Raw genomic sequence first — 144,179 nt, 5'->3', positions numbered from 1 at the left:
ATGGAAAGCCTTTGCAAACCTGAGCAGATTTGCCCCACACTTCATACAAACTCACTGGTAAAGAGAAACAATTAAACAAATTTATTAATTATAAAAGGTAGATCGTAAGTGATACTAAGTGATAGACAAAAAGTCAGAGTTAGTTATCAAAAGAAATAAAATATAAGCACGCAGTCTAAACTCTCAACCCCATTAGACTGGGTAGCAACTATATTAAGCGGTTTTTTTCATCCCACTGGATATTGCAGTCCTTAATATACAGGTTTGTTCCTTAAACCTGGGCCAGTCTCATCTGTTGGAGTCCTGTCTTCTTCTCAGTGGCTTGGTTGCTTGGATCATAGGTGGGGGCAGGAGAAGGGCCCAGGATGTTTCCACTCTGTCTGTTTTATACCCTTAGTCCATGTGTTTGGAAAACACAAGTCCAGGAATGACTGGGGGCATTGCTGAGACTCTAGGCAAAGTTGAGCAATTCCCCTAGTATGGCCTCATGCAGGTAAGTCATTGAATTGTAGCTCCCTTGCTGGACAATGGCTGTTGATGGGTTGTTTCACACCCTGCCCAGCCGTTGGTTACTTTCCTTGCTGTTTTAGTGACAACCATACAACACAATTCTCATAACTTCATATGCATTAATGATACATATATATGGATAGAGAAATGATTTTCAACAGATCATAACCTTTCCCCTAAGAGCTTACAAGGCATGCTTAATACGTAAGACCATGATTATATGAACATGAGGAATATGGGGGTTATAGTAAGCTCCCTCAAGGTATAGAATGCCACAGTTAGGATGAAGGGAGAATTGTAGGGTCCCACTTTTATATTTTCTCTCAGGCTGTGTAAATCCTGACTGCAGAATAATTGCAAACCTGAGGCTGCAAATTGGAGGCTATCTATGTATAAGAAGGTCTTGCCTGCGTAAGCACTTCAGTATTGACCCATTGTTCTTGAACTATTACATACTCCTATTTCTCCATCTCAATTGAACATTTTATGGATGAGGAAGCAAAGTCACAACCTTTTTACTTAAAAAAATAAAAAATCTGGCATCCATTGGTATTGCTCCCTGCCATAAGGCAAAGGTATAAAAATCTATAACCCTGAGCTATGTCATGTAGTTGGAGACAAGAAATAGACTTCATATAGGAGTGTTAGTTGGTCTTTATTATATGGTGCCAGACGAAAACTTGAACATTGGCAAAAATGTAGCAAAACCACCCACCTAAATCTCTCAGTCTGGGAGAGAACCTGGCAGAGAACCGCAGGAGGTGGTTGCAGCTCTTCCAAATTTTCCTGGGATCAGAGAAATGAGAGAGGTTGGAATCCTCCATGCTGTTCCATTGGCAAGCCCAAATGCATTAAAGATCTACAGCAGACTAGCGGGAGAACATGAAGGGAACTACAAATTGTCGGACACAATCATTACAAAATTTCAAGAATATTGTGATCCATGCAAAATTATTATGTATTTATTTAGGCAAGCCAGCAACTGCCAGATGAGACCATTGCCCCTTATGTAATAGACATATGTATAATATGCATTGTATATGTAATAAAGCTAAGTCATAATAATGAACAGATAACAGACTAATCAGAGACTGATTTATTTGTACTATAAATGAACAAGGTCAAAGTAAGGTTATTATTAGAAATGGATTTGACTTTGCAGAATTGGATATTTGGAAGGCTAGTGAAGACTCAGGTTTTCACAAGCAGTAAAATCATTGAAGTGCTTTGCATCTACTTACTACATACCTAAGCACAGAGAGACTACAAGGGCAGTCAAATGGCAGAAGCCAGATTTGCTACCTATAAATCCAAAGGCAGTTCACAATGTGAAAGTGTCCAGTAGAAGGGATGTTGTGTCATTCTTGCAATAAAAGAATTTTGCAAGAATTTGCTGCTTTTAGCACAGATGGCAAAGACATAAGGCAAAATGCATTCATGAACATTCAGCTGGAGGACAAAGATCTGATGATGAAGTAGTCTTAATACACCTATAAAGCATGTGTCTGCTACAGACTGATTTGTGAAACTGAAAATATGTGGATAAGTTAAAGATTTGGGATCTGAGTCTGTACAAGTGTGAGCATTGCCCCATGAGATGAGGTCATATGATCAGAAAGCTACTAAGATTCAGAGACAGCAATTACTGACAAATGTCCAGTAAGAGGCAAAATAGTCCTGTCCTCTGTCAAGGGAGTTAATTTAGTCTACTCTAACCTACATCCTAGATGTCCATTTGTTTTATTCATTGGCTGTATGAGTTTGTGGCTGTTCGGGTCGATGTTGCACAATATTGGTATTTCATTTACAAAAAATAAAAAGGAAAATGCAACATTAATCCCTGGAGTTGATGGACATACTCATATGACAAGAGTATTGATCTTTATAGCCTCTCACCTGAAATGGAGTTCAGTGTCTCTTATCAGCACCCGTGTGTGTCCCATCTTTATAACATGGGACATACATGTTTTGCTTATATTAGAATATATCCTATTTTACATCTAATTCCAATTCCTTCCCACTGGGTTAGGAACTACTTAGGTATTTTCATTAAAAAAGCTTACCATATACTCTCACATAGGAGGTAAAGAACTGTATGCAGAACCACCTCGAACAATCTTCCTTTAAGAGATGTGTTGAGGCTATGCAATTTGGATTTTAAGCACATTAAGAACGATCCCATAATTTCCACAGAGAGTGTTGCATACCAATTTTAGATGGATTTCGTCACTGTTACACTGTTTAATAGTCCTTTGTTCTTTATGATTGTATAGCTACCTAGCAAAAATCTATAACATATGACTCTGTTCTACAGACCATTAATTTATAATCATTTTACATATGTCAGCTACTATAATTATGGTGCAGTGCAGTCTGTACAACTTGACAGTATTTTGGCAGAAGCATCTAGTGTGGCTTTTTTATTATTATTTGTATTTACATGTCATTTCTGGTTCTATTTTAGTTTTCATTGAATTCACAATTATTCTTATTTGGGTTCCAGTATATAAAACTGGCCGTTATTTGCTCTTTCTTGACTAGTGAATTGAACACGTTTTAATATCTTACACCTTTTCAAGAAAAAATTACACACAAACACAAAATCCATTATACACAAACAGTGAATTTAATGAAGTTCCACTGGAGCTGAAGTAATTTTACACTACTGAATGCTGAACTCCATTATTTAATCATCTTTAATTATCTTGTTTTTAAATTACAATCTGAACATTTCTGTCAAACTTTAGTCCTAACTCTTGTCTTCATTGTGCCAGGTCTGTACTGGTGTAACTCCTTGACTTCAGCAGATGTCAGAAGTAGAACAGGTCTGTGTGGCCAGATTTTCAGAAGAGCATAGCTGGTGCCAGATTTGCAAAAGAGCTCAATATGCTGTATGGACAGTTCTCTTCTGGTTGTTTTGTGAGTCTAGCCCTTCATTTATTTGTTTTTATTTAAAAAAAATTAAATGTCCAGAAACAAAATAAAACATTTTATCTCACGTTGAACAAAATATTTCAACCTGGAACAAAATTTTGTCAACTTTTTTTGCTTTGTCAAAAATTCCAAAAAAAAGTAGTTTGGTTTTGGTTGAACCTTTTTTTCCGCTATTTTTTTTCCAGAATGACCAGTTAACTGAAAAATCAGTTATTCATCTAGTTCTAAGTATGACTGCATACAGCATGGGAATAGTAGAGTGTTTGTAGCTTCTTCCATTTTCTCCCTCCTTAATGCACTCAAGGGGTTGGAGAAGATTGTATAAGAGACCTCCAAGTACAATCCAAATGTAACCAGAACTAATGTCACTCTTCCTTTTGAGTCAATAGATCTGATGATAGGGGCCAATGTGCTGCTGTAGAGGTTGTCTTAAGGATGAGATCTAAAAAATAGGCCCTCACTGCTTATGGTCATTGGTGATCCCAGGAAGCATTGAAAAAGAGCTGGGGTGATTAACCCTGGTGTCCTTGACAAATTGGATGATTACTGGAGCTAAGCCAATACGGAGGGAAATATATTTTTTAGACTTGGCCCCATTTGCTACCTTTTTTCCTATTCATTTTCCACAAATATTTTGAGTGTTCAAGAATTACTAGTGTGATATGTGACTTTTTCAGCTAGACTATTTGCTGGATGCATCTTTGAATTGTATGTTGACTGTAAAGTTTGCTTTTTACTCCGTTGCTTGGTAAATCATCTGTTGTTTCTGTTCCTTGTCTGGATGACATATGGAATTAAGCAACATTGCGAGCACTAGAAATATAACATTCATATATGCAATTAACACCATTCTGATTAGGTACATAAGTGATGGCACAAATTGTATGTGACAAAATCTGCATCTTAAATCATCTGCTGACCACACTTAATTTGGTGAAGATATCATTTCAAATAACGAATGGCCGATACTAATGCTGTTTGCAGACATTTTGAGTACAGAAAAATATTGAAATACATCATCTAATGTTATTCACTCAGTTTTAATAATTACTGACCTGATTCTCCATTTACATAGGTTTAAAACTAATAGGAGAGAAGAATTAGGCCATGCATTTTTCACCTCCTAAAACTGCCTATGTAGTTTCATTGGAAACATTCTATACGCCCCTTCTTAAAAATTTTTGTACAATACTGGTGACGTACAATGGCTGCTGCATTCCAGCCCAGAGGTGGCTGCCTTTTAGTGGTGTGTGAATTTATATCCATATATGTACATATTGGGCATCACGGCAAACTGGGTGGTTCTTTCTTACACAGAATAGTGGCAAAAAGAAGCAACAGTAACAAACCTGCCAATGGTTAGATATAAGGCAAAAAAATCAAGTAAAACATACTCTCAATATTGGTTAAGGACTGTCAATTACAACATGCAGAGGACTAGCACCTGTGTGACAGAGAATGCAGAAAGAAACTGGGGATACCATATAGACTTTTCAAAGACAATTCTGCAAATTGAAATGTCATTACATTGTGATTCCTACTGGATAAAAAAAAGGACACATTTAATTTAAGAGGCTCAGAAAAATGAGAAAATTGTAATATATTGCACTTCTATGAGGCTTTACCGAAAAAGCCCCTTGCATACCCTTGCCTGAGAGCAGGGATGCACGCATCACCTAGTAGTCTCCTACTAGAATGCATAGGGCGCACAACAGCTGCAGTGGAATGTATGTGTGTACATCTCAAAGAACAACAATTACTGTCTTGTCCTGTCTTTCTAACAATGGGGGGTTCTTTTAACTGAAACATTCTTTTAAGGCGTATTTCCCTGATGTTACTGATACTTAATTTCAACCTTAATTCAAGTGTATTTTCAGGTTTAACTGAAATATTTTTTGTTTTAGAATTTTATTGCTGGTTCCAACAAATCTGCGTACAATAGTTTTATACCCAAACAGCTCCCTTGAGCTAATCAGTTTCAGACCAAACCAACTTGGAATTTATACTAATCAAATCAAATACTGTCTTAAAAACAACCAAAAGAGAGTCATTTTTGTCTTGTTACCTTTTTTATGAATAGAGCAATTTTATTCTAATTCATTTCCACCTTCAGATTGTATAGAGTAGGCAGCCTGCATCGAAGAAATATTTTGTATGTCTGTTTACATTGTCATATATTAGACACTAAGGCATCTGTAATGATGCCAAATTGCAAAAAAAGTAAAAATCTGTTATATTTATTGAGGTTTCTGCGTTTACAGGGAAAATAAAAGTATTAAAGAAGTACATTATTTGGACACACAGAAGATTTATCTTAAACTTAGGAAGCATCCAACACTCTTATTGATTCTGATGATGACTCCATTCATTAAATTCCCCCTAAATGCTCTGTGGTTGCAAAGTCGTCATGTGCCATTAACCGTTATGGAAAATGTCAGCATGCAATGATTCAACAACATGAAGAATGTACATCAAAGCAAAGGCAAACAGAAAGAAGCACTAAATTCAGGAAAATGAAGCTAAAGTAAAGCCAAATTCTTGACTTAATTAACAAAAACAGGAGGATCTGTGTGGTTCAGCCATTCACCTTGCAGTACCTAGCTATTGACACTTGTATGATTAAGTGTAAATGGGTGAGTCAGCTTCACTAAAAGTACTAGTTCCCCAAAGCTTTCCTCAGAACTCAAACTGAACTTTTCTAAAGCTCTCTTCCCCCTTCTCCTCTCTCCTTCCTGCCCTGTGACACATGCAATCTACCAACACACACAATAATTACTAGATGTTATTGTGATTTACTAATAGACCCGTTTGTTCTAATAGTATTGTTGAGATTTCAATTTTTTAAAAATCAACACTATTTCAAATCTAAAGAATTGTTATCCCACATTACTAGTTACAAATCATCAGAAGAAAATAACCTCCTCCAGTGATGATATCTTGCTTTGAAGAATAATTATTTATTATTTAAGCATTCAAATTTATTAATTGTGTCTAATTTGAAATTGTGATTGTGTAAAATTTAGAACCAAACAAAACTAAGAGGATGCTCAAGCACAGAGTATATCAATAGATGATAGGAAAATAGGCAGACGTCCCACAACCTCTTGCTCTTACAAGTAGAGCTATGTGGGAACCAGAATTTCCATTTAGCAGGAAATGCTGTGATTTCTAAATTTGTTTTAGTTCCAAATCTAAATTAAAACTAAGAATTTCAAAATGTCCCAAGGAACTAAATTAAAAAAGTCATTTCGGGTCAGTCAAAACATTTTGATTTTAACACATATATTAAAATGTAAATTATATAATATAAAATTAAAAATAAAGAACATTGGCAACAAAGTCATTTCAAAATGAAAAGTCAAAATGTTCCATAAGATAATGTCAGCATCATTGAAACACTTGTTTCAATTGTAACTTTAGCGCCCTCGTGGCCAAGATGGAGTCTGTTCTGCAGGCAGCTCTGGCCAAGAGACAGCGCGTGCAGGAATGCAGCAGGAGAAATCCCTTCCACCCCAGGGGCACCTGTTCCAACCCCCAGAGTGAACACACCCACCCACAGGAAAAGCACAGTCTATATAACAAAGGGAGATATTTATTTACAGAGGGCTGGGAGGAGAAAAACAACAAGGGGAAATATAGGGGGAGCAGTAAAACAGGCTGCATTCAAACCAAGGCCCCACGGACCCAGTGGTAGCACAGTCTGACAGGGCAGATACCGAGCAATGTGTCTGTACACAGTGTTCAGGAGGCCTGAGCAAAGTTCCAGTCCGGTGGTGAGTCTTGGGTGCTCCTGGTCGTCTTCAGCGCCAGTGAACTCTCCCCAGCAAACCCCTCCGGTGCCTCTTCTGCCGCTCTCTGCAAAGCCCCACAGAGCGGCCACCTCCCCACTTAACTATCTAACAGCCTCCCTCCTTATTCCCAGTGCGGAGTCACAAGCCCCAGTACTCACAGCCCCAGGCAGCTCCGGGCAGCCGTGATACTGGGTCCAGCTCTGGCCTGTCCTTCTCGGGCGATTCCCCCCGGCACAGGACTTCTCCTGGCTCCTGTCCTGGGCTGCCCCGATCAGGCTTGTCCTCCTCAGGCCTCCAGCAGGTTCTCTCTGCTTCCTTCCCCAGGGCCAGCCATGTTGCTCTCCTCTCTCTCCCTCCAGCTCCAGCCCTGCCCCCTGGAGTTTCCCTCCTTTTTTCTTACTCTCCCCCTCCCCCTTTGGGAAAAAGATTTAAAGGGGCCATGCTCTCTAGACCCCAAAGGGGTTACACTCTCCCCCCCCAAAAGAAATAATCCTTGATGTCCCCATCAAGGTAGACAACTTTAAGCCATGGATCCCCAGCAGGAGACCCAGGGCCCCCATTCGTCAGAAGCATTCCCATCATCCATCCCACAGGACCCCGCCGGGTGTAACCGGTTGCGCCTGCGGCAGCGCGCCCCCCGTGGCACCCCAGGAAGCTGTAGGTCACTGGGTTCCCCTAAACGATCATACGTCAGCACACACCTGGGCTTCCCTTCCCTAGAGGAACGTCTAGGCTGGCTGTCGGATGTTGGCTGAGGTGACACCACTGGACATGGAGGCAAGATGATGGGTCCTTGAGGTACAAATTCAAGTGCATCTGGGTTTAAAGTGGCTGTTTGGGGTACAGGGTTCTCTGCCTGCACTGAACCTTCCTCATCATGTTCTTGGGGGGTCTCCACAGCTTGGGACAGTGAGGCCTCGGGAATGCTCGGTGTGGGTCTTCCCTTCACCATCTCTTTGCGTGACAACAAAAGGATCCATTAGGGTCAGGTCATTCCCAACTGGATGTTCACCAAACCCTATTTCATCCTCACTCTCGAGGAGCTGGGTGTTTGCAGAGGACGGGTATATTTCCGTCGTTGGGACCGTGTCCGACTTGCAGGTCCGGGAGTCTCAGAATCTGTGGAAACATCCTCACAGGGAAACAATACTTGTCCTATAGGTAACAGATGATTCCGGTGGAGAGTTTTGGTGGGGCCGCGACTGCCCTCAGGGCATATGCGATACACTGGTAGATCCCCAAGTTTCTTCTCTATAATGTACGGGTGTGACTCCCAACGATCTGCAATTTTGTGTTTTCCCTGTAGGCCGAGATTTCGGGCCAAAACTCGGTCACCAACCCGAATCTCCTGTTGCCTCACTCGCTGATCATATCGGGTTTTATTCTTTTGATTCTGGTGACCAGCTGCTTGCGTCGCTATTCGATATGCCTCTTTCAGTTGATCTCTTAAGCGCCACATACCCCCAGTATGTTTTTGGGAGTGCCCCATCTGAAGACACTTCAAAACAGAGATCGATCGGCAACCGGGCCTCTCGACCGAACATTAACATGTATGGTGTGAACCCAGTTGCATCGTGTCGAGTGCAGTTATATGCATGAACCAAATGCTCTACGTGCTGGCTCCAGTATTTTTCTGCTGAGGCTCCAGAGTTCCCAGCATGTTCAGTAGCGTGCGGTTGAATCGTTCTGGTAGTGGATCCTTGGGGATGATAAGGGTGGTGCGTGATTTTTTTATCCCCATGATCTTACAAAGTTCTTTTATTAATCGACTTTCAAAATCCCGTCCCTGATCTGAGTGTAGTCGGGCGGGCAACCCATAGTGGACGAAGAACTTTTCCCACAGGACCTTGGCAACCGTGGAAGCTTTTTGATCTTTGGTGGGATAAGCCTGGGCATAACGAGTAAAATGGTCAGTGACCACCAAGATATTTGCAGTACCCCGGCGGTCAGGCTCTAATGACAGAAAGTCCATAAAGACAAGCTCCATGGGTGCAGAACTTGTGATGCTGACAAGAGGAGCTGCCTGCTTAGGCAGAGTCTTTCGTTGGATACATCTGGTGCAGGTGCGAATATGGTGGGCGATGTCAGGCCCCATTCGGGGCCAATAGAATCTTGCCTTAACTAGGGCCTCCAACCGCTCGATTCCCAGATGCCCCATTCGATCGTGGCAGGCCTCTAGCACGCCGGTACTTCTGCGGTAGCACCAACTGCTTATGGTGAGGCCTCTGAGGATGCTTCTGCCCTCGGTAAAGTCGTCCATCCCAACCAATAAGCGATCCCATTCTTTCAGCAAAGGGCCTCCTCTGGGTGACTCGGTCGAATAGCCCTGGGATCTTTTCCCCTTTCCAATGCATAAAGGATGTCCTTCATCCGTGGATCAGCTCGCTGGTACTCTACCTCTCGATCCTTTAGTTTGGGCAGCTGTGGGTCCAGTACTCTAGTAAAACTTGAGTAGGCTATGGGTATGGCTTCTGGTGGTGCACCCAGACAGTCAATTGCCCGTTCTCCATTGGCTGTGGATTTTTCCTCCACAATGGATACCCGTTGGCATAAAGCTCTCAGTTCAGAGGTCCCCACATTCATCTGATCATTGAGTAATAAATCCTTAGAGTGAGGTTGCCGAGACAAGGCATCTGCATCCATGTTTGTTCGACCGGTCGATACTGCAGAGTGAAATCATAGGCAGAGAGTGCCGCTAACCACGGTGTCCTGCTACTGATAATTTTGCTGTTGTCTTGATGTATGTCAAAGGGTTATTATCAGTTTTTACAGTGAACTTGGCCCCATAGAGGTAGTCATGGAACCTCTCTGAGATGGCCCATTTCAATGCCAGGAACTCCACTTGATGTGCAGGGTAGTTTCTCTAAGGCGGTGTGAGACCTCGACTTGCAAATGCTACCGGTCGGAGTTTGCCCTCACGCTCTTGATAAAGGACAGCGCCTAAACCAGTGTAGCTTGCATCAACATGAAGTTCATACGGCTGGGTGGGATCAGCGTACACCAAAACAGGTGCTTGCGTGAGCTGTTGAATGATTTTATGGAAAGCTTCTTCACACTCAGCAGTCCACCGTTTTCCAAAAGGTGCACCCACATTGAAGTATTTATGGCGAGGTGAGTTCCCCTTCTTCTTATTTGTGGGGGGGTATCCCTTGGTGAGCTCTGTGAGTGCATGTACGATGTAAATTCTTGATAAACTTATAGCCACAGAATCCCAGAAATGACCTTAATTCCTTGAGAGTTGTGGGCCTCGGCCAGGTAGTTACCGCCTTCACCTTCTCTGGGTCTGTAGCTATACCATCTGCAGACACTATGTGTCCCACATACCGCACGGATGTTTGGCAGAAGATGCACTTGTCTAAGGATAACTTGAGGCCAGCCTGTTCCAAACGATCCAGGACTTTGCACAGCCGAGTCTCGTGTTCTTCTAAAGTGCGCCCGAACACTATAATGTCATCCAGGTATACCAGACACTCCAACAGGTGCATGTCCCCTACCACCCGCTCCATGAGTCGCTGAAATGTGGCTGGAGCTCCAGATACTCCTTGAGGCATGCGATTAAATTGGTAAAATCCTAAAGGGCAGATGAATGCTGTCTTCTCCGGTCCTCGGGTGCCATGGGCACTTGATAGTATCCACTGCGGAGGTCAAGGACAGAGAACCAGCAGCTACCATTCAAGCTATCCAAAGCGTCATCCACCCGGGGCATTGTGTATTGGTCAGGGATCGTCCGCTGGTTCAGAGTGCGATAGTCGCGCACCTTTCCACTTTTCTTTCACGATCGGCGATGCGTAGGGGCTCCTGGATTCCTCAATGATACCTGCTTGAACCAGTTCCTGTAGGTGCTGCCTCACATCTTCAATATCAGCGGGGCTAATCGTCTCGACCTCTCTCGAAAGGCCGACCATCCTGCATTTGGATATGGTGCTCCACATCATGTGCACACCCAACATCCCATTCGTGCATAGAGAAAACAGCCTTCCTCTTGATTAACTTCTCACACAGGCGGTCCTTCCACTCAGCAGGAATGGGGGAATCCCCAAACTGGACACTATCCTCCCAAAAGGCCTAGCCTTGGTCTTCTCTTGGGATGGGCCCCCTGGCTCGCTGGTATGCAGCTTTACATAACGCATGCATTGGCAGCTCCTGCAGATAGTTGTTCCCTGCCATCTCACGGCATTTCCACGCCAACCTCTGGAACAGGTTTGCATTTGTCCCTAGGATTAAAGGTGCATACTTTCTTCCCTTTGGATCTGGGCAGACCAGTGCCAAAGTTTCTATTTCCTGGTTTACCCCATAACGTTCTTTGGGAACTGAACATTCAACAGGATATATCCCCGATAGAGTCACAGCCAATTCCCCAGACTGTCAGGCCAGACAGGGGACGGGCAAATGCTGCAGGTGTTCTTGGTAGTAAGATTCATAAAGTATGGTGACCTGTGATCCACTGTCCAGCAAGGCCTCACACAATCGTCCTTCTATACGAACAGGTACTATAGCCTGGGGCCTATCAGCCCACGTGGGTAGCCTCTGTTTGTGGTTTTTCCTGGGGAGCCTTGTCTTGGGTTGCTCCTTCCCCAAGCCCTGTTGGTGTTTCCTGAAGCCTCCTAAGGGTCTGCTGCAATCTCTGAGATACCCTTGCATGATCTGTCTTGTTTTGACAGTCGAAGGCATAGTGACCATCTCTTCCACAGTTATAACAGAAACCTTCACGCTGGCTATCACCCCTCCTGCTACTCTCCTCTCTTGAGGATGGCACAGTATGTCCCTGAGCTTTCATCATGGCCACTTCTCGGGTCAAATCTCTCAGTGCTGCTGCCACTGATGGGGCATCTTCCATCTCTCCAAGCACTGTGGTGGTGTGACTCCCTGCTGTCTTCGGCTGCAACACTGCATCCGCTTGCAACAATCGCTCCTCCTCCTCACGTATCTCTCGAATGAGCTTGTGGAATGGGGTGGATCTTGGGCCCGCCCTCAGCTGCAGTTTCCACAACATCAACCCATCTTGTCGGGTGCCCCGGAGGATTTGGTCCAACCTAGCGAAATCAATGCGCTTGGTGGGGATGCCCTCCTTCCGCACTACCTGCTGTAGCAAATCCTCTAGTCTCCTGATGAAATCAGAGAATCGTCGTGGGGCTCCTGATAGGTATGGCGGAAACGATAATACAGGTCTTCACTGCTATCAGTAGCACCATAGACACTCTCAAGAGCGGTTAAATAGTCTTGCACCGTGGCAGCTGGTTGTGAGTCTTTCAGGGCTCGGATAATTCGCATGGCAGGTCCCCTCAGACTCTCAAGCACCCGTTTCCGCTTCTCAGCATCAGAGCATTCCCACTCTTGGACAAGTGGCACCGTAAAATCCTCCATGTTTCATCATCATCCTCCCCTGAGGGTACAGGGGACACCCCCGAGAATGAACGTAACCGCTTGTATGGAGCATTTTCATGCACCGGCTTCGATGCATCTTTGAGAGCATTTCCCAGCTCTTTGGCCCATCCCACCAGGCTGGGTGCTGCAGGTGTTGGAGCCTCCTAATGCTAAAATTAATTCTTCTCTTGTCCGCTTCTCATCTACCATCAGAGCTTGCAATTTCTGTGCTAAAGAATCCACCTCAAGTGACTCAGACACACTAGGAGGACTGCTCTGCCCGAGAATTGTCCAGGGATACCTTCTACTTTCACCTCTTTGGGCACTTTGTCAAGATCTGCTTCCTTGGAGTGAGTACCTAGTGCTACCATGCCCTTCACTTTGCGGTTGTAAATACGAGTGTGGACCTTTACCCTCCCCAGTATTTCAGCTGCATCTAGGCTCTCCTCAATCTCATTTGGTTCCATCTCTTCTGGGAACCCGCCACCAGCACAGCTTTGGTTACTGGTATTCGTGCCTCGGCACAGGTCTTCTAATAATCCTCTCTCCATTTTTTTTTACTGAGATGAAAGTCACTCAGGAGTTTCTTTTCTCTGTGAAGAAAAAGCCCAGGGGTGTGGGTATGTGTGTGTGTGTGCTGCAAATCCCCGTACGGGCCACCAAGTGTAACTTTAGCGCCCTCGTGGCCAAGATGGAGTCTGTTCTGCAGGCAGCTCTGGCCAAGAGACAGCGCGTGCAGGAATGCAGCAGGAGAAATCCCTTCCACCCCAGGGGCACCTGTTCCAACCCCCAGAGTGAACACACCCACCCACAGGAAAAGCACAGTCTATATAACAAAGGGAGATATTTATTTACAGAGGGCTGGGAGGAGAAAAACAACAAGGGGAAATATAGGGGGAGCAGTAAAACAGGCTGCATTCAAACCAAGGCCCCACGGACCCAGTGGTAGCACAGTCTGACAGGGCAGATACCGAGCAATGTGTCTGTACACAGTGTTCAGGAGGCCTGAGCAAAGTTCCAGTCCGGTGGTGAGTCTTGGGTGCTCCTGGTCGTCTTCAGCGCCAGTGAACTCTCCCCAGCAAACCCCTCCGGTGCCTCTTCTGCCGCTCTCTGCAAAGCCCCACAGAGCGGCCACCTCCCCACTTAACTATCTAACAGCCTCCCTCCTTATTCCCAGTGCGGAGTCACAAGCCCCAGTACTCACAGCCCCAGGCAGCTCCGGGCAGCCGTGATACTGGGTCCAGCTCTGGCCTGTCCTTCTCGGGCGATTCCCCCCGGCACAGGACTTCTCCTGGCTCCTGTCCTGGGCTGCCCCGATCAGGCTTGTCCTCCTCAGGCCTCCAGCAGGTTCTCTCTGCTTCCTTCCCCAGGGCCAGCCATGTTGCTCTCCTCTCTCTCCCTCCAGCTCCAGCCCTGCCCCCTGGAGTTTCCCTCCTTTTTTCTTACTCTCCCCCTCCCCCTTTGGGAAAAAGATTTAAAGGGGCCATGCTCTCTAGACCCCAAAGGGGTTACACAATTTTTTTCTAAATGAAAGTTTGTCAAAATCAACATGTTCCCATGGAAAGTTTTGATTTCAACAAAACAGCATTTTCTATTAGAGAAATATTCTGCTGAAAAAATTTCAGGCAGCTTTATATACAAGAGTACTCTGTCTGCATATAAATAGTGTCATTGATAAGATGCCAGTAGATGTGCTTAACAATATATAGTGTATTTCTCAGGTTTTGTGCGACCAGTAAAATGTGTTGCTGTGTGTACTGTAAATACCTTCCTTTGTGCAGCTCTTTACATCAGCTCTTAACACTTTCCAACTCCAGATACCATTTCCCAGTCCAGCTGTCCCATTTTCTCATTAACACCCCCACACAGGCCTGGTCTACACTACACGTTTAAACCGAATTTAGCAGCGTTAAACCGATTTAACCCTGCACCTGTCCACACAATGAGGCCCTTTATATCGATATAAAGGGCTCTTTAAACCGGTTTCTGTACTCCTCCCCGACGAGAGGAGTAGTGCTGAAATCGGTATTGCCATGTTGGATTAGGGTTAATGTGGCCGCAAATCGACGGTATTGGCCTCCAGGAGCTATTCCACAGTGCACCATTGTGACTGCTCTGGAAAGCCATCTGAACTCAGATGCACTGGCCAGGTAGACAGGAAAAGCCCCGCGAACTTTTGAATTTCATTTCCTGTTTGGCCAGCGTGGAGAGCTCATCAGCACAGGTGACCACGCAGAGCTCATCTGCACAGGTAACAATGCAGTCTCCTGAGAATCGAAAAAGAGCTCCAGCATGGACTGCACGGGAGGTACTGGATCTGATCGCTGTATGGGGAGAGGATTCCATGCTAACAGAACTCTGTTCCAAAAGACGAAATGAAAAACCATTTGAAAAAATTTCCAAGGCCATGATGCAGACAGGCCACACCAGAGACTCAGTACAGTGCCGTGTGAAAGTTAAAGAGCTCAGACAAGCCTACCAGAAAACCAAAGAAGCAAACGGAAAGTCCGGGGCAGGGCCGAAAACATGCCACTTCTACTCTGAGCTGCATGCAATTCTAGGGGGGTCCGCCACCACTACCCCACCCCTGTCCGTGGATTCCAAGCTGGGGATGGTAATCGCAGCCATGGCTGAGGATTCTGCGGACGGGGAAGATGAGGAGGAAGAGGAGGACGAGCTTGTAGAGAGCACACAGCACTCCGTTCTCCCCAACAGCCAGGAGCTTTTTCTCACCCTGACGGAATTACCCTCCCAGCCCTCCCAAGCAACTATCCCAGACAATGAAGCCATGGAAGGGACCTCTGGTGAGTATACCTTGTAAATATAAGACATGGTTTAAAAGGAAGCATTTTTTAATGATTAATTTGGCCTGAGGACTTGGGATGCATTTGCGGCCAGTATAGTTACTGGAAAAGTCTGTTAACATGTCTGGGGATGGAGCGGAAATCCTCCAGGGACATCTCCATGAAGCTCTCCTGTAGGTACTCCAAAAGCTTTTGCAGAAGGTTTCTGGGCAGCGCTGCTTTATTCCGTCCTCCATGGTAGGACACTTGACCACGCCATGCATGTAGCAAGTAATCTGGTATCATTGCATGACAAAGCCTAGCTGCGTATGGTCCCGGTGATTGCTGGCATTCAAGCAACATCTGTTCTTTATCTCACTGTGTTATCCTCAGGAGAGTGATATCGTTCATGGTAACCTGGTTGAAATTCAGGAATTTAAGTAAGGGGATAGAGATGGCCATTCCTACTGGGCTGTTTGCCTGTTGCTTAAAAGAAATCCTTCCCTGCAGGTAACCAAGCGGGGGGAAGGGGAGAGGCGCAATTGGCGCTGCTTTTTTCCGTGTTTGGCTAGCAGGGATCTTTCCTGCTACCAACCACGCGGTGGGGGGTGTGTGGAAAGGTGGGTGTTTAGCAGTGATCTTCCATGATACCAGCCACGGGGTGGTTTCTGCTGCTGCACGTTAACAGGAAAGAAGCAGCACTCAATGGGCTTTGCTTGCTATTTGGGAAAGGAGGGCGCTGGATAGATGAAGGCTGTAGAAGATGAAAGACAATGGCTTACCATGGCCGCATGCAAGCAGAATTCTGATGCCTGGACCTGCGTCTGTGATCTGTAACACCAAAGCCGCAGGCACTCAATATTAAGAAGAAAAATGCGACCTCGTAGTGAAATCACATGTGCTATGTAAGGTGAATAGTGCTGTTCACTGTGAAAGAGTATAACCATTGTTCTGTAAAATGTATCTTTTTAAATACTTCTCTCCCTTTTTTCCCTCCCTCATGCAGCTGCAAATTTTTCAAGCATCCCTACTCCATCCCGAAGGCTGTCTTAGATAAGGTGGCGGAAAAAAAAGACGCGAGAAGAAATGTTTTCGGAAATCATGGAAGTGACCCACAATGAAAGAGCACATCTGAATGAGTGGAAGGACATGGTAGCAAAGTACAGGAAAGATGTCAGTGACCATGAGGACAGGAGGGACCAACGTGAGGATAGGAGGGATGAACATGAGGACAGGAGAGATGCTCGAGATGAGAGGAGAGATGCTCGAGATGAGAGGTGGCGGCAGGAAGATCAGCGGTGGTGGGATGCAACTCTGGGGCTGCTGCGTGATCAAACTGACATGCTCAGGTGTATGGTGGAGCTTCAGGAACGGCAGCAGGATCACAGAGTGCTGCTGCAGCCCCTGTATAACCACCCTCCCCCCTCACCATGTTCTCCTCACTCGCCAGACAAGTAAGAACTTGTGGGGGTAGGCTCCGTGCACCTGCCCACTCCACCCCAGTGGACAGCCCAACCAAAAGGCTCTCATTATTATGAAATTTTTATAGTGGCCTTTTACTTCCTTACTATTCTCCTCCGAAACCCCATCCAGGCTACCTTGTCAGTTCTCTCCCTCTTTTTATAATTAAGTAATAAAGAATACATTATTTTTAAATGAGTGACTTTATTTCCTTAGAAAGCAAGCTGTGATCGAAGGGGGGAGGGGTGTCTTACAGTGAATGAGTCAATCAAGGGGGGGAGGGTTTCATCAAGGAGAAAGAAACACAACAGTCAGACTGTACCCTGGCCAGTGATGAAACTGGTTTTCAAAGCTTCTCTAATGCACACCGCTTCCTGGTGTGCTCTTCTAATCTCCCTGGTGTCTGGCTGTGCGTAATCAGCGGCCAGGTGATTTTCCTCAGCCTCCCACCCCGCCATAAAGGTATCCCCCTTACTCTCACAGAGATTGTGGAGCACACAGCAAGCAGCAATAACAATGGGGACATTGGTTTGGCTGAGGTCTGAGCGAGTCAGTAATGTGCGCCAGCGCGCCTTTAAACGGCCAAATGCACATTCTACCACCATTCTGCACTTGCTCAGCCTGTAGTTGAACAGTTCCTGACTACTGTCCAGGCTGCCTGTGTATGGCTTCATGAGCCATGGCATCAAGGAGTAGGCTGGGTCCCCCAGGATAACGACAGGCATTTCAACATCCCCAACTGTTATTTTCTGGTCTGGGAAGTAATTCCCTTGCTGCAGCCGTTTAAACAGAGTAGTGTTTCTGAAGACGTGAGCGTCATGAACCCTTCCTGGCCATCCCACGTGGATGTTGGTGAAACATCCCTTGTGATCCACCAGTGCTTGCACCATTGAAAAGTACCCCTTGCGGTTTATGTAGTGGGTGCCCTGGTGCTCCGGTGCCAAGATAGGGATATGGGTTCCATCTATCGCCCCACCGCAGTTAGGGAATCCCATTGCAGCAAAGCCATCCACTATGACCTGCACATTTCCCAGAGTCGTAACCTTTCGTAGCAGCAGCTTAGTGATTGCTTTGGCTACTTGCATCACAGCAGCCCCCACAGCAGATTTGCCCACTCCAAATTGATTCCCGACTGACCGGTAGCTGTCTGGCGTTGCAGGCTTCCAGAGGGCTATTGCCACTCGCTTCTCAACTGTGAGGTCTGCTCTCATCTTGGTATTCTGGCGCTTCAGGGCAGGGGAAAGCAAGTCACAAAGTTCCATGAAAGTGCCCTTCCGCATGCAAAAGTTTCGCAGCCACTGTGAATCGTCCCACACCTGCAAAACTATGCGGTCCCACCAGTCTGTGCTTGTTTCCTGGGCCCAAAATTGGCGTTCAATGGCTAGATCCTGCCACATTACCAGCAGGATCTCCAAAGCACATGAGCCCGCAGTTTGACAGAATTCTGTGTCCATGTCCTCATCACTCTTGTCGCCGCGCTGCCATAGCCGCGGCCTCCTTCCCTGTCTTTGCAGGTCCCGGTTCAGCATTGAGTGCACGAGAATGCGCGAGGTTTTTAAAACGTCCATGATTGCTGTCTTGAGCTGAGCAGGGTCCATGCTTGCTGTGTTATGGCATCTGCACAGTTCACCCAGGAAAAAAGGCGCGAAACAGTTGGCTGCTGCTGCTTTCACGGAGGGAGGGGTGAGGCTGTACCCAGAAGCACCCGCGACAATGTTTTTTGTCCCATCAGGCACTGGGATCTCAACCCAGAATTCCAATGGGCGGGGGAGACTGCGGCAACTATGGGATAGCTACGGAATAGCTACCCACAGTGCAAGCTCCGGAAATCGACGCTAGCCTCGGTACATGGACGCACACCGCCGAATTAATGTGCTTAGTGTGGCCGCGTGCACTCAACTTTATACAATCTGTTTTACAAAACCGGTTTCTGTAAAATCGAAATAATCCTGTAGTGTAGACGTACCCATACACACACAAGCCCTCATTAGGAAAAGCCTAGGATAAGGGGTGGATATTGCACCATGTCTCAAAGGTCACCACACCTGGCTCTTGATTGTACCAAAGGAAAGCAAATTCCAAAGCCTTCCCCAGGAAGAGCCAACTGCCATTTATACCAGGAGAGAACAGTTATCTTGAGCACCTCATATTATCTCCACTATCATAGGAATACAACATGATTGCTGCTTCTGTTGCCTTATCCTTGCTTCTCATGCTTATTTCTTCTCCCACTTTCTTTCACTCGATCTACTCCTGTTTTCTGCCAGCTCCTCCAGCACACCTGGGCTCTGTTCAATATGGCTGAGGAGAAGGGGATTAAAGGTGCCTTTAGGCCACCTCTGTGCTCCCACAGTCTGCTGAGCTTCCACAGGCCAGTCGTCTCAGCTATCATGGCACCACAAGACCACTTCCTTATATCAACAATTTAACAATATCCTTCTAGAAATTGGAAAAGCATTTGGAAACTTGGTTTCCTGAATTCACAGTGGAAAATCTCTCTGTTAATCAAGTCCACACAGTTGTGCTCATGTTTTCAGCCAGTCAACATTAACTTAGTGTGGGATCCACTGGAATTGAGTTGCATCATGATTGTTCCCTGACTCTACCGCCTCTGTTGCCAGGCTACATCACTTGTTTTGCATGGTGTCCTGTATGCACAGTGCTGTCATAAGCGTGGCCAGTGTTGGTGCATGTCGGGGGGGGTGATTATTGCACAATCAGTATTGCGACAGGACCCCCTTTTCATGTCATTAATGTGTGTTTGGGGTTTTCTCTGCCTGATAAGGAATGTGGGGAGCATATGGCTCCATGTAGCATTTTTCCAAATGTGATATGTTTTCAGGAAATGACTCAGACTGTGAATCAGAACATGATTCTTTTGTAAAATGCATCAGGCCATGCTGTGGAAAGTGATTTTTCCATCACAAAACCTACCCTCAGTGCATTTGTGACACACAGCTCATAATATGAATCAAAGGAAAGGGGGAAAAGACCATTGCTACATCTAATGCAACAGAGCCCCCATTTAAATAACTTCTGGTTTAACCAATCCTCCTAGTTGGTTGATTTAGTACAGTCATGTTCCCCCAAAAGAAACATGCATCATATTTAGCTCACCCATTTATCTCAAACTCAATATTTTTGAAGCTTTCAAACCTCTCCAAAACCCTTTAGTAAAACAGGGTTTTATTGTAATTAGGAAACCCTTTCCACTCCTATAGTACCTTTCATCACTGGAACTCAAAGCACATTACAAAGGCATAAGTCATAGCATCTCCGCCCCATTTCTTATTACATCAATTTCTTAAATAGGTAAACTGAGGCACAAAGGTGCAGTGTGCCTTGAGGGAGCCCAGCTACTTTCAGGATCAGGGTGCTAGATCACTTGTCCATGGTGACACTGGTAGTTAATGATGGCTGAGAAGTTTAAAAAAAAATAATCCCTGAATTCCAGTCTCTTAGTCACCAACTCCTTTTTTTCTGCATGGCAAAATATTCATGAAACTGAGATTTGTATACAGTGAGAGCTACTTTTCATATTTTTAAAGTATGTTTTTTGTATAGGATTAGTTTTAATACAAGCCATCTGACCTTGTTAAGTAATATTGCAGTTGTTCTCATGTAAACGTACTTTACTGATCTCAAGGATGGTCCACTCAATACAAAACTAATTATATTGTCACATACTGATTAATAATGCCAGCATTTTTGCCATAGTTTCAGACTTGCATTGTTAATTAATTTAACACTGATATCAAAGTGCTATTTTGTTTGTGTACTACTAGTGAAACTATTGACAATAATTCCATCCCAAGTCAATATTAGACTGTGAATGTGTCTATAGTTGGTAGTTATGATTAAATATGAACACTTCCTCTATGCTTTTAAAATTGCTCTTTCCTGTTCAATAGATCCTCTCTCAGTTATTGCTGGAACTAATCTTGGTTCTGGTTTGAACTGCAACAGTGTGATGACAAAGATACATTTAATCAGTTATTAGGAGTCAGCTTGGTAAAAAGTACTTAGCCTTCAATGTGTTTTCCCCATTGAACGCACATTTGCATTTTTGAGACAATTAGATATTTTAAACAAGTTGACTTATGCGTGAATAGTCATCAAAGTGTCCACAATTTGATGAACGGCATAACAGTATAATTTCATCTGAGTGCATCCAGCAGTTTGGCTACAGATGTTTCTCTGTACACAAGGATCACCTCTATTCTTGTCTGAAATTGCCTTTATATTTAAGGAAAGCAGCAAGAAAGAACAAAAGTAAAGACACCCAAAGAAAGCACAATGTGTGCATCTCTTCCACAAGCCTTTATCTACACACAAGCCTGTGCTAGTCTAGTTAATCAGTGTGTACTTTGGTGTGGACATTCTCTAATTTCAGTGTAAACCGGGCTTATTTCAACCTACTTTAAATTTATTCCTAATCAAGTTAGCTAGACTGAAGTAAGCCTGACTTAAACTGACATTAGTATGTCCAAACACAGGTTTGCATCAGTTAAATTAAAGCGGTGTAAATTCACACCCTAAGTTAAAGCAGTGCAACCATGTGTATAGACAAACCCTAAGGGCAACTCTAATTACAATTAAAAGTCAGCAGCTGGCCTGTGCCGGCTGATTTGGGTTCGTGGGGCTCAGGCTAAGAGGTTGTTTAACTGTAGTATAGACATTAGGGCTCGGGCTGCAGCCTGAGCTCTGGGACCCTCCCACCTCTCAGGGGATTAGAGCCTGGGCTCCAGCCTGAGTGCAAATGTTTACACTGCACTTAAACAGCCCCCTACCCCAACCCACACAAGGTCAAGGCAGCTGGCACAGGCCAACTGGTGGTTTTTAATTGCAGTGTATACCCTAAGAGCACAAAGGGTTTTGTATGCAGGCAAAATCTAGAGATGCATGACAGAGAAAACAAAAGGCAGCACAGTTTTTGGTGGTGGTGGTGGTGGGGTTTTTTGTTTTTTTTCTCTTCCCGCCCCATAGTTGCATAAGCCACAAGCCCGAGCCACCAAGATCTGTTCTGGATGTGAACTTTCCCAGGATCCAGGGTACTGGAATTTGATTCAGGCCCATCTCTTTGTTATGTATTACTTCAAATAGTGCATACTTACAGCGTTCAAAAACCATATTAATGTTGGATTTCATAATGGAAAGCAGATGAAAAGGCATTTGTCTCTGTTTGTAGTATATGTGTGTGTGCACATTCACTCAGCATGTGGGTGCTGCAGAAACTATTTCTATATCAAAGTGAAGTTTAATAATGAGTACTGCAGTTGTGTCACCTCCCAGTAAACAAAGCACAAGAAGCAAGTTTACAGGGGGTATAAAATGTCTGAAGTGCTGGAGGCCCCAAGCAATCCTTTAAGGTTGGGGTGTATATTTGTGTGTGGTTGGGGGAGGAGGGGGGCTTCTTTGTTTGTTTTTTACCCTGCAGATGGATAAATGTGCCTGCTGAAACACAGGACAAACAATGAAACTGTGACTCCATGTACCTCACAATGCTATTCACAGTGCTAGTTTCAGTGAATCCTAATGACTTTCTGTGGTATTGTTCCCTTTCATTTAAAAAAAAAAAAGAAGCATTAGAAACTGCATTGTATTATATGTTTTCATTCCCCTCTAGTCACTCCTAAAACTGAAAAACACAGCAAAAGCAGACATATAATTTCTGGCTACTTCAGTCTGCTGGGTGTGTTATAGAGCCAGAGGCATTATATCTATAGTGGGACAAAAATTTTGTCACAGAACCTCAAACTGACCTGCAGTTTGAGATTTGATGTGTTTGTGTACCTCTCAATCTATGCTCATGGGGATGTGTAGCTAAAAGATTCCATTATTTGCCTTATGCTAGTTGAAAAAATATAATTACCCACTATATCCCTGGACAATTAGTCTGTTCTGTACCTTGGGCAGAGAGTGCATGGTGCATACACAGTTCTGTTTTTGAACCCACAGATCAGCTAACATGTTAATGTGGAGATTTGACACCCTTATCTTTACATTAAGTTGCAAATAGTAGTAGCAGCTATAAATTATTTAGACTTTTATTTTTTAGTTCCATCCACAATATTATCTCAAAAGAGGACTGGAAGATAGGTTGAATATTAGGCAACATTTATCTCTGTAGTAATTCCATTGATTTCAGTGTTATACCCATAATTCATCTGATCCCTTTTGTTTTAAAATTTGTGTGTATATATAAAAAATCAGGAAAGTTTAAGATGTGTTTTTCCATGCAATTCTCCTCTAGCTCTTGATATATTATTAATTAAACTAAAACAGGTTGTACATGTTTGATGATTAAAAGATTGAAATGTAGACAGTAAAAGGCCAGAAACTTCCAGTGCCTTTATATGAACAAACCAGCAATCAGCGCTGAAGATCAAAGATGACTTCTGAGTCTTCTCATTATTGGCATGGCGCTCAAGAATCAGAAGGTCAGTTTAGGCCTTCTGTTTATTTTTTGTACCTTAAAAATAAGTTTACCATACAGTAATATAGCAATGTTATTTGCAGTGTTCTTGTAGCCAATGTTGGTCCAAGGACATGATAGAGAAAAGGTGGGTGAGGTAATATCTTTTATTGGTCCAAATTCTATTGGTGGAGAGGACAAGCCTTGAAGTTTCACTGCACTCTTCCTCAGGTCTGGAGAAGGTAACCAAGGATTTCAGACACATTGTAGGAGACCATTAAACTGAAGTGGGCACTTAACACCTCTGCAGTCATAAGACAAAGGAGGTTAGTAGGCCACAGAATGTGTTACAAATTGTTGTAATGAGCCATAAAACTAGCATCTCTGCTAACTCCATGATTTTTAGTGTCCAGCAGAGTTGTGAATTTAAGTTCCCAGGGTTGTTTTTGAAGATGTTGGCCAGGTTTCCTTTGAGGAAGAGGTCGAAGAGATCAGATGTGGAGTGATTACTCTGTGTTTAAAAAAAAAAAGTATTACTGTGTTTGTCTTTTTTCATTTTTCTCTCTGAGTTCATTTGAGAGCATAACGATTCTGATTTCACCAACAAGGTGATTTGTGGGCGCATTTGATGCACTGGATGAAGAACACTACATGTTGTGATAGGCACGTGTAGGATTTTGAAAGGTATTCATCATTGTAGCAGTGGAGATATGCATCCTTATGCTTGGCAATCTGTTCTACCTTGTATTTAGCTGTGACACTCTGATTACCTTCTCCAGACCTGAGGAAGAGCTCCGTGAATCTCAAAAGCTTGTCCCCTCCACCAACAGAAGTTGGTCCAATTAAAAAAAATTACCCCTCCCACCTTGCCTCTCTATAGTAATGTTATGCAAGACATAGATGCAGCAGGAACACCATTCTTTATAACTACCTGCTCCCTACTAATTCTTATCATGGGAACTGTTTTATCCAGCAAACCTTCTGGGGACTGACCTTTTACACTTGGCAGAACTAATGTCATAATGAGGTATTTTGCAATTGGCTGCTGCTTGCGGCATCTCCATGGCTTCCAGCTGAAAAGCATTCTTAAACCCAGTTATGTTTTCCCTTTTCTATCCCTGAGGAGCATCACACATTCTCACACTCACCTAAATGCAAAGAAAAGTTTTAAATAAAAACAAAAACAAAAAAAGCGGTTGGGATGGGGGGCGGATTTTAAAAAATTCTCATACTGCATGGGAAATCCAAATTTCAATCGGATTGTGTTAGTGCCTGGAAAACAGAAAGTGCCACTTACAATGAACAGGAAGTGAAGCTGACCATTTTAGTTCTGAAGTCCAGGCCAAATGAAATGCAAGATTGCTAACCCCAAGTAATGAAAAGTCCATGAGCTTTGCTTACAAAACCATGAGATTTTTAAAAATAATGTTGTCTTAGCTAATTTTATAAGGGATGAGAAGTTAATTAAAACAAATTATCTCACTTGCAGGATTTTAGGGTGCTGTTGATATGAGTAAAGGTGGGTGATTCTTACAATAAGATTTTTATCTTAATGGCATCACTTTAAGAGCATTCTAAAATAAGTCATGATGGTAACTATCTGCCTATCATAAAATGTGAATGGATGGTCCCATAGTCTCAAGCTGATGTCAACTAAATACTCGTACCAGTGTCTATCATTATACTCATGCAGATAACCTAGAGATGACATAAACTCTCAGGTGCTTTGACTTTTCACAAATAGCAGCAGACATGAATGATGCTATCATTCTGACGATCATAAAACATGAATTGATAGTCCCATGTGAGTGCTGTGGGGACATATAATCAGGCATTATAGATGATGCTGGCAAGATGGGGAATTGGGAGAGGTAGATCATGGGAGATTTTACCTTTCTTATGTGCATGCTCACAGATTTCAGAATCATGCCAAGACAGCTATCCAGTTTTCTCCCCGCCTCCTTACTGCACACTGATAAACTAGGCTATGAAAACTCTATTTTTTTTTAATTACTAATGAGTTAGTCTCATTTGTCAGATGTCGGAAAATGAGACCACAACAGTAATGGCTATTTTTCAAAGCTCCTTTTTTTGTGTGAACAAATAGCTAAGTGGTCTTTGCCTCCCAGGGGGTGTGCAATCAGGAAAAGGTAGAACTAGGCAATTAAGAGACAGAAGAAAGCAGTGAAAAAGTAAGAGAGAGTCCTTTGAAAATGAGCATGAGGTAATGAACTCCTCCCAGCTGTTCTGTGGGGTTCCACTTAATTGAGGCAAGGGATGCAGTTTCAGGGTAAACCAATGGAAGGTGCTTGATTAAAACATACTGGCTAATTACAGTTCCCCAAAGAAAGGAGAGAGAAGCTTGCTCATTCTGTTGCTCTTCAGACCAAGCACCAGCTGCCATGCCTCCCTTCCTTTTCCCCCTAGTAGGCGCAAAATGGTCCTGCAGAAGAGATCTCCCACTATTTGAGGAGGAGAGGCCTATTGCTGTGTGTAAGTTTAAAATCTGCTTTAAGTTAGCTTTGGTTTGTAATGTAGCCCTTTTCCCCCTAATGTTTCCCATTTAACATGTGCTACCAGGGTCCCTAAACATTGTGGGGTCTCCAAACATTGCAGACAAAGAATAAGTGAAGAGTATGGTATTTTCATTTAGTCTTTAATATTGTGTTGGTATTCGGACCTCTGAGTCCCAATGAGAATTCACTATCATGCTGTGCCCTTCTTCCCTGTTACACACACACCTTTGTGAACTGGGGGATACCCTCCTCATATTCGTAATCCGGGATGGAAATGTTGCCAGAAGTCTGGAACTCCCTGCCCTTCTCTGAGGACAAAGGGTTCCCTCTTGGAGAACATGACCCGTTTCATCTTCTGGGGCCAGTTGATTCTGTCTCTTCCTCCCTCAGAGATCTACAGACATTGTGTTGTTGGCTTCTTTCCACATAAGCTGTCCTTGAGTGGAGCAAGCCTCCTATTGTGACCTCTACCCACATCCCCACATCCAGTCAGTCTTCTGGATGGTAGCAGACTGTTTTCACAGGATGGAACCACATGGCCGAAATGTAGTGAATTGAAGGAGCAGTGAGTTGTCTGCTACCTCTTTATAACTTTAGTAGCAGACACAGCCCACTGGTCCTAAGTATACAGGCAACAACTAAAGCGTATGTTGGGAGTTGATTCTTTCCCTCTTCTTTTGCTATGGTAGCAATTTTGCATAACAGCAGCAGTCATTGCCCTTTCTGAATTGGGTTCGTTAAAAGGCTCATTTAGGATCTGATAATTTAATGTCATTGTAACCCACACTGGCGCAATGTATGTGTCTTTCTCCCATCATAGGGCTGGGCTACATAAGAGTCTTCTATTACTCCTCACTAAGGGAATTACTCCTTTAGATGAAGTAATAGTCAGTTACTTCTAGTGCAGAAGGTTCTGGATTGAAAGTAAGGGGTTATATTGTTACCAATGTTGCCTGAATTCCACAGTATAACTTCTGATATCATTTTGGGACTATCAGACACTTAAGTGTTTAATACTAGCTATTTAAGAAGAATATAGACCAATCTAGATGCTGAATTTAAGAAAGCAGAGAGCAATATGCAGCTAAGTGTTATAAATGTATCAGTTATATTTAGTATTTTCTTTGCTCATCTCTTCTTGTTCTATGGTACTTTATTACTGTTGATTTTTTTCCCTTGTATGTATCCAGGGTATATTTAAGGGGTGCATATGTCTCTGCAACAGGAGAAGGCAATCAAATAGATAATTATCAGCCAATTATATTCTAGAAATGTTTTCTTTCTAACCTATTTTCATCTGACCCATTTTCTCTCTTTCTCACCACTTCCTTTCACCATCCAAATTCAAATGGACTGTCAAGATGGTTCAAATACTTCAGACTATTCTGCAAACAAGTTATATCTCATTGTGAAAAGGAGCAAACTCAGCCCACTTCCTTCTGCATGCTCTTTGACAATAGGTGCCTGTTTAATCGGCTGAAAGAGAAAATTTTTTTTCCTCTAAGGAAAATCTTCTGTATGTTCTCTATGTTGTAGGCTTGCCCCAAATCTTTTTTTTAAATTAAGAAATTTTTTTTGCTTTAACTGTTATGTGAAGAACTGAATCAATACGAGATAAGACCTCAGAGACCTTTTTCCTGTTGTTGAACTACTGGATAAGCCAATGTCATTTGTATACCTTGGTTTACATGCTATCTTACCCTCTGCCTTCCACAACAATCTGTGGACGTATTGGAGCATTAACTCTACAGTAAACTATGGTTACACACTAGTGGATAGATAGACCTACGCTGCCAATAGTCCTTATTTATTCATTTGCTTTCAGTTAGGCTTTATTCTTTTTAACTGAATGTATATGCCTACCTAATGTTATACTGTTATAACCACTAAATAACACCAAACAGACCTATGCATGGGCCACTAGCAGACTGTCTCTCATGGGCTGATTTCTTTTCCAGCAGTTCTACAGGAGTTCATTCTTTTCATTGCAATGACAAGCTGGAGGCCTACAAAAGTAGCTGCTTTTCCTGCTTTCTAGCATACAGTAGGTGGAGGAGGAAAGGAAAATAGGTGCTGCTCTCGTGACTAGAGTCACCAGAGAGAAGTGCCCAAGGGAGGGGGAGTGAAAGGAGGCAGCTGGAGGGTTTGTCAAGGGGGGCAAAAGGACCAGGTGGCTGGGCAATGTCCAAAGGAGAAGAAAACTAAGAATGGAAAGCATTTGCAGGGTAAGACGAGCATACAGCAGGGAAATATAATTGGACAGATGAGGGCTAGCTGGCAGGGAAATATGGATGGCGGGCATGGGTGATGGGAATGTCATGAAAAACAAAACAAAAAACCACAATGTGGTTAACTTCTTTTTCCATCGAGTGAAATACTCACTGTGTCAAAGTTAAACGCATCAGCATACTTCTCTACTGTTACCACTCTCTGAAACAATTACTCTGGCACCAGGAGGACATTATACAGTTGAGAATGGGAGGGAGATGTGCCTGTGAAGATGTGAACAGTAGGGATGTATTTGTGAGAAACTCTATACTGAGATATAGTTCACAACAGGAAAACTTTGAGACTACCTGACATTTATTTGTATTACTTTATCCATCATAATGAAAGATGGATAAATAGAAATGATAAATTATGTGTATAACTTGACTGCTAGTTGTGACTTCTCTCCTTCCAAATTGGGAAAGAGGCAGATGGCAGATTCCCTTTCTCAGGATATGGACAATCCTATATTAGCCTATCTTCTCAGCTGTTATCTTAGCATGTCTTCTTCAGAGAACTCACTCTCCCACACAGAGCAAAACTTCACCATTGGCCACAGAGAAACAAGCTCTAGAGTTGAAACAACAGTTCAGTCTCTTTGTCCATTCATTTGCTGGCCTCTCTGCTTTACGTGCTGAGAATAGGTATGAATCGTAGTGGTGTTTTTGTACTATAAGCATATGTCCAATGTCAAATGGACCGAGATCCCCATATGTTACACATGGTACAGTGAGTAATGGTCATAACTTTTGGGCAGTTCCAGCCTGGGCTGGAAGCACGTTTACAAGAAAATACTAGATTGTTTTTGTAGGGGAAGTACAACCTTCTATAACATTGGTTCTCAGACTTTTATATTGGTGACCCCTTTCACACAGCAAGCCTATGAGTGCGACCCCCCCACACTTATAAATTAAAAACAGTTTTTTATATTTAACACTATTATAAATGCTGGAGGCAAAGCGGGCTTTGGGTGTGGACGCTGAAAGGTCGTGACCTCCCCATGTAATAACCTCAGGGGGTCACGACCCCAAGTTTGAGAACCCCTGTTCTAGACTGGTCCCTTAGCACTGCATAGATTGTTGCCAGACCTTATGCTCTGAGGCTAGCAGCGGCTTTTACAGCTCTTGTACTATGAACAGAAGGTTTTCTACATCTTTGTATTTTCTGAAGACCAAGAAGAAAACAAAATGGATGCACCGCAAAATCAAGCCCTGTAAATAAATGTCCAGTCCTTGATGATACACAATACATTTGTATCACAATCAGAGGCTATAAATGCAGAGAGAAAGCACAAGATGGGTTAGGCCCTCAGGAGTACTGCTATGCAGTTCCTGCAATACATTCATAGTCTCTGATTCTTAGAAGTGCCCTTGCTGACGTTCTTTTGCCTGGGGACACTAGTCCACAAGTGAGGAATGTTTCTGCCTGTCAGGGAAGACTAGAAAGTAAAAAAAGACACCAAAGTGGGAGGCTATGTACATCGATAGTAATCAGTCCATCCTTAATACCAAATATTTCTTCTTTGAATAGATAGAGATGTATATTCCACTTAGGTGTGTGCACATCCAATGCAGTGGAGCTGGAGAAATTCACCTAGCGGTTGAGGGGCAACACTCATGCTTTGTGGCTATGGCCTCTCCTCTGCCTACATGAGGCAACGTCGCCCTGACCCTCCCCCAGTTTCTTCTTACTACCCGTGATTGGAGTTGGAGCTCTGTGTGGTCTTAACTTCACAACCTCTCAACTAGTTTAGTTTTGTCTTGTTGTATTCAGTTATTAGTGGCCTTTAGTGTTAGTTAGATAGTGTTAGTTGTATTAGTTTAGTTTTCCTTGGTGATGCTCTCACTGGGGTTTAAACATTGTACTTCGTGTGGGAGAGCAATCCCCAATGGTGATCTCCACATATGGTGCTTTTTCTGTCTCGTTGAGGTCCACATTAAAGTGTTGTTCGTTCTGCAGATTGTTCAAGAAATGGACTCAAATAGCTTGGAACCTTCGCCTGGAGCAGCAACTGCTCAAACAAGCCCTGCAGTCTGTTTTGGCACTGAGGCCCTTGTCTGGTTGGAGTTCGCCCTCGGGTTCTGAGAATGCTCCCGCTTTGCATTCCAGAGGAGATGCCTCTCCAAAGAAACAGAGGAGCCTTCCCTCATCAACTGTGCTGAGGAAAAGGCCAATTGAAACCACTCCAAGTCTTGGAGGGGACTCTTCTGCCTCCCCTGGGAAAAACATAGACCAACACTGAGTAGGTACCGAGTAGGGAGGTTAGAAACTCTGTACTATTGACTCCATTCCAGCCCCTGGGCATCCATTGAGTGAGTCTGGTTTCCCTGTTGGCAGTGTACCAGGCAGCTACAGACCACCTCTGCCTTCCAGTCCCAACCTCTTCTTTGGTCCAGGACTTTGCCAGGGCTGCTTCATCTATAGTTCTGTCAAGTGAATGAGCCGCTGAACCCTCATGTCTGTCAGCACTGCACCCCAATGTCCCCCTTCCACAGGTTGTGGAAGCAGGGCCAGTACCAGGATTGGTACAGGGGAGCCTTGGTACCGGGAATCTTCTCAGCACCACAGCAGTCAGCACTGCAAATATTACCATGGTGGCTTTCACCACCCTTAACAATACCATCAGACACTCCGGTACCATGCTGACTTCGGGATTGATGCCACTTCCAGTACCAGCATGCTCAGTATGGACAATACTGCTTCCATTAGTTTCACTGCTTCCTATCTCATTCTGGGCGATGAATGAATCAGAACAGTTACTCACTCCCTCTGGTCTTGCTTTGCCCTTATCCCCAGGATCTTGAGGCTACTCAGCATCTGAGTTGGGGTCATCATCACCCTGTTCTCCATCGCCTGACCAGCATCAAGGTCCATTGTTGGCCTGTTATGGGTATTGGGTTTGGCACTCCTCTTGTGGTTGGGGATGGAGGCCTCTGACCCAGCACCTAATGGCCACCATTGCCTTATCCATGCCAGTGATATGCATGGGATATAGTTGGGATGTTCCTTAGTTTTGGAGGTCCACTCTTTGTCTTGCTCAAAAGTGAGATTGCCAGCCAGGTCCATGGTGGTGACCACTGATCCACCACAGGCCCAGGCGCAGTGGGCCATTTTCCCTGTGGAGCCTCCCGAATCATCCAATCTGGGTCTGTCAGCCTTGAAACAGTATCTGGCTTTGGTCCAGTTAAGGATCTAGTCTTTAACTCCAAATGATTCCATGTGTCCCGGTTCATCCTTCCTTTGGTACTGAAGGATTTTAAGGTATATCAAGACCTTTTGTGACACACAACTGCTTCCCGCAGTATCCAGTCAGAGTTATTGCAAAAGAACACTTACAAATGAGTGGATAGCCTGCAGCCATCTGCTCCTGGGAGAGTCGCCCTGCCTATCAATGATGCGCTCCTTGAATTAATTAAGGCCCTCTGGAGCACATCGACTTTGGCACTGCATGCAGCTAAGTGTATGGAAAAGTACTATTTCATTTCCATGCAGGGATTTGAGGGATTTTACTCCCATCCAGCCCCAAATTTGATAGCTGTATCTACACTGAACGACAGAGCCCAGCAGAGCAGATTTAAGTCCATCCCCAAGAATAGGGTCTCTAATCAGAATGACCTCATGGGCTGGAAGATTTACACCTCCTATTCTTTACTGATGTGAATTGCTAATCAAATATGATTTTGTTAACTGGTCAGTTATAGCAAAGTTTGCAGATAGCTGCCTAAGGACTCATGCGAGGAATTTTTGAACATTTGTCATTGGTGACGAAGATGTCCTAGCAGTCTGCACTTGGCATTGCAGACACCTGAACCACATGATGTCCTCTGCAATCACCATGAGGAGGGCTTCCTGGCTGCAGAATGCAGGCATTGCCCCCAATGTCCACCAAGCCATTAAGGATTTACCCTTCGACAGCCAAACACTGCTCTCAGACAAAACTGATGAGACACTACACTCCATCAAGGACTCCAGGACTACCCTGCAGTCCTTGAGTGCATGCTCACCAGAGGTGTCACTACAGTGTTAAACAGCAGCAGTATCGTCTGCAGCACACATTTAATCAGCCTGTCCCACCTCTGAGGCAGTAGGGCTACTGCAGAAAGGGGCATAGATCCCATAAGAGGAAGCAATCAGGCTCAGGATTCAGTCCGTTCAAATGCCCTCCCCGGTGTCCATTCCCCCCCCACACACACCCCAAAGTGTCCATTTTGACTCCTTGGTCCAGAGCACTGTTCCAGTCATTGATATTCCCTCCTCATATCCTCCCTTTGAGGACATTGGCCTGCTTTCACAGTGCTTGGGTCTTGATCACCACTGAAAGCTGGGTCCTAAGCACCATCAGATTGGGTTATGCCATACCACCTCCCCATCCTACCTCCTAATACCTCTTCAGGGATCCCTCTCATGAGTTACAGTTCATTGAGTAGGTCTGCTCTCTACTGGCTTTGGGAGCAGTGGAGGAGGTTCTTCCTGAACACTGGGATCATGGCTTCTACTCCCAGTACTTTCTGATACCCAAATTCAAGAGGGGGCTAAGACCCATCTTCAACCTTCTTTGCCTCAACAAATATACAAGGTACCTGTGATTCCACTCTATCAACTGTTCTCCCTGAGTTGTCTCAGAATGACTGGTTTGCTGCTCTGGACCTTCAGGAAGCCTTCTTTCATGTGCTGAGCCCCAGAAAGTTCCTTTGATTTGTCATAGTGGAGCACCACTTTCAGTACACTATGCTTCTGTTCAACTTCTTCTCTGTCAACGGGGTTTTTACCAAATGCGTGGTCGTTGTCATGACATATCTTGGGAAGAAGGGAATTCATGTCTTCCCATATCGAGACAACTTGTTACTGAGGGGCAGATCAAGAGAGGAAGTTCTTGCTCATGTCAGCATCACACTGTGCTTGCTTGACTTTCTGGGTCTCATCCTAAACACTGGGAAGTCAACCTTGACTCCCATTCAGAAAATCAAGTTTATTGGGGCCCTGTTGAATTCCACAATGTCAAAAGCATTTCTGCTGACCAACTATTTTCAGACAATTCACCACATTTACCTCCATCTGCAGTTCATTCTCATGGCATGGCTGCTGCATGGCTAAATGAGGAGGAAGAGCAATGTTCCAGGCTGTCCAACAAGTCTTCTTTATAGCAAAATGGAAGCAATTTTCAGTGTGGTCATTAGCCTGTGGAATTCAACCAATGCTGGCCTCTGTTCAGGACAATTTGGAGTATCTGCTGCATTTTGAGTTGTTGGGGATCACATTTAGTTCATTGAAATTGCATCTGGCAGTTATATTGATATTTTATTCTCCTCCCCACCCCCATTCAGGGAAGATCAGTCTTCTCCAATGCCACGGTAGAAAGATTCTTAAAAGGGCCCTTTCCTGTAGATCCTCTGCTCTGAGATCCAGTTCCTCTGTGGGACTTTAACTCAGTCCTAGCAGCCTTAATGGGACCTTCATTTGAGTCCTGGCATCTTATCCCTTTCCACTTTTGTGTCAGAAAACTGCATTCCTGGTAACAATAACATCCGCAAGGAGAGTGTGTGAGTTGGAGGCTCTGAAGGAAGAGACTCCTACACAATTTTCCAAAGCTAAAGTGACTTTACGACTGCATCCAAAATTTTTGTCTAAAGTAGTTTCTCAGTTTCATTTGAATCAGGCAGTATATTCTTTCTTAAGCAGCATTCATCTCCAGAGGAGCAGAGTCTCCATACATTAGATCTCAGGCAATGTCTAGCCTTTTATCCGGACAGGACTAAACCATTTTGTGCTTTGCCTTGTTTGTTTGTGTCATATGCAGATCGCATGAAAGATCAAATGGTCTCTTCACAGTTGATCTCTAAATAGGTAACATCCTGTGTCAAGATTGCATATTAAATAGCTTCAGCTACACCCCCTCAGGGAGTGAGAGCTCATTTTATGAGGGTGCATGCAACATCCATAGAGTTTCTATGTGACGTTTCCATATTAGACATTTGTCTGGCTGCTACGTGGTCATCAATACATATGTCCATGAGCCATTGTGCCATAACTGCTTCTTCCAGGGTGGATGCAAACATTGGTAGAGTGGTCCTGCAGGCCTTGTTTAGGTAAACTCCAAGCCCCACCTCCTGCAGAGGGTACTGCTTGTGAGTCACCAAAGTGGAATACATGACTACATCTACTCAAAGAAGAAACAATTACTTAATGTAACTGTGATTCTTTGAGATGTGATGCAGACATGTATTCCCCCTTCCCCCCCCCTCGTTTCCAGGTGTTTGGTGTGAAGGAACTGAGGAAAGGTCAGGGCAGTGTCACCTCATGTAGCCAGAGGAAAGGCTACAGCCAGAATGCACAAGTGTCACCCCTCTACAGGTACTGCTAGGAAAATTTCTCTGACTCCATTGCATGGGCATGCCCACATCTTCATGGAATACATGTCTGCATCACATCTCGAAGAACCACAGTTACAGTAAGTAACTGTTTCTCATCTTCTTCACTGAGATGCTCTCAAAGCCATAAGTACTTGGTCTCAGTGAGTTCTGTACAAATATACACACTATTTCCTCTCCTACTGCTACCCCAATACATCCTCTAGTGGAAAATGTAGTGGCTCTGTGTATGTTTTCTAATTTGAAAAGTGTATTCTTTATGGGACACAATCAGATACAAGTCAATTTATAGCTTGTCTGGTTGCCACATTATATGTTAAATCAGGGATGGGCAAACTATGGCCTACGGGCTGGATCCGCCAGCCATTTTAATCCAGCCCTTGAGCTCTCACTGGAGAGTGGGGTCTGGGGTTTGTCACGCTCTGGTGCTCCAGCTGGTGAGCAGGGTCGGAGGCTGCTCCACGTGGTTCTTGGAAGCAGCAGCATGCCCCCTCCGGCTCTTATGTGTAAGGGCAGCTAGGGGGCTCCTTTCTGCATGCTGCCCCCTCCCCAAGTGCCACCCATGCAGCTCCCATTGGCTGGGAACCACAGCCAATGGGAGCTGTAGGGGCAGTGCCTGCAGACAGAGCAGCATGCAGAGCCACCTGGCCACACCTCCGCGTAGGAGCCAGAGAAGGGATATGCCACTGCTTCTGGAAACCACTTGGAGTAAGCACTGCCCGTAGCCTGCACCTCTCCCCATGCCCCAACCCCCTGCCCCAGCCCTGATCCCCTGCCTGCCCTTCAAACCCCTCGATCCTAGCCTGGAGCACCCTCCTGCACCCCAAACCTCTCATCCCAAGCCCCACCCCAGAGCCTGCACCCCCAACCAGAGCCCTCACCCCCACCCACACTCCAACCCCTATTTTGTGAGCGTTCATGGCCCACCATACAATTTCTATTCCCAGATGTGGCCCTTGAGCCAAAAAGTTTGCCCACCCCTGTGTTAAACCAAGCTGTGTTTTCTCTAGACTCTTTGGTATGTCTACTTTGCAATAAAATACCTGTGGCTGGCTTGGTAAGCTAACTTGGGCTCACAGGGCTAGGGCTGCAGGTTTATAAAACTGCAGTGTTTGGGCTCAGGCTGGAGCCAACGTCTCAGAGCACGGGCTCCAGCCCAAGCCTGATCATCTACACAGTGATTTTATAGCCCCACAAGCCTGAGTCAGCTGTCCCAGGCCAGTTGTTGCAGTGTAGACATACCCTTTTCGATTAATTTGGGCTTCGATCCTGCAAACATGAAACTCATGCCTAACTTTAAGTGCAGTAGTAGACCCGTTGACCTCAATGACACTGCTCACATGCTTAAAATTAAGCATGTGCATAAGTGCTAGCAGGATTGAAGCCTTAATTAGACTCTCAAACTCTCATCATTTATCAGCTTGTAATTTGCAGTCCTTTCCTTCCATGTTGTTGCACCACCTCTGTGTTTGAATATATTCTGACAAAATTGTGATTTCAGGCCTCTGACTCCATAAGAGTATCTGCAAAATTTTGGCCTGGTTTACACTGGGAGTGGGGGGAGGGGGGAGATCGATCTAAGTTATGCAACTTCAGCTATGAGAATAATGTAGCTGAAGTCAACGTACTTAGATTGACTTACCATGGTGTTTCACCATGGTGAGTCAACTGCTGCTGCTCCCCTGTTGACTCTGCCTGCACCTCTCATGGAGGTGGAGTACAAGAGTCGACGGGAGAGTGCTCAGGCGTGGATTTATCACGTCTAGACTAGATGTGATAAATCAACCCCTGCTGGATCGATTGCTGCCCACCGATCCGGCGGGTAGTGTAGACATACCCTTTGTTTCCTCATGATATTTCACAAAATGGGTTTTGTGCCTAAAAACATAAAATTAAAATTGCCACATACTTGAAATCAGATTTCAGAAATTTGAAAACAGTGATTTTTCCTTGAGAATAAGACTAACTTGAAATAAAAATCAGCACATTTTTCAAGTAGAAAAATTTCACATTTCAATAAGTATTCAGGGAATTCGATAATTTTAATGAAGTCAAAATAAAACCTGAAAACCACAAATAGCCAGTTTTTAAAATGTTGTAGGGAGTATATTATATTATTCTGTGAGTGAGTTAAAACATAATAGGCCCAGTCTTTGACTTCTTTCACCTGAAGCTGTTCTTCTGTGTGTTTAAATACAGAAATGTAATGTGTTAATTAGCCTTTTTTGAGATCACTATATCAATAGTATTTTATGTTGTCAGAATTTTCTGTTATGTATATTTAAGAAAGAGGGGAATTTTTAAGCACATGGGAAAATTGGTGAAACAACCTATGGCTCCACTCCTACTATTGGATTCGTGATGGCAGACCCCTGTGGACTCTCATAAGAATTCCAGGACATAAAGGCTGTGCACGTTTTGGATAACACATTTTGAAGTAGAATTTAGAACGTTGACACAACTTTTCCCTGTCATTCTGAGACAATTCAAAGAATCAGCTGATGAAATGATGGAACTAAATAACTGCTGTTTTGATCAGGCTGTTTTTAGCAATAGTGATGTGGATGTGTGTATGCGTGTCTGGCTTTCACCATGATGGAAAACATATTTATACAAAATCCCAGTATATCAAAAAGATGTTGATCATAAAAGAGGACTACTTATTCATAATGCAATAAAAATAGATAGACGTCAGCCTTTACACAATCTCAGAAGCAAATGTTGCATTATCAGAGAAAACATTTCTTTAAAATGTGTAAACACTCATCAGGCTCCTTTTTAGATAGGCATCGTTATCTGTTACCCTCTAGTTTTGGCATTGTGCATAACTGAGATTCTATATCAGTACTTGCCTCCACATACCTTCCTTAAATATATACACACACACATTTTTAATGTCACTTTAGAGTCAACTCAATACAAAGGTTTTTTACTCTGTCATTACTATCATTTTATATACAATCATAGGCTCAGGGTGATATGGGAAATGCAAGACATGTCTTTTGTTTTTTTTTGGCATTTCTGATCCTGTTCAATTTTAAGCTCTTGTAATGAGCTCAGATACTGTAGCTCAAATTCCCTTGAAGTCTTTGTGAAACCTGCAGAGCTCAATCTCTTTGAAATCTGACATGAAAATCCAGGTGTTCTAGGCAAGAGGACAATTCCGTTGCTGTTGTTCCTTGCTTTACTTTCTGAATTAGATCTCAGGGCTGTTGTAAAGAATAATGATTAAATGTCTGGTTTATATTTGAGAATGCCACACGGCAAAGTATCAATAAATAGCTGCAAAGTGAACGCCAAGCAAATCTACTATTCATTTTTTTTGGAAAGTTTCATGAAATTTTCTGTCATTACATTCTTCTGTTTGTCGTCCCCTCCACCCCCCAAATTTAGTGTTTGCAAAACTTCATGAAAACAGTCATTTGGCTATGAAAATATGCAAAATAGTCAAATTTAATCTTTCTATAGCAAGAACAAATTGTGCTCAAAAGTTGTAACCATTTTCTGTTGAAAATAGGCTTGTTTACAACATTTTTCTGCTGAAAGTTGGGTGAAGCTGATAATGAAGTGTGAAAACTCTGGACATTTCTAATTTCATTGTATTTTGTATTCTATTAATTGTACTGAATATTTTTGCACCCCTTGCTGACTTTGTTTCTTACTCATGCCTTGGACCTCATCTTACCGGGTGTTTTCTCTTGGTCATAATTTTATTACTCTCCAATCTGAAAAATATATTTCCATTGACTCTCACATATATGCGTATATAGCATAATTCACTATAACATCAAAACAAAATCTATTAAGTAGTGTGCAGTTCATATGAAAAGTGTAGAATGGAGGGGGGAAGTGAGTTACCAGCTGTTAGACCTGGAATTGCTACTTTGACTGTTTCTGATACTGTGCTATAAAAATATTTGTGTGCTTTTAATTCTAGAATCTGAGGCCCAAAATGTAAAAAAATGTAAAAACCATAAAGACATTGACATACGTGGATATCAAAAGGTTCTCTGTTTGGTAGAGAATTTCTTTGCTTTTCTTTAGGAATATGAAAATGACCCATCCCCTTTAAAGGGTACACATTTGAAAGCCTTACTGGTTCACACAGGAATGGAATGTAGTATGTAATACAGCTCATGTGTGATGAAGAGTGCTGCTTGCTGCCATTCAAATTTATGTGCTCTAATTTCTATAAACAAATAGTTGCACATGCAAAACATGGCCTTAGGTGTGGAAATTGCTATTCAACATGCAAAGCGCCATTAGATGCCTAATCATTTGAGCTGAGATTTACAAAAAGGCCTAAAAGCATTAGTCATCCAGCATCCTTGGTCTCTCTTGACAATACCGGCTTTGATTTGTATCCCAAATCCAAATTTTGTGCGAGCAAAACCTTGACCATGGAAAAACTGCACCTTCAAAAAGTTCTACCTGCAATTTTAGTCAGTTTTTGTCCTATGATTAATCCTGCTTAAACTTTAAAAACTCTTGCTTCCATTAACCAATATCTCCTTCCTGCCATGCTGTCTTACGTTTGTATGCCATTCACAAAGTCAAACAATATTTCATGGAAGTACCTTTCCATGCTAGGAAGTCAGCTATTCCATTATTATGACAAATCCCAATGTGTTATCTCTTAAAGTTAGTATTTCTTGGAAAGATGCTGCATCTTGTGAAGTAAAAGGATTAAATCTCCACCATGTGTGGACAATGTAATACCCCACCACCCTATGCCAATTTTGGCAATCACAATAGCAATGATATTTCTGTAGGATGAAATAGGGCCATCTCAGTTACATTGGTGCAACCTCTTAGGGCGCCTTTGTCAGTTAATGTAGTAGAATTTCAAGCTGTCATTGAGAATTTGGCCAGTATCTCTGCCAAGACGTATACTGGAGAACTGGCTGTTTGTAATACCAATGGGATTGCACTGGTATTATGTTCTCTGGAGAATAGGAATCTTTAAAATCTGCATAGGAGCCTTGTTAGGATTCTCTCCAGCTGTAGTTTGACAACGTTCCATAGAATAAGTGTTTGCTTATCTAAAAAGCTGAAAATGTTTAAAGAATGCTTATCTGTGTTTCTTCTCAGTTTACTGTCCACATTGGCACAACAGTTGGAAGGATTCCGATTTTAGGAAACTGTGTGTTTCAGACTTGCTTCGGCAGTGAATTTTCTGTTACTACTTTTTGAGCTTTGGAACAAAAACTCTTTCTCACCTAAGGAGTTACAAAACCGATGATGGATCTGTGTGAAGTTTTTCTATTTCCCACCTTGTGTTACAATGGCAATATGTGATTGTCAGCAAAACAAGGCCTTTTGGAAATAATGGCAAATTGTATAGCTGCCATCATCTTCATTCATTTTCTGAGGCAGCACTCAATTTCTGACCTTTAAAAAATTGGGCCAACCTAGGCCAAATTCACCACTGGTATAATATGTGGAAGAGCTTATGTTAGGCCTGGTCTACACTAGGAGTTTATGTCGAATTTAGCAGCATTAATTCGAATTAACCTTGCACCCGTCCACACCACAAAGCTATTTAGTTCGACCTAGAGGTCTCTTTAGTTCGATTTCTGTACTCCTCCCCGACGAGGGGAGTAGCACTAAATTCGACATGGCCATGTCGAATTAGGCTAGGTGTGGATGGAATTCAACGGTAATAGCTCCGGGAGCTATCCCACAGTGCACCACTCTGTTGACGCTCTGGACAGCAGTCCGAGCTTGGATGCTCTGACCAGCCACACAGGAAATGCCCCAGGAAAATTTGAATTCCTTTTCCTGTCTGGCCAGTTTGAATCTCATTTCCTGTTTGGACATCGTGGCGAGCTCATCAGCACTGGCAGCAATGCAGAGTTCTCCAGCAGAGGAGTCCATGCAATCTCAGAGTAGAAAGAGGGCCCCAGAATGGACTGACCGGGAAGTCTTGGATCTGATCGCTGTGTGGGGCGATAAGTCTGTGCTTTCGGAGCTGCGCTCCAAAAAACGGAATGCAAAGACCTACAAGAAGGTCTCCAAAGCCATGGCACTCAGAGGATACAGCCGGGATACAATGCAGTGCCACGTGAAAATCAAGGACCTGAGACAAGGCTACCAAAAAATCAAAGCGGCCAACGGACGCTCTGGATCCCAGCCCCAGACATGCCGCTTCTACGAGGCACTGCATGCCATTCTCGGTGGGTCTGCCACCACTGCCCCACCAGTGACCGTGGACTCTGACGATGGGATAGTGTCGACGGGCAGTTCCTCGGCGATGTTCGCGGATGGGGAAGATGAGGAAGGGTTTCTGGAGGATGAGGCAGGCGACAGCACTTACAATGCTGATTTCCCCGACAGCCAGGATCTCTTCATCACCCTCACAGAGATCCCCTACCAACCCTCCCCGGCCGTTAACCCGGACTCTGAATCAGGGGAAGGATCAGTCAGTAAGTGCTATAAACATGTAAACATTTATTTTTTAAAGAACAGGAATATAAACTATGTGAAAAGAAGGTCAATATATATGGGGATAGAACAGAAATCCTCTTGGGAGATTTCCACGAAGCTCTCCTGGAGGTAATCGAAAAGCCTACGCATGAGATTCCTGGGGAGAGCTGCCTTATTGGGTGCTCCGTGGTAGCACACTCTTCAGTGCCACGCTATCATCAGGTACTCTGGGAGCATTGCCTCCACGAGCATGACAGCATAGGCCCCTGGTTTGTGCTGGCTTTCACGCAGCATGCGCTCTCTATCTCTCTCAGTGACCCTCCTCAGGGTGATCTCGCTCGGCGACTCCTGCATCTAATTAGGGGAATTAGTGTAATGTTAGTACTTAGTAATGCTTCACTTTTGCTTTGCATAACAATAAGCGTCGGTTTACAGCCACGTGGTGGAGGCTGCAGAGGGGCAGCATACAGGGATCTTTCCCGGGGACAGCCGCGAGGGGGTGGAATAGGGGCAGAGTTTATGCTTTCCGGATTGCCTGCAGCAGGAGGGCACTGCTATACATTACGTTTTAAGCAGCCTAAAGTCTACGGCTTACCATGCCTGGCTGTTCCACGGATTCTGCTGTCCTGCCCCTCTTGTTTGATCTCCAGTGCAAGACCCCAGGCAATGAAAGCGAAGGCCGAAAATTCGAACTTGTCCTGAGTGCGCATGAGATAGGTGCTGTGCATGGTCTTGTTCACAGAGACAGACTAGACTGTGTTCATTGTTCGCGAACATGTATCTTTGCAAGGAATTCACTCCCTTTTTCCCATCACACAGCTTCGACTGTCTCCAGAACTGCCCCAGCATCCCCCTCACAGAGTCTGGCAAAGATTAGGCGGTGAAAGAAAAAGACACGGGACGAGATGTTCGCTGAACTTATGGGCTGCTCCCGAGCCGAGGCGGCCTAGCAGAGCCAGTGGAGGGAGAACCTCTCTCAGTACCAGCGCTCACACAGCGAACGGGAGGAGAGGTGGCGTGAGGAAGACAAGCAGGCGACTCAAACGCTGCTTGGACTAATGAGGGAGCAAACGGACATGCTCCGGCACCTTGTGGATGTTCTGCAGGACCGCAGGCAGGAGGACAAAGCCCCCCTGCAGTGTATCTGCAACCGCCCTCCCCCGCCACAAAGTCCCATACCCCTCTCACCCAAAATAACAAGAAGGAGGGGCGCCAGGGGCTGTGAAAACTGTCACAGCACCCCAGCAGAGTGCTCAAGTACCCAAAAGCTCTCATTCCCTAAATTTTGAGAAGTCCTTCCCTTCCTGACTCACCCAAGCCCCAATCCCAGTTTCATCCACTAACTGTCTAGTTGATTATTAAAAATACTTTGCTGTTAATTACTGTTTCCGTCATGTTTTTGTACAGAAGACTGTGTTTGAAGGGGGGGTGGGGAAGGGGGTTGGTAATTGCATAGGACAGTCACCTTTACCAGGGTACAGACACGGGGGCAGGATCAGCAGCAGGTCACACACACAGTGCAGTCAGTAGGCACCCTGGTCGGTATGGGAGGTGGTTTCCATGTTCTGTGTGGGTGGGAGGGTACGTGACTTTGTAGCGGGGGAGGGCGGTTACAGATCTTATGTAGCAGTCCTTGTCCTGGACCACAGAGCCACGCAGCAGGGGAATCTGTAACCATCCTCCTCCGCAACAAGGTCACATAGCCCCCGCACACAGAGTCCCAAAAAGGAGGGATGGCAGGCTCCATTGAAACGACCAGTCCGGCACTGCGGACCGCTCTAGGAGCAGGAGCCTGTCATTCCTCGAGTTTAGAGGCGGTCTTTCCATCACTGCACACCCTACCCAGTACAGTCTGTGTCCCAGTTTCAACCCTTTAATGCAAAGTCATTAATAAAGAAACCTTTGTTAAGTAACAATGGAACATGTATTTTATTTTTACACGTGTGTTGGAAGGGGGGAAACGGGGTGAACGGGGTATGTAACTGCAGAGGATAGTCAACAGTAACTGGGTAAAGAAACAGGGGCAGGTTCAGCTTCTCTGTAAAGAAACTGAACAGTCACAGGTCACGCTGCTCGCTGAGGAACCTAGCTTTCAAAGACTCCTGGATGCACAGCGCTTCCCGCTGGGCTCTTCTAATTGCACGGGTGTCTGGCTGAGCGTAATCAGCAGCCAGGCGATTTGCCTCAACCTCCCATCCTGCCATGAAGGTCTCCCCCTTGCTCTCACAGAGATTGTGGAGCACACAGCAAGCTGCAATAACAATGGGGATATTGGTTTCGCTGAGATCCGAGTGAGTCAGTAAGCTTCGCCATCTCCCCTTGAGACGTCCGAAAGCACACTCCACCACCATTCTGCACTTGCTCAGCCGGTAGTTGAAGAGTTCCTTGTCACTGTCCAAGGCGCCTGTATAGGGCTTCATGAGCCAGGGCATTAGCGGGTAGGCTGGGTCTCCGAGGATCACTATAGGCATCTGCACATCCCCAACAGTTATTTTGTGGTCAGGGAAGAAACTACCTTCCTGCAGGCGTCTAAACAGACCAGAGTTCCTGAAAACACGTGCGTCATGAACCTTGCCCGGCCACCCGACGTTGATGTTGGTAAAACGCCCCCTATGGTCCACCAGTGCTTGCAGCACCATTGAAAAGTAGCCCTTTCGGTTAATATACTGGCTGGCCTGGTGGTCCGGTGCCAGGATAGGGATGTGAGTTCCATCTATAGCCCCACCGAAGTTTGGGAATCCCATCGCGGCGAAGCCATCTATGATGACCTGGACATTTCCCAGGGTCACTACCTTTGAGAGCAGTAGCTCAACGATTGCGTGGCCTACTTGCATCACAGCAACCCCCACGGTAGATTTGCCCACGCCAAAGTGGTTTGCTACTGACCGGTAGCTGTCTGGCGTTGCAAGTTTCCAGAGGGCTATGGCCACTCGCTTCTGCACAGTCAGGGCTGCTCGCATCCGGGTGTCCTTGCACTTCAGGGCAGGGGACAGCAAGTCACACAGTTCAAGGAAAGTGCCCTTACGTATCCTGAAGTTTCGCAGCCACTGTGATTCATCCAAGACCTGCAGCACTATGCGGTCCCACCAGTCCGTGCTTGTTTCCCGGGCCCAGAATCGCCGTTCCACAGCATGAACATGACCCATTGCCACCACGATCTCCACGGCGCGGGATCCCGTGCTTTCTGAGAGGTCTGTGCCACTCTGAGACTTCATGTCCTCACAGTGCTGCCGGAGCCTCCTCGCCCGATTTCTCAGCAGCTGACTGTGGAAGAGGTGGACGATAAGGTGCGAGGAGTTGACAACGGCCATAAGTGCAGCGATGATCGCAGCGGGCTCCACACTCGCAATGCTGTGGCGTCTGCGCTGTCACAGACCAGAAAAGTGTGCGAACAGATTTCCCGCCGGCGCTTTCAGGAAGGGAGGGCGGGAGTGACGGTTCAATGATGACAGTTACCCAAAACCACCCTCGACACATTTTTTCCCCCAGCAGGCATTGGGGGCTCTACCCAGCATTCCAATGGGCAGCGGGGACTGCGGGAACTGTGGGATAGCTGCCCACAGTGCACCGCTTCCAATGTTGATGCTTGCCCCATTAGTGTGGACTCACAAAGTCGAATTAGTGTCCTTCGTGTGGATACACAAATTCGACTTCGTAAGGTCGATTCCACAAATTCGAGTTAAGTTGAATCGAACTACTCTTGTAGTGTAGACATACCCTTAGAAAAGAATAGGTCTTTATGTGTTCAGTAAGTGCCAGATCATATGAACAAGCCCTGTGATGATGCTCCCACTGAACCCCAGGTAAAAGCTGTGAGGAAGAGACAGTAACTGGTAAATGAAGCTTGTTGGAAAATTTCCATCCAAATGGACTTGCAATAAAAAATGGAAGAAAACATCTTCAGGTTTTTTTTTTCTTTTGCATTTTGCATCTAGTTGTGCTGGTGAGGAACGTGACAGAGTAGAAAATTGCTTACCTGGGAATGGTAGGCTGGCTCTCATGAAAGGGCAGTATGGCACTGGTTTGAATTCAGAACTTTTATAAGCATTATTGAGCATCTCCTTTGCTATGGATCTATTTATTCAATCCTATGCTACTGATATTCCATTGAAATCGATACACTGCTGAAATATCATGTAAGGCTAAGGTGTGGGTGTTTATTTGCTAGACATGAGCAGTGTTCTTGACAGCAGTTAATTGGTTAAGTGATGAGGAAGCAATAATGACAGTGTTTTTGATTCCACTACAGTAAATTCTCCCTAATCTGCACAAAATATTGGCATTTCTCCCTCTTCTCAGCAAAGATTTAAAAGCTGAGCGAGTTGCCACGTTACTTAAAACTTCATTATTTTTTACAAAATATATTCCAGAACATTTACTAGAACATTATCAAGTATTATCATAAATAATTAAATTGAACTATAATTGTCAAAATAAATGAATAAAACACATCTGGAAAGCTTTGGCTTTTTACTCTTTAATTTACAAGATTGGTAATTCACAATGGGTCTTCTTGACATTAGTGTGAATAAGCAAGAGCTAGTATATGGTACATGGTTCCTTACCAAGTGTCCTGGCATGCACTAATGCTATTGCCACTTTTGAGAGAGCCAGAACCCAGTAAAACATGCATCTGGCATGGAGAAAAGCTTTTGATTGATAGAAGCAGAGAAACAGGAATATGTACACAAATATAAAACAAATAGGTAGTGAAAGATGCCAGAATTTCTGCCCTGTAATTCAGATTGCAGCATTGGTTTAAAAATGTGTGTCCAACAATACAAATTTCCAACCTTCAAACATTTCCAGAAAACAGCCCGAAGTTCAAACAATGAAGGCTTAAAACATTCAACGAGAACTGTCCATATGCCAAATCAATTGGATATTGTAATATAAACTGAAGGTTGTCCTCTCTACAACTTTGTTTCATACACTTCTACCCCGATATAACGCGACTCGATATAGCACAAATTCAGATATAATATGGTAAAGCAGTGCTCCGGGGGTGGGGGGAGAGGGGCTGCGCACTCCGGTGGATCAAAGCAAGTTCGTTATAATGCGGTTTCACCTATAACACAGTAAGATTTTTTGGCTCCTGAGGACAGCGTTGTATCAAGGTAGAGGTGTATTTTGAATGTCAATTCAGAGACCAAAAAAATCCAACCCTCTAATAAATGATTAATACAAATGTAAATAACTATGGTTATGTCTACGCTAGCACTTTCGCAGGTCAAGGTTGTGAAAAAGCACACCCCTGATTGACATAAGTTTCACTGACAGAAGCACTTGTGTGGACAGTGCTGTCAGTGGGAGATGCTCTCCCGCCAACATAACTACCGCCAGTTGTTGGGAGTGGTTTAATTATGCCAAAGCGAGAGCTGTCTCCTGTGAGCAGAGTGGCTACACGCAGGGGTGAAAGTAACTCCGAAGACTTACCGGTACGTCCCTGCCCCTTTTGCCTCCCCTCTCGGCAGTAAATGGCTGTAAGGTCTCTAGTGTAGACATAGCCTAAGTAAAGTACTAGTAGCCAGCCACTTCTGCCATATTCTATGATATTCAGTAGTAAAGATTTCTTTTCGTGTGGGCTCCACTATTAAAAAAAGTGGAGCCATAAACTTGCCTTGAATCATAAACCTCATCTCAACAGAATAAGTAGATGTTGACGTAACAGAATGAAGACAGTACATCCATGGCCTAAGATAGGAAAAGCAAATGGTTAAACTATTTTTATACTCACTTAACAAAATCAGAAATGACTCACTGATAATTCCAAGCTAACTGCCTAAATTTTAATTCTATCTCTGGCACCATCTCCCACTGTGCTTCTTGGTAATGAATTTGAGATCCAAGTTTCCAGAGCATCAGCTGTACAGATGTGGTAGAGCTCTATAGGCATGCACTCTTCTCTGTACACAGGACGATGGTGTCTATTTTCAGAGATGTACTTTTTGTGCCAAAGCCAGCTCAAATTTGAACAGAGCTGCGTCAGGCTAAAGTGTTTGGGCAGCCATACTCATTTTAGATGCCAAATTTGCCTTCCTGACAACATCAAATTGGACCTAGGTAAACATGTTGAAACTCGTGCCATGGCCGCTGGAAATTCCCTGTAATGAGCAACGCATGTAATAGGCCATTGGTGCCTGATACATTGTGGTTCTTTAACAAGGAATAGATTTGATATTTTGTCTTCCCCCTCCCCACCAAATAGCAATAAATACATGTGGCTCAAAAGCTTCTCAACTTTGGTGATCACAAGTGCCATTTTAAGGTCACCCCAACTGACTGCTGTAGTCAATGGGAAAGAGTGTGGTATGCTACTTCTGCTCTTGCTGGAACCCATTTTTCGGATCCCAACCTCTGAAGTGATCTAACTCTCCTTTCCCATGGTAACTCACATGCTCAGAAACACAGAGCAGAACAATGAAACAGTAGAATGGCACTTCTGTTGAAAGGCCATCACTGCTCTGTTAAGATAGGAATGAGATTCTATGTATTGTTCCAGCCCCGTTTTTTTCTTTGCACAGTGAGTCTCTGACTCATTTGCTACCATTTCCTTTAGCAGGAGAGGAGAGAAGGGCCAGTTGAAGGATATGCACTTATCTAGGCTAAAGCAAAGTGTGTTGTAATATTTATAGGGAGGGTACTGGGAATAATTTTGGGGCAAACTAAGTTGTTTGTCCCCTGTGAGAAAGGACATTCTTTACGAGGCAATCAGCTCTTCATTTGCCTATAGGCTCCATGCCTCTATGTGGGGGCTGAGGAGGTAGACCCATGCAAAAGCATAACCACTTGATAGGCAAATTTTCAAAACTTGGGTGTCAATGAATCTGGCCAGCCAGAGCTATGCAGGTGCGCCCTATGCTGTTACATCTGTTATTGCTAATAAGATGCATATTAATATGTGCAAAAATTAACCTGTACAAAGTATGACTGGCTGCTGCAACATCCTGTGATGGCCATACCTATGCGGGTGACTTCTTGTGCTGCTGGTGATGATGGTGCTAGTTCAAGCAGTCCTGTGGGTAGCAGTTCTAAAACAAAGCTTAATTGCATGACAAGGCAGATGAACTCAGACATGAGGCCTCTGGGGGCTGCTTCCAGGACACAAATGCCCTCAGAAGGAGAGGATGTGGAAGTCAGTAAATGGCTGGCAATCACTTGACTGTGGAGATCCAGAAAAAGTGGAGAGGGCCATCTTTGTGTGTATAAAGGACAATCTGTCTGGCCAAAGGACACAGCCAAAGTGAAGGACAGTCATGGCTAGCTCAGCTGATGGCCATAAATAGAGTGAATCTTCATGCTTTAGACACCATATTGATGAGCAGCCATAAGCAATTTAAATAAATAATTTATACATCAATGTGCCTCTGTTATTGACTTTTGAACTACAATGGCTTGCCCTTTGGTTAATGGGAACCAGATGGGACACAACTTCCTGGGCATCAGGTTTACATCTGCCTGACCTATGACTAGCCTACGTATGCTTGTCCGCCTGGATGGGTTCCTTAAAATAACAACAATAGATCATGGAAGCTTCTCCCCAGGTGATACCAAAAAGACCCAGCCCATTTGCCTCACACATTCCATGCTTGCACAGATTTTACACATGGCCACTCCAGTTGAAAATCCAATCTGATCTCCATGCTTTGGATACTTGTGTGCCTTCCAGCTTTTGAAAATGTAGTTCTTGGCACCACTTTGTGCCTCAGTTTCCTCTTCTGTAAAATTGGGGTAATCATATTTACTAAACACTTCCAAGGAATGTTGTAGTGATTGACTGTTTCTGGAGCACTTTGAACAATTCTACAGTATATATGTGCTAAGTGCTGTTTCATGTTACAGACTTCATCAATCAGAGGCAGAAGCTGAAAGGTTGTGTATTTATTCTGCTCTTCAGTGGGGACAGCAAAATTAGATACTCTCTATTGTAATGAAACTATTTGATGGAAATTTTGCTTCTAGAATTTTGATGTGCTGCTGCCACATTCAATAATTCAGCCATCTTAAATGTTCTACCTAGCTTTACCTGGGCCATAGAGTTGATGAGCTCCTCTGTTTTTTAAATGTATATATATGAAAATAATACAGAGCTGTTTGAAAGGCTAGACAAATTTGTTGCATTATGGAATCTTTACTGTACACAGAAATGTTTTGCTAGGGAGGTCCATATTGCTGGATTCTGTTTACATTCTCCCCAGTTACACCCTTAGGACAAATGACATACACTCATGAATTTTAAGGAGAGCTCTCTCTCCCTTAGCAGGAGGGACAAAGCAAAGACACAGTCACACCACATGAAGTTATAATCATTTCTCTGCCTAGAGATCCTGCGTGACTGAGTTCCTAGTATCAGCTAGCAGTATATTAGCATGTATTGCTAAGCAGTACACTTAGGCAAATTGTGTGCAGAGCAGGGCAGTGAGGATTCAGCACAGAAGATTAAACAATCAGTCTTTTGTGAGCTATTTCAAAAACCCTTGGCCCAGCAAATATTAGAGATTGTTTAACCTTTTTTGCTATTCTTTAATAACAGTTGTTTATAACTTCTCATGTTCTCTTTTTGTTATCTGTATTTTTTATATTCTGGAGGACTATTTTCAGCTATCTCTGTGAACCAGGCTAGCTGTCAAGAGTACTATATTGGAGCTGGCCCTGAGGAATCCAAGTCCATATACTGTGCTTGGTTCCTTACCTTCCTAACACGGAGGAGTTTGGGAATACGTCAGAGGCTGTGTTCTGGGCTCCTCAGGCAGGAGAAGAGAGTAGGACTATATCAAGGAGGGTGGCTGTAATTTTTTGGTTAAATTTATTCTAGCAAAAATAAATAAATCATTTTATAAGTTTGAAATTTACTTTTTTGCATTCATCTTTTGGGGGTATTCTTCCCCCCCCCTTTTTTTGCTACATAAGTGGAGAAAAGCATCTAAAAAGATTTTTAAAATGTGAATAGTGAGAGACAGTCTTACTTCATACTTTAAAAAAATATTTCCCTTTTTATCCAAGAGAAAGAAGAAAAAAATGAAGTGGGAACAATCACTGTTATTGCACATCATCCCCACAGAGTGACTGAGTGTGCTCCATTCTGGGGGTTCCAGAGACTGAGTAGGACTTTCCCTGCGCTTGCTCCTCCCTGCTGCTGGGAGCCCCTGCAGTGCTGGTCTCAGTCTGGCTTGTGCTTTCAGTGCTCCTGCCACAGTTGCCCTGGCAGCATGGAGAAGGAGAAAGCTGCATGATTTGAATGCAAACGGGAAGAATTAAGGGTGTGGGAGGAAATAGGATCAGGAGTTGGGGTGATAGGAGCTGGGGAGGGAAGTGGGAGTAGGGGCAGGGGGAGTCAGGGCAGGAGCAGACATGGGCAGAACACAGGGTGGGGGCTTAGGAACAAGAGGTTGTGGGAGGAGTTGGAGCCACTGAGCAGGGAGGATAGGAACAGTAGGGGGACCCATGGACAGGAGCTGGGGAGAAGGGCAGAGGGAAAGGGGCATACTGGTGAATACGACAGGAGCGACAGATGCAGGAGTTAGCGGGGGAGGGGAGGATGGGTCGGAGTCAATAGGGATAGCAGCAGAAGAGGGCAGAGAGGGAGGGGACAGGGAGAGGCTCTGGGAGAAAGGACAGTAAGGTCTGTAACCACTAGAGAACCAGGGGCGGCTCCAGGCCCCAGCACGCCAAGAGCGTGCCTGGGGTGGCATGCTGCGGGGGGCGCTCTGCCGGTCGCCGGGAGGGCGGCAGGCAGGGTGCCTTCAGCGGCATGCCTGCGGAGGGTCTGCTGGTCCTGTGGCTTCGGTGGACCTCCCACATGCCTGCGAGAGGTCAACTGGAGCCGCGGGACTGGCGAGCGGCAGAGCGCCCCCCACAGCATGACGCCGTGCTTGGGGCGGCGAAATGTGTAGAGCCGCCCCTGTAGAGAACACTCCTCTAGAGAATCTCTAATTTGAAGCCATTATTCCTGAGTCTCAATAGTCCTTTTCTGTGCAGTAAATAGCTGTGAAACCTCTTGTAACAGCTCCATGTAGAAGACTAGATGGACTGATATTAGAGGCAGGGTGAGTAGCACTACCTATTATTAAGGTTGCCCAATGTTCCTATTATATAAGACCCTGTTTTCAGTTGCTTATAACTTTGCCAGACTTTAACTATTTGCTCTGGTATTTTCCATGGAGGGTGTCTGCCTCAGGCTCCAGTTTCTGTGAAATATTTCAGCCAGAATGTTCGAGTGGTTTCAAGTACAAGGCAAGGGAACTATACATATTCATTTCTGGCAACCTTTTCTTTGAGAAGCTGTAGTATCCCCATGCTTTGAAAAAGGGACTTGAAATTTGGCTGAGGGTGGCCTTTGTGTCAATGTTGTGCTTTTTGCTGCCCCTGTGGAAATCCATCCAATTTTGGCCAAGTTATAAACAGTTTGCACATGCTCACTAGAGACTTGATAGAACTTCACAACCTAATTCCTGAAAGATTCCATCTGCACTGAGCAAGCAGGCTTTGCAAGGGGCTGAGCCATACTGCAATAGAAATTCCCAACTGCTCCAGGTTGTTCTGGGTCTGGGTCTCTTGTGATCTCAGTGGCCCCCTGCTGGGCACTGGCAGCCTGAAGGATAAAAATGCCTGATTTGAATGCAGAGAAGACAAGAGGCAGACCTTGGGCCAGGGCGAGTAAATTGGAAGAAGGAGCCTGGGAAGGAAGGCTGGGACTGGAGGGTGGCAGGAAGATTGGGATTGTTTGCACAAAGAGATGGAACTAGGATCTGGGGGAAAAGACTGGGACTGGCTGAGCAAGAAGACCGGGAGTAGGAATATGGGGGGTAGAGTGTGGGTGTGGGAGTGGGAGTGAAAATGGAGAAAGATCTGATGAGGAGCCAGGTGCATGGGGCCTGGGACTGGCTAGGCAAAGAGGCTCAGACAAAGAACTGGGTTTGGGGGAGAGACACTGAGATTAGACAAGAAGTCAGAGAAAGTGGACTGGGCGCTGGGGACAGGGGATGAGGGACATGCACATGATAGGAGACAAGTGAGGGTGGAGAACAGATCAGACAAAGAGTCAGAAGAGCAGGAACTGGGACTGGATGGGCAAGGAGATGGGGGGGCAATGAGCTGCCCAACCCTAATTCAGCCTCCTTGTGCATATGCATTAAGATGGTCTTTAATTAAATTATCACATATTGTTTTTTCCAAAGGACCCACTTCCTCCTTCAGTGTACAGGAGGGATGATTCTCCGTGAATAAACTAGGACTGTGTAGTGAAGGAGACTGTTATCTGTAGGACCTGTAGTAAGAAGAGAGCCTGAAACATAAGCCATTGTATCAGAGGCCTGGTGTGAGGCAGGACCTGCTCACAAAATCTGGCAAGAACAGGGCTAATATTGCAGAAATACACATTCCTAAGAAGTGCTTAGCACAAAGTACTCACGCAAACACATCCCAATATCAAGCATGATACAAAAACATTCTTCAAGAATAACAAGAACACGGTGACCCCTCCTAAAAGATAAGGTCAGGATGACAGTACGTAATAAAAATGTTTTAATCGACCCAACATGTACAAGGTGATGGGTGATAACTAGCCATGTCAGGGGGCAGTAACTATGTCATAGGCAGTATGTAACTTGTTTGTATCAGGGTATAAAGATGTGCATCAAAGGGAGTATCTTTGTCTAGCCGAGGGGGAAATGGAAACTCCCACCATTCACTAAGCTGCATCCATTGTCACGGGCATATATGTCTTAGTATCCTCGTAGAGTCTGCCAGGTGCTATTACCATGTTTTGTCCACAATAAACCTGGCCTGGTGCCTTTGTACCTTAACAGACCTTGTAGTCATTGGGCGATTTGCTCGAGGTCTGCTGTGCCAGCTGGCACACAGGGAGAACACACACAGGCAGCCAAACATCTAATAACAGGACCCATTTGTTGCAGAAATTGGAAGCTGTGTAGTGAATGAGGCAGGGAATTGTAGGAAGAGAAAGTATGGTGTCACGGGTAAGGTAGTCAAAAGTCATCCTGGAGAATTGGTGTTAAGGGACTAGCCATGGGTAATCTTGCCTAATGGTCAGAGTGGGAAGCTGGCCTAATGGTTGGAGCAGAGATAACCAGGCCTAGTGGTCAAAGCCTAATCAGGAGCTGAGTTACCAAATCCAGGGAGTGAGTTGGGCCAGGAATCAGGAGCCAAGGGTCAGAGCTAGAGTATCAGCCAGAACTGAGACAGAAGCCAGGTGCAGGAAACAGGAGCCAGGGGAAAGAAACCAAGAGTGGGAGCCAAGAACAAGGAGCAGGAGACAGGAGAAAGCATCAAGAGCACAGAAATAGCTGAGAGAGGAGCAGGAACAGGACCAGAAACACAGCAGCGGAAATGGAACGCTGTTGAGCAGCCAGGACTTGGGACTGCTGCAGGGTATAAGAATGTGCCTGCTGGAGTCTTCAGTCAGGCAGGAGGCCAGGTTCATTAGCTGAATCATCTCAGGGCAGTGAGCTGGATCTAGTTCAGCTCTGGGTCCCTGACAATGGGATTCTATCCCTGCCTGTGCAACAGAATTTGTGTGATGCTGGGCAAGTAACTTAAACCAAACTTTTCATGGATGGTTATTAATTGTATGTTCTTCAAATGTACTCTGTATTTTCACAACCAACCGGCTGCAGCCAGAATAGTGGGACTTTCTAGTAGCAGTGTCTTTAGAGCACTCTTGCAACCTTTCCACTCCCAGCATTCAAACACATGAGGGCATGGACATAAAGTGGGCATGGCAGCCATTACTGCCTCAGTCCCTTCCAATTGCAGTAGCAATAGGATGTGAACCTCTCCAGATCTTAGATCCATAGCTTAATAACTGCCATTGTAGATTAGTCATTGTTAGAAGTTTATATAGTTAGTTTTACAACAGTGTATAGTGTGCTAGTTTAAGTAGAGCACTTACCAGATCTGACATGGTGGATCCTAGGACATCACCCCTCTTAGAGGGTAATATATTTTCTGATGTTATTAGGCCTTGTGGCATTCACAGCATGACTCCATATGCCAGGCTAAGAATGAGACTACTTCAAAACTGGCTATTAGAGAACTTCAAACCTAGTTTGGACAGTATGCTAAAAATAGTCACCATTACAAGGAAAATTTATCTTTCTCTACTGTGGTGACTGAAACCACAGAATGTCTTCAAAGGCATATTGTTCAACCCTCCTCCTCCTCTGTTAATAATAACCATAGATGTGTCTAAGATAAACTGGGGAGCAGTCTCCACAACCTTTTCATTTGAGGTCTTTGGAACTACAGAGAATCCTTATTATACATAAACATATTAGTACTGAGGGTGATCCGTCTGGCTCTCAAAATGCTTCTTCCACAGATACAGAATGGTCATGGACAACATGTCTCCAGGATATTCTTTGAACAAACAGGGAGAAGCTTGATTGTCTCAATTGTGTCACCAGGTAGTAAAACTTTGGGACTTGTGTATCCAATACAGCTTTGACCCGATTACCTTACATGTCACTGGAGTGTGTGGTTGCGGATTGTCTGAGAAGATATTCCTCAAAGACGCACAAGTGGTCTCTAAAGGACTCAGTGATTCAAATCATTTTCAACCATTAGGGGTTTCCAGACATAAATCTATTCACCACCAGATTCAATATGTAATATCCTCATTTTTGCTCAAGAGTGGGCTCAGAGAGTCAATCACTGACAAACACAGTCCTCCTAGATTGGGGAACAGGTTTGATGTATGCATTTTCCACCATTCCCTCTAATCCTCAAAGTTCTAAAGAAGATTATTTCAGTTTCTTCAGCATGGCCAAAGCAACAGAGGTACACCGAGTTACCCCATTTATCCAATGGCAAATACAAGATGATCCCATTATCAAAGGACTTACTGTCCCAACAGAAAGGGAGCATCTTTCCACCCAGGCCTTCCGTCATTACATCTGACAGCTTGGGCAATAGGACTTTGACATTGTCATAAACAGATAGTTAAGGGTTAAGGTCTCTTTTACCTGTAAAGGGTTAACAAGCTCAGTAAACCTGACGGACACCTGACCAGAGGACCAATCAAGGGACAAGATAATTTCAAATCTCTGTGGAGGGAAGTCTTTGTTTGTGTTCTTTGTTTTGGGGGCTGTTCTCTCTTGGGATCTAAGAGGGGCCAGACATATATCCAGGCTCTCCAAGCTTCCTGAAGTATTCTCTTCTATTCAGTATAGTGAGTATTAGAAAGTCGGATTAGTCTTTTTGATTAATTTCTGTATTTGCAAATGTGTGTTTTGCTGGAGAAATATTTTAATTTTTTGTTTGCTGTAACTTGTACTTAAGCTAGGGGGGAGGGAGTCCCTTTTGTTTTTATAAGCTGTACCCTGTAAACTTCCATCCTGATTTTAACAGAGATAGTTTTTTACTTTTTCTTTCTTTAATTAAAAGCTTTTCTTTTTAAGAACCTGTTTGATTTTTCCCTTGTTTGAAACCTCGGGGGATTAGTTTGACTCACCAGGGACAGGTGGGGGGAAAGAAAGGAGGGGGGAATGGTTTATTTCCCTTTGTGTTAAGATCCAAGGAGTTTGGATCTGTGTTCCCCAGGGAAAGGTTTGGGGGGACAAGGAGTGTGCCAAAACACTATAATTTTTGGTTGGTGGCAGTGGTACCAGATCTAAGCTAGGATTTAAGCTTAGAAGGATCCATGCAGGTCCCCACCTTTTGGACGCTAAAGTTCAAAGTGGGGAATAAACCTATGACAGACATATTTAGAAAAATTGTGCTCCCTTGAGGTGTAGCAAATTCTAAGTAATGCTCAGCCCCATCTATAAGAAAAAGTTAAAACTTTAAATGGAAAAAGTTTATTTGGGCAGCTGTTAAGAATGTTGACCCAGTGTCAGTCCTATACAATTTATGTTAGAATAGTTGTTACACTTAAAACAATGGGCTTGTCTCTCTCCTCCGTCAGAGTCCACTTATCAGCAATACTCATGTTAATGGAAAATCCATTTTCTTGCACAAATTGGTGAAAACCTTTTAAAGAGGGCTTATGAAATCTCCATTCCTTAGTACAGGACCCAATTTCTCCATGGAATTTGAATTTAATTCTAATGCAATTTATGTCTTCTCCCATTTGAACCTCTACTGAGCTGCTCCTTGTTTCATCTTTCTTTGAAGACAACTTTCATAATACACCTAGCGTTAGTGCACTCCATGTATTGATGATGGACACCCACTCATCCCTGCATGGTACTTTTCATAAAGACAAGGTTCTTAAACCACACCCTAAATTCCTTCTTTAAATGATTTCAGAGTTTCATGCAAATAAAAGTATTAATTTATCTTTATTTTTCCCAAAACCTCAAAGGGAAATCTAGGTTACGTTCCTTAGATGTAAAGGGAACACTCTTGTATTACATGGACAGAAATCAAAAATCTTCACATGCTATTATTTAAAAGTCAGGCTATGTCAGCACAGTCCCTGTTTATATAGGTTAGACTCTCTATTGAAGAGTGCTATTTTGTGATGTGTGAGGTCTTGAACCCACAGCTAGGAGTCCCCAGATAGCTGCTACATCCTGGCTGCCACCCAATGTCTGCTAAAAGCTAAGGCTGAGAAGCTAGTATGACTATAATCTCAGCCAAGGCTCCACCCACAGGAGCACAGATTGGAGGATCGTCTGGCTCCACTGGTTGGTCCAACCATGGTATTTAAGTCAGAAGGAGGCACAGGAAGTTTGTCTGAGCCACAAGATGATTTCCTGTTGTGGCTTCATTGGGCCCTGCATGTGCCTGTCTCCTGCACCTAAACCTGATTCCTGCTTGCCTCCTGCCTGACACCTGGCTTCATGTATGTTTCCATCATGCTCCTATTCTGTGCTTTATCCTCTCCTCCAATTCCTGTCCTTACACCTTGCCACCAGCGGCCAGTCCTGACCCTGACTCTGGTTTGACCCTTGGCTCTGGCATTTTGGATCTGACCTTGGCTCTGACCCTCAGCTTTGACTCCTCGTTCTGACTCTGGTTTGATCCCTGACTCCGATTCTTGGCTTTGTTCCCCAACCTGGACCCCTGCTCTGCCCATTAGATATTACTCCTGCTCCAGCTACTAGGCCAGACTGCCGATATCCCAGCCCATAACACATACTCTCCTCCTGTTCCTCTTGCAGCCCATTCTACTAGAAAAGTTGCTTCATCTGTAGCATACTGTAAACTTATTCTCCTTATTGAAATATGCAAGGCTGTTGCTTCTCTGTGGAGTTCAGCTCACACTTTTACAAAACATGATGCACTGGATCTGGCATCCAGGTCTGATATACAGTGTGGCACAGTGGTGCTCCAGTCATTGTTTAATTAGGACTCTGCTCTCTCCTTCCAATTTATGGTACTGCTTGCCAAGCTATCTTAAGACAGAGTATGCAGAGGATACTTGAAGAAGAAATGAAGGTTACTTACCTGTAACTGGAATTCTCTGAGATGGATTCTGCATATTTGCAGTCCCTGCCTGCCTTCCCCATACCTGCAGAGCCCTAATTTCAGTGTTACTTGGTATTCTGCTTTAGTGGTGGAAGGAAGTGAGGCCGCAATGAGTGCCTTGCCCCCTTTATGGCCATGCCCTCAAAATGTGCTCTAATGCTGGGGGCAGAAGTGTGAGTGGGGGTTGAGCACTTTAATGGGCACTGCTTACCTGAAGGTTCCACCGTCCTGGCTGCACCTAGTTGGCATGTCCCAGGAGCACTTATTCATATTCTGAAAAGATCAGGCTCTAAACTTCTCAGATGGGGAACCCAAAATTAGTTGACACTTTTGACATTAATCTCTCTTCCTTCATTCTCCAGTGTAAAATTGGGATGATAATATCAAATCACTCCAGAGAGGTTTTATGAAGAAAATAAACATTAAGAACTCAGACACTACAGTGAAAGCAACATAGAAAAGCCCACGAGAAAGTTAATTCTGCATTCAGTGCAGGGTCTGACTGGTGTATAGTAAATAATGCATGGGGCCACACACTGGATGATGAGGATAAAAGGAAATATTGAATAGCTACCCTTCAGTGAGCAGTGTCCATCCTGTACACTGAATGAAGGAGTCCTGGGCAAAAACTAATATATGATCATTAATACCCTACCTGAACCGCGGGATGATCTTCACATAATTGTGGCTGAATTGCAGACAAGACATGGAAAATCACAGAAAAGTAATATTGGACCTTCATTAATAGCGGTAATTTGGAAAAGCCACAGTAGACCTATTTGTTTAACAAAAAATTGCTGGAATGATAAACATGGCTACCACTCTGAAACCTGTCAACTATTATGTGATGCCTGTGATTTTTTTTGACAATTTGATGCAACTACAGGGCCATAACCATGGTGGGGCGAGCAGGACAGCTTCACAGGGCACAAAGCTGGTGGAGGGGGGAAAGAGGAGGGGCAGGGAAATGATGGAAAAAAAGAGTAGGGGGGTAGAGTCCTTCAGTGGGCATGCTATTGCCACTCTTACTTCTGCACTGGTGCTGGTGGCAGCACTACCTTCAGAGCTGGGAGCCTGGCCAGCAGCACCGTTTTCCAGAAAAAATAACATATTTCAACAATACTGAGAGACTACTGTTGGAATTAGATTCTCCTAATGTGGTTGAGTTTGAGGATAGACTGGTCCCTAGTGAGAAGAGGTCATAGGGCTTTTCCCACATTAAACTCCTTATTCCATGAATTCACCAAACATTCTGCCTCTAAAGATGAAAAGGTCTGCAAGGACTGCATTTAGCATCGAAGGCTGTAGTAATGCTTTATTTTAAGGGTTGGCTATCAGTGATTTATAAAGCTCTGATCCTATATTTATAAGCCTGCTACAGATAGTGTACAGGAATGTATGAATACCTTACAAATTATTTACAATGTATTTACAGCACAGAGCAGCTAAAACACATCAACTACCACTGCAAATATGTCTTCCTTTACTTTCTTTTAAGCAATGCTCACTTCATTAGAAATGGCTCAGATAGGTTCGTAATGAAATGGGCAACGCTGGAAATTTAAAAAAATAAAATCCATTTGCAGGGGTTGTTGCATTAATAATAAAACTGTGTGTACCATAGTCTGACTGTTAGAGCTAGTCAGTAAGTTGGTCTGTGTGGAAGAAAGACTCATGCAAATTAAGGGCAGTGAAACTTTGGAAACTGAAGGTTTTGTAAGGCTTGGGCCTGAAAGGGAAGTGTGTCCTCTGAACCGTTTTGGATGTTTACAGCCTTGGCTGGAGTTCACAAACCATTTTCTCCTGTAATGTTTCCCTGTCTCTCCCCCACACCCCAAAAGGTTACTCAATTTAAAAAAAAAACAAACAAAAAAACATTTTTCTGTCTAAAGAGGTTACTCTGCATACTTGTTTTGAAAGAGAGGACCCATACAGACCAAAGCTAGGCTAGCACATTTGGCTGACTTATATACAGTGGAAGCTACTAAAAAAAAAATCAATGCTGGCTAATTGTTACCATGCAGTTATTGCTGATTATCTCCTGCTATGCATTCAGAGAGTAGCTGTGGTATATTTTCTGTTCTCTCACCTACGCCCCTCCCAACAGTGTCTATTAAGCAGAACACAAACTTCTTGAGTGCAAGAAAAACTTTGAAAACAATTATGTGCAAATGGGTTTTAATATAGATAAATAAGTTTTCCTATCCCTAGTGTAACCTTAATTGAGGGTGACAGGGATTTGTACTTGCAGTTTGCATGGAGTTTGTAGGTTTGATGAATGTATTAACTCATAGTGAAAGCTCTTTGTGTGTGTACAGTGTACAGTGCAATGGAGCCCTAACCCCTGAGTGGGGTCTCTAGGTGCTACTGATGTACAGATAATAATAATGTGATTCTTCCTGGTTTGGTGTCAAACCCCGGCAAAACTACTTCACCAGATTTTCACCCAAAACCACATGGGTTTGTTTGGTGTCCATTAGCCCATCTACAATTGAGGAATTGCTGAAAGGAAAAGGTAGGGTATGGAAATTACAGAGCACTCCCTTACCCTTCCCAGAGAAGGTGTTGAAGCTTGTATTTTATTTAGACTGAAGGTCTTTACAAGTCAATAAGTTGCAGACCTCATGTAGTGTATCATAATTAGAGAAAAGAGTGCAGGATTTTGCTGTTTCCAGGATGAGTTGCAGTTTTGCTGGCAATATTAGTCTCATTCTGAAGATAATTTAAATATTTTCCTTATATCCATTTTGTATTCAAAGGGCTTGCATGAGAAATCCCAGAGTTAGGGATTTTGCACAGGCCCTAGAGGCCATCAATGGAAATGAGAAACAGGAATTAAACTATACATGATATAGTGACTAATTGTCATGATAGATGGGACTCCAAAAGATTCAACATTTGGCTTTGATTTAGATACTTCCCTTAAGTCTGTCTAAGCCTCCAGAGTGTTTAGAAGTTTCCTGGAAGTCTCATGATGTTGATCTCCTGAGAGAGTCTGTTAATGCTTCCGGCTTCTGATTCCTCTGGAAATATTGCCTTTCTTATGGTATTTTAGCTCTTTTTGTTCTGTTCCCAGGCAGATCTTGGCAGGGGAGAAGTGTAAACATGTAAAATAAAGAGGAAAACAAAATAGCTAAACATTTCAGCACCTTCAGAAAGTTTGGTTTGGGTTAGGTGGTATTTAGTAAAAATTTGTTTCTAGACATTAGGGATGGCTCTTAACTTATAGTGGATGGTCTAAGCATCAGTACTGAACTATGCAGATTGCTTTGGGTCACATGTTCAAGCACAGTTTGGTTAGCTCAGCCCTTTATCCTTCTGAGACTTACATTTAGAACTATGCATTACTGTGTGGGAGTCTTTTGGCTGGAACCTTCAACATCTGTCTGCACTTTCTGGACATAAAAGATCTCATGGCACTTTAAATGTCCTGGTGCTGTGCTCTGGTACCACAGTGATGGGCACAACATAGGAACCTAACTGCTGCTGAATAAATACACTTTTTCCACATTATTGTGGTGTGGACCAGTTGACTGCCAGTTTTCTTCTTAGCAGTGGCTGCATTTTAGTGGTACCGTGTAGTATGTTTGGTTTGGGAGGAAAAGAGTTTTACAGAAGTCAAATACTACAATTACCCCAACACGTTTTCTTTGTGCTAAGCATGGTGCAGGTATGCAGCTTTAATTCTGTCTGAAAATTCAATCAGAGGTTTGAATTTTATGTTGAATTGTAAACTGTAAAGAACAGACAGAGGGATAATTTTTGCTCCAATTGACACCACTGTAAATCCAATGGCTTCAATCAATTTACTCCAGCTTTACAGCAGTCTGACTGAAAACAAAGCTTGGCCCTAAAAGCCTAAATTAATACTAAACTTTCTCACCTGCCTTAACACATAGACTGGTTTACCTAGTTGATTTGCAGAAATGTCAGATAAATAAAGGATGCAATCACAAGTGCAATTAACAGATTTGAACATTCAGTCTTTTTTGTGGGTTTTTTTTTTTACCTGAATGTTGGAAGGTCCCCAAATATGCAAATCTTCTCAATTTTTCCTACTGTTTCATCTTCTGAAAGAATAGTCAATACATAGCTAGATGCTGGCAAAGCTGCAGCTGTTAGAGCATCACAGCCAACCTCCCAGAATATACAGGAGAGCACAGAACAAGAAATATGCATGCTTTCTCTCCTCCAGCCTGGCCATCTGTGTATGGACACATAGCATCAAAATTGTGCAGCTGTGCTGATAATGCCCTGCGGGAAGAGATCAGAAAGCTTTCGATGCAGTTTGTTCCTCTGTTGTCAATTCTAACAGGACACAGAAGTGTGAGTGTGTGTAGGGTGTGCCTACAAGTCAAATACTCTCAAAGTCATTCTTGGACCACTAAAAATCTCTGCGTGCAACAGAGAAGATTTTGGCTTTGGGTTGGCCAGAGGTGCACCTGCACTGATTGAATTACTTGTGCAGGTGCTGGGCAATATCACATGTTTTATAAATGACGATTTTGTGTCTGTAGCTTGAAACTGAGTGTTTCACACATCACACTAACAACTACAGTATTATAAAGAAAGCAGCCCTAGTGCCTGAAAAATTCACAAGATAAGAAACCAGTGTTATCAATTGCAAACTGTATTTGAAAATAAAGGACCCAACCATTCTGTCATTGGAGCCAGTAGTAAAGTTCGTGTTAACTTCAGTGGGAGAAAGAGCAGCCCCAAGATTTTTAAATTAACATTGAAGTTCCTTATGTGGCTCATTTTGTGAGAAAGTGACCTTGCTGGTGAGACCTGCCAAAATCTATTGTCAGAGAATGTGAAGCTGGTTTAATTCTTCTGTGCATAAAGGTTTATGGACAAATTCTGCCCTCGGTTATACTTGTGCCCCACCATATCCAGGGAGGAAACCAGTTTTTCAACTAGGCGGAGAAACATTTTCTTCCAGGCTGAGACAAATTTCAGCTCAGAGAGAGATTTTATCCTCCAGTTATAAGCAATGAATATAGGTAGGTAGTTATGCAAATGTACACCCAAGCAGGGCACCATTAAAAACTCGGCATTTATCACTCTGAGTATATGTGGCAAGAACAGTATTTTCCTATAATGAGGATATATAAGGAGCAGCTATAACTTACTCAGCTAGTGTAAGATCCCTTAGGTCAATGGAGGGCAAGCTGGCTCCATCCAGTTCTGCCATGCCCCCTCTCTCTTGTTTACATGCACCCTACCCCAGAAGTAGAGAGCATATGTTATGGAAGGTGACCACACCATCTCTGCCAGCTTTACATAGTCGATGAGTTCCCTATGCAGGTCTCCAGTGGCTACTTCCAGCCACAAAAGGCCACTTTGGGTCATCCAAGCATCTATGTGGCATACATAGTTTCTATATCAAAACTGAAGTTGTTCTTTCAGAGCCATAATTAAACAGAAAAAATCCCTAATCACAGCCACTTTAATAGCCATGTGTGAGAGAACTCTGTCTCTTCAATCCATACTCTAGATTTTGAGTGCTTCAGATATATTTCCTGCCACCTCTGGCATGTTCAATGATAGCAGAAAAATGTGTGGTGGTACATTAAACCCTGTAGCGCATAGAGAAGTTTTTTGGGAACTTAATCAGAGCCCTAGGCAATAAAAGGATGCGTACCATTGATATGTACGTTTTGCTTTTGCTGTAGTTAATGAAAATGTTATGCCAACATTGGTTTCTGTCCCTTATGGTTCATCAATGCAGAACCAATCCTTTTTATTCTTTGTGTTTGTCTTCTAGTAATGTTACTTAATCTGGAATTGAAAATGTTTGATTTCTGTCATTCCCCCCTGGCTACTGTGCTCAAAATGGCCCTTAATTGTTTGCACTTAAAAGCAGGAGAGGGGTGGGGGTTTTCAGTGTTTTATTACATTTTCATTGGGATATTTTTTTTTGAAGATTCCCCTTTTTTGTTTGATTGGGTTTTTTGTTTGTTTTACGGAGCCTGTTCTGGCAGAATGTTAGGGTTTGAAAGCTAAGCCATTGTCAGACTGAAAGGAATGGCAGGCAGAAAGTCAGGCTAGCAGCGACATCATCACATTCTTTTCAGCTCTGCTTGTCTCACTAATCATCACCAAATTATTGCAGTTCACAGGGGGAAAAAAATCTAAAAAGTTTCCTTTTTTGCACAACTCTCTAGGGCAGCTTTCAACAAGGTTGATTCTGCTGGTAGTGCTGGATGCTGAAGTGCCTTAGTATTCTTGTGTAACAAACAGGGGCAGCTCCAGGCCCCAGCACGCCAAGTGCGTGCTTGTGGCGGCATGCCATGGGGGGCGCTTTGCCGGTTGCCAGGAGGGCGGCAGGCGGCTCCGGTGGACCTCCCGCAGGCGTGCCTGCAGAGGGTCCGCTGGTCCCACGGCTTCGGTGGAGCATCCACAGGCACGCCTGCGGGAGGTCTACCGGAGCCGCGGGCCCAGCGAATCCCCTGCAGGCATGTCTGCGGGAGGTCCACCGGAGCCGCGGGACCGGTACCAGCAGAGCACCCCCCGCGGCATGCCGCCGTGCTTGGGGCGGCGAAATGGCTAGAGCCGCCCCTGGTAACAAAATACAGTCCACTCCCAACCTCCTTCCTCTAGTTAATGTTGAAAAAGTGGCATTTAGAGGCCCTTTTTGAGATTTCCAATTGACTACCTGGTACATTCCTCAGCTTTATAAATTTATATATCTATATTCTTTCCCTGGACACAGTAGATGCCCCTTATGCTTAAAACACTGGTAAATCATTTATCAAAATCCAGAGATGGCAGAAGTAACATTTGAAACACGGGGCTGTGTGTGGTGAGAGATGTTAACCCTGGCTTCAAAATTTCATAACTATTTTCAGATTAAAATTCAGGCTGTTCTGGGCTTGTTTGGGGAGTTTGAATCCCACTGACAATGGCCTAATTCAAAGAGTAGCCATTTAGATAAAAGATGGCTTACTCTTAAAATTTCTCATCTCATCTTTCATTCCTTCCTTTTATGTGCTCTTAAGGTACTTTTATACTTGAGAGTGCACTCTACCTACAGATTTCAGTTCCATTTAGTATGCACAGTACAAATAAGAGGACTGTGATTCTTTATTGTGTTGTCTGTTACAGCAGTAGTTATTGCTAATTAGTGAATACCTATTTAAGCATTGTGAACTCCTTCTATGATTTTCTCCTTTCCCTGAACTAAAACAATTCTAATTCTAAAAGCTATGTTCACCTCCTGTCCAGAAAGCTAAAACCCATGAACTGACTGCTCTTGAGGTTACAATTCCTGACCTGAATAAGAGAGCAATAAATCAAAGTATGTTCACTGACGTTGAAGCAGGCTCCAATCCTGTTGAATCAACATGCCAACTCCAAATTGTAATTTTGCTAAAAATAGCATACTCTAACAAGTTTGACAGTTGTAGGCATGAAAGATCTAGGCACGCTGTCCATCTTTCTTTGTCTCATGAGTTCTGTCAAACCTACATCTACTGTACATAAAACTAATTCAGCAAATCCCTGGTTCATTGCTAGGGATCCAACCCCTTGCATCAGAAAATAGAAGCTTTAAACGTTTATAGACCTTTATAAACTCTGATTTCTTTGCTGGATCTAGGAAGTGAGAGAGGGAAATGTTGGATTAATATTTTTCTCTTTCTAGTTCAGTAACTTTCTGGAACTGTGCATAGTTCAAGAGTGCAAAAATAAACTAGTATATGAATTACAGTGCCTGTTATGTCACATGATACAGTACAACTGCTGCTGCTTCATATTACAGACAAGACTGCCATGAATGACTGTTACCACCATTCATTACTATATTTCTTCCCAGTCCAGACCTGTCCATAGCTGTTGATTTCACAGCAGAGATAGAAGTTTTCTAGGTCCTGATTTAGTAAAGCATGTAAGCTAGGAGTCCAATTGATTTCAGTGGACTTCACAGTGACTTAGAGTTAAGCATGTGCTTTGCAGAATTGGAGCGGTAATGAGGAAAAAACAAATAAAACATGCTAGTAAATCTTTGGTTAAAAACTGTCAATTACCCCAAACTTGGCTATTTAGTCAGCCATCTCCCTGCCAAGAAAGTCAATGCTGTTAAGTGCTGCACTTTAGCATCAATTAACTGCTACCCCCTCACAAAATGCCCGAGGTTGAACCAAGCATTGCTTCATCAGAATTCAGTACCACTGTTGTTCTGTGGAGAAAGAAAACAGGAATTAGAAGAGACAAGAGCACAGGAAAGCAATATATTTTATTTATACATATTACTGTATGTTTCCTAACTCTATAGTGAGTTTTCCTACTAACTCACTCTAATTACAGTAACTGGCATGTGGTATGTGATGAAGCCTCATAAGAAGTGGAATTCATACAGCTGTTTGTAGCTGGCACACTGCAGTTTGATTTGCATTTGTTGGCAGTCCTGATTTTTCTTTTTTCTTGATGGGGCAGGGGCGTTCTGAGTTGCTCGAGCCCTGAGCCCGTGGCACAGGAGGATTATTTATTAGAGGGAGTGGAATAGCTTTCTGATTTACCCACAGTTGTGCACACAGAGAGAATGAGTTCACTGGCACCAATAAACTGCTTCCACAGCATGCTCAGAGATCATGAGAAAATCCTCATAAATGCCACCCACTCCAGTTCTGAATCATTCACACATCCCACCCGATCCCATAACTGGTCAAAATTGTTTTGCCTACAGACTGATGGCACCACCTGCTGGAAGCGTATTACCGGTAATTCTTCTTGGTGCTACTAAAGCTCCTGGTTTCGGTCTTAGTATTTTGCTCAGTGGAAGGAGAAGAGAAAAGCTATTGTTCAGTTCTATCACTACTGTTTTTTTCAGGGTGCCAAAATCCTTCATCCTATCAGATTTCAGTGATGGTATAATGTATGTGCCAAACACAAGGACAGTTACTTGCCGATATTCACATTATTTCCCCTTTGAGCAGCTAACTTAAAAACAAGTCTTCCTGTTCTTGAAATAGGTCTGTCTAGTGAAAGTGTCAAAAGCAGACACAGCATACCTATGCCTGCTACCAGTTCTCACACAGGCCAACCTAGGGGCACTGCAGTTCTAGATAGTGCCTGAATAGTGGTGTGCTAATGGGGATTACAGGGTTTGCTCTTCATTACACTAGATTTACACCAGTAGATCACTGAGCAAAATTAGGCCAAATGAGCTTTATGCCATACTCAGAAATACGTATTTTGGTAAGTGAGTTGCAAGGACACTTCCTAAAATGGTGACTCTAAGAAATGTGTTAATTGTTTTTTATCCTAATTTTATCTCCGCATTCACAATATTCCCTATAATGCGTATAGAGAATGCTGCAAATACTGAGCTACGTGTGTCCAGTTTTCTGTGGCAAAGCTGGCAGTTTTTAAGGGTGGCTACTCCATAATAATACCCAACACTTTGTATGGCATTTCATGGGCCAGATCTTCAGCTGGTGTAAATCAGCACAGTTGAGAATATGACTTATGTACTGGAGCTATGCTGATTTCTACCAGCCAAGGATCTAGCTCATGAATCTTTGCAATCCTGTGCAAACCTTCATTCTCACAACTGCCTCCTAGCCTCAGTGTAATATTGCTGTTCTTATTTTACAGATGGGAAAATGGAGACAGGGGAAGGTGAGATGATTTGCCTGAGGCCTGTCAGTGAACAGACACTCAGTTAGTGCACTGATGGGCACCATTATAAGAACTTGAATAGATGGATTTCAGAGCCAAGGTTACAACATATGAGTTCCTAGCTCCCAGAGCCATCCTCAGTCCACTGTATTTCAGTTCAGTTCAATGAGACCTTATTGACATGACAAGCTATACAAGTGCTACCATTAGATTATATTGTCTCATTATTAACCCCTTCCATGAAAGCATGTAGGTTGCTGGTCAAGTTTTGTTAATAGACTTAGGATGTCTCTCCTATAGTATGTACTATATATACATTGTTATTGTGTTGTCGCTTTGCAACTTTCTTTGTTGATGGGAATTTTATACATTAAAAATAATGGATTTTTCCTCTTTCTAGAGGTCCAGGAAGGAGAAAATAAAGAATTGTTTTATTTCTCAATCCTGATTCCTCCATCTCATGGTCAAGAATCCCTTATTTAATGTCATTCTAAATTGCAGTTTGAGGGTATCCCTCATCATTCCCTCTCTTGTCTCTCTTTTCATTAAACCTAATAGGAGCATTGAGGCTCCGATGAAGAGGAAACCCACGGGGCAAATGACAAAGCATCTGAGCTCTAGGGAGCTTGTTTAGCATGGTTAACTGGGGGGCGGAGGGTGGGGAGAAGAAAGGAGTTGGCAGTGACAAGTTCAGGACAATACTAATTTTAAGTGTCTGATGGACAAATCTCTAATGGTCCTGTTTGGACCAGCAGCCTGAATTGGGAGGATGGGGTGTTATTAAAGTGATAATGGGGCCTAAGTATATTTTCTGGGGAAGGAAAGCAGCAAATCTTGATGCTTTGGATACAGTGTAGATGCAAAGCACCCTGGTTTAGTTTGGGATTGCAAAGCCAGAACATTAACAGTGAGGATTTGGAGAACATAAACCTGGTCTTGGTGGCTCCTCTAAATGCTCAAACTGTACAAGAGGATGCAGTATTATTATTATTCAACCTACTGCTGCAAGAGTGCTGAGAAGGGAGGAGTCTATGACTCTGGTGAACAGTCAAACTAAAATTAATTAAAAGCCTTTCCTACCTGCTTTGCTCAGATTTGGACTGGACTGGACACACGATTTGCCCTTTGGCTGCCTGCAAGACCTAGTATGATGTTCTTTGGAAATACAGAATAGCTACAAACACAGTAAGAGCTGGAATGCTGGCTTGCATGTGCTTGTGCAGTGAACTGGGATTATTATCCATATAAGCTCCCTTCTGATTCACTTTGCACAGCACTCCATCTACATGAGTGTGAATTGGAGCCATTTTTGGATAATACTTGCTTGAACAGATTTGTCAGGAAAGGAATAAAAACCTCAAATGCTTTTCTGGATTTGAAAACTTGGGGCACTTTGGTTTCTCTACCAATCCAAATACTCCCCATTTATATTGTGTACATATTAAAAAAATAGAGACAAGCAATCAACAGCATTTCTTTTTAAAGCAATCATTTTAAAAGGACTCCTACTAGTGCTGGCTATTAGAGTCAGACTGCTTTTATTATATATAAGCATGCAGCAGGATTTTAATGGAATGTGCCTGACATATCTAGGAAATCTGTTTCTCCCCCGATGAATGCCCCCTGAATTGCAATGGATATCTTATTACAGTGGCCAAGATACATGTATGACCTATGTTGGTGAAGAATGTGTGTTGGGAAGAAGGTTCCTTTCTGTTAAGAGCATTACAGGGCATCAGTGCAGTCCAGATCGAGACATACATGAGGCAAGTGGGCCAGAGACTTCAGTAATTCATGGCGGTTCCCAGTTTGGTCTTCTCCTTGGGACAGCCTTGCTGTTTACAAAGAGTTATTTGCTCCTTCTCAAAGATTGCTTGCTACAATACATTCCCAGGTCATTTAGGCTCACCAGTAGTTTCTCTTTAAAATTTATGTTGATTCAGTCACAAGTAAAAGTGGGCTGTGACCTAGAATCATCTTCTCATAACTGCTGGGCTTCAAATGCTTAGTTATATAAAAATTACAAAGGAACACATTCTACTTTCATGTACACCCATCACCATGCTGCCCCACTAAAATGTGGGAAGAAATTGGTGTAAGAAGAGAGAATTTAACTCTTAACAGCCAGACTTGTCACAGTGCCCTGCAGTGCCATGAGAGAGACCTCACTTTGAGTCCCATTATACCAGTTTCCAACTCAGGTCACTGCTGCTGTAAATGATTCAGAGATAGCATGCTCAGTTCCTGGGAGGAAGGTTGCTGAAGAGCCACCTCTCTGGTCAGTTAGGAAACAGCACAGACAGTTGCAATTGGCAGTGCTGTTGAAATCTTGGGCAGGAATGTAGTGCCTGTAATGGAGGTTTGGAGGAGAGGAAAGGAGGAAAAATTGAGACTCCTAAGGGATCTAGTAAGTGTTCACTAAAAAAGATATAATAGGGCCCACTTACCTGGAAATCATCAGGCTTTAAAAACTGGTTAAAAAGAAATAAAAAGGTTCTGAGAAGAATCAAGTGAAAACCAAGAAAATCCCCTGAAATACTGAATAAAAAGAAGACCACTGAGATTATTTATAGTAAATATTTATTGCACTGATCAGATTTTAAAAAAAAATTCTTTCTCATCAGCAGGGGCGGCTCTAGGCACCAGCGCGCCAAGCAGGCGCTTGGGGCGGCCGTTTCCCGGGGGGGCGGCATTTGGCTCCGGTGGAGCTCCCGCTGGCATGCCTGTGGCAGGTCCACCGGAGCCCGGGACGAGCGGACCTGCCGCAGGCATGACTGCGGCGGGTCCCGTCTTCCCGCGGCTCCGGTTGAGCTCCCGCAGGCATGACTGCGGCAGGTCCGCTCGTCCCGGGCTCCGGTGGACCTGCCGCAGGCATGCCGGCAGGAGCTCAACCGGAGCCGCGGGAAGAGGGGACCCGCCGTGGGACCGGGGAAGGGCGGCGCAGCGCTCCGCGCTGCTTGGGGCAGCCCAATTTCTAGAGCCGCCCCTGCTCATCAGTCATCTCACGTGGAAAAGTCTTCTGCTCCAGTGCTGCACAGAGTCTAGCTGAATGCCTGAATTCAGGCATTAAAGCTCCAGTAAGCACTTACACTGCACTAAAGCAAAAGCTTTGTCATTGGATATACATACACTTTTTGAATATTTCTGAGATTACTAGTTTAAAAAAGCAAGAGGCAATAATGAAGTCCCAGATTCTGTGGTGATCTGTATTTTCTTGCCTCTGTGTTGAAATGTAGCAGGCTTCTAAAAGGTAGCAAGCCAGGCTATGAAATTGCCATAAATCAATTATTGTAGAATAACTTAACCTCCATGGTCCGGATCATAAGTTTTTATGTAAGCTAAACTTCCACTTCCATTGGGATTTCTGCCCTGAATGAGGGAGGAATAAGGAGCTGTGTAAGAATCAGATGTAAAGTCAAGGTCCACTTGACCGCTGAGGTAAAGGAGGCTGGACTCTTTAGAAGGCCCTGACACACCCACAGTGGGGAAGTCAGATTTTCAAAAGAATTGTGCATGTTGGGTGCATAACTCCTTTGAAAATCTTGCCATAGGGAGTTGCTAGAACCTGATTTTTTGAAAATCCAGCCCCAGTTGTGGGTTCTGAGCACTTAAACATCTGGCCTTACAGACCCGAGCCCAAGCTGTGTTGAGCACCAGCCATTCCTGTTGCCTGAATTGACTTTTAGCACTAAAAGGTCCCATGAACTTTTAAAAACAGTTACAATATTAACCCCATAATCATGGCCAAATCCCCTGATTATATTTTACCTACCAAATTCCCCTGAAGTTTAAATTAGAGAAGTAATCACTTTCCTTCCTAAACACTACTGTATGGTGATATTGGTGCAAAATAGTTACCATATACCACTCTAGAGGTGGCTGCATTTGATTGTGCCTTGATTACATTAGGGTTGCATATGTCACATCAGCAGATTTTGGCCCTACATTGAATCATGAGCTGGTTGAAAATGATAAAAATGTTCATGGAGAACTTCCACCCGCTTCATATCTTAGTTAATTATTCTGTTGATGAGAGTGGAGTCCAGTTCCCTCTCCCCTAAATGTATTGTCTTTTCAGAGATAAGAGGAACAAAACGTAGAACACTTACTTTTGTCTCTAAACTAAGCAGATATGGCTTTGTCTCCGAATATACACAGGGAGTAAGTCTGTTCATAAGATGGTGCCATTTAAGCAAAGTCACTTTTCAGAATTAAATGTTGCTGTAGCATTTTGATGATTCCACAGAGCTCTGTTTGACTATGGGATTTGCCATGTTCAGGCCTGTTCTCCCATCAAATACAATAAATGTCCTGTGCTTTGAATTTCTAGTCTCTCCTGCCTTGGACATTGGGACTTGCACTTTGGAATAAAAAGAAGCCTGTTTTTATCTGGAGAGTGTACTGTGCTTTGGGATTGTTAATTATTAACATTTTTAATTATTTTTTAATATTATTTATTCTGCTCGCCTGGCATAATAACAGCAAAGTCCCTATATAGAACAGGTTTGGCTGTAGGGGATTTAGCTGGTTTTGTTTATTATTTCAACAGTTATTTCTCACTCTTCATAATAATGTCAGTTAACTTAACTAGGAAAAACCAGAAATAGTCTTAGGTTTTTAGAAGACTGTTTTTCCTGAAAGAAAAAGCTGTAGGTGGAGTGAGAACGGAGCAGAAGAAAGGGATATTCGTATTTCATGTTATTCTAGTTCAGCCTTGTTTGTATGATTTTATTTATTCTGTTCCCCCATGCCCCATACCACAAAAGTAAATGTAACAAAAAGAAAGTCTCCCTCTTGATTTATTCCCCCTTGCAGCTTTCCCAAGTTTACAAAATGATACTCCCCATTATAACTTGTCACTGTAAATCCACCCATGCAAGCTTTGAAAAGCGGGGGTGGGGATGGGGGGGGGGGGGGACTTGACAGCCTTAAACTTGCATGTTCACAAAAAGTTTTACAAGCTGAAAAGCACAGGCCCAGAGAGGCTCCTGAGGTATACAGATCCTGTTATTGTTAAAACAATTCAGCTTCATGGTGTTGCAAAACAATCCTAGATATTTGGAACTGTTTTTTCTCTTTTGTTTGTGCTCCTCAAAGGCATGAAATTTCCTGAGAGTCTCTTATACTTTCAGGGTTGTACATCCATTTCTATTCTCATATTTGTTTTATTGTTGGGCTTGTATCTGCGCTTCGGCTGAAAAACAGCAAAGTTTAGCACGTTTCCTGAAATGTGACAGTATTTGCCACTACCAAAATGTATCTTTGGCATGCCACAGTAGCTCTGTATTCATCTTAATTCTACTGGAGCACATAGAGAAAAATAATTGTAGTGCTGGATCTGTCTGGTTCTTTTATCTTAGTTCTTTGTCTGCTTGAAGAAAAGAATTGCTGTATGAAGATAAGATACATACACTGTGGATGACATGATATGACACGACTTGCCTCTTTTGCGGGGAGTAGATAAATTCCACTAGAATTAAAAATGAACCCAAATATATCAGGTTTGATTCTTCCCCTTTTGTTCTCCTTCACACTGGCTATTGGAGAGAAAGCACTGGACGCAGAGGGAAGGCACGCTTAATGTGTTTACACTGTACAAATCCTAGAGTTCTTCTCTTTTTGTATCTGCATCAAACCACATCTACAAATGTATTTCAGGCTGAAACACTTGTCTCAATAGAGTCAGGCTGGTGTGGAACTGATTTAAGTGAAAGGAGAATCAGGCTCAATTTTTTCTTCAGTACAGATCAAATAAGTGGATGTGGTGCTGGTTTGCAGACAGGTTGAGTCCTACATATGAGACATAAGGGTTGGGAAAGAAACACATCATTTCTGGGTAAGTGGCTGGTCAAGAGGACTGGTAATGCAATATGGAACCTTTCACTTCTAGAATGCTATTTGAAATCATGTCAGTCACATAAATTATGTTACTTGATAGCTGCTTGACCCTGTATGCAATGAGTTCTCAGTCCAGTTGCTAGCAGATGTGTCCCTTCCACAAAACTACCAATGTAACTGGTACTAATTGACAGTCAAAACAGAAGAGTGAGTGGACCAATCTCTCACCCCTAGAAGGGGTGAGATATGGGGAAGTTTACACTGGCACCACTTATACTGTACCTGTTCTGCATTAAAATATATTAATACAGGGCTCTCAATCAAGCACTTTTTAAAGGCCCCTAAGCTTGACAGTGGTTTTTAAGTTAAAAAAATGTTGGCTCTAAAAGTGCTGTGATGAGTTACTGAGCTAATTGCTGAGACTATTGTTCTGCTACAAGTATTACCTATAAGAATGATCATTATTTATTTATATATATGGTTTTGCCCAAAGACCCCAGTCAGGATTTTGAGCCTACCTCTGAACTTTTGGATACTGAGATAAGTCTAATGTTCCTACATAAAAACATCAGACTGAAAACGACCTCCTCGGTCATCAACTCCAGTCCCTTGCCATCGCATGCAACCACATCTTATAAGCCCCATCGTATAATTATCAAGTGCCATCTTAAAACAGATTAGGTTTCTTTCCCCCACTACTCCTACTGGAAAGCTGTTTTAGAAGCTCACAACTTTAATGGTTAAAAACCACCTAATTTCCAGCTGAAATTTCTGTGTGGTGTTAAAGCTGTGGCACCTATTGTACCTCTTCTTCGTTGCACTAAAGTAGAAATACTAAGTCTAATACACTGCAATATAAAAAGGAAAATGTACAATATAAGAATAATTTCCAGCAGTTTGTGTCAAGTGGCATTCCCATATATTTTTCATGACAGCTATTCACCCACCCTGCAGGTGGATGTGTGACTCTTAAAGGTCACTCAGCGTGGTGTTAGTTATAGTGCTTAGGGCCTGCTCCAAGTCCCACTGAGGTCAATGGGAATCTTTGAGTTCACTGCACTGGGCTTTGGATCAGGTCCTTATTGCAGTTGTGTACAGCTCCCTGCCTGAAATGTCCCCAAAAGCCTGTAAGAGCCAGCAAGACCTCACTGGCTGCCCCACTTGCATCCTATGCTTCTAAGCTGGCAGGAGTACAATGAATTTAAGCCAAGTATTTCTGCAATTGTGATGCGTTACGATGGGCCCCATACTTTAGGAAAGCTGTAGATAAATTGGAGAGAGTCCGGAGGAAAGCAGCAAACATGATAAAAGGTTCAGAAAACCCGACCTATGAAGAAAGGTTAAAACTGGTCAACTTTAGTCTTGAGAAAAGACGACTGAGGGGGGGACCTGATAGCAGTCCTCAACTATGTTAAGGGCTGTTAAAAAGAGGACTGTGAGCAATTGTTCTCCAGGTCCTCTGAAGGCAGGACAAGAAGTAATGGTCTTAATCTGCAGCAAGGGAGGTTTAGGTTAGATATCAGGAAAAAATGTCTAACTATAAGGATAATAAAGCACTGGAATAGGCTTCCAAGGGAGGTTGTGCAGTCCTAATCACTGGAGATTTTTAAGAACAGGTTGGAAAAACACCTTGTCAGGGATGCTCTGCCTCAGTGCAGGGAGCTGGACTAGATGACCTCTTGAGGTCATTTCTAGCCCTACATTTCTACGAATCTGTGATTAAAATGACATATCACAATTATACAGATACCTGTGCTAAATAATTTTGAGAAAATGCAATGTAGATTTTCCATTGAAATTTTGCACAAGGGGCCCCAATCCTGCAAAGTGGCCAATGCCCATAAGTCCCATTAATATCAAGAGGAATTCATCATCTTGTAGGATCTGGTCCCTACTCCAGATCTTTAACCTTACATGGCATTCATTTACATATAGATATATGGGCTTTTTTTTCTTCATGTATACTTACACAGTCTTAAAAGGAGAAAAATAGCTTTTCTGGATTTGATCCTGTGCAAAAAGCCAACAGAGCTGCCCATGATAGACTTATCTTATTGTAGCAGGATCCTCCAATAGTGAAGAGCCAGAGTAGCCATTGACAGCTAGTGTAAATGCGAGCAAACTAGGGGAGCACAAATGTATCTTAATGTCATTGTTGAACCCCATTTTTCTGAGCTTTTCTTATTACTCTTTATCCACAGCTGAGGATCTGGGCCAGAATATGTAAGACTTTCTGGAATCAGTTATTATTATGGAGAAATTTCAGTGGTCTTTGTTTGCATTGAAACTGGTTATCTTTGGCTAAAGTGTGGCCCCAGCATCTGTTTTTTTATCTTCCTGTGAAATCACTTTCCCATTTTCAGGGCCAAATCCTTCTCTCATTGAAGTCAGTGGCAGTTTTGTCATTAACTTAATGCCTCCTGCTGTAAATTTTCAAACATGGCTAATGATTTTGGGTGCTCAACCTGAGGCACCTTAAACAGGTCAGATTTTCTGCAAGTGCTGGGCCCCACTCTCTGAAAGTCAGGCCTCCTTACAATGTCTCATGTTGGTAACACTAAATCAATAGTCACTTTTGAAAATGCCTATCTTCTTCCATGTTTTGTCACATCTTTCTTTTTAGTTTACATTACTCTCATTTTTTTTTCTTTGTATTTAAAGCAATTTGCAAACATAGCCAAGGAAAGCAGTAAAATAATTATTTCTTAAGTTGCATAACATACTAATGTTACAGTGGGTTCTTTTTTCGCTATTATAATGATGTGGTTGTATTTACATAGCAATTTTTGTTTTAGTGGTTTCCATAACAAGACCATCATTTTCTTTAATGTAATCACTGGATGATTTAATTTAATGCCTCAGTTCAGTTTTTCTCTCTTTTGGTGGCCAGGAACAACAGAATGAGAACATCACTCTCTACTTGTCATTAAATGTGTCAGACAATTGTTAGACTGCATCTACACGTTAAGCTAGAGGTGTGATTCCCAGCTCAAGTAGACATGCCTGCATTTGCTCTCATTGAGCTAGCGTGCTAAAAATAGTAGTGTAGCTGTGGTAGCATTGGTAGAGGTGAGTGGCAATATGGACTAGCCTTCCCACAGGATCCAGGTGGGTTTGTACTCAGGGAGGCTAGCCCATGTCACTGCTCACCACAGGCCATACTACTGTTTTTAGCACACAAGCTTAATAAAAGTGATAATGAGTATGTTTACTTGAGCTGGGAATCACACCTGAAGCTACAGGAGTAGATGTAGCTTTGGTGTCCATAATGTTTGTTTGTTTAAAAATAATACATAGGATGTTGAGTTTTCCAAGACTTTTGGATTCTAAGACTTGTGGACCCACAGGGATGTGTCCTGGGTACAATTCTATTCAATATCTTCATAAATAATTTGGATAATGGCATAGAGCAGTAGTTTATAACCTTTTTTCATTTCAGACCCCTAAAACATTTCAAATGGAGGTCTGGGCCCCTTTGGAAATCTTAGACATAATCTGTGGACCCCCAGCAGTCCACAGACCACAAGTTGAAAACTACTGTTCTATGGTAATTACAACTTTTTGTGGACCCCTTAGACATGGTCTGCAGACCCCCAAAGGTCTGTGGATCACAGGTTGAAAACCACTGGCATAAAGAGTACATTTATCAAGTTTACAGACAATACCAAGTTTGGAGGGGCTGCAAGAACTTTGGAGGACAGTATTAGAATTCAAAATGATCTTGACAAACTGGAGAAATGGTCTGAAATAAGTAGGATGAAATTCAATAAGGACAAATGAAAAATACTATACTTAAGAAGGAATAATCAATAACAAATACAAAATGGGTAATGGCTGCCTAAGGGTACATCTATACTACCTGCCGGATTGGCGGGTAGTAAAACGATCTATCGGGGATTGATTTATCGTGTCTCGTCTGGACGCGATAAATTGATCTGTGAATCGATGCCCATACTCCACCTTGGCAGGAGGAGTAAGCAGCATCGACGGGGGAGCTGCAGCAGTCAACGGGGGAGGATGGCCAGGTAAGTCAAACTAAGATACTTTGACTTCAGCTACATGAATAGCGTAGCTGAAGTTGCGTATCTTAGATCAATTTCCCCTACACACACACCCCACAGCGTAGACCAGCCCTAAGAAGCAATACTGCAGAAAAGGATCTGGAAGTTATAGTGGATCACAAACTACATATGAGTCAACAATGTAATACTGTTACAAAAAAAGCAAACATTCTGGGATCTATTAGCAAGGGCGTTGTAAGCAAGACAGGAGAAGTAATACTTCCACTATACCCAGCACTGATAAGACCTCAGCTGGAGTTCTGTGCCTAATTCTGTGCACCCTATTTCAGGAAAGATGTGGACAAATTGGAGAAAGTCCAGAGGAGAGCAAAAGGCATGATTAAAGGTCTAGAAAACTTGACCTATGAGAAAAGATTGAAAAAAAACCTGGGTTTGTTTAGTCTAGAGAAAATACTGAAGGGGGGTCATGATAACAGTTTTCAAGTACATAGAGAAGGGTGATAAATTGTTCTCCTACCCCATCCATGGTCAGCTGGACTTGAACACTGGGGTAGGGTCGTACGTCACGTGCACTGTAGATGGATCGTCCCCAGGCATGGGTTGGCCACGAGGCCTAGGCTTTGACGAACCAGCATCTGGCTGCAGCCTGAATCAATTAGGGGCCAAGGTTGGGCAATCCCCAACAACCACTGGCACCGTAATCTTGGCGGCCTATGGGCGGCACCAGGTGCAGACCTGGCCGAAGCTGCAGTCCCACCGTAAATGGCCATATTTCCCACAGGAAAAATAGGGTCTGAGGTCCAAGCACCCAGGATGGGGTAGTGTTCCTGCCAGGCCCCTGGGACGACTTCAGTTGGTCTCTTGGGTAACTGGTTGAGATGCTGGGGCTTGTTGAACCGGGACCTCAGCAGGTCGGGGTTGGGGTTCCGGGCCCCATGAAGGATTTTGTGGTTCGATCCGGTCACGCGGCCGATGGTGGGTGGCCTGGCCCCTTGATTTGCATACCCGATGATCCTGAGGTGGGATTGGCCAGACTTCCCAGAAGTCCTCCGCTCAAACACTGAGGAGAGTCCTACGATCGCCCCAATACTGAAGGAGGCCTCCCTGAGACCCAGTCTGAAGCGAGGGAGGCACCAGATCCCAACGGACAGGAGAAGAACCTGAGGACTCCCCTCCGGGAGCTGCTGCTGAACCCCTGCTTCACACCAACTTTTTCCATGACCAAAAGGTAGACGTCACTCTCAGTCACACTTACGAGCATCTGGCCACGGTCGATGGGGCCGTAATTGACCCTCATCAGGTGACGCAGTGGCCACACTTTGAGCTGTGTCAGGATCATCTCTATCAGGTACAATGGGACTTGTGCACGGGAGAAACCCAGACCCAACTACTCCTGCTCTAATGTCACTGGCGAGTGGTAATAAAACTCGCCCACAACATCCCTGCGGCTGGACACTTGGGCCTTGAGAAGTTTCTAGCCCGGATACTGACATGCTTCTTCTGGCCCGGCATGTATCAGGACATGAGGGACTACTGAAAGTCCTGTCCAGAATGCCAGCTAGCTGCCCCCCTCCCCCGCAGACACCCAAAGCCCTGCTGGTCTCCATGCCCACAATTGAAACGCCATTTGAGCACGTGGCCATGGATCTGGTGGGCCCCCTCCCAAAAAGCATCACCGGGTTTCACTATGTATTGGTCATGATAGATTATGCTACCCATTTCCCCATACCTCTCTGGAGCATCACTTCCTGAACCATCACGGGTGAGCTCGTGAAGGTCTTTGCTCATGTAGACCTGCCCCGGGAGATTCTCAAGGACCAGGGTACCAACTTTACTTCCCGGCTGCTGCGACAGGTGTGTGAGCTCCTGGGGATCAAGCAACTGTGCACCTCGATCTACCATCCACAAACCAACAGCTTGGTTGAACGGTTTAACCGTACCCTGAAGGACATGTTATGCAAGTTTCCCCCAGAACAACGACGCCGATGGGACCAGCTACTCCCATCCCTGCTCCTGGCAATCCAGGAGATGCCACAGTCCTCTACAAAGTTTTCCCCCTTTGAGCTGCTATATGGTCACCGCCCCTGGGGGCTGCTGGACCTAATGCGTGAAACCTGGGAGCAAGCCCCATCGCCAGCCCAGGGCCTTATTCAGGCCAGGGCCCTGGCTCAGGAAAATTTGAAGGCCATACAAGAAGCTCAGGCCCAGACCTACAACCGGGAAGCACGGACCTGCGACTTCCAACCCAGTGATCGGGTTCTATTCCTCCTGCCCTTAAGCAAGTCAAAGCTGCTGGCCCATTGGCAAGGGCCTTATGAGGTGGCCTGAAAGGTTGGGCCCAACACTTACGAGATCAACCAGCCCGACCAGTGCAAGAAAACTCAATGGTATCACGTCAACCTCCTAAACCCTGGCGGGAGCGAGAAGGTCTATTAATTAACCCTTATCCGCCAGAGCCTGAACTGGGCCCCCATGTACCCCTAACAGAGGACCGCGCGGGACCCCAGCTTGGGGAGGCACTTACCGAAGAGCAATGCAAGCAGACCCAGTGCCTCCTGCAGGTGTTCCCGTGAACCTTCATTGTTCAACCGGGATACATGACCCTAGTTCAGCATACCATTCAGACAGAGCCTGGGGTAGTGATCTGGGAATCAGTCATGCCCTTGCCTCACCACATGCGGTAAGTTGTTGAAGAGGAAGTACAGGCCATGCTGGACTTGGGAGTCACTGAACCATCGCAGAGCGAATGGCGCAGCCTGGTAGTGCTGGTACCCAAGCCCGATGGCACGCAACGATTCTGCATCAACTTCCGACAAGTCAATGCCATTTCAAAATTGGATGCGTACCCGATGCCCCAGGTAGATGAACCGCTGGGCCGGTTAGGAGAGGCCCGCTTCATCACCACCCTTGATCTGAGCAAAGGATACTGGCAGATCCCCCTTCACCCGCCTCCAAGGAGAAGACTGAATTTGCCACCCCCATGGGCCTCTATCGGTTTACTCAGATGCTGTTTGGCCTCCATGGGGCCCCAGCAACATTTCAACAGCTGATGGACTGCCTCCTCCAACCCCACTGAGACTATGCTGCAGCCTACCTCGATGATGTGGTTGTTTACAGCCGCCATTGGGAGAACCACCTAGAGTGGGTAGCTGCAGCCTTGAGGTAGCTGTGGGCAGTGGGGTTGACATCTAATCCAAAAAAATGCCGCATTGGATGGCAAGAGACCACCTATCTTGGGTATACCATCGGGAGAGGACAAGTGAAGCCCGTTGTGGGAAAAGTTCAGGCCCTGGTGACCTGCCCACTGCCCACAATGAAGCGCCAAGCGCACCAGTTCCTGGGACTTGCCGGCTACTACCAGCAGTTTATTCCCCGATTCGCATCGATCGCAGCTCCCTTGACCGGGCTTTTCACCAAGGACAGCCCCCGGTGGGTAATTTGGACCCGGGAGTGCGAAGACATTTTTCAGACACTCAAAGAGAGTCTCTGCCGCGAACCAGTCCTATATAGCCCAGATTTTGACCGGGAGTTCATCCTCCAGACAGATGCTTCGGAGGTAGGATTTGGGGCTGTCCTGTCCCAGGAGGTGGATGGAGAAGAACACATGGTCTTATACATTATCCAGAAATTATTCCCACAGGAGAAGAACTATGCGGTAGTAGAGAAGGAGGCCCTTGCGGTAAAGTGGCTTCTGATGCCTCACGTTATTACATCCTCAGAGACCCATTCACATTGGTCACTGACCATGCCTCACTACAGTGGCTGGCCAGAATGAAAGATAATAATATGAGGATAATGTGCTGGTACCTGGCACTACAACCCTATGCTTTTGCCATAGGGGAGGGAATGAACACGCAAATGCAGATTTTCTGTCCTGCCTGGGAGATATGGAAGGGTCTGGCCCCGACGAGCAGGAGCCAGATTTAAGGGCGGGGTGTAGCGAGGTGGTCTGGTTCCCCACCGCCCCGGGGAGGGACGAGTCTCTCCAGACACCAAAGTGGGAGGAGCCAGTGAACCCTGCAGCCGCCCCCCAGAGGTCAAGGTGCAGGAAAGGAAGTATAAAAGCCCAACCCCAGAGCTCATTAGAGACGCAGCCGCTGGAGACACCAGATGCCTGTGGCCTAGCTCCCAGTTGGGAGACCCCGGCAATCAGTGGCCGAACCGAGGACTGGCCAGACCAAATCAGCCGATGCCTGTTGCTGACCAGAACCCGGAGAAGCAGTCAAGCCTGCCCCTCACAAGTTACCCAGAGGAGGTGTCAAACCTACCGCTCGCCAGTTACCCTGAGGAACCCATGGTGCTTGACCCCCTGGAGGACACCATCCGGACGCAGGTACCTCTAGAGGGGGAGTCAGGAAGTATCCTGGGTCAGCCGACGTTAGTCTGACTGCAGCACTGCCAGAGCCTATGTCAGTGTGTTGCGGCCAGGAGCCCCACTGATGCAGCAGAGGGTCTTCTGCCGCTGCTAGGGCCCCGGGCTGGGACGCAGTGGTAGGGTGACCAGATGTCCCGATTTTATAGGGACAGTCCCAATTTTTTTAGTCTTTTTCTTATATAGGCTCCTATTGCCCCCCACCCCCGTCCCGATTTTTCACATTTGCTGTCTGGTCACCCTACGCAGGAGAGTGGGTGGGCCTGCATCACCCCTGCCACCCAACTTGTGGGTGGCAGTCTCCTGGGCCTTTTGCTCAGGAGCCACTGACTTCCTGTCTGAGGAATGGAGCACGGCCCAACTGAATGGATGTAGCGAGGCAGTGTACATGCATCATGAATGGGGTTCTGGCCTATAACTAAGGCTTCTAGGTGCTACGGTAATACAAATAAATCATCATAATAATTAATGGCTGCAGGTCCATCCTGGAAGATGTAGTCCAGCCAGTATGCATGGGCCACAGGAGAGAATGGGAGCATCATGCATCCCAAACTACAACTCCTGTAAAGCAATGCACCACAATTGGAAATGCACTTAATGTCTAAATGTTTTGTTTTGATTGAAAATGCTGAAATGAAACATTTCAGGTTTCTGTATCAAAAAACAAATATTGACATATTTTGATTTCAATCCAGCTCTACATTTTGAGAGACACTAAGACTGGACCACATAGCAGGTAGAACATCCCGGCTGAGTTAGTCAGCAACAGCTGTGAGAAATGCACAAATTTTGTTTTGGAGAATTTTGCGCAAAATAATTAATGGCTTCAGTTATGTCTCATTAAATTAGGGGCCATTCTTGGGAAAGAGGTGTACAGTCCAAACCATGGTGCCTGGACATAATATGTCAGCTGAGCACTGGGGAGATCCAGGGGTTTCATTCTTCACCCCATATTTAGCACAGCAGCTGTGGGGTGGCCATAGCTGCAGCCTCAGCACTGTGCTACACCATCCTTCATGGCAAGGAATGACAGAAAGTCCTACATAGTGGCAAACATAACCCACCTCAATCCTTGACTCTCCCTGGGCCCGTACATGCTCCTCCCACAAAAGCTCCTTGGATACCCCATGCAGGGGGTCTTATGGAGCTTTATTCTGCAGAGAACAGAATATGTGCATTCCTTGCACATGGGTCCTGAAAATCTCCCTTTCAGATGAACAGGGGCGGCTCTACCTATTTGGCCGCCCCAAGCAGTCATGCGCGGGAGGTGCCCCAGAGCCCCGGGAGCAGCGGACCTCCCACGGGCATGACTGCGGAGGGTCCGCTGGTCGCGCGGCTCAGCTGGACCTCCCGCAGCTGCGGACGGTTTGCAGGTCTGCTTGAGCTGCCGCAGGCATGCCTGCGGGAGGTCCAGCTGAGCCGCGCGACCAGCGAACTGTCCGCAGTCATGCCTGCGGGAGGTCCACTGGAGCCGCAGGACGAGCGCCCCCTCCGCAGTCATGCCCGCGGCAGGTCCGGTCCAGCCTGCCGCCCCCCCGGGAAAGGGCCGCCCCACGCGCATGCTTGCCGCGCTGGGGTCTGGAGCCGGCCCTGCAGATGAACTATGCTATTTCCACTGTTTTATGGGCTCTGTGGTGCTCATGGATGTGGAGTAGAGCCAAATTTCTTTCTTAGGAAAAGCACCCATAGAATGTGCCTGAATTAGGGCTCAGAGTTTAGGCTTTGTGTCCATACATATTGCTCTTACAGTATTAGAAGCCAGGCAGAAATGTTGCTCTTTGAATGTAGAAAACCTGAAGTAACTCTGCCCATGTGTGTTAAAAGGAAGAAAATACCTTACTGATCATGTACTGTGTGGTTGTGGGGTGAGGCGGGAGTGGAAGTTTGAAGCTGACATTTCTCATATGAGAACTTAATAGCTGAGGATTAGTTTAGAAAATGCTTCCAGTTTATCATTTGGGATTTGGGTGCTTTTTTTTTTTTGATCTGATTTTCCTTCTCCTTCACCAACTGAGGAACAGACACATATGAAGAGCATCATTCATAAACGTTTCACCAGAATTCATTAGAGCAAGGCTGAAGGTTTCATTATTCTTTAAGGGTGCATTAATAAAACTGCCATGCACTTTTTTATTGCTATATGAATTATTCTGACAGTCAGTTTTCAAAGCCAACATATCAATCACTAAATTAAAAATGTAATAATACAAATTAGTGTGATTCAGGAACCATAGAACATGTAGAACAATATGCTCTCTGTTTGGAAACTAGTACAGGGCTGTCCTCCAAATGAGGAATGATAGCAAGCAGTGAAGTGGCAAAGAAAAAAATAAAGGAACTTAACTAGCATTCAAATAAAAAGGATCTGTTTCTATATATTAAATGCTGTTGCACATCTTGTCCTGTGCTGTATTATCCCTTTTGCCAATATCCTCTCAATCCTTAACATTCAGCCGTAGTGCATGTTTGCAGGAAGGGGTCCCATTTGTGAAATGTCTGACACAGTGCTTACATCTAAAGAGGCGACAGCAGCACAGAAATATCAGCACAAATCTCTCTGCAGTTACTTCTTTTGTGTGGTGTTTGTGTGAGACAAACCGTATAGAAAATATTTTGAGACAAAACATGTTGCTAACTTACTGCTCCATGAAGTAATGCATCACATGAGGTTGCATCAGTCCTACAGGCCTAATCTAGCCTTCCCTTGTGGGTTTCAGTGCCCTGAGGAGAGAGACAGTATCTGCTCAATTTATGTGAGGGAAGATAAATGGTTTTGCCCTTATTAAATGTAGGGGAGTAGATGAAGAGCTCAGGACAGCCTGCTTTTTCACTCCCTTAAGCAGAAAGTTCTTTCTAACCCTCTTTTCTCCCTCCTCCACTGATTCTGTGTGAACTGTGCTGTTATGGATAACATGTTGAATGCTTGAAATAGTCCAGTGAGGATGAGATAATGAAATTGTTGCTGAGGGGCAGGACATGCTCAGTAGCAGGCCCTTGCCTCCAGAACTTACTCCTGCCTGATGTATGTCTGAGCCTAGCTGTTTTAAAGCTTTGCCTACACTACAGCTAGAACCATGTTCAGTGTAAGTAGGCTCTGACACACTTATCTGACACAGTAACACTTAACATGATTGGCATGGGCACATACCATTTTTCCCAGCACATTCATGTGTTGGCCTTGCTGACCAGCTCACAATAAATACATAGCACAGCTAGATTTGTGTCAGTGCATTCTGAGAAAATCTGGGCAGCTATCCCCTGCTACTTTACTGCTGGTATCAGAGGAGGGCTGTGGGTCCTTTTTTATCTTGCACCATGCCCTTTGATATGTCATCCCCCTTGAATAGCAGGGGCACAACTGGCTTATCTCAGTCACACAGATACAGCCAGGTCACACAAATGCATCCATAGCAACAGAAGACATGTGTTAAAAGCCTGGCACAGCCTAACAATCATGTTAAAGACCCACCCATAGCACAGCACATGCATGACATTAGGAATCATATGTGTGAACTGGCAATGGTGGAGGGCAGAATTCAACCATATTACGACATGCTTAAAAATTTGTTAAAAAAACTACAGTCTTAGACCATGATGTACGATAAACCTCGGTGTTCCAGTTTTCTGCTAATGCATATTTCAGAATCCCCTGGTATGCTGTATCTCTGGTCCTCTTAGGGCAATTAGTTTGGCTGCTGTCATTGGGGTCACAGAGTATTTTAAATCCTTGTTCTTGAGAATATGCTGTTTGCTCCTAATCTAAACTCAAAAGGTGCACCCAGACATCATGGTGATGGGCACATTATAAATGCATGCAGTAATGAAGCTATTCTGCACAGGAATTTCTTACCGGAATCTCATGTGCCTATTGGTGCCTTTGCAAAATAACTGAGATATAATTACTAATTTGTTTCTTTTATGCCTCTAAACTCTCAGCCTGGAGTTAACCACATCCCTGAAGCAGTCACTCTTCTTCCTTTCTTCTGGGAGGCTTTGTGTCAGATAGCATATGTTAGGGCTGTCTGCAGTCTCATACTGACTATGAGCTATGACTGTTAATAAACTGTTCATTCCACCCCTGCATCCAAGTTATCCCACCTTTCCCAGTGTGCAAACTTGACCAAAAAGATACAAATCCTTAGGATTTCCTTAAACTCCAGATCATCTGCCTTCTAGGATGGACTGAATCACAGTACTTTACTCTGTTTCTTTGAAACTCAGAATGTTACAGAGCCCAAGTTAGATTAGATCAGTGGCTGGATTCTGCATTGTGTATATCTGGCTTTTAAAAGCCCACCTTATGACGTTATGAATGTAATATAATATCTCATTGAAAGGTGACAGGGCCAGAAAGAGTTAATTAACTCACAGACTGACCTGACCTATGGCTGAACCTTAAGGACTGGTTAGGAAGATATGTAAATGAATAGAGCTTTGAAATGCAAGTCTGCATTGTTAGCGGTAGAAGGGTAGATGTTTGCTCAGGTCTTGTGATGTAAGCAAACAAGTCTTGTCTATTGCTATAGTTTTAATTCAAAGATCAAAAAAGGAATATTAACATTTATGATGATAGTTGAGTGAAATAGTAGTATTGTTTATATGTCTCTTTGAAGGTTGTGGTAACCTGTATCTGAACTATTTAATGGATAAATTACCCTGTGTTAATTGCCAGGATGGTTAGGAGAAGAAAAGTTAAGCCTATTGTTTTCTCAAGCCAAAAGGCTGCTGGAAATGTATAAGAACCCTGGGACATGATCCTACCTCATCTCAGATCTGCTTTGGGTTTCAAGAAGGGGAAACCTTAAGCCATAAGGACTGAGATCCCCAGTCATTGACTGGAGTCACCCTGAATATGGACATTGGACTATAACCTATGGACTATTTCTAAAAAGACTTTTGGCAACTACAGGCTCACCTCTGCTATGTATCTGAGCCTCAAGAATTAAGTTCAAGTCTGTATGTATATTGATCTTTTAACCAACTCTCTCTCTTTTCTTTTTAAATAAATTTTAGCTTAGTTGATAAGAATTGGCCATAAGCGTGTATTTTGGGTAAATTCTAAGTTATAATTGGACCTGGATATGTGGCTGATCCTTTGGGATTGGAAGAACCTTTTCTTTTATATGATGAGATAAGGTTTTCAGTAATCATCATCATATCTGACAGGTATGTCTGGATGGAGGCCTGAGGCTGGGTACTTTAAGGGAACTGCGTTGTTTGGACTTCTGAGTAACCTGTATGGTAATATAGAAGTTGTTTTGGCTGGCTTGGTAAATCTAAGTATTGGAATAACCACCAGCTTTTGGGGAGTTTGTCTGCCCCGTTTTGTTTGCAGTTCACCCTACTTGAGTGACCTCAGCTGGCTCCCACGGGCAGCACCGTCACACACCTCTGTCACTGATTTGTTGTAAGGCTAACTTAGCTAAATCATTCCTGTGGCGTTACCCTGAAATATCTTCTTGGTAATTATATTTTGCCCTTCTCCACTGCTTTTCATCTGAGAATCTCAAAGCACTTTACTTAACACACTGGATAGTCAAAATTCCCCAGTGAGGTCGATAGGTAGTAGTATCCCTATTTGTAACATAGGGCAGTGGTTCTTAACCAGGGGCCTGAGGCCCCCTAGGGGGCCACAAGCAGGTTTCAGGTGGGCCGCCAAGCAGGGCCAGTGTTAGACTTGCTGGGGCTCAGGACAGAAAGCGGAAGCCTTGCAGTGTGGGGCTGAAGCCCAGGGCTCCCAGCCCTGCCACCTGGGGCTGAAGCCAAAACCTGAGCAACTTAGCTTTGTGGGGACCCCTGTGGTGTTGGCCCCAGGCAGTTGCCCTGCCTGCTACCCCATAATGCCAGCCCTGGCTTTTATATGCAGAAAAACAGTTGTTGTGACAGTGGTGGGCCCTGGAGTTTTTATAGCATGTTGGGGGGAGGGGCTCAGAAAGGAAAAGGTTGAGAACCCCTAACATAGGGCACAGAGGCACAGTCAGAGGTTAATGGATTGACTCTTCAGAACTCCCCAGTGAGGTAGATAGATAGTATTCTCCCTGTTACTGATGGGGAAGCTGAGGGACAGACTAAGGTTCAGGGAAATACACCTGACTGTCTCAGGCAATAGGTGCTGTAGAAGTGTAAATGAACCATTATTATTTATTTTATTGGAGCAGGGACTTGAATAAGGGATAGATTTACTGTGCATGTGTGGCAGGCAGTCGATGACTCTCTTACAGTCGCTTGTGCACTTTCAAAAAAAGTCTCAATATGGATATACACAGTAGGCAGCTAAAATGGGTAAATACCATGCATTTTCAAAATTAGTACTCAAACCAAATACTGCATATATTTACCTGATCAACTATAATAGCTCCAGTGGATGAGTAAATAATTCCTTTTGGGGAAATAGACTAAATATAGTGGTTATGCATATTAATAGCAGAATTGTCATGTGATAACCCAGTGCTGTTAACATGTCAAAATCCAAGTTTAATACTATCATAAAATGGTAATTCAGACAAAAAAAACTACATTTAAACAACATTAAGGACTGTGACTTAAATCCAGAACACTGAGGGTGTTTAGAGTACAGGCAGAAAGTCTGTAATTAGACAAATCCAAGTAATGCAGCAAACAAGAGGTGATATGTAACCTGCTTTCTCCAATGCCCCACCCCATTGTGTTAAAACCCTGGTAGTATCAGGACATGGGGATGATCTAAAACAGAGTTTAAACCTTAACTGTGACTTAACTCACGCTTACGGGCTTAAGTCCAATCTGAATATACCATAGTAATATTCCTCCAGATTCATCAAAGGTTTTGCAGATTTTCCCCTGTTCTGTGGTGTGTTTTATTTCCACTTCTAACTGGGCCAGGAAAGATGACAAGATGAAATATAGTGCCCACTTAGGGAAAGCATTTAGTTGTGAGATATATTTAATTACTTCTATTAACTGAACCATGTGTAAGGGTATTTTTTCAGCTTAAAAGAGCAGCTTTCCAGAATGGGAACACATTGCAACATTCCATCACTGAAAGGGCTGAGAAGATTATTAGCAGCTCTCTCTGTAAGAGAGACTTCTTGATGCACAGTCCAAACCCTTATCTGCTAGATTAGAACCTCTGCTTCCCTTGGGGTTCTGTCTACAACAAACAAAGGGACAAGCAAATGGCAGCTGGTAAGATCTATTGGAATTTCTGCCATTCAGCTTGTTTCTCAGGACAGAGAACTCAGCCACTGTAATTAGAAGCTTGAAAATAAACATTTGCAAAACAATCCACTCTTATTGTATAACCAGGAAGAAAATCCAAGTCTCCGGACTCCTACTCCAGTGCCCTGTTCACTGGACCATGCTGCCTCACACTGTGATACTTCCATTTTTTATATGTTTTCTTCTTAGTTTAGTGAGAGTGCCAGCCCCCAGGAACCAGAGTATTCTACCCTCACTTTTAATTAAGGAGTTCACTGCTTTCCCATCCAATCTCCAAATCGGAGCCATTTTTACCCCTCCTTATCCCCAACTGTCATCATAATATGGTCTCGTTTCTCTTGGAAGGCAGAATAAATAATCTGTTCAGACTGTGTAACATGCAGGGAGGGTCTGAATTGTGTTCTCTTCCAGTGATTGGTTCACTAGAGGATTACAGCCTACTACTCCTACAGGCTAATGGAGTGACTCTTTGAGCTCAAGTTGCAGAAGGCTGTGCTGTCTGATGGTGCTGGGTACAACCCTGCTGCTGATCCCCATGGAGGCCATTACAGCAGCACCAGGGGTTAGCCTGCTGCACAGCTGATAGAATGTTAGGTAATATAATGCAACTCACTTTGCATAAGCGCCCCCTGGAAATCAATGGGTGTTTGTATAGCATACAATCTCTTTACTGTATCACATCTGGGCTGGTCAATTGTAAGCAGATGCATATGTTATACAGATTACTATGAACCTAAACTAAACATCTACCAGCTGCTACACTTAATAACTAACCCCCAGTTTCTCTGGCTAAGTTATGTGGTGCTCAGGGATAGATAAGCCATTACTCCGACATAACCAGTCTGTGCACAGCCTGGTTAACTGACCTTGAAGAAGGTTGGGCTCCCACTGGGAAAGGAACAGGTGGGCAACACACCTGCCACACAGGAACAGGGGGTTGATGTAGAGAGAATGTCACCACACCTCTCTGCTTCCCCCAGACAAAGTATCCTGGCCACCAGTTCTTCCCCATATTGTGCCTGCTAAGGGACTTCAGTCCTGGAGTTGTATTATCCTTTATGGAATTGCCACGGAAGAAAGGAGAGGGGCCCAGGGTCCCTGATGTGGTGGATATTAGAAGAATGAGTTTTTGTAAAAGTTCTGAGTGCTGTGTATGCCAGGACGTAGGGAGAGTCTGTCTACTCCTCAACACTGACTGCTGGGAGGATGAGGTGAGGCAAGGTGGCTTCTTCAACTCAGAGGCCTCCTGGGCCTAGAATACTGTTTTGGAGCTCACGCTCGGGGCCAGGATATACTCTGTTATATCAGAGTAACTCTGTTCACTTCTGTGGGATAACTCTGGATTTACTTGTTTTACTGAGGAATTTAGCCCTCATTCAGTATTCACTTCCTGGCTGTCCTCATAAAGGAAGAGACCATGTTTTCCCTTCCCCCGTGGTACATGAAGTCAGGGAAGCTCCGCTTCAGCTGTCATTCACCAGTCATCTGGCTGCTCAATACCGCAGTCTGGATGCAGTCATAGGATAGAATTTTCAAAAGTGCTCAGTGTTACTCTAATTCTGCTCCCGTCGAAGTCAGTGGAAGTTTCACCATGGATTTCAGGAAGAGCGGAGTTAGTCTAATGCTGAAAGCTTATGAAAATCCCACCCTAACAGTGAGGGATGTGAGCAAATCCTGCAAAGTGTATGCTGTCAATGATTGTTCAACCTCGATTTCTCAGCCATTTCTCTACTCAAAATACTTAAATTGACCAGAACAGAATGTGGACTGATTATTGGAGAAATTCAGTTTTTATGTCCATGGTTTGGTTTTAGTTTTACCAGGACAAAAATATATCATCAGGGGATAGGGTGACCAGATGTCCCGATTTTATAGGGACAGTCCCGATATTTGGGGCTTCGTCTTGTATAGGCGCCTATTACCCCCCCACCTCGTCCCGATTTTTCACACTTGCTGTCTGGTCACCCTATCAGGGGAATTTCCCTCTCTCACTAACTGGGCCTAGCGCTAGTGGATATGTGTACATAGCACATGGAGGAGCAGTGTGATGCTTCACTCCAGTGCCTCTGTTTCTGATGGACATGCTGACAGACAACAGGAGCAGTCTCCCCTGCTGTTCTCAGGCAAGTAGGATCTTTCATACAAAGGGCCAAACTCTCTCCTCTCAGTTCTGCCAGTGCACATTCTGAAATCATTTATACCAGTGTAAGTCCACACTTACCCAAGGGACAAATTCTGACTTCCCTGGTTGTTTTGCACAAGCAAAGACCTCAAAATGTCCCCACTTAAGGACTCCAGTGGAGTTTCGCCAGATTGTTGCAAGCATGTATTAATGACAGTTGAATTTTATTCAGAGACTGTATGTTCAGGGTAAATGATATGCAGCTTTAATGAATGCACCCAGCTTGGCTGCTGTTGTATTATGTTTCTCTTTGTGATTTCTAAAAGGAAATAAGACTATTTGAACTAAAATGCTCCCTGTGGTTCATGCGTAAAATCTGGGATGGAATCTGCATGGGTCAACTTTGCTTCAGTTGTTCCAAAGTTGTGGTCAGGAGCACAGAGATGATCTTTGCCAGGATGTTGTATGAATGTATCACAACAATGGGATGCTGGCTATGCACAGTATTCCTGATGTGGGGCTTATTGTGAGGATTTTTTTTAAAGGACAGATAAAATTATAAGTAATCTTTCACTCACCTTGAAAATACTAGATATGGGAAGCAATTTCTTCAGTTTCTAAGGGCCAGATGGTGGATGCCCATATGCCAAAGAGCCTTCTCTACCCATTGTGTCCTTCTCTGAAGGGGCCAGTCCCCATCAGGGTGAATGGTGTGGGTAACATCTTAGAGTCTCTCACTGGAGCAGTGAGAGGCATGTGGAGGACAGCGTCTTGTGGCTGAGTCAGCCAGAATCCACCCGGACACTCACATGGCTTTGTATCCTGCTCCCATTTCTTTCCAGTGTCTGAGAGCCAATTTGACCTTGTTCATATACATTCTGTGTTAATGTAGATTTTGACTTTTGGGCCACAGGTTCTGCTGAACAAGAATATTTCATCACCTGTACATTTTTTGGCTTTATATATTGCAGTCCTAGTGTCGTTCCTCTGCTTTTTTTCCTTCATGCCCTGCTAAAACCCAGAGACCACGTGTCTGTTTAATGTGGAATGCCTCACCTACTTAAGAAAGGGTGTAATTCTCTAACTTCATGCTGTGGGATATATGAACAAGCCACTAGACCATTAGTGAGCTCTGAGTCATTATCCTGGCTGAATATAAGTTTCTGAAAGTTAATCGCAAACAGAATTTCATCCAGTTCACATGCTTCTAATTATTACCGGATGGTGTTTATAGGTCTTAGGCCAATAAAGACATCCAAAAAACTACAAATGTAACTGGATCAGAGAGTATTTGGCTTTAGCTAGCTGTCAATTAGGGACAAAATGATGGATTCCAGATCTCTTTCTGAGTTGGTGTGTGTGTGTGTGTGTGTGTTCAGTTCCTTCTTTTTTCTCCCTAAACGCTCTCTGCAATGCAATAATAAGAGGCATTGTTGCAAAACTATTCTGGCAGTGGAGGGCAAACAAAAATGTGTTCCCACCCTTCCTCCTCCTTTTGGCATAGAGTTTGTGTTTCAGCTTACATATACTTTGATTGTGCAATCAAAAGTTACTTCTCTCCTGAAGTAAACGGATCATAGAGTGAGTTTAGGGGAATTTCACTTAGAAAAAAGAGCTTGACTACATGAGGAAATTCACAGGCATAATTACACCAGTATAGTTTTACTGCTATAGTTATACCTATATAACGCTTGGTGTGGTCCCTCTGATTCTCGAGGGACTGCCTTTTCCCAGTTTAGCTTATGTCACTTTGGAAATGGTCTAATTTGGTTAATTCTAAAGAGCCACAGGAAGACAATACCAGAGGAATGAACACTGTTGCTGAGGTAGAGTCATAACATTGAGAGCCACTCTTCCATAGACACAGATGCCATAGTTTCAGAAGCCACTCCATTAGATGTAAAAATCAAAGAGAGAAAATAATCAAGCAGTAATCAGATTGTGAAGAATAGTCATACCCCATTAGCCCTCCAAATACTCTTAACCATCTGGGTCTTGACCTCTTGCCAAAATGAATTGCCTCCCAACTCCAGTTCCACCTCAATTCAGAACCCTAGATCTCACATACCTGACTTCCCTTACTTGCCTACAGAGGCCATGGGTGCACTCCAGGAAGCCTTTTAGTGCTTTTTACCTCTGCAAAACATTCTGGGGTGCATTAGTACTACTGCGAGCAATATATAGCAAATACATGGGTTCAGGGGCTCAGGGGATGTTAGTGGTACTGATGCAAGAAAATAAATAACAGCTAATAGTTAGGGAAAAGGCTTACTCTTGCTCCTCTGAACATTGCACAAGCAAGCTCCAATTGCATGTGTAGGGTGAAGGTAAAGGGGTGATAAAAGAAAACCCAGTGTGACAGACCCAGACCAGTGGGGTACAGGAGTCTGGTAGAAGGCAAATATACTGGCCACTGGATGAACAATTTTCTGTTTCCTGAGTGACCAGAGCAGGGGCTGCCCTAGAGCAATCAGGAACCTGCTAGAACCAATTAAGAACTTTCTAGAATCAATTATGGAAGGCAGGCTAATCAGGACACCTGGTTTAAAAAGGACCTCCCATCAGTTAGTAGGGATGTGTGCAAGGAGCAGGGAGTGAGAAGGTGTGCTGCTGGACAGCTGCTATCCACAGGGCCCTGGGCTGGAACCTGGTGTAGAGGGTGGGCCCAGGTTCCCCCCATCCCCGCAACTCCTGATCAGACACAGGAGGAGTTGACCTGGTCTGTGAGAAAAACACCAGAAGGGATGATCTAAATTGGAAAGGGATCTGGCCTGTCCCTGATCCACTAGGTGGGACACAGAGACTGTGGGGATTGTTCTCCATTTCCCCCATGCTGGCCAGTGATGAGGTTAGCTGAGTGGATGGCAGGTTTAAGCCACTAGCGAAAGTGGCCGAACTGAGGGCTGCCGTCAACCTCTGAGGTACGCAAATCCGCCTATAAGCACAGGACCCACCAAGGCAGAGGAGGAACTTTGTCACACCAGTTATACAGATGAATCCCATAGAAATGTAACTTTTATCCCACTATAAAACAAATACTCTGGCCATGTCTGTACAAAGGGAGAAGGTGCATTTTTCAGAGTCATGGCATTTCTATGAAGGAAAGCTTGGCCAGTTATACCAGTATAATTATACCAATATAGTTAAACCACTGACTCCTCTTCTAATATGAGTGGCTCTTTTGGTTCAGCTTAAATTCCTTCCAAAGTGACATAAACTACACTGTAAAAAATATGTCCACACAGAGAGTCATACTTGTATGATCATAGCAGTTCAAAGATACCCTATCTTATACCACTGTAATTTCCCCATGTAGACAAGCCCTTATCTTAACTGAAAACCCTCCTTAGCACCTAGACTACACCACAACCAACTAAGCATTAAACTGTCTACTCAAGTGGCAAGGGCAATTTCCAGACATGTTAATCCAATTTGACTGAGCTAATTGGATTGAAAAGAGCACCTTCTTCCTCTGTGTAGACATAGCCACTGTATGTATCTGATGCTATATGGTGCCACTTATAGCATCAGATATCCAGACCATCTCAGCTGTAATTAAAACAGATGTTTTAAAACTTCTGAGCCAAATTCTTCTTTGTTCCTAGTATAAATGTGGAAATTAGAGCTGTGCAAATAGTTTAGAACAAATAATCTATTAAACAGATTTTGCCTCTCTTTCTGGTTGTGAACTGTCCAGCCAGCAGATTAAATTCCCCTTTGTTTACTATATAAAATTACTCAACAATATTTTTCATGAATTGGTGATTTGCTGTTAACTCAAAAATTCAGATTTTCAGCTGTTCTATGTTGCAAATGGTCAGATAAGAAGTCACATATAGAACTGTTTCTGTTGCCTGGTAGGATGACTATAATGTAACATCAGGTTGCCCACGTGAATGCCTGTGGGAAATGAATTTAAAAACTGCTTTCTGCAAATCTTCATCCATACAAGCTTAACATTCACTTTCCTCAAACATTCATGACAGTAAAATGTTATCACACAGGAATCAGTTGCATAGATATGGGCATAAACATAGCTGAAGTAAATGTCATTCAAATGAAAATTTGTAGGGAATTTTCTGCATTATTTGCTCAGCACTAATTAAATTCATAATTAAATAGCTTATTTAAACCTACCTCTAGTTAGAGACTGGATCCACCCCAAACCTCTGATATGATCCTTGCAGCTGCCTTTTCTCTCTAAATGGGACAAACCAAGATCCTATTACTTTGTATTGTGGAAGTGTGTAAGGGACAATTTCCTGGTGCAAGTGCTGGAGGAACCAACTAGGGGCAGAGCTCTTCTTGACCTGCTGCTTACAAACCAGGAAGAATTAGTAGAGGCAGCAAAAGTAGATGGGAACCTGGGAGGCAGTGAGCATGAGATGGTCAAGTTCAGGATCCTGACACAAGGAAGAAAGGAGAGCAGCAGTATACAGACCCTGGACTTCAGAAAAGCAGACTTTGACTCCCTCAGGGAACTGATGGGAAGGATCCCCTGGGAGAATAACATGAGGGGCAAAGGAGTCCAGGAGAGCTGGCTGTATTTTAAAGAATCCTTATTGAGGTTGCAGGAACAAACCATCCTGATGTGTAGAAAGAACAGTAAATATGGCAGGCGACCAGCTTGGCTTAACAGTGAAATCCTTGCTGATCTTAAACACAAAAAAAGACTCTTACAAGAAGTGGAAGATTGGACAAATGACCAGGGAGGAGTATAAAAATATTGCTCAGACATGCAGGAGTGAAACCAGGAAGGCCAAATCACACTTGGAGTTGCAGCTAGCAAGAGATGTTAAAAGTAACAAGAAGGGTTTTTTCAGGTATGTTAGCAACAAGAAGAAAATCAAGGAAAGTGTGGGCCCCTTACTGAATGAGGGAGGCAACCTAGTGACAGAGGATGTGGAAAAAGCTAATGTACTATAATGTACTATAATGTACTATAATGTAACATCAGGTTGCCCACGTGAATGCCTGTGGGAAATGAATTTAAAAACTGCTTTCTGCAAATCTTCATCCATACAAGCTTAACATTCACTTTCCTCAAACATTCATCATGAAAAAAAAATATTATCACACAGGAATCATAGTAGATAGGCAATGCTTTTTTTGCCTCTGTCTTCACGAACAAGGTCAGCTCACAGACTGCTGCACTGCACAGCACAGCATGGGGAGGAGGTGACCAGGCCTCTGTGGAGAAAGAAGTGGTTCAGGACTATTTAGAAAAGCTGGATGAGCACAAATCCATGGGGCTGGATGTGCTGCATCCGAGGGTGCTAAAGAAGTTGGCGGATGTGATTGCAGAGCCATTAGCCATTATCTTTGAAAACTCATGGTGATCGGGGGAGGTCCCAGATGACTGGAAAAAGGCTAATGTAGTGCCTATCTTTAAAAAAGGGAAGAAGAAGGATCCGGGGAGCTACAGGCCAGTCAGCCTCACCTCAGTCCCTGGAAAAATCATGGAGCAGGTCCTCAAGGAATCAATTCTGAAGCACTTAGAGGCAGGGGCGTATCTAGGGATTTTGCCGCCCCAAGCACAGCCGGCAGGCTGCCTCTGGCGGTTGGCCTGCGGAGGGTCCGCTGGTCCCGCGGTTTCGGCGGACCTCCCGCAGTCCGCAGGCCAGCCGCCGAAGGCAGCCTGCCTGCCACCCTCGTAGTGCCGGCAGAGCGTCCCCCGCGGCTTGCCACCCCAAGCATGCGCTTGGTGTGCTGGGGCCTGGAGCCACCCCTGCTTAGAGGAGAGGAAAGTGATCACGAACAGTCAGCATGGATTCACCAAGGGCAAGTCATGCCTGACTAACTAATTGCCTTCTATGAGGACATAACTAGGTCTGTGGATGAGGGGAAAGCAGTGGGTGTGTTATTCCTTGACTTTGGCAAAGCTTTTTGATATGGTCTCCCACAGTATTCTTGCTGGCAAGTTAAAGAAGTATGGGCTGGATGAATGGACTATAAGGTGGATCGAAATTACTCATGGAGAATATTACAGCCTGAGAAATTCTCATCTGCCTGCATTCTGCTATGAGCAGTATCATAATTATGTGCTAGTGCAGGGGTTCTCAAACTGGGGATTGGGACCCCTTATTACATGAGGGGTCACAAGCTGTCAGTCTCCACCCCAAATCCCGCTTTGCCTCCAGCATTTATAATGGTGTTAAATATGTAAAAAGGTGTTTTTAATTTATAAGAGGGGGTCACACACAGAGGCTTCCTGTGTGAAAGGGGTCACCAGTACAAAAGTTTAAGAACCACTGTGCTAGTGCTTTGAAGTAACCAGTTGCCAGGGCAGTGTTATGACTACATACACTCCCCTCAGCCCCTCACAGCCTGATTTGCAGTTCCTCTGCAGCCCTTTTGTACTGGCAGAACCAGTGCAAAGAGACTACAAAGCAGCCACACAGTCCGCTCAGAGAATACCTCTAGTGCTCCTCTTCTGGAGCTGCCATGCCAGCTGAGAGAGACATTTTGGGACACACAATGGGTGACAGGAAGATTGTCTGAGATGCATCTATGGCCTTGGTCATTATTTGGCTGCAGCAAGGCACATAGGGGCCTTGGGCATCCTGCAGGTGTGTCTGAGCCAGAGCCAGGGATTGAACTGGTCCCCAGTAGTTCCAGTAATGAGGAGGCATAAACTGCTCATCCTCCATCTTTGCGCTGACCTCCACACTGGTGCAGATATAAATTCCTTCCTCTGTGGTGATGGAAATGGACCAGATTCACTATACATTGCACCTCACATGGTCATTTACACCAGTGCAAAGAGGGTGTAAAACACTACTAGATCAGAATGCTAAATGATTTACACCCACTTTTCTCTGATGCCTGTGGCCACATGAGGTACAGGGCAAGATTCATTTAATCCCTGTCTACATTTGCACACTCACTGAAATCCAAATTAGTGTAAGTTAAACTATTCTGCCACTTACCCCCTTTTTGTAATCACTTTCTACCTGGTATGAAACTTTACCCCACCGTTTGTCATCATTGGATTTGGCCCAGAGCCTTCCATGGGCATTGCATTTGCTTATTTTAGACTGGATTTGGAATGATCCATGAATTAGTGATTCTCTAATGGTTAAGGAACACTGATGAGCATTGATTAAGCATTGATGCATTGTTTTGAAGCATTGAAACCTTTTGTAGCTAAAAATCAGTATAAATACAGGACTAGATCCAGGAGCTCTTAGTCAGGAGGAATTATAGGATTGGGCCTTTCTGTCTGTACTGTACACAGCTATTCTGAAAGTAGCTACCTTAAATGCTTTTTGTCTCTACAGTTTTGATCTCACGTATTAACAGTGATGTAGAACAAACAAAGGGAAATCACTTGCTGTATCATTTGACTGTTCTTTCTAAAGTTACATCTGTATTTATATCACTCTCCTTGGGAGATTCATGCATAAAAACAAGAGGAGAGAGATGGAAAGTTCAGCTCAGTTGGGTGGTGCAGTACTTTTCCTTTTAAAATTGCCTCTTTTTTTAACTGTTATTTAGTTGTTTTTTTCCTGATCTTGCAATTTTGGGACAATTTGCAGACACAGTGCTCTAAGGAGATATGTACTCGAACAATATCAGGTCATGTTGTTATTAATGGCTGCATTCAGTAAATTACACAATCAAGTCTCTCAGTTTACCAGAAGAAAAATGCTGGTCGCTTGGGAATATTTTGTGTACTTGGATTCAGAAAATAGTTACTTTTTACTAGCTGTTTCATACGCATTCACAGGAGAACTAACCTCTGTGACATGAGAAACAGCAGGAATAGCATGAAACTATCTAAAATGTTGGCAAAGGCAATGCGGTTACATACACTAGGGCTTACTACAGGATGTGTTGTGGGTAGTGATTTGTGATTATTGGCATTCTTTGAAACAATCAAACAAACTTTTTTTTAGCAGAGAAAGCACAGAGCAGATTTAGTGGAAATGGAACAAGAGGTTACTTTATAAAAGGGGGGAAACCCAAAGAAATTGACTTCTTAAAGATCTATGATGTTTACATTTCTTTATTTCTTACCATAAATGAAACAATGTGGATGCAATAATAGTAGGCCTGTTCTGCGCTCATTGCACAAGCAAAATTAGTGCTGATGTCAAGGGGAGTTCTGAGTGTGCAAAGAAAGCAGAATCTGCCCCTGTTGGCACTAACTCAGACCTGATACTTCACGGTGCTGAATGCCCTCCACTTCTATTCAAGTCAATAGGAATTAGACTCTTAGCTCCTTACAGGGTCAGGCCCCCAAACAGCTTTCAGGCGTTGCAGCAGGGTACCATTTTGTATCTACAGTACCTTGCATAGGCCAAATTCTACCCTGATTTACAATGGCAGCTCTTAGTCAGTGAAGCTGCACAGATGTAAATCAGATAATCTAGTCCAGGGGGTTCCATAACAGGGTTGGATGGCTGTAACTGAAAACATCTGACTCCTCTGGTCTAGTGTCATGGGGGTTAAGAAATCATTACTAGCGGTGCTGAGTTCACTGTAGCTTTAATCATACTGGCAGCTTTCCAGATTGAGTGAAAAACTTGGTAGACACAGTAAAAGGCTTAAACCTCTTGGTTTGTTTTCAGGTCTTGGATTCACAACCTGTAAAATAGATTTAAACGAAGTTCAAAGGGGGCAGGTGAGAAACACCCACAGATAGGTGTATAAAAAGGTGACCTTAACAGAGGGCTAAACATTGGGGCACAGAGGGGAAGGTAATTGGAAATTACAGTAGGGTCAGAAGAGCAACAAGTGGGATAACAGTGAGGGAATCTGCGTAACATCTTAGGTGTCTATACACAAATGCAAGGAGTAGGGGGAACAAACAGGAAGAACTGGAAGTATTAGTACATAGGATAAATTATGACTTGGTTGGCACCACTGAAACTTTGTGGGATAAACCTCATGTCTGGAAAATTAGTATAAAGGGGTATAGCTTTTTTCCGGGAGGGACAGGCAGGGAAAAAAGGAGCCAGTGTTGCATTATACATCAAGAATATATAGGGTGCAAATAAAAAAAAGACAGCAGAGCAAAAAACAAAAACAAAAACAAAAAACCCCGCTGGAGCTCCCACCCCCACCCCTGCACCAGCTGGTGCAGTCCCGCGGGCGGCTCCGGAGTGGGGGCAGCAGGCCCCAGCCCCCCCTTCCCGCTCGGGGCCTGCAGGGGAACGAACGGGGCTGCCACTGCCTCCGCCCTGGGGCCGCCTGCGGGATTGCACCAGCTGGGCAGCCAGCCCAGACGCGACTGGCCAGGGGCTGGGCGCAGCGTGTGCGCTGGGTGTCTGCAGCAGGCCCGGGCTCGGGGGGTTTGCACCCCAGGTGCCAGAGCCACAGCCGCCGAGCGCCACATGCTTGGCCAGCGGCCGCTTCCTCCCGCCGCGGCAGTGGGAGCTGCAGCAGTGGCTGCTCCCGAGTCCCGCTGCCCAAGTTGGGAGAAAAGCCGCCGCCTGGCCCCGTGGGCTAGCTCCCTGCTCCTCCTCCAGGTATCGCCCCGCCCGAGTCCTGCCTGCGCTCGGGGCCACGCCGGACTCACAGTCACCCTGGCCCCGCGCTCCCCTGCGTCTCCTGGGCCTCCCTCCAGTGCTTGGGGAAGAGGCGGAGATTTGGGGAAGGATCCAATGGGGCAGTGAGGGGGCGGGGCTGGGGGTGGGGATTTGGAGAGGGATCCAATGGGGGAAGGAGGAGGCGGAGTGGGGGCGGTGAGCCCTTCCGGGCTCCGCCTGTGCACAGGAGCCTTTGCTTGTTTCTCCAGTGTCCTGACCTAACATCGGTAGGGATGTGGGACAAACAAGCAAATATCGGGACAGTCCCGATAAAATCAGGACATCTGGTCACCCTAAGAATATATACACTTGTTCTGAGGTCCAGAAGGAGCTGAGAGGCAAACCAGGCGAAAATCTGTGATTCCAAGAGGCATACTAAGTAAGAAATCAACCCTGCATTATCTCTAGAATAACCCACTCTCACACCCTGTTGTTCCATATTTGTTATCATAATCACTATCTCAGAAATTAACCTCTTGGAGCCAGCAGGTCTTGGGCTCCTGCCATTAGCACTAACATAAGATACATTATCACAATTTGTCAGAAAAACCCAGTTTAGTGCCAAAGAGTTAAAAATTGCCCATGATCAATGCTCTGCTATGTTTATAGGCATCTCATCTGTATAAATACTTTCTCAAACTGTCATACAGACGTGTACTAAGAGCAAAGAATGACATTACTATATATTTGCCTGTATTCTGTACAAATTGCTTATGTTGTGTCTGCCAATATATTTATATCATTTCTTGCTGAAGGCATAAAATACTCCAACAAAATCTACACCTCTATTTTACTAAGCTTTATTTTACCTATCACTTAGCAAGCTCTGCATTTTGATATTTCAAATTTCTAGTCAATTTCCTAGCTTCACCTTGTTTGTTGTTCCAAAAATATCTCACTTCTCCTGCAATATATGTACATTTACCTAGAATTCTATATCCATATAGTGTATGTTTTCTAGCACCTATATAAAAAGATATTTAACTTGTTGATCTCTTCATTTCCCTTTGTCCTATCTAGCAAATTTCAACACAGTGTTAATTGTGGATGCTATGGGCCTGATTCACCACTCCATTACTCCACTTGATACCAATACAAAGCTATTGGTTTAACTGGAGATACACTGGCATAAGAATTAGGGTACATCTACACAGCAAAAAACTGTGCATAGGCTAGCCGCCCCAAACTAGCTTCAATCCAGCTAGCCTGCATAATAGTAGCTGTGGAAACAGTGTGGTGCAGGATTCAGCATGGGTAGTACAAGCCCAGTACAGACCCTGAGTAAATACTTAACTTGCTATCCTGTTTTGAAGCCCACACTGCAATGTCTTCACTGCTACCAGGATTCAAGCTTGCATGGGCTGGTCAGCCTGTGCACAGCTTTTGCTGTGTAGACACACCACTGCATTATCTCAGGCTATATCAAACCCCTTATATTCAGATATGCATAGGTCACTTCTTCATAGTCTTCCTTCTATAACTATAAATAAATGTTCAGGTGAAACTCTGCATTAAAGAACCAAATTTAGCACGGTACATCTATACAGTATATGCACAGCTCTTATCAAGCTAATAAGCATTTTATTTATTCTTCCAACTGCAGAATGTAACTTTAAGCCCATAATCTATTGTTATGATGTCTGGTTGGAATTTAATTAACGATCATTATATCATTCTGATTTCACTCTAAAATATTCCCAGTCTACTAAAAATATAAGAAATTGTCTCAGTGACAAGAGTTTACTGACTTTTCATCACCATGTCATTTCTTATAGCTGAAATTCACCACTGCCGCACATCAGCACAAGACCAGCAAACCACTTAAATCCAGGTAAGCTTTTAAAACAGGGCTTAAATTGGATATAAATGGTCCCTGTGCATACAGGTAAAATTCATCATGTATGTTTTTCATTTCTCTTACTGCTGGGCAAACATTTAGGTTATTTTAAAAGAAAAGGTTTGGAGACACTTCAAAAAATAAATTTATCATGTTCTGTTTAGTGTTTTCAAAGGGTCCTGTTGTACATTTTTGCAGAGAGAGGGGGCAAATGTTTGGGTGTTTGGAAGGACTCCCAGTAAAACCTCCTTGTGGCTTGGAAGGTGGAAATGAATGACAAATGAAGAAGGAGAAGGTGGGAGAAATTATAAATAAAGAAATCCATGCTCATAGTAGCATTTGAGCTGGGACAATTAAAACAGCAGCATTCCCCAGGACCCTTGGCAAGAGTCCTGGCTTGCACTGCACTGTTAATACATGAGATTGTCAAGAGGATGCAAACAGACCTTTGGCAAAATAACACTGTATCTGTAAGCATGATCAACAATTGAGTTAAATGGTTTGAAAATGATCTCACAAGAAAGATTTGGCATCAGTTTTTGCATGCTCAACGTCTTTGGTATAATCCTGACCATTGCCTACATACAAAAACATTTCCAGTAACAATTTGCTCTTGTAGACCAGAATGTTTATTAAAAATGTTCATCAAGGAGATATGAGTAATGAAAGTAAGGGAATTTTTCCTCCAGATGTATAGAATTTTAAAATGGATGGGGGGGGGAGGATGAAATTCTGTGAACAAATTGTTCATACTTGTTTGAGCATCTCTCATGTCTACCAATAATGAAACTGGTAGCACAGCTGAAAATACAACTTCATACTCTTTTTCCCTAAGATCTTGGGCCAGTCTCTGAATTGTCTCTTAAGTATCTCTTGTCGCCCTTATTCCAGCATACAAAACTATAACAGATTCAGCTGCAATCCTCTGATCTAACTAATCCTTAACCCTTGCTTCAGAATCTAATTAGCATGACCCTTCTAAAAGAAATGGCTCTCTACCAAGCACATTAACAAATTCCTCCTTACCTCTCTGTTCCAATTCTTTCTCCCTTGCTTCCTCATTTAATTCCCCAAATTGTTTTATATTACTCCATTTTCTGAATTACCCTTCAAAGAATCAAATTCCTATGATCCCTGGGTTACCACCATATTTTCTTCATCTGTTTATTATACATACTGCTTTTTTTATTACACATACACACTCCTTACAATTACTGAATTGTGTTTCCTTTTACTGTTGGCTCTTCTAAGGCTAGCACCAGCCATGTATCATCCATGAGCTTCTCTAATTTACTTGCTCTTCCTAAGTACATCATCTGTTTCTCTAATTCTGTTGACTGCTTTTTCAGTGCCAGCTAATAATGCTGAGGACAAGCCGCTTCCTATTACCTCAGCTGTGAAACCAAGAACATTTGAAATCTGCAGCTTGTATTGGATCATTTGTAAACTCCATGGTTAGCTCTGAAAACTGAATACGGCTGCAGCTAGGCTTTTTAAAGGAACACCCTTTCTCATGAGACCATCAGCTTTATCTGAAAGGTAAAGAACCTGGCCAGGGTTAGTTTAGAGAGGAGCAACTGGGAAACCAAACACAGCTGTGAGAGTATGATTGTTGGTTTGTGTGTGATCATTCATCTAAGTGGCAGTGCTTCCTGTGCCCACTCCTTTTACACTCTGTGACCTCAGCAGAGAACACCCCCCATATTATTTACTTTGCTGAATGGGAATGAGTGGTTGCTGTGGCCTTTGTCTAGTTCCAGTACCTACACAGCTGTCTAGTGTCTTCCAGGTTTTGGGTTGTATGGTTGATTTTTTGCCACCCTTATTTGTGTTTGAGATCTTGACAGTAGAATCCCAGAATTCTGACAAGTGATGGCTTGCTTCACAATCCTCCTACTCCTTCCAAAGCAACAGCCTCACACTAGCAAAATCACAGCTTTCACTCTCATGCAGCCTGAAATTGGGCTTCATTTTCTTGGCGTGTCATGTACCACAGTGCAATGCTCAAACCTTCATTTGGCTTCGAGCTGCTTCTCTGGCAATAAAGGTTTTAGGAGGGAAGCAGCAGATACAGAAATAGGATAAACAAACAGATGAAAGTTCAGACCTTGTCATTGCAATATTATTTCTTTAAAATGGGAGGGGAAATGTGAACAGTGCACTATTCTTCAGGTCTTGTGATCCGTTGAGCAATATTTGGGGTTCACAGAACTAAGCTGAATCTGCAGGTATTTTTTCCTATCATTGAAGCCTTGTATTTGTTTCAAGGATGAATCAGTTTAACAGCATGTTCTTCTAGGTAAAAGGAAGCCTGTGTTATGTGGTAGGGACAGATACATATATCGTGTGTGTGAGATAGATAGATAGATAGATAGATCTATATCCATTTATGCTCTTTTTTTCACACTGTACATTTACAGTAGAGCTGGAGGTGCAATTTCCAGCTCAGATAGATATATACGTGCTGGCTTTGATGGAGCTAGTGTGCTAAAAATAGAAGTGGTGCTGTGGCAGCACAGGCGGTGGGATGGGCTGGCATCCAAATAAATAGGTAGGATCCTGAGTGGGCCTGGACTCAGGGCAGCTAGCCCCTCCCAGCGCCGTGGATACAGTTCTATTTTTAGGGTGCTAGCTTGATCGAGGCTAGTGCACGTACATTTACCTGAGCAGGAATCTACACCTCCAGCTCCAGTGTAGCCATATGTATAGTCTCACACTGAGATTTTCACTATTCCTGCTCAGTTTTCCACTTTATTTTTTCCCAATAGAGGTTTCATTTTTTCTCTTTAATTCAAAGTCTCTACGCAAAACACAAAAGCAGTATGAGTTGAACTTTCTAACCCACAATGTTTAAGTGGTTTTGAAATTAGACCAGAAAAAAATAGGTCTATTTTCCTTTCTATCTGAGCTCTGTTCAGTTCAGTCATAGGACATAGGCCAAGTTAGTTTTAAGTAATACCCCACTGATGTCCTGTACTTGTAGCATGCCCCCTATGCCAGGGGATGTGAGGGCATCCAGAATACTCACTTACCCAGCAGGTATTTCTGAGGGACTGTTTCAATTGGCTTCACACTATGTAGCTAGTGCACCATAAAAGGACCAGAGCAGAACAGAGAATCTGTACTACAATAATATGAAATAATGAAACTGTAGGTCAACAATAACAGCACTCTGCAGAAATCTTTAATGTATTCTAGTCTTTTTGATATAGTCCATGTTCTATTTGGCTAGAGCATTGCTAGAGAATATTTGAATAATGTTGAAGTGATGCACTAACTGTTTGATGTTATATCAGAGAAATGCATCTCCCACCGCAATCCCTCTCGACTGGTCTCTTCCCTTTCATACTGTGTGATCGGCTGTGAGATCATACCTAGAGAGAGATCGTGTCCCCATAACCAGTATGCGGCTCACTGAAGGCCACATCCTGAGAGGTGCTGAGCCACCTGCTTCTGGGATTTGCAGGTATATGGCATCTCTCAGGATCTAGCTGTGTGTCTGTTACAGCAAATCTTTCTCAATTTTCTGGGCTCCCTTAATCTTTTTTTATTTATTTCTGAGCAGCCTAACACACTCGCTTTCTTTTTTTAATGCAATGTGTAAACTTCTTTGTAGTTCTTGTGTGGCACATTTCTAATTTAGTTCAAAACTTAATGGTTAGCGAACAGCAATTTTAGTAACACGAACCATGATAAAGAAACCATCAGGAACTTATGAGCAGGCAATTATTTTGCATGAAAGAATTAGAGAGAGTGAGAGTGAAAATGCTCATGTATTATCTGCTTTGTGCTGCTGCAAGCCAGCCTAGTTTGTACAACTCCCACCTGCTGTAATATTGTTATTCTTCTGCTGTCCTGTTTCCTCTGTCTTTTCCCTCTGCATAATTATCTCATAGTATCCTGTGTTCCATCTCTTTGCTCTTTCTTGCATGCAGAACATGTTTTCTTCAATTTGTTCTCTTCTCCCTGAGTGTCTTTCTTAAAAAAATCAGTTTACACTGACATTGAGTAGACAGTAGAAGAGTCCTGCTGGGTGCCCTCACTGTAACCTGATTTCCTCCGTATTTGTTCCATGGGAAATGGTTACCTGCAGTGTTTAAACACACTTTTAGACTGCTGATTCAGAACTAAACAACTTAAAAAGCATACAGAAATGAAATTTTCAGGATCATTTGGAATGTTAAGACTTTTGTTCAAAGCATTTTCAGACAGCAGCAGTCATAGTTATTTTTTACAGAATGACAGTTAAGTTCAGAAGACAGACATTAAATTACTGGTTGTCCTAGACATGCCATTTCCATGCCTAGTACACTCAGTCCTTATAGATGCCCTTCTGTGTACGGGTATAATAAACCAGTTCTACTTCTATCTCGTGCCTATTGCTTTTTCTCACGCTTTAATATATTTTTCTTGCCCAAGTGATTTTTGTTCAATATATAGAAGCATATTTCACAGGAACTGACTTGGTGTGGGGTAGCGGTTTGGTAATGAAATATGAAGGTGTTCACAAGTCTGGGTTTAGCCCACGTTAATAGTAAGTATAAACCATATCTATCTAATTGGCATTTGGTGGCCTCTGTGAAACTGTTTGGGGGCTTTCAGTCTATTTCCTAGTGGAAAAAGTCCACATCACATAAAGCACCATCACCATTGATAATAAATTGAATCCTTGTTAACAGTCTTTGCAATAGGATGAGGAAGTGTTAACCTAGTCTGGTGTGTGGTGGCATTGTGTATGGTTAAATAGTGACTAGTACATCTCAGCCCCAGTGTGGGCTGTATTGCAGCCAGGGCCGGCTCCAGACCCCAGCGCGCCAAGCGCACGCTTGGAGCGGCGTCCCGCGGGAGGGCGGCAGGCAGCTCCGGTGGACCTCCCACAGACGTGCCTGCGGAGGGGCCGCTGGTCCCGCGGCTTCGGTTTGCCCCTGATTGCAGCGATGGAAAAAATGACCTTTGTGTGGTTTATTATATCAGTTTAAGATTGTAAAGTTGATAAGCATCATATAAATATAAGATCATAGACAGTAACCAGTACTTTCATAAATCTAACTTACTCTAGCTAGTATAGTGTACAACACCCACACAGAGCTGCAGAATTCAGTTAACAAGCTAGAAAAGATTCAGAAATGTGTCATCTGCAGCTGGATAACTAGATTCTGTGGGCTAACACCTGAGAGGTGATCAGCACCTCTCTGGATTTGTATTCTTTAATGAACCTAGAATATTTCCTGGTTCAGTGATCTCAGAAATTGCGTGGTTTTGTGTAAGTGATACACCTGTACTAAGAAATACTGCCAGCACCATCCTTGATCTAGTTTTGAATGAGGCTCCCAACTTTGTCTCCATTGCTGAGCCCTGGCTAAATGGCACCTCCAGCCCTGGTTTAGTCCAACTAGTTACCACAATTTGGTGCAGCACAAACCATAGTGGATCCAAAGCAAGCAAAAGTAAGAAAATGGGAGTGGGAGTTGCACCTATTTCCTTATTGCCTGGGCCCAGACATTTGGCTGGACAAGTGCCAGATCTGATCATAAACTACAGAGTGAAAGTTGAGGATGCAACGCATGTTCCATTCTCATGATCTGTCCCACTGCCTTACTCAGTTGGTTGCTATTTTGACTGACGGCTCAGTGAATGACCTTCAGTTTATTCTAGGCGGCTGGAGAAGCTTTTCTGTCATCCAGTTTCAACCCAGAAGACACCTGAAGGATACCATGGGCAGGATCTGATATAAACAGACTCCTCATAGATGATCCTGCTATTGAACTGCCTGGTTTTGTACCACCAAAGACAGTGGATGACCATCAACCATATTAGGGTGTTACTTGGAGCATGTGCACACCTGATGCACAAATGAAGAAACAAGGATTCACCACAGTGTGAATGCAGAAGCCTCCAAACCATTGAACACACTGTGAACAAGTCTTTTCATTTCCAGACAATAGGGCAATGGCACATTCTGCATCTCCTGAAGCTCTTGAATGGATCCAAAACTTTTCTATTAACTTGTAAATGTTGCTATTTCCATATGAAAGAACCACCACCCATTTGGTGATCGTGGCCTTTTCTTTTTTAGGTGATTGCACGTCCATTCTGCTGTAGGTGTGTGCATGCTTTGTGCATAGTTGTCAGAGAACCTTTTCCCTCAGTGGTAACCCATCCAGGCAGTTTGAGTGCCCTCTGTTGCCATGCATCACTTCATGCTGTTACAGGAGAGCAGAGCTGCCCTGATCCCCCTTAGGACCTTCTTACAGCCAATGACGATTGTTGGAATGTTTCTAGTCTTGTTATTGCAAGTTTATTTCTGTCACTCGTTATATATAGAGTTTCTTGTTAAGTGCTTAGTTCAATATAATGTATAGTTAGTGCAGCGGTCCCCAACGTGGTGCCTGGTGCCTGCAGGGGCATCTAAATGCGCCCGCGTCCTGGCCAGTGGTCGAGCATCCACCGAAATTCAGCGGCATTTCGGCGGATGCTCGACCACCGCCACGGTCCTTCGTCTGGCGCCCGCCAGACAAAAAGGTTGGGGACTGCTGAGTTAGTGTAAGGTTTTCATTTTTTAGGTCTGTTTTGAACCCAATTTGATTCTCAGTACTGGGACTAGAGCCATGTCTCTCTCCCTGGAGTTCAAGTCCTGTGGATCATGTGTGAGACCGATGCCAGTTAGTGACCCATACCCCAGTTGCCTAAAATGTTTGGGGGAGTCACACATCAGTGACAAGTGTCACATTTGTAGAGGGTTTAAGAAGCCTCGCTCTAAAAAAGATAGAGCAGTGATACTTAAGTGTCCCATAACGGAGGCAGTACTTCACCCTCCATTGGAGCCATCTGGTTCAGAGCATACCTTGAGTGTGGCACCATTGGTACAGAGTGCACCTCCTTAGATGTCTTTGGCACCACGTTCTGTGTGTACAGCACTGAAGAAGAGACACAGATCTACTAAGAACATGGTACATCATCCAGCCAGATCTTCAATACTGAGGCCAGCTAGAAGCAAGAACTCTGGCAGAGACTTTGAAAGTAAGTGTTCTCCAGAGCATTCCTCTGCTACAAAGAGTGGGTTCAGCAATTCAGGAACCTATTCTAGGTCTGTCAAGGCCAACCCCTGAAGTTCCCATACATCAGATCCAAGACACAGTTCCAGTATGAATGACACTGGAAGCATATGCTGCTGCCAGAGAATTGCTTAACCTCTTGGTACCAGTGTTCCTGACAGTGCAGTAAGTGTTATAACTGGTACCAGCTACTGTGGTTCCTACACCAGCTCTGTAAGAGTATGCAGTATCATTGCCACTTGTAATACCTAGGAGGCTGGTACATTCTAGGGACAAGCCATCGTTAGTATCCCTGGTACCATCTTGTCTGGGTTCAGCTTACCTATCTCCTGTTCCCACGGGTTCTGCTCCACCATTATCACAGGACTGAGTCATATTTATCAGATTCAAAAGGGTCCATGGAAGTCACCGCAATCCCAGTAGTGGGCACTTCACAAGGGGCAATGGCCTGTGAAAACATGGGGCCCACCACCACCATACCAATGGCATTTCTGGACACCATGGTGGGTCCCTCCCCCTGCTAGGACATCTCGGCCATCTGAGTTAATTTCCTTGAGGGTACACCAAGATCATTGGCACTGCACACAATATTCTCCAATACCTGCCACTGGGATTTGTACAACTTGTACAGCTCCTCCACCTCAAGAGGCAGAATAGTCGTTGCCTCAGTGTCCAGGTGTTTCTTCTTCCTCATCATCAAATGAGACTGTAAAAATGGTGAGTGATTATCCACCAGCAGATGATTATTGGCTCACCAAGAACTGTATAAGAGGGTGACCTGTTTTAGACATTCAAGCAGAAGAGGCTCATGAGAAATCCCACAAGCTAGTGGACATTTTAACATCTGTGGTACCCTCCAGAGTGGTCTTTTGATCACTGAAGCAATTCTGGACTGGTTAAAATATTGTAGCAGACCTCTTCTTCCTCCCACCTAAGGCTAAACAGGCAGAAAGGAGTGGGAGTAGAGGTCCCTTGTAAGGCTAACACCTCTACTCTCACCTGCCTCCAGTCCCTTTGGTGGTGGCAGCAGCTAATGAGCAGGAGAGGCAGGGACACCAAGCATCACACAAAAGAATACAGAATCAAAAAGGCTGGATTTGTATGGTCATAAGCTTTATTTGACAGGAGGCCTGCAGCTACAAATTGCTAGCCAGCCAGCTCTCCTAAGTTGCTATGACTTCACCCTATAGGAAAATATCATGAAGTTTAAAGACAGGCTACCAGAGGAGTCCAGGCAAGCTGGTGGCAAGTACAGCTCTTTAGGACAGTTTGGATGCAGCAGACTCAGCAGCTTGATCCATGGCATTTGCCATATCTCTAAAGAAGTGTTTGTGGCTGCAGCAGACTACTTAAGATTTGCCATTTAAGGGCTTGTCACTCTTTTCAGAAAAAACAGATTATAGGCAACATAAAGATGAAAGATTCCAGGGCAACACTGAAGTCACTTAGAATGTACACACTGGTGACAAAAAGGAAGCAGCCCCAGTAGGCTCACAGATATCAGAGCTTTATTCCTTGGCCCAAAGACCTGCCAAGAAAAAGGGGCAGGAATTACAGGAGGCAGTCATTACCCCGACTCCGCATCTGCAACAGGAGGTTACACTCAATCAGCGGCCCAGTCATTCCAATCATTCCTTCTCGAGAACAGGGCAACTGGTATGCTGCACTCAACTTAACGGACATTTACTTCCATACAGTGATCCATCCAGATCACTGCAAGTTTCTCAGGTTCATAGTGAATGGAACACACTACTAATTCACAGTACCTCCATTTGGCATGTCAGCAGGGCCTTGAGTTCTCACAAAATGTGCAGCCTGATCTGTTGTCTTCATAACATAGAAGGAGTTCATTTCTGAATGTTCAGACATACACACAATCATATAAGCAAGAGAATACATGTACTTACTACTGTTGTAATCAATGTATTTGGTAACCAAATTGCTAAACCATCATTAGTTGCCTACATCTGGGAGGCAGAGACAGTAAATGAAAGAGAATATTTAAAACAAAGATGCAGTTAGAAAATCCTTCTAAGTAGGAGAATTTTCCATAGATTCTGTCACATTTTTGTTCACAAAAAGGTAGTTTTTCCCAGTTGAATTACTGGAATAAGCTTTAAAACATTGCACAATGGCTTATAAGCATAATTCTCTTTTGATCAAATTGTGGGCCTGATCTTGCAACCCCTCCATGTTTGGACCTCCCATTGAACTCAATGGGGATATGATTTAAATAAGGATTGGTACATACCAAGGGGGGTTCTGCATGTGACGAGCTTGCAGAACTGAGTCCTTTGCACCCAATTAAACTGATTAAGATGGATTTCACTGGCATGACTGAGATCAGAACTTGGCACTTTGACTTTGTAGGGCATTCCTGATATAATGAACATGTATAATCAAAACGAATGTGCTCTATAATGAGAAGGACACAGGACAGAGAGGGGAAAATGGGGAGGACACCAGCAAGAGACTCTCTCTAATATGCTGCTTGTCAAAATGGTCAAGGGGAAAAGGAACAAGTGGTGAAAAGGGGGTGTATTCTCTATTAATGTAAGAGATTGCTATTGCCTGTAACTACATATGTGGTATCTAGATGAACTTCAGATTGTTATACACACTGTTCCTTTTGTTTTAATCTGATTTCTCCTTCTCTCTCTCTCTCTCTCTCTTTCCAACTCCTGTGGTTTTAATTTATTTAAGAAATGTGCACACTGTCCCAGAAAAGTGAAACAACCTTAAGTGAAGGAATTGGGTCTGGAATCAATCATCCTCTGAGTAGTCAGTCAAAGGGGCATGGGGTAAAGGGTTCACTCCCACTAGGTATGTCACTGTAAGGACTCCAACCCAAATGGTAAATCAAAAATGTCTGAGATCATAGATATGTGTTAAACATATGTACCAATTATGGATTATTTGAATGACTCAGCTTGTAGCAATCTCTACTCTGGGCCAGAAGACCATGAGTTTAATTTCTACATGATAATGTGGCCTAACACCTCCTACATACACTGCACTATGGTACTGGAAGATTGTCAAAGGGGCTCCAGAACAGAGATGAAAGTGAAGTCTCCACTTTCACATCTCTTCTGAGGCACAACTCCAATGGCTGTCTAGGCAAAAGCTAAAAGACCAGTGGGACTTGAACCCATGGAAGTTAAAGATCCATGACTGTTCTCAGAGCACAGAGCATTTTGGTACCCTGGCCAACATTCTAACCTTCAGTGACAAAAGGCCTTAATAGTTAAGGCTGCATGGGAGTTGCTACTGAGTGATATGTTTACAGTCACTACACCCAGGGCCGCCCGGGGGGGGGCAAAGGGGGCAATTTGCCCCGGGCCCCGGGCTCCGCAGGGGCTCCCAAGAGAACAGCGGGGGCTCCCGCCTCTGCCCCTCTCCTGGAGCCTCAGCGCATCAAGCGCCGAGTCTCCGCCGGGGCCCCTGAGCCCCGCCCCGCCCCGCGCCGCGTCGTCAGGGGGCGGGGCTGGGAGCTCTGGGATGAGCTCGGCTCCCTCCGCTCGGCGTGGAGCTCCCAGCCCCGCCCCCTCCCCACGCGGCTCGGAGCGGGACGGAGCTCAGGCGCCGCCGGTCACACGCTGCGGCTGTTCCGGCGAGGCGCTGAGACTCCAGGTGAGGAGGGAGCCGGGGGTAAGAGGTTGGGGGCGGGGCGGAAGCGGGGGCCGCCGCCGAAGCGCAGCCCGGTCTTCAGCGGTAATTCGGCGGCGGGGGGCCCCTTCCGTTCCGAAGACCGGGCTGCACTTCAGCGGCGTGTCCCGCTTCGGCGGTAATTCGGCGGCGGGGGGTCCCCGCCGCGGGTCTTCGGGGCACTTCGGCGGCGGGTCCCGGAATGGAAGGGCCCCCCGCCGTCGAAGACCCCGGGCCCCCGGAATCCTCTGGGCGGCCCTGACTACACCATTCATATTTAACTGCTGTAATCACTTTCAGAAAGTACCATAAGCAGGTTCGTTTATAAGCCAACCCCCCATGATGGATAAGTAACAATGGGGAAAAAATTGATCCATTCATAAGCTGACCTTATAATTCAGAGGTCGGCAAACTTTGGCTCCCGGGCCACCAGGATAAGCCACTGGCAGGCTGAGATGGTTTGTTTACCTCAAGCATCTGCAGGCACAGAGGTAAACCTAAGTAAACAAAGTGTCCCGGCCTGCCAGCTGCTTACCCTGATGGGCCGGGACAGCAACTGGTGGGGAAATTTGGGGGGAAGGAGGGAGAAGCTGGGGGTCAGGGGACTAACCCCTGTGACCATCCCCCACATGACCATCCCCCACCCCTAGCCTGGGACCCCCACACTCTCCCCATCCCATCCCTTCCCACCTTAGCTGGGGCAGGCCGGGGAGGATGTCTCCGGCTTGGCTGGAGCTGCTCCGGCAGGCTGGGCGGTGTAATGGGCCGGGCGGTGCGGCCACTGCCTGCTCCAGCGGGCGGGGCCAAGCAGCATGGCTGCACCGTGCTCCAGCAGGCGGGCCAGGTGGCGTGGCCGCAGTGTGCTTCAGCAGGCGGGGCTGGGCGGCATGGCCACAGCCTGTCAGTCCTGGAGCTGCAGCTGCTTCGGTGGCTGCGGGGAGAGCAGCGTGGCCAGAAGCGGAAAGACTCTGGCCCCGCCTCTTCCCTTCTGGCTCTGCTGGCTGTGCTGCCTCTTCTTGCCCCCTCTGTTGGGGGGAGGGGCGGTGTCCCACCTCTCCCTCTCTATACCCGTTCATAAGTAGACCCTCTTCTCTGATGCTTCTCTTTTTTACTAAAAACATCAGCTTATGAACGAGTATATACTGTACTTTCAGATGCTTTGTGTGAATAAGGTGCTGTATAAAACCAAATTCTATTCTATATTGGCCTCATTTTTATTTTTATCCTCTGGATTGCTTTAACTATAAAGGCATCATGATCCTGTGACTCCCGAGAGCTGAATCCTAAAACTTTACTTTGGCTTTCATCTTTATTCACTGAGGTGAAGTTCACCTCTGGTGTCTAGGGCCTGCTGAAGTCCCTCCACATAGCATGAGCCCTGCATAGTGACTGCCAGGGCCTGGTCAACTGTCTGACCGTGCAGGGGTGTTTGCATGTGGTGGAAATAGTATATACCCTGAGGATGAACGGGGTGCAGTCTGTATTCATGCAGATCCAGTGTCCCCAGTATCATGTGCTATGAATGTGGAGGGGCTATGGCTCTGTATACAGCACATTACCTGTCCTGCCTGGTTTGAGGGATGAAATTCACTTCCCAGCCTCCGTGCACTCTTCCTCTACAGAATCCAAATACTTGAGCTTTATGTGAGTGGAGTGAAATTCACTCCCTGGTACGAAGGGCCCACGCAGGCCCCCTTTGCACCACTTAAACTTTTAACTTGGGGATAATTTCATCCATAACCAGAAAGACACTTCTTATTAAATTATGTCCCTCAACCAGAGTGCATATGTGATACAGAGGGTGCAAGTCAACATATAAAATACACTCTGGAAATTGTCATTTCTGTACAATAGAATGGTAGATTTTTTGCCATGAGTTTATTTCAGCTCTGTTTCAAATCTATTTGCAAAGCTTCTCTGTAAAGCCAATGCATTCCCATGCATTGGAAAACTCAAGCTGGCAGAATATAATGCTGGTGCTAGTTATTTTTTTCAGAATTTTAAAATGAATTTACTTTTCTCATTATTATTAATAATTCTTAAATCATTGAAACAAATTCTGCTTCCTTACTGTCATCTTTCCCTTCTACCATGCATTCATTTTGTTATTCTAGGGGTAGCTCACTTCTGAGACACTGATACTGATTTATTTTCTTGAAAAGAAAAGAGCATTGAAGTGTTTGTATCAAAAAATAAACAATATATATATAGTTCCAGCCCATTAGTTTTCCTGCACTGTGAGCCTGGGTTGTGGGATGAAATTAGCCTTCCATCGCCACTGTCCACTCACCAAGTGTATAGAGTCCAAATACTTGAAATTTATGAAGGGGTGGAAAATTTCATTCTCAGATCCGCTGCCCACTGAAGTAAATAGGAGTCTTTCCATTGCTTCAATGAAGTTTGAATCAGGTCCATAAAGAATTAAAAGGAACTCTGAAAATATATACAGTATAAAGAGGGAGAATTTTAGGTCAATTTTTGGACTACCAACCTTGACAGCCTCCCTGTATGTATCCAGTAAGTCATGCAGAAAATGCACAGGAAAAGAGAGATCAGACTAAGCTCTGAAACTAACAACAACAAACAAAAACCCAAACCATAAATAAAATAAGTAAGCAAAAATAAGCCAAAATAGTCTTTAAAAATGTGTCAAATAATACTCTAGTGTTGCACAGTTATCTGGGGAGATAACACATTTTGACAGAGAATATCAGTCTATGTATACCGAGACAAACATTTTATTAAAACAAAATACATCCATTTTAAAAATGTGCTAGGCATGCTTTTCCCTAAAGACGCCTCAGAAAAAGATGTTCACTGAATTTCCATGCAACTTGATGAATGGTTTGGAGCTAACAAAGCAGAAATATAATTTTCAACAGGTTAGAATTAGTCTGATCAACAGTGCACTCTAGTACACCACTTCCGTAACTGTGCATCTGTCTTCATATGCCAAATAGATATATATTTGTGCTCTATAAAGGAAAGTGCTATATGTTGGGCTTAATAAGGTATCACTGACTTATTATTTCTATATATTTGTGTACCTACAAAAAACAACACAGAAGAAACTCGGCAAAACTCTGTTATCAAGTGCAATTTTAGGCTTCGCTGAACAGTTATTATTTATATCACAGACCCTGAGGTCTTGCCTTCACTAAGAAAAAAAGGCATGTTAGCTAATACTTGTTAAAACCCTAGTGTTGAAGAGGCAAGTTGTAATTTTAACTAGGGCTGTCGATTAGTCGCAATTAACTCACACAAATAACTAAAAAAAAAATAATCGTGATTAAAAAAATTAATTGCAATAAATTGCCCTGTTAAACAATAGAATACCACTTGACATCTATTAAATATTTTTGGATTTTTTCTACATTTTCAAATATATTGATTTCTTTTACAACACAGAATACAAAGTGTACAGTGCTCACTTTATATTATTTTTATTAAAAATATTTGCACTGTAAAAATGATAAATAGTAATTTTCAATTCACCTCATACAAGTACTATTGTTCATTCTCTTTACTGTGAAAGTGTAACTTACAAATGTAGATTTTTTTATTTATTATTTATTTTTGTTACATAACTGCACTCAAAAACAAAACAATGTAATACTTTAGAGCAGCGGTCTCCAACCTTTTTACACCTAAGATCACTTTTTTTAATCTAAGGGCAACCCAGAATCTACCCCTTCCCTGAGGCCCTGTCCCTTCCCCAAAGCCCTGCCCTGTTCACTCCACCCCGCTTTCGTTGTTCGCTCTCCCCCACCCTCACTCACTTTCACCGGGCTGGGGTAGGGGGTTGGGGTTCTGGAAGGGGTGCAGGCTCTGGACCAAGGAGTTCACAATGTGGAAGGGAGCTCTGGGCTGAGCCTGGGCAGGGGGTTGGAGTGCAGGAGAGGGTGAGGGGTGCAAGCTCCTGGAGGGAGTTTGGGTGCAGGAGGGTTCTCCAGGGGGGAAGAGTGTTGGGGTGCAGGAGGGGGTACAGGCTACTGGTGCTGGCAGGGGAGTCAGGGCTGGGGCTTGGGGTGCAGAAGGGGATATGGGGTGCTGACTCTGGGAGGGGGCTCAGCACTGGGGGTTGAGGTGCAGGAGGGGGCATGGGGTGATTGCTCTGGGAGGGGGCTCAGGGCTCGGGGTTGAGGTGTGGCCTCCCACTGGGCAGCACTTACCTCCGGTAGCTCCTGATCAGCAGCAGGCACAGTGAGGCTAAGGCAGACTCTCTGCCTACCCTAGCTCCATACTGCTTCCGGAAGGGGCCAACGTGCCTGTGCGTCCCCTGGGAGGGGGCCGGGGGCATGTGGCTCTGCGAGCTGCTCCTGCCTATAAGCACCACCCCCACAGCTCTCCCGGCCAATGCAGCTGCAGGGGTGGTGCTTGCAGTCAGGAGCAGCATGCAGTGGGAGACCCCAGCCCCCCAACCCCGGGGCCGGGGTAGGGAGTCTGCCTTAGTGGCAGCCATGCTGCACCACCGGAGATCACAATTGACTGGTTGGTGACCACTACTTTAGAACCTACAAATCCACTCAGTCCTACCTCTCGTTCAGCCAATCACCAAGACAAGCAAGCTTGTTTACATTTCCAGGAGATGTTGCTGCCTGCTTCTTATTACAATGTCACCTGAATGTGAGTACAGACGGTCGCATGGCACTTTTGTAGCTGGTGTTGCAAGGTATGTGCCAGATATGCTAAACATTCTTATGCCTCTGCTTTGGCCACCATTCCACAGGACATACTTCCAGGCTGATGATGCTCATTAAAAAAATAGTGCATTAATTAAATTTGTGACTGAACTCCTTGGGGGAGAATTGTATTTCTTCTGTTCTGTTTTACCCACATTCTGCCATATATTTCATGTTATAGCAATATCGGACGATGACCCAGCACATGTTCATTTTAAGAACACTTTCACAGCAGATTTGACAAAATGCAAAGAAGGTTCCAATGTGAGATTTCTAAAAATAGCTACAGCACTCGACCCAAGGTTTAAGAATCTGAAGTGCCTTCCAAAATCTGATCGGAGCAGGGTGTGGAGCATGCTTTCAGAAGTCTTAAAAGAACAACACTCCAGTGCAGAAACTACAGAATCCAAACCACCAAAAAAAAGAAAATCTACCTTCTGCTGGTGGCATCTGACTCAGATGATGAAAATGAACATATGTCGGTCCGCTCTGCTTTGGATTGTTATCAAGCAAAACCCGTAATCAGCATGGACACATCCTCTGGAATGGTAATTGAAGCATGAAGGGACGTATGAATCTTTAGAGCATCTGGCACGTAAATATCTTGTGACGCTGGCTACAACAGTGCCATGTGAACGCCTGTTCTCACTTTCAGGTGACATTGTAAACAAGAAGCAGCAGCATTATCTCCAGCAAATTGTAACCAAACTTGTTGTTCTGAGCGATTGGCTGAAGTAGGACTGAGTGGACTTGTAGGCTCTAAAGTTTTACATTGTTTTATTTTTTAATGCAGTTATTTTTTGTACATAATTCTACATTTATAAGTTCAACTTTCATGATAAAGAGATTGCACTACAGTACCTGTATTAGGTGAATTGAAAATACTATTTCTTTTGTTTTTTACCATGCAAATATTTGTATTAAAAAATAAAAATAAAGTGAGCACTGGACACTTTGTATTCTGTGTTGTAATTGAAATCAATATATTTGAAAATGTAGAAAACATCCAAAAATATTTAAACAAATGGTATTCTATTATTGTTTAAGAGCACAATTAATTCTGATTAATTTTTTTAATCACTTGACAGCCCCAATTTTAACACGTTAGCTGGTCGAGGTAAACACTAGGTTACTTCAATCAGCTAACACATGCTAATTACAATTTTCCTTGTCTATGCTAGGATTTTAACACATTCAATAACATGTGTTAGCTAATGTGTGTTTTAAATATACCTTTTTTCCTAGTGTGACCTGATCTTAAAGGGGAATAGAGGAGCTTTGATGCTATTCACTCCTTTGTCCTTGTGGTTGTTCTTTGACTTCATATTATTCTCTCTACAAACCTGAGTTGTCCCTATATCCTCTCTGGTCCTTGTTCTCTTAATCTCTCATCTGGATCCAAATCCTGCAAAGATTTATGCATGTACTTAACTTTGCGCGTTGGGATATGCAGTGTTGTAGTCATGTTGGTCCCAGGATATTAGAGAGAGAAGTTGGATGAGGAAATATATTTTATTGGAGCGACTTCCGTTGGTGAGTGAGACAAGCAGACCTGAAGAAGAGCTCTGTGTAAGTTTGAAAGCTTGTCTCTCTTTCCAACAGATGCTAATCCAATAAAAGATATTACCTCTGCACGTGAATAGTTAATTTGACTTCAATGCATGTATCTTTGCAGGAGCAGGGCCCGATTATTTTAACTTTCTGCTGATTAAGTTACCTACTTTCCGTATCTCCCCTCTCTAATTGGTTCATACAGCATGCTGCTGCTAAAGTCACTTGCCTTGCCATCACTCAGATCCAATATCTGCAAATATTTTTACGACCAGGTTTGGGGAATGGCTGTTCTCTGTCCAAATAATAGTGTTCTCATGGAATTAGCTAAAGTGAATAGTTTTTATGGGCTCATCATTGTGTGTCCAAACTACTCAGTGAATAATTGCAAACAAGTACCTTTACAGAAATCAGGATCAGTTTATGAAAAGTTCATGAAGAGCAGCAGAGGGAGGCTAAATTAATCAGTTAATTTATTTGCAATGAATAATTGTACCTTAAATTTAACTTTCAAAATACTGTGGCAAGGCACCTTCTTTGTCTCACCAGCCTCCACTGCTTTTAGCCTTGATGAGACAGGCTTGGGTAAAACAGTCCCCCTTGATTGCACAGGAGAAATCCATTCCTTCTCTCCACCAGTCTTTTGGGCTTGTTTTTCTCCCTTATGGGAGGGAATGCAACCTACCCTTCTGGTGAGGCTTGCTGTCTCGCTGCTCCTAACCTACTGGCAGCATGACTTCTTCTCTCTTTCTCCCCCTCTTCTCCTCCAACAGGGAAGGATTTAAAAAGGTCTCAGGCAGCCCTTAGTTGGAATCAGCTGATCCTAATTGACCTCAGGTAACTCCGTCTCAGCTGATCCTAATTGATTCTCTGGTAACCCCTTCTCAGTTGATAGGGAGGAGGGCCTTTTAACCTTCTGGGACTGGTTACTCCCCCTCCCCCTGCCTCTTACAGCTGTCTGTCCTGAGTTTATCATATATCCCTCGCCCCCCGCTGCTCAACATTACGTGGTTGGGCTACTTGGGTCAGCAAACAGTGCACCCTTGACAGGCCATCGGCATTGCCATGCTTGATTCCAGACCTATGTTGTACTCTGAAGTGTAGCGATAGGAATCACCTTGTTACTTTTGCATTTCTTTTTTTTATTTTGGTGAATCCACTTCAGAGGGGCATGGTCCATGACAAGGGTAAACCTTCATCTCAGTAGGTAGTAGCGAAGGCTTTCAACGGCCCACTTTACTGCCAGGCATTCCTTCTCTACTATGGCATATTTACGTTCTCTGGACAGGCGTTTCCTACTGAGGAACATCACTCGGTGTTCTTCTCTGACCATTTGTGAAAGAACCACTCCCAATCCAACCTCAGAGGCATCGGTTTGCAAGAGAAACTCTTTTTCCAAATCTGGAGCTACCAGCACTGGGTTGGTGCAGAGGGCGGTCTGCAGATCTGCAAAAGCCTCTTCGGACGTGCTGGTCCATCTTACTATGTCTGGGCCTTGGGCTTTTGTTGGGTCTGTTAATGGTCGTGCCCTGGTAGCAAAGTGGGGGATGAACCGCCTATAGTAACCAACTCGTCCCAGGAATGCTCTGACCTGTTTCTTCCAGACTGGTCGGGGTAAATTCTGTATTGCCTCTAACTTGTTGAGTTGGGGCTTCACCACGCCCCTCCCCACTATATACCTGAGGTATTTGGCTTGTGCTAGCCCAGTCGTGCATTTGGAGGGATTTGCAGTCAGCCCCGCCTTCCTCAGGGTGTCCAAGACTGCTTCCACCTTCTCCGAATGTGTCTCCCAGTCTGGGCTATGTATAATGATGTCGTCAAGATAGGCGGGGTGGTTGACGATGGATGACGATATAGGCATATTTCCTCACGTGTGGCAAGGCACCTTCTCGGTCTCACCAGCATCCGCTGCTTTTAGCCTTGGTGAGACAGGCTTGGGTAAACAGTCCCCCTTGGTTGCACAGGGGAAGTCCGTTCCTTCTCTCCACCAGTCTTTTGGGCTTGTTTTTCTCCGTTATGGGAGGGAATGCAACCTACCGTCCTAGAGAGGCTTGCTGTCTCGCTGCTCCTAACTTACTGGCAGCATGACTCCTTCTCTCTCTCCCCCTCTTCTCCCAACGTGGGGGGGAGGGGCGGTAAAAAGGTCTCAGGCAGTTGGAATCAGCTGATCCTAATTGATCTCAGGTAACTCCTGTCTCAGCTGATCCTAACTGACCTCAGGTAACTCCTGTCTCATCTGATCCTAACTGACCTCAGGTAACTCCCTCTCAGCTGATCCTAACTGATTCTCTGGTAACCCCTTCTCAGTTGATAGGGAGTAGGGGCCTTTTAACCTTCTCAAACTGTTTTCTACCCCCCGCCCCTTGCAGCTGTCTGTCCGGAGTTTATCACAATACCTTGAACAAATAAGAATCATATCTGGGCAGGGACTGTCTTTTTTCTGTTTGTACAACATCTTGCACAAAGGAGCCTTGGTCCATGACTGGTGCTCCAAGGTACTACTGCAATACAAACAATAACACTCGATAATACATCCTTTCCTGTCTCTCTCGTTTCCTTTTATTGCCTGTGTATTTTCCAGCATTGGTTGTAAGCTATTTTGGATAGCAATTGTATCTTCTGTGCGTCTGTAAAGCATCTTGTACACTTATTACTCCTGTATAAATAATGAAATATTGATGGTGGGATACAAAGTGAGGAGGACATATCTGTATGAATTTATGAATGCTGTATGCCTCTATTGGGTTATAGGAATATTTACTGTCTGACTATATGGAGTTAATTTGCTATATGCATGGGTTGGTTAAGTTAATAGCAGGGCTGTTAGGAAACAAGCAGGAAGGCAGTGCAATGGATTCAGATAAAATACCTCCAGGTAAACAGGTCAGGAAGTTAAGAAACAGTACCTGAGCTATTAGCTATGAAGATGCTAATTGCATGCTCCAGCCAAAATTACACAGCTGCTTTGTCAGTGCTGGGAACAATCAGATCACAGGGGCTGTAACAGTTCAAATTCTCTCTTTGCCCAGAAGTGGGGGATAGTTGTCTGGGAGATCCATGTGAAGTAGCAGACTGATACAGATAGATACCCACTTTGGGGTCTGAAGCAGTTAAGCCTTCCTAAACTTCCCAGGAGCCTTCCTAAACCTAAGCCTTCCTAAACTTCCCAGGAGATGGTGAGCCTAAGTAAAATAGACATGTGTAGACTGCTGTGTTTAAAAAACCTTTTCTCTTATACTTTACTGTTAAGTTTAAACAGTGCTTTGTTTTAAGAAAGTTGTGTGCTCACTGTGTTAACCATGGGCAACAGCTCCCAAAGGAAAAGTTTGCAGGTGCCAAACCCCGTCAGACCTGCTGAGAAATCACAGTTGGCATACAAGATGCTTCAGAGTGGGAGCATAACAGGATTTCACCAGGAGATAGGGTGCACTCAGAAAGACTAGTGAGGGGTCAGCCTTGTAATACTGACACAAAGTGCCTCAGTACTGGTGATGAGAAACACGGTTATTCATTACTCATTCAATTCAGACCAAGGTCAGCTTCAACGGAAAGTCCTGAAAGTGCTGTGGCCTGAGAAATGGTCTGTATGAGACTACTTAGAGCAGTGGTTCTCAAATTAGGGCTGCAGCTTGTTCAGGGAAAGCCCCTGGTGGACTGGGCCAGTTTGTTTACCTGCCGCGTTCGCAGGTTCGGCCGATCACGGCTTCCACCGGCCACAGTTCTCCGCTCCAGGCCAATGTGGGCTGCAGGAAGCGACCCGGGCCGAGGGATGTGCTGGCCACCCTTCCTGCAGCCCCCATTGGCCTGGAGCGATGAACCGCGGCCGGTGGGAGCCACAATCAGCCGAACCTGCGGACGCGGCAGATAAACAAACCGGTCCGGCCCGTCAGGGGATTTCCCTAAACAAGCAGTGGCCCTAGTTTGAGAACCACTGACTTAGAGTGTCTCGGTCCAGTTGATAGAAGTGAGGCACTCACATCACACAAATATCCACAATAACTTATACTTTTTCTTCAAGTAGTGTCCTTTGGGTGTTCCACTCTAGGTGTGTGCATGCCCCATGCGCCTCAGATCGGAGATTTTAGGTAGCAGTGCCTGTTTGGCCTGCACATGTGCCTCCTGCAGTCCCATGGCTGTATACAGCTGTGTAGATGAACTACTATCATTTCCTTCTCAATGGCCTTGGTCTGAGGTGATGCCTCAGCAGTGTCAGAGTTGAGCTTACCTCACCTGTATTTCACTTATATAACTAGTTAGTTAGTGTTAGTAATTACTATTAGCTTTGTATTAGTTAGTTGTAGTAATTCCATAAATTAAAATATTTATCTATATAAGGACCATTATCCTTTCACCCTTTTTTCCCTCCCCTTAGTGGAACTTAAATTCTGGGAGGGCATGCCTGGTTCTCCCAGTTTTAAACACTGCCTTTCATCCCATGAGGCGATCCTGGTCAGTGATGGGCACTCCCACTGTGGTAATTGTCTTGGGGACTCACACATTCCCAAAAAGTATAATTTCTGCTTGGCATTAAAATCAAGAGCTAAAAAGAACTGGGAACTTAAGCTACATCACCTCATGATGAAGAATTTGCTCCAACCAGTTTCTGACCCTCGCCAGGGGATCCCTAGTACAATGGTCTCTGAGCAAGTGGACCACTTTGACCTCCTTGTTAAAGCACTCCCCTAGATCATGAAAGAGGAAGTCTCTGGAATCTTCTCAAAGGACTCTAGGAAATAGTCTTCAGGCCCTCTAGTTAGAGAACCTACCTCAAAAGAGATGGGCTCTGGTTCAGATACCTTCTGTCGCACCTACCCATCTCTGAACCAGGAGGCTTCACATTTCTCCAGGACTGTGATCACCAGCAAGCCCAAGGACTCAAAGGGTTCCAGCTCTGGAACATTATTACCATCTGGTGATTAGAGCAGCAGGGAGAAAAAGACCAGCTCTTCTAAATCGGTAGTGATGGAGTCTATTAGGCCCTCCATACCCAGCACTTTGGCACCACAGAAGGCCAGACCAACAGCAACTATTCATTCATCGGAGTGCATAAGACTTTCGATACCATCAGCTTCCTCTGCCACAGTTACTTCTGCCTAAGCTGCTTCATTGTATTTTGATTCCCTCAGGACTTGGAAATAGCAGACACTCCTGAATCTCATTTGTTCAGCACTGACGTGTTCCCAGTACTGAGGACCTCTTGATCTTCAGACATTCTCCTGGTACTGACAGAGTCTCTGCCTATCTTGTGAGTGCCTACCGCTGCCAAGTGACAATGAGGAGGAAGACGATACGGATTTCTCATCAGTCTTCCGCATTTCCATCCAGAGCTGTCCCTTCCATTGTTGGGGACATTCTTTCCTAAGACCTCTAGGGAGTCAGAATATCCCCATGAGAGACATCCTTAAGATACGTACCCCTATTATGGACACCTTTGGGTGCCCCCACCTATTCCATAGGCACCTCTCATCAGCCCTACTGGGACCCATGGGCGGTTTACCATCAACAATTCTCCAGGGCCCCTAGTGTTTCTTGTCAGGAGGAGGGCAGACAATCTCTACCAGCCTCTCTCTAGGGTGCCTGATCCAGAGAAGGAAACTTTTGAGGAGCAGGAAGCAAGAATGGACACTAAGATCACTCTCACAACTACTATCTCTTCCTCATTCCCTGATGAATCCATCATGCCTCCTCCAGCATCCCTGGCTGACACCTTTAAACAACCCCGGGCTCTTATTAAAAGGATAGCAGACTCTACTCATTCCACTTAAGGAGGTTAAGGAGACACAGCATAAATTGCTTGACATCCTGCATACAACATCATCTGCCCGCATCACACTACCTATTAATGAGGCTCTGCTAGACCCTGAAAAATAATTTGGCATATCCTAGCCACAATATTGCCTACATGCAGGACGGTGGACAAAAATTTGTATGTTCCATCTAAGCACTCAACATTTTTATTTTCGCACCCCTCCACCAACTTCCTTGTAGTTGATGCTGTGAACAAACTTGGAAGAGAAACCCACACTAAATCGACATTGTATGATAAAGACCCAAAGTGATTTGACTTATTAGGCCACAGGTCACATTCATCAGCTAATCTTTAGCTATAATTTAAGATAACCAACCACCAAGCCCTCATGATGAAATACAGCTATACTAATTAGGCAAAGTTGAATTAATGTATTGAGCATCTTCCAACAGTGCAGAAGGAACAATTTTAGGCAAACGTCACAGAAGGTCAACTGTTGGAAAGCACATCACTGCAGGTGACCCCACTGATACAGGTGCTTGTTCTGTGTCCATGGTGGTAGTCATGAAGAGAGCCTCCTGGCTTCAGCTCTCAGGGAATTCCAAAATACAATTGAGGACCTTCCATTCTTTCATTTCTTTCTTTCTTTTTAAGGATCAAAGCTGTTTTCGGTAAAAATTGATGAGTCTCTGCATACCTTAAAAGATTCTAGGGCCACCTTGCATTCTCTGGGAATTTTCAGCTCTTCGCAAAAAGCAAGTTTAGTAAGTTCTAGGTGGTACAGCGATCTTGTCCCACTCAGCTTCCTGCCATTAGGAACCCCAGTGTAAGAGACAACTGTTCGAGAAGAAGAGACCCTCTACTTCTCAGGCACTGGCCTCAAAACCTACAACTTTGAAAAAACAATTTTGATGGGGTGGCCAACGTGCTGGGTTTCCGTCCCCACTCACATCTGCTGCAAAATCTGCATGTTTGCCTTGCTTCAGCAATTATCTTTCTAATTTTTGACAGGATTGGTAACATATTAGCATGGACAAGTGGGTTTTGGAGATCATTTCAATAGTATACTCCATCCACTTTACCTGCCTCCCATCTACATTCCCCATCCTTCTTCATGGACCACTCTCATGAGCACTTCTATGACAAGAAATAGACAACCTTCTAGACATGGGTGTTATAGAACCAGTTCCTGCACAACACAGAAGGAAGGGATTTTATCCTGATACTTCCTTGTTCCAAAAAATAATGGTGGATGAAGATCCTTTCTAGATCTAAGATTACTCAACAGATTTGTAAAGATTCAGAAGTTCAAGATGGAAACTCTTGAAACAATAATTCTATCATTGGACCAAGGGGACTGGTTCTTGGCCCTCGACTTACAAGCTGCTTATTTTCATATAGCGATACACTCCTTCCACAGAAGGTTCCTATGCTTCACTCTGGGTCAACAGCATTTTCAGTACAGGGTGCTCCCATTTGTTCTCTGCCCAGAGTGTTCTCAAAAGTTTCTCAATGGAGGCTTCCCATCTTCAGAGACATGGAATTCTGATATTCACATACCTCGACAATGGTAGGCTCAAGGGATATTCCTACAATGAAGCCTTGATGGCCACTCACAGGGCCATAAACCTGTTTCTCGGACTAGGACTACAAGTAAACATTCAAAAGGTCATGTTAACCCCAGTGCAGCTTACTCAATGCAATAGTGGCCAAAGCATACCTCTGTTTGCACAGGTTCACAGCCCTAGCCATCTTAGCCTCTGCAGTCCAGATCAGCACCCAGATATCAACAGGAAATTGTCTCCAGCTGTTGGCATGTATGGCAGCCAGTACTTTTTGTAATAAACCATGAAAGACTTCACGTGAGCTGCCTTCAAGAGTGGCTCAAAACTGTTTATTCACCAAGTTGAACAAACTACTCTAGATGCCTTTGATCATGAAAAAGTCCCTTGAGTGGTGAAAGACCCTTATAATGTATGTGCAGGGGTCCCTTTTGCTCAATCATCTCCAATGTCAGTAATAACAGATGCATCCCTGTTGGGACGGGGAGCTCATCTTGATGTTTACACTGCTGAAGCAAAGGGGTCACCTCTCAAGTCCACTCTGCACATCAACTTGCTGGAACTCAGAGCAGTCAGAAATGCCTGTATCTAGTTTCTTCCGCTAATCAGGCCAAATACATGAGGATCATGACAGACAATATGTCATGCATATTTTACATCATCCGTCAAGGGGAAACAAGATCACCCTCCCTTTACGCTAAAGCAGTGAGGCTCTGGAATTGGTGCATAGCAAACCAGATCAACATCTCAGTAGCTTACCTTCTGGGCATGCAAAACATCACAGCCAATGTCCTCAGGAGGCGTTTCTCACAAGTTCATGAATGGAAGACAGATCCCATTACACTCTGCCATATATTTTGATGTTGGGACATCCCACAGATAGACCTGTTTGCCATAGCCAAATGTAAGAAGTGCTCACACTTTTGCTCCAGGGTGAACTGGGTCACCACTCCATGTGGGTTGCCTTTCACCATTGTCAAGCATGTTGTATGCATTTCCCCAACTCCCTTGATATCCAAGATGCAGTTCAAGATAAGGAAAGTCAAGGCCAGGATTTTTCTATTCGTTCCAATGTGGCCAAGACAAACATGGTTCCCTTACCTTGCCAAGCTTCCTGTCTGCCAATCAATCACCTTCCAGACAGTCCCCCCATCTTCTCTTTCATAATATCAGTCAGATCCTTCACCACAACCTTGAGTATCAGAGGGGTAGCTGTGTTAGTTTGTATCCACAAAACAATGAGGAGTCCGGTGACACTTTAATGACTAACAGATTTATTTGGGCATAAAACTTTTGTGGGTAAAAAACCCACTTCTTCAGATGCAGGTTATTCAACTCAAGGCATGGCTGATAAGTGGCTCACAGGGTTAGAGAGGATGCAAAGAGTATGCTCTTCCATAATAGGAAACATTCAACTCATAATACCTACCTCTAAAAGTGGATGAGATTCAATCACTGGTGCCACCTAAGACATCTTTCATCTACATCCTCTCAGATATACTAGATTACATCCTAGAGCTAAAAATGACAGGATTGTCTCAAAGATCCATTAGAGTAAATTTAGCAGTTATTACGGCCTTCCATCATATAGTAGGGGATTTTTTTTGTTCATCCTATGTTGATGAGGTTTCTCAAGGGATTGGGGAACCTCTTTCCACAAGTCAGATGCCCTACACAGCTTGGGTCCTCAACTTGGTGCTTAGATGCCTCACAAGCCCCTCCCCCCCTACACACACTTTGAAACTATGGCTACCTGCTCCATTCCACACTTGGCTATATAAAAGCCTTTTCTCATAGCAATTATTTCTGCTTGAAGAGTTGGAGAGGCAGGAGCTCTGATGGCAAATCACTCCTTCACAGTTCCTTTTAAGGTCACATAGCAACCCAAGTTTTTACCAAAGATATCCTCAGACTTCTGCATTAACAAACCTATCCACCTTCCAGTGTTCATCCCTAAATTGCACCAAGATAAAGGAAGTTCAGTGTTACATACACTTGATGTCAGAAGAGCATTAGCCTTTTACCTAGACAGAAAACCCTTTGGAAAATCTCCCAGATTGTTTCTTTCTATTGCAGACAGAACTAAAGGATCTCCAACTTCCAAGCAAATCCTCTGTAGATCGATATCTATTTGTATTATCTATTGCAGGGGTCCCCAACACAGTTCCCGCGGGCGCCATGGCACCCGTGGGGGCATCTAATTGTGCCCGCGTCCTGGCCGGTGGTGGACCATCCACCAAAATGCCACCGACAAGTGGTGTCATCGAGAGGCGTTGCCGCCGAAATGCCGCAGAAATTCGGCGGCATTTTGGCGGATGCTCCACCGCCGCCACAGTCCTTCATCTGGCGCCTGCCAGACAAAAAGGTTGGGGACCACTGACCTATTGCTATCAGTCTCATAATCTTCAACCTCCTAAAGTATTAACTCACTCCACAAAATCCCTCTCTACTTCAATAGCCTTTCTTAAGGCTGTTCCCATCACAGAAATATGTAGAGCCACGACTTGGACCTTCATTCAGACCTTTTCTGAACACTGTGCTGTTAATCATGCCTTCTGATGCAATGTTTGGATTTACTGTACTGTCTTCCATCTTGGAGTTGACTCCAAAGGCCCACCCCTTCATAGAGGGTACTAATTGGTAGTCACATAGAGTGGTACACCCACAGGGACACTACTCAAAGAAGAAGAGAAGGTTACTCACATGGTGCAGTAACTGTGGTTCTTCAAGATGTGTGTCCCTGTGGATGCTCCACTACCTGTTCTTCTTTCCTCTGCTTTGGAATTCTTTACCATGGAGCTCTGGAGTACAGAAGTAACTGAGGAAAAAAACAGGAGTACTTGTGGCACCTTAAAGACTAACAAATTTATTTAAGCATGAGCTTTCGTGAGCTACAGCTTACTCGCACAACTCTGTATAGCCAAGGTGCAGAGCACAGGGCCTCATGAGGTGCATGCGTGGTCTGAACAGGTACTGCTACCTAAAATCTCTAATCTGACATGCAAGGGGCTCATGCACTCCTAGAGCGAGCACCCATAGTTGCTGCACAGGGTGAGTAACATTCCCTCATAGGCACGTTTGTTGGAATTACTGTAGGTCCACCAAGAACTGAATGGATATGTACTAAAAAAAATCTTAAGTGAACACTGAAGCTTTACTTGTTATTGCAAAACTGCTTGTACTGCTGCTGCTATGCTGAACCAGTCCTATGGATACACTATCCCCTCTACAGACATGTGCACAATGAAGTTATTCAGATAGGAAAACTTGATAGCTCCAAAAATGCATCCAAAAGCTTGGATATTTATTTGACCTTTTGAAACTTCCTCCTTCATCATTGTGATGTTCTTAAGTGTTCATCCCCTTCTCAACAACTAGATAGTCAAAGGTAATGCTTCAAACCATATGTTTCATGTAGCACCACCTTCAAGGCAGCTGCCACAGACAAATCCTAATATGCTAGTGGTATTGTATAAAATAAACTGTGGCTATTTGACCCTAGTGAAACGTGTCAGCTAGACCATTGAACTACAAAATCCACTCCAGAATTTGTGACTACATTCCACTGAACAATATAATTAATTCCAGACTTTATAAAGTCCTCTGAGAGACAGTAAAGCTACAGTGAGATATTAGAATGCAGGGAGCAGAGTGGGTAGTGCATGTAAGCAGGAAAGCTACATCTCCAGTGGGCTCTTAATAAAGTAAAAGTTTCATGATGCATCCCCACTTATTATTAGCTTATTTCTGTTCCAACTCAGAAATATCACACCTAAGACAATACAAAGGGATATAAAGTTTAGTCAAGCAAAAGAGGGGGAGAGTGGAAGGGAAAAGGTCATGAAGAAATTTAAATGTCAAAGTAAGAATTTTGAAATCAACATGGTTATTGCAAAGAATGCCATTGTGATCAATACAATATAGTGGAAGTAATGTCTCTGAATTTGGAAATAGTAAAATGTCTAGCAGCAGGCTTTTGAGCAATCTGTAATCTCCTAATTAAAGTTTTGAAAAGGCCAGGTTATAGATAATTATAGTAAGTCCAGTCTGGGACAACAGAGTGTAAATCAGTGTTTCCACATCAGAGAAGCTTTAAACATCTATAAAGACAGGTAATGCTAGACAGATAATACAACAAAGCTGTTTTGACAACATGATTGATAGGTATCCCTACATAAAAAAATAAACAAATAAAAAATGTGAATTCAGCAAAACACCAAAATTACATATCGTGGCTTTACAGCATGTAGAGTGGAAAATAAAATAATATAAATAATCAATGCTGAAGGAAGCTTAAAGACCCTTACTAAAAAGTTTAGCATGCAAGCTCTACAAAAGAATATTCCACATTAAAAGTAATTAATGTTAAGAAGTTTATTTTGAGGGCACAAAAGCAATCTGATTAATCATATACTGTACATTTGTATACACCACCTTATACCCTGCAGGATCACAAAGCACTTTTCAAACTACAAGAATATCACATCACTGAAATGCAGCCACAGTAATACTATACAGCTATTTCACAGAGGAAAGTTCCCTTAATGTTTCCTCTTCCACTACTGACCAGGACTAATGTTGCTTAACTCATGATAGTTGATAGCTCACAGCCTGAGGTACTCACCATGCCAGTTCTTTAAGGAGTGGCATATTAGCAGATCTTTTATCAGCTGCAGTGATGCTAAAATCACTTACAGTAGGACCTCAGAATTACGAACACCTCAGGAATGGAGGTTGTTCATAACACTGAACTGTTCGTAACTCTGAACAAGACATTATCGCTGTTCTTTCAGAAGTTTATAACTGAACATTGACTTCATACAGCTATGAATCTATGATGCAGAAGAAAAATGCTGCTTTCCCTTTATTTTTTTAGTAGTTTGCGTTTAACACAGTACTGTAGTATATTTAATTTTTATCTTTTTGTCCCTGCTGCTGCCTGATTGTATACTTCCGGTTCCAAATGAGGTGTGTGGTTGGCTAGTCAGTTTGTAACTCTGGTGTTCATAATTCTGAGGTTCTACTGTATCTGTCTCAGGTGGGATTTTCAAAAGCAACCAGATTTCACATAACTCTGTTGTCCAATTGACTTGAATGGAGCAGTTAGGCCAATGCTAAGTGCTTTTGAAAGTCTTATCCTAATAGTCTATGGAAACATATGCAAGTGTGCATTATAGAAAGACTGCTTCATTGAGCCAAGAGTCCCTGGATGGAAAAGATTGGGGTCAGGACATTTTAGGTTGTCTTTCTATTAGGCCTTCACCTCTGCATATGCTATGCTAATTCCTGAATGCAACATAGTCTCATATTTCGATCATATGAGAACACACATTTTTCTTATTCAGTGTCAATTTTTGGAAACTTGTGAAGCAGGCCCAGTGGAAGTGATGATGTTTTTTCTGCCTGGATCTCCCTTGCAGAGTTACCAAGATAGTTGCCTCCACTGTCTAGCTTAAAGCTTTTCCCTACTTCACGAGTTACCAGTAAAACCCTTGGCAGATGTTTCATGTTCGTGTCTCTCCATGTACACTGTTCTATATCCCACTAAAATCTCATCTACTACTTTCCAATAACTCTACTACTGCTATAGAATACAATTCTCAAAGTTAATGTGTACAAACCCCCCACAAAACAGCAGCAACCGACAAATAGGAGGATCAGTTCCCACTAGAGATGAGTCCAAACCAAAGCTTGGATTCAAACTCACCTGAACTTTAGGCACAGTCACAACCAAATCCACATTTTGTGAGCCAGGCCTGTTTTTAATTCAACATGTGGGTTTATCCCATAAGGTCTGCAGATTCTGTAGGCTCAAAACAAGATAGGCTATAACGGAGCCCAGCTGAGCTTGAAAGAAGGAAATATTTGCTCAAGTCCTACTGCTGATTAAAATGGGACATGGTTTTGAATTAGTCCCACGGAGTACCTGGCATCCCACAGGGAATTTTGGGGCTGCTTGCTTTCATCTCTCCCTCTCTGTAATACACATACTGGTGTAATTCCCTGCATGTGTTTAAATTTCATTTAAATTCATGAAGGCACTGAAGAACATCAAGGGTCCAACAGTTTGCAATGGCTAAAATTAACCTCGCCTGTAAAGGTTAGGTATTAGAGAGGACTTGATTGAGGTATATGAAGTGATGAAAACCAATCAGCCCCTCCATTTCTTCCCGCCACCCCATAATATAGGATCAAGGGGGCAGTCAGTGAAATTAGTGAGCAATACATTTAGAAGCAATAAAATGACATATAGACCTTCTTTACCCATAGTATCAGCAATCTCTGGAATTCACAGAAGTAGCAGGTCACAGAGACAAACACTGGAGCTGGATTTTGAAATGGGTTGGATAATTTTATGACCACTATCATTGCTTGTAGCTGTCATGCAAGCTAGGATAATTATAAGAGTAATCAAATCTCCTCCTTTAGGTCATAAACTGGCCACCTGTAGGGGTAAAGGTGGAATTTACTCCCACACCATATACTGTACAGCATTACACAGTTCATAATTCACTACTTGCATCATGACTGTGTGGGGGGTTTGCCTTGTATAAAAGCATATTCATATGCATAATAATTAATAATCAGGTGCTAGCTATTGCTGCTGGCAGAAAGCTGGCTTATATGACCCAATAGTCCGAGGCAGTGTAGCAGACTCAATAAGAGTATAAGAAATTGTTTTACTTTTATAACCCTTTTTTCTGCCCTGCAATTTGCTCCATGTACATTCATCCATCAAAGTGGCACATGTGTGGCACACTGATCATACACTGTAAGTTTCAGAGCTCTATACAATTTTCATGGAGGTCAATAGGTGCTGCACAAAAATGCATGACTCCTGAGTATGTACCAGGTGTGATGCTCAAGGGGTTAATAGGGTGGAGATGGTCTGAATCTGATATACACCATTTCAATTAAACCCCAAATAGCTAAATGAGTTACCATACTTTCTATTTGTAGCCTGGAAAAAACTGTTCTTTTTTGTTGCTTCCAGGGCTGCCAACACTTCAGTAGCTCTGACAAAGGCTGGGTGGCCAAACCATTGGCAGAACCTGTGGAGAATGAAAAAAGAATAGAATGATCAAGAATAGAAACAGAGAGTAAAAAGAGTCATTTAACGGTCTGGTTTCGTTGGAAAGGTCTGCTTAGATTCCAGACGTCCCCCACATGTACTTCCCTACTTCTATACACTCTGGATGAAGTGTAGCATTGTTCAATTAAAACAGCTGTGATCATATATTTTGGCTGACTCTGTTTTGCATCCACAGTTCTGCACTTTTTAAAGAACGGGATTGAGTTAGACTCTAACTGTTAGAGAATTGCACTCTATGGGCCAGACTCTCTGCTGAGCCCAGCTTCCGAGTGCAGCGAGGGTCTTAGGGACTTGTTGCCATTTTCTGATTCTGAAGCCACTTTGTACATATGCCAGCCCTGGTGGAGTTTAGAGCAGTCTAGGGGCTCAAAGTCTATGGGGACCTTTCCTGGACTCCATTAGTCACATTCTGAAGAAGTGGGCTCTTGTTTCTATGATACCTGGAGCCAAAGCCAGGGCTCCTCTCAATAAGCTTTGGTGGCACTGTTATCCTGGAATCACTGTGGTAAGTGGAACTGTATTTACATGAGCCCTCTGGGAAAGACTGGCAGGCCCACAAATAAGTGGCATACCTCACCCAGGGGGTGGGGTTTAACCTGTTGTCTGAGAATTAACACTCAGGAAATCATATTGCAGAGGCCAGCAGGTAGAATTGGGAAAAATTATTATGAGCAAGAAATGTATTAATCTGCAGTCAGATAGGGATTGCTTTTGGGTGCAAGCACCATCCAGAACCTGTGCATACAGATGACACTAGGAAAACTCTCAAGTTTTACAGCACAGAATGAGCAATTGTGTGTGTGTGTTGGGGTTTTGTTTTGTTTTGTGTCTTGTTTTCAAGGGAACATTTCAATACATGCGCAGAAATCTTCTCAATGCCATGGCAATATACAAAAACCTGTAGGAGAACACTTCAACCTCCCTGGCCACACAATAGCAGATCTTAAGGTGGCCATCCTGCAGCAAAAAAACTTCAGGACCAGACTTCAAAGAGAAACTGCTGAGCTTCAGTTCATCTGCAAATTTGACACCATCAGCTCAGGATTAAACAAAGACTGTGAATGGCTTGCCAACTACAGAACCAGTTTCTCCTCCCTTGGTTTTCACACCTCAACTGCTAGAACAGGGCCTCATCCTCCCTGATTGAACTAACCTCGTTATCTCTAGCTTGCTTCTTGCTTGCATATATATACCTGCCCCTGGAAATTTCCACTACTTGCATCCGACCAAGTGGGTATTCACCCACGAAAGCTCATGCTCCAAAACGTCTGTTAGTCTATAAGGTGCCACAGGATTCTTTGCTGCTTTTACAGATCCAGACTAACACGACTACCCCTCTGATACTCAATGCCATTGTTACCCTTCTCAGTTCTCACACCTGATGTATTACTGGTGAGCAAGGACGGGCAGTGAACTGCACCACATTCAGCTGCCAGGAAATAAAAGAAGAGTTCCTCTGTGAGGAGCACATGCAGCAGAGACCCAAAGCAGGGATCATGCCATTTGAAATGGTAGCTATCGTTACTTACATACGAACATAAGTATGGCCATACTGGGTCGGACCAGTGACACATCTAACCCAGAATCCTGTCCTCTGACAGTGGCCAGTGTCACTTTCTTCAGAGTGAATGACAGGGCATGGCAATTATCTAGTGATCCATCCCCTGTTATCCAGTCCCAGCTTCTGACGGTCAGAGGTTTAGGGACACCCAGAGTGTGAGGTTGCATCTCTGACTAACCTGGCTAATAGCCATTGATGCATCTGTCATCTATGAACGTATCTAATTCTCTTTTGAACCCAGTTATACTTTGGCCTTCACAACATCCCCTGGCAATGAGTTCCACAGGTTGACTGTGTGTTATGTGAAAAAATACTTCCGCATGTTTGTTTTAAACCTGCTGCCTGGGTGACTCCTGGTTCTTGTGTTATATCAAAGGGTGACTAACACTTCCTTATTCACTTTCTCCACACCATTCATGATTTTATAGACCTCTATATATCCCCATTTTAGTCATCTCTTTTCAAAGATGAACAATCCCAGTCTTTTTAATCCCTCCTCATGTGGAAGCTGTTCCATACCCCAATCATTTTGTTATCCCTCTCATACTTTTTCCAATGCTAATATATCTTTTTTGACCAGAACTGCATGCAGTATTCAAGATGTGAGCATACCATGGATTTCTATAGTGGCATTATGATAATTCTTATTATCTATCTCTTCCCCAATGGTTCCTAACATTCTGTTAGCTTTTTTGACAGCTGCTGCACTGGATGTTTTGAGAGAACTATCCATGGTGACTGCAAGATCTCTTTCTTGAATGGTAACAGCTAATTTAGACCCCATCATTTTTTATGTATAATTGGGATTACATTTTCCAATGTGCATTACTTTGCATTTATCAACACTATTTCATCTGCCATTTTCTTGTCCCAGAACCCAGTTTTGTGGCATTCCCTTTGCAAGCCTTTGCATTCATCTTTGGACTTAACTATCTTGACTAATTTTGTATAATCTGCAAACTTTGACACTTCTCTGTTTATTCCTTTTTCAGGTCGCTTATGAATATGCTGAACAGCACTGGTCCCAGTACAGATCATTGTGGGACTCCGTTAGTTATCTCTCTCCACTGTGAAAATTGACCATTTATTCCTACCCTTTATTTCCAATGTTTTAACCATATACAGATCTATGAGAGGACCTTCCCTCTTATACTGTGACTGCTTACCTTACTTAAGAGTCTTTGGTATCAGACCTTGTCAAAGGCTTTCTGAAAGTCCAAGTACACTATAGCCACTGGATCACCATTGTCCACATGTTTGTTGAGCCTCTCAAAGAATTCTAATGGATTGGTGAAGTATGATTTTCCTTTACAAATCCATGTTGACTCTTGCCCAACGTATCATGTTCAGCTGTGTGTCTGATAAATCTGTTCTTTATTATAGTTTCAGTCAATTTGTCTGGTACTGAAGATAGGCTTACCAGTGTGTAATTGCCAGGATGGTCTGAAGCCTTTTTGTAAAATTGGCATTATATTAGCTATCTGCCAATCATCTGATACAGAGGCTGATTTAAGTGATAGGTTACATACCAGAGTTAATAGTTGTGCAATTTTAGATTTGAGTTCGTTCAGAACTCTTGGGTGAATACCATCTGGTCCTGGTGACTTATTACTGTTTAATTTACCAATTTGTTCCCAAACCTCCTTTATTGACCCCTCAATCTGGAACAATTCCTCAGATTTGTCACCTAAAAATAATGGCTCAGGTGTGAGAATCTCTCTCAAGTCCTCTGCAGTGAAGATGGATGCAGAGAATTCATTTAGCTTCTCCGCAATTACCTTGTTTTCTGTGAGTGCTTCTTTAGCGCTTAAATTGTCCAGTGGCCCCGCTGACTGTTTTCCAAGCTTCCAGCTTTTAAAAAAATTGGTTTTGTGTCTTTTGCTAGGTGATCTTCAAATTTTTTTTTGCCTTGCCTCATTATACTTTTTACACTTGACTTGCCAGAGTTTATGTTCCTTTCTATTTTTTATCCCTTTCTATATTTCTAGGATTTGACTTCCAATTTTTCAAAGATGCCACTTTGTCTGTAACTGCCTCTTTTGCTCTGTTGTTTTGCCATAGTGGCTTTTTTTTCATCCTATTACTCTTTTTGTTTTATTTTTGTCTGTTTTTTATTTAGGGTATACATATAGTTCGAGCCTTCAATTACGTTTTTTAAAAGTTTCCATGCAGCTTGCAGGCATTTCACTCTTGTGACTATTCCTTTTAATTTCCATTTAACTAGCCTCATTTGTGTGTAGTTCCCCTTTATAAAGTTAAATGCTACTGCGGTCGGTTTCTTTGGTATTTTCCCCCTAGAAGAATGTTACATTTAATTCTATTATGGTCACTATTAGTGAGTGGTTCAGCTATATTCTCCAATTCGACCAGATCCAATGTGCCACTTAGGACTTAATCAAGAATTGCCTCTCCCTTTGTGAGTTCTAGGACCAGCTACTCCAAGAATTAGTCATTAATGGTGTCTAGAAATTTTCTCTCTGCATTCCATCTTGACGTGACACATTCCCAATCAATATGGGAATGGTTGAAATCCCCCATTATTATTGGGGTTTCTGTTTTTATAGCCTCTTTAATCTCCTTGAGCATTTCACAATCACCATCACCATCCTGGACAGGCAGTCAGTAATATATTCCTACTGCTATACTCTTATTATTCATGCATGGAATTTCTATTCATGGAGATTCTGTGGTACTGTTTGATTCATTTAAGATTTTTACTACATTTGACTCTATGCTTTCTTTCACCTGCCCACTAGTGTGACCTGGTCTGTCATTCCTGTATATTTTATACCTTGGTATTACTATATTCCGTTGATTATCGTTTCCCCAAATTTCTGTGATGTCTATTATATCAATATGCTCATATAATAGCAGGTGATCAAGTTCACCATCTTAGTTATAGAGTTCTTGCGTTTGTATACAAGTGATTATAAAATTTGTCAATATTTGTCTACTTTTATGTGGTGCAATTGAATGGGACTCTTTCATTTGGTTATTTCTCTTCAGTTCCTAGCTATACTTTATCAACTTCTATCCTCTCATCTTTACTAGGTTATAGAGTAACCCTTTTAATAAATCCTCCCTAAAGGGATGTCTCTATCCAAATCATGTGCTCCTCCACACCTGTCAGTTTTTGCCCAGCCTTTAGTTTAAAATCTTCCCTACAATCTTTTTAATTTTACTTAGCAGTTTGGTTCCATTTTGTTTTAGGTGGAGCCCATTCTTCCTGTATAGTCTCCTCTTTTTCCAAAAGGTTCCTCACTTCCAATAAACTTAAATTCCTCCTCCCTACACCATTGTTTCATCCATGCATTGAGACCCTGCAGTTCTGCTTAACTGGCTCTGTGCATGGGACTGGAATTTAGGCTGCTAGATTGGAGATTCAGAGAATGCTACCATGGGAGTCCTGGACTTTTATCTCTTACTAGCAGTCTACATTTGGTCTCCAGGACCTCTCTCCTATGTTTCCCTATGTGATTGGTATCTGCATATACCCAACCACTGGCTACTCCCCAACACTCCACATAGGCCTATCTAGATGTCTGAAGAGGTCCCTCACCTTAGCATCTGCCAGGCACTTCATCTCAGCGCATAGTTGATGCTGCCAAATGAAGAACATTGTAAAACACTTGACTCTGTTATGAAAAGTGAAATAACAATATTTTTAGTACCAAGAACTGAACTGCAAGCAATATTTTTGTTTAAACATATGTGACACTGACTAGAGAGAGATCTTTATTTAAACTTATAACAAAAAGGTACAGTATATGTGGTGTGTATTCAGTCAAAGTAGCATTCCCAAGGGTTTTATTTTGTCATAACAAAAAATGTTTGTCATTTAATGAGATGTAGGTAGGTATCACCATGTAAGTTTATATACTAAGACTTCTGGGGACTGGATGATTAAGGGGCTTGTGAAAAGGAAGCCAGAACCATTTACCTCTAGGTCACTGCTGCAAAGCAAGAAGAGATTTTGTTATTTGGAGCCCCAGTTTTGGACCAGGACCCCATTGTTCTAGGTACTGTATAAACACAACAAAAACATAGTTCCTGCCCCTGAGCACTTACAACATAAGACAGTATAAGACAAGAGATGGACAGACAGACAGAGGGAGGAGCACAAGAAAACAGACACAATATTGGTCAGCATGATCAGCAGTGGTCTCAGCACACTAACTGCCTAACCACAATCATGTTTTGTAGGCATCATGACAAAGGAGAGTTTTAAGGAGGGATTAAGACTTCTACAATTTCTTTGTTGCCAGCTGACCCCCCATTGATTTCAATAGAGTACTGTGCAGGAACTGTATAGTACGTATGGTGCCCTTGTTGGCAATTATCAGCAGAAAGCCATGGATGGAGTAGGCATGGAGAATGATCTCTCCCCTCACTCTTTGGGTTGGTCTCTCCAGGAAAGCTGTAAGATACCTTGACAAGTAAATGTGGGAAGACCTGAACTGCTGCTGTCCTGCCTCACCTCTTTTGTGTATAATTCCAGCACTGTCATTCCAGCACTCTTCATGATTTTTAAAATCAAATAATTGTAAATACTCCTGGTAACATAGATAGAAAAATACTTTGTTTCTGTTTTGTGGACAGCTGGTAAAAATCACCAAATGACATATGTGGGAGATGGATGGGGGGAGGGATAGCTCAGTGGTTTGAGCATTGGTCTGCTAAACCCAGGGTTGAGTTCAATCCTTGAGGGGGCCATTTAGGGAACTGGGGTGAAAATCTGTCTGGAGATTGGTCCTGCTTTGAGCAGGGGGTTGGACTAGATGATCTCCTGAGGTCCCTTCCAACCCTGATATTCCATGATTCTCATAGAGACTAGCTATAGTCTATAACCAACCTTTGTAGAATGAGGCTGTAGTGAAATTTGAATTAAGTTCTTTGGGGCAGGTAACATCTTTTTATTCTGAGTTTGTACAGTGCCTAGTATAATGGGGTCTGTGACTGCAGCTCCAGGCATTACAGTAATACAGATACTAAATAATAATAATTTAGAAATGACTTTTGCAGTATACTTACTTTGGTACATTTATGTTAGTGTAAATGAATCTTGCTACAGCTGTCCGTCTGTTCCTATTTACTATTATGCCCATTACTGTAATGTCTAAATACCTTTGTTTCATGTGTTCACCTCAGTTCAACAGTTCATCTCTTAACTGATATGACATCATAACCTTCAGGAATATTTGCAGAAAGACTTCTGCTACTGAGATAATAACTGGAACACAGTGCATATTATGTTATTACTTATTATTTGAATACAGTGCCTCTCTCTCTTTTTCACTTCTGCTGCCTGCATGACTTATACTAGTACAGATACACAAATGATTCCCAAATTTGTCCCTAGCCTGTTCCCTTTCATCCAGTCTCATCTCTAGAGCCAAATCTCTGAAAGGATCTCCTTAAATAGCCCACCACCATCTCAAAGTCAGTGTCTCAAGTATTCATTTGATCTCCTAATCCTTCTCCACTTTCCTCTCTACTGCCATTGACAATTCCACAATCCTTCCTACTTTTGAGTTTGCAATCTTGGTGTCAGTTTTTACTTGTGTAAATTGCTCTTCCTCTCCTAGCATTCCATACAAATCATCCCACCTTGGAATCCCTCAGATGACTTCCTTTCTCCTACTGCTTTAAATTTAAGGTTCTTGGCCTCACCATAATCTTACCTCCATTTATATTTTTGCTCTCCTTTCCCCCTAATGCTCTTCATACTTCCACAGACTTCCCAATACATTGGACCTTATTCTGCATCAGTGATGTCAATGGGAACCTTAAGTCTCCTTCCCCCACTCTTAGCACTTTCTATCATGCTATCTCATCTAATCTGTTCATCTGTGGTCTCTACCATAACAGCCTTATCTATCTTGATCCATTGTTATGCTATCTTGGTTGACTCCTACACTGGGAACATTCTGTCACCTCCACCGAGGAACTTCACTGTCCTCCTTCAAATTCTTCCTTAAAGTCCATTGGTGAAATCCTACTGAAGCCCCACTGTAGTCAATGGTAAAACTCCAGCTGACTTCAGTGAGTCTAGAATTTCACCCCATGTCTTCAAGAAATCTTTCCTCTCGTCTCTTTGTCAATAACCCATATGCTCTCCCTCACATCACCTATTGTCCAGTATCTTGTAATGTGCGTATATTTTGACTTTCCTTATGTATTGTAAGGTCTGTGGGGCAGGGAGCCTCTTAATCTGCTTGTAAAGCACCATGTAAATGTACAGTGCTATATTTAATATATTTTAAAGAAAATACTCTATAAACATTGGGAAAATGTTTTAATTAACTTCTTTTGATGTAATTTTTCAATGGACATATTGAAGGGATTGTAAGAAGGTAAGGAAAATATATATGAAATTGAACATTAATATTTTAATGTACAAAGAATTAAATAAATATCCTAAGGAAATAATGAAAATGTAAGTCATTTGTTCCAGATGATAGTTAAAATTTCATGAAATAATCATAAAATTTTCATCTTAGATTTGAATGAAAAGACTCCATATGTTGTTAAATGTGCCTAAATTTTCATTCATTTTGAAGGTTATTCTCTCCCAAGCAACTGAATCATTCCTAACTTGTTAACCAATCACTTATCATAGATAATGACTGAGACTTCCATTCTTGTGTGATCTTCTTGTTTACTATAACTTTCAGTATGTTTCCCCTTCATTAGAATCCACACCAGTTCTGTTGCTGTCAGGAGCTTTTACAGCCATCAGTTGCCTGCAGGTTAAGTAGGCGAGAAGTGCATAGTGACTACTGACTTGACAGCCAATAGGAGCAACTAAATGCCCAAGATTAACTGTTTGCAGGATTGGGATCTAAGAGGGAAACACTGAAGATGCTGTGGCATTTCAGCAGTTGGACAAGGACATATGAAGGCTTGGAGAAGGGGACAGTGCAATGTTGTTCAATCTGGCAGAGATGGCCAAAGTGTGCACTCACTTCCTATGGAAGAGCAGTGCTAATTTATATGCTGTGGGGTCTTGTACATCTTTGCACAGACTTACTTCTAAGAAAACAATGCAAAACACCAGCCAGGGGAGCAGTCCGAGGGAAAGTGAGTGATGCTCTTTGATTCCTGGGCATGAATATTCTAAGTGAGACAGGTACATGTTAACTTTACCTGTCACCTTTGGCACAATCATTTCATTTTAAACTTTGTAGCAAGCATTAGATGCTTTTGACACTTCTGCTGCCCACATTAGCTTTAACAAGTCAACTGCAGAAGTTATTTCATAGCCTTGGGGTGTTTTACTTCAACATGTTCAATCTCTTATCTTTTTTTACAAGTTTAATTAAACACATTTTTAATTAGCAACACACTAATGAATAAATATAAACAGATCTATGCCCCTGTGCACCACTCTGGTGAACAAAGACTATCAATATGAATATTAAAAATTAAAAATGACTTTACAAAAGACAAACATGCTGAATAAATAATGGCCGCTACATTTACAATGTACACAAAACTAAAAGGGAACTGCTGGCCTCAAATACAGAAAAGCTGGAAGAACTCTAAAATGGAATTTTATTGTTCACATTTTTTTCTCTTTCCTTCCATTAGTTGAGGGGAATGATCTAGTTCTTTTTATTACACTTGTGAATTTGTTGAGCGACATGTATTACAATGGATCACATTTTAGGAGCTGGATAACAGAGAATGAAAAGAAGAATTGCTCGCCAGTGCATGTGGTTGATTATTTTGCCAGCCATTTTTTAGCTGATTGGCTTTAAGGGTGCTGCTGGCTTAACACTTGCAGACATTTCCGTGCTTATTGCTTGCGGTCAGTTAAGAGTCTCTTATGCTCCTATATTCTAATTTTTCTAAATTCTAATTTTTGAAATTGCATTTTGCCTCCTAAATTTCCCCCTGCCATTTCAATTGAATTCAGTAGTCTTCACTTGGATTCAGTAGTCTTGAGTTGGATGGAGCTTTGAGATATGACTTCATTTCCAAAGTGAATGAATTGATTTCTTTATTAGACCAATTCCTAAATGTCCTTCATCAGGTAAAATTCCCACTGAAACCTCACTGACTGAGTGAGGACTGAATAATTGCTGCTGCCTTTGGGTTATTGTCTCTAAAATACTTTGAGATCACTCAGCATGAAGTGCACTGTAGAAATGTAATGTGTTTGTTAGGATTTATAATCCTAATTTCTTAGCATATGGAATTAATTCTTTGCTACCAAGGGGAGGGGGAAGCCTTGCACAATTGCTGTATCTCATCACTTAAACTCAAATGACATTTAGCATGCCATAATTTTAATACACACGCTTCTGTCTTCTGTGAACTAAATAGCCATATTTTGCCCCAGTTACACCCTTGCAATCAAACTGGTTGCATTGATACAGCAAGATTAGATAGATGCATCCTTGAGTATATAAAGCTCTTCTTATCAGTGCCAGAACACGCAATTCCACTGAGTTTTTATACAAAACATGCACATTTGGTGTTACATTTTATCTTAAAATTTAAAAATCCTTCCTTCTTTGCATTAATTATGATCTGTACTCCACCAGCTTGTGTCTAACCAACCCCTGCCAGACGTTAGCAGCACAAATCTGCCGTGGGGAGTGGAGGATGAGTAATACCATGCAGTCTAAGCAACAACCCATTCTCTCCTAAGAATCACACATTAAAAAGCAAGATGTAGTCTCTTTCTCTCTCCCTCTCTCTCTCACACTCACTCACACACACACACAAAGGAAAGAAAAGAAAAGCTTTAAATATACCATAATCAGGTACAGAAATAGTTTCATTCCTACCTTTTAAACATAAATATATTCAAAACTGGGCCCTGCACTCAACTTTTAAAAGATTTTTATCTGTAAAAACCTATACCTAAATATAAAACCAAACTCCATAGCCTTGAGCATACACATGATGAAGTTAATGGTAAAATTTCAGTAAGAGCAGGATCAACTTCTCATGCTGAGGATATGACTCCCCAAGGGGTAACAAAGCATGCTTACAGAGTAAAAGTGGCAAGCCATAGAAGTATGTTACGTGTGAAGTATACAGGCCATTTACTGCCATAACATGGTGTGTTGATCAATGGAGAGCTGGCTGGTCACATGGTATGGGCTCCTTCTCTTTGCTTTCACCTACTAAATCACATTGAAAGACTGTTAAAGACACATGGGGATTTTCAAAAGCAATCAAGGTTGGCCTTTGCTCCCATTGACTTCAGTGGAAGTGAAGTTAGGACACTGCTGAGCACTTTTGAAATTCCTGCCCTTCACACTTCCCTGATGCTTCATTTTTGCACAGACAGTTGGGGTATTATACAATCACAACTAGAGTGGAGGTAGTTCTCAGCATCATGACTGTATGGGGAAGTTGTCCATGAGCCAATCAATTTGTTAAGATATGGTCTACACTATGAAAAATCTTGAGGACTCCTGTCCTAATGGTCTGAATGGGAGTTTCACATGCCAAAAAA

General features: G+C 43.7%; 1 long non-coding RNA gene across 1 annotated transcript; it reads left to right on the top strand.

Moving 5' to 3' along the window:
- Positions 1–56,543: 56,543 nt before the first annotated feature.
- On the top strand, positions 56,544–133,242 carry LOC120372426. Its single transcript, XR_005584960.1, has 3 exons — positions 56,544–56,641; positions 101,748–101,803; positions 133,048–133,242. It is a non-coding gene; the product is annotated as an uncharacterized LOC120372426 (long non-coding RNA).
- Positions 133,243–144,179: the final 10,937 nt, after the last annotated feature.

This window comes from Mauremys reevesii, linkage group 9 (genome assembly GCF_016161935.1).
Source record: "Mauremys reevesii isolate NIE-2019 linkage group 9, ASM1616193v1, whole genome shotgun sequence".
Lineage (NCBI taxonomy): Eukaryota > Metazoa > Chordata > Testudines > Geoemydidae > Mauremys > Mauremys reevesii.
Note: the sequence above shows the minus strand (reverse complement) of the source record. Positions and strands in the feature narration are given on the sequence as shown.